The following is a 116166-nucleotide window of genomic DNA, read 5'->3' on the forward strand; positions in this document are numbered from 1 at the left end:
CAGCCAGACCCTACCATCATTGGGGACTGAAGGCACTGACATGGGAGCTGACGTGACATCCCAGGCAGGCCTGCAGACCTGGGGTCACATCCCAGCGCCCCCACCTGCTGAGAAACAGCTCAGCAATAGGTTGGCTCAAAGGGAAGGCGACGCAGAATTTAAGAAATAAAGGAGGGTGGCGGACTTAGCCCAGTGGTTAGGGTGTCCATCTATCACATGGGAGGTCTGCGGTTCAGACCCCGGGCCTCCTTGACCCGTGTGCAGCTGGCCCATGTGCAGTGCTGATGCACGCAAGGAGTGCCCTGCCACGCAGGGGTGTCCCCTGCGTAGGGGAGCCCCACGCGCAAGGAGTGCGCCCCGTAAGGAGAGCCGCCCAGCGCGAAAGAAAGCACAGCCTGCCCGAGCATGGCGCCGCACACATGGAGAGCTGACACAGCAAGATGACGCAACAAAAAGAAACACAGATTCCAGTGCCGCTGACAACAACAGAAGCAGACAAAGAAGACACAGCAAAGAGACACAGAGAACAGACAACTGGGGTGGGGGGGAAGGGGAGAGAAATAAATAAATAAATAAAATCTTTAAAAAAAGAAAGAAAGAAAGAAAGAAAGAAAGGACAGAGAGAAAGACACAAGAGAGGAAATAAAGATGGGACCAGGGGACTCACAGCTTCTGGAACTGAGAGCCTCGACCCTAGTTTCCACATCATATTTAATTAGGAACTAACAAGCAGCTGTTTGTTATTTACAATAACAAGGAATAGGTACAACATTTATAATAATAAGGAACAGGTCATACGAGGGACCTGTTCATGCAAACACCTCCTCATGCACACATTTTTCTGTGCTGACCAGATGGTGTTCCATCTAGTCAAGGCCTGGTGTTCCTAAGCCTGCACTTTTTGTCTGCATTGTGGAAATGTTTCAACTTCAAACCATGTTTCTACCATTTTCCCACAATACCCACCCTCTAGCAGCTCTGCAGGGTGGTGCCTGCAGCCACCTCAACCACTACCCCGACCTCAGGCCACCATGACACCAGAAACCCTACTTCCGAAAGGCCCCCTCCCCTATATTTTTGATGTAACTTTTCTATATTCTAAAACTTGTTTAAAAATAAAGAAAAAAAAAACCAAACACACAAAAAAGAGTTTGTGGTAGGTAGTAGTTTCTTCAACCTTACACCCAAAGCATGAAAAATGAAAGAAAAAAAATAAATGGGAGCTTCTCAAAATTAAACGCTTTTCCTTCAAAAGACTGTCAAGAAAGGAAAAAGACAGCCTACTCAATGGGAGGAAATATTTGGAGAACACATATCCAATAAGAGTTTGATATCCATATATATAAACAGCTCATACAACTCAATGATAAAAGACAAGCAACCCAATTTAAAAAATGGGCAAAAGATTTGAATAGGCATCTTTCCAAAGAAGAAATACAAATGACCAAAAGCTTATGAAAAAATATTTACTACACTAGCTATAAGGGAAATGCAGCTCAAAACTACAATAAGATATCATTTCACACCTCATAGAATGGACTTTATATAAACAACAACAACAGAAAACTACAAGTGCTGGGGAGATTGTGGAGAAATAGGAATACTCTTTCCCTGTTGGTGGGAATGTAGAATGGTGCAGCTCTGGAGAAGACAGTTTGGCAGTACCTCAAAAGCTGAATATGGAACTGCCATATAATCCAGCAATCCTACTACTAGGAATATATTCAGAAGAACTGAAAGTAAGAACATGAACTGACATTTGAACACTGATGCTCACAGCAGCATTATTCACAATTACTAAAATATGAAACAGCCCAAGCGTACATTGACTGAAGAATGGATCACAAAATGTGGTATATACATACAATGGAATACTATTCAGCTATAATAAGAAATGAAATCAGGATACATATGACCATATGGCTGAACCTTGAGGACATTATGTTGAGTGATTAAGCTAGACACAAAAGGACAAATATTGTATTCTCTCACTAATATGAACTGAGCATGATAAGTAAACTTACAGAAGTCAACTCTGGAATACAGGTTACTAGGAGATAGAATGTGGGTTGAGAATGGGTGCTGATTCTTAATTTATGCAAAATTTTAAATAAGGCGTATTGTAAAAGTATGAAAATGAATAGAGTTGATAGCAATACATTATAGTGAGTATAATTAGCACTGCTAATTTATAAATGTGATTGTGGCTGAAAGGGGTAGTCTATGGACATAAATGTCAGTTGAAAGGAAGCTAGAGGGAAGCGGACTTGGCCCAGTGGATAGGGCATCCGCCTACCACATGGGAGGTCTGCGGTTCAAACCCCGGGGCCTCCGTGACCCATGTGGAGTTGGCCCATGCGCAGTGCTGATGCGCACAATGAGTGCCATGCCATGCAGGGGTGTCCCCCATGTAGGGGAGCCCCACGCATAAGGAGTGTTCCCCGTAAGGAGAGCCGCCCAGTGCGAAAGAAAGTGCAGCCTGCCCAGGAGTGGTGCCACACACAGGAAAACTGACACAACAAGCTGACACAACATGACGCTGCAAAAAGAAACACAGATTCCTGGTGCCATTGATAAGGATAGAAGAGGTCACAGAAGAACACACAGCGAATGGACACAGAGAGCAGACAACTGGGGGGCGGCGGGGGGGGAAGAGAAGATAAATAAATAAATAAATCTTTAAAAAGAAAGGAAGCTAGAGGAAAATCTAAGGGACTGTAACAGTAATTTCAGTGGTGTGTGAAGATTGTGATCAATGGTATAAATATAATAATGTTCTTTTACAAATTGTTAATAATATGGTGATACATGGGGAAATTAAAACTGATGTAATTTATGGACTATGGTTAACAGTTATATTGTAATATTTTCGCAGCATTGGCAAAGAAGATATATCAATTCTAAGGGACAAACAACAATAGGGAGTATAAGGGAATATGGGACTTTTCAAGAAATGAAAAATTGACTGAGACGATGACAACACAACTCTGGATAAAAATGATAGCCACAGAGTATACACTTTGAATAGATTGTACAAGGCATGGGACTCTACAACTCAGTGAATCCTGTGGTGGAAGGTGGACTGTGGTTAACAGAACAAATATGAGAACATTATCTCATGAACTATAACAAATATATAATACTAATACAGGGTGTTAATAATCAGGTGGATTGGGGGGAAATACACCAAATTTGAGATATGGGCTATAGTTAGTTGTAATATATATATATATTTTTTAAAGATTTATTTATTTATTTAATTTCCCCCCCTCCCCTGGTTGTCTGTTCTTGGTGTCTATTTGCTGCGTCTTGTTTCTTTGTCCGCTTCTGTTGTCGTCAGCGGCACGGGAAGTGTGGGTGGCGCCATTCCTGGGCAGGCTGCTCTTTCTTTTCACGCTGGGCGGCTTTCCTCACGGGCGCACTCCTTGCGCGTGGGCTCCCCCACGCGGGGGACACCCTTGCGTGGCACGGCACTCCTTGCGCGCATCAGCGCTGCACATGGCCAGCTCCACACGGGTCAAGGAGGCCCGGGGTTTGAACCGCGGACCTCCCATATGGTAGACGGACGCCCTAACCACTGGGCCAAAGTCCGTTTCCCTAGTTGTAATATTTTGATGATGGACTTTCATAGTTTGTAATAAACATTTCCCAGCAATGCAAGGTGTTGGTGGTGGGGTGAGGTATGGGAGCCCTGTACAGTGATATGCATGTTCATTTCATAAGTTTACAACTTTTACTAAACACTTATTGTTTATGTATGTTCATGTTTGAATGATACACGTCAATAAAAATTTTTGAATGAAAACATTTTTGAATGAATGAATATACTTGTTTTTGAACTGGAATATAGTCTCTGTTAGATGTCATACTTTCAACACTGCTGATGCAAAATATTTTTAAAACACCAGAGTTTCAAATAACCCAGTTCTGCTGGCATTACATCACCAAGTCTCCTCATTCCATCTCCAATTATTGAATCTATCATTCAATAAATATCTATTGAGGGCCAACTACCAGCTACTATTTAAGAATTCAGGAAAGTCCTCAAAGTATCTTATGTAAGATAGCATGATAATCATTATAATGAAAATTTGCACAAAGTGCAGTGGGAATGGAGGAAAAGCGTCAATCTACTTACCTACCAAGCATTGCCTTTGGGGGACTGTAGTGAATTGTATTTTGTGGCCCACTTTTGACATGCGCATGTTCTTGGTTGGCATTCTAATGGGTATGGACCCATTATAAGTAGACTCTCTTGAAGATGTTATTTTGGTTAAGTTGTGGTCTAACTGAACCAGGTTGGACTTTAATCCATATAATTTGAGTCCTTTATATGCAGAATGAAATGCAGACATAAAGAGAGAAAGCCAGGGGAAGACAGGAAGTCAGCGGAACCTGGAGGAGAAAGGAAAAGACATTACCATGAGCATTGCCGTGTGACAGAAAAGCCAAGGACCAAGAATCGCCAGCCACCAGCCCCCAAACACCACAGTTTTCAGGGAGAAAACGTTGCCTTGCTGATGCTGTCATTTTGGACTTCTCTCTTCAAAACCATGAGCCAATAAATTCCTGTTGTTTAAGGCAACAAATTGTATTTGTTTTTGCGGCTGGGAAACTAAGGCAGGTTCCTTGTAGGTACCTTGACTCAACATGTCCAAAATGGAATTTATCATCTTCCTCCCCACACCTAGTCTTCTGCTGCTATTTCTTAAATCATTAAATCACTGTTTCCCCATTTCCCCAAGCCTGATACTGTGCAGTCAGGTTTTGTCCTCTTGATTTTCCTCTCCATGTTTAATCAACCACCATATCCTTTCCATCCATGTCTTGTCCGTTCTGTTTCCTAAATATGTCTAAATATGTCCTAAATATGTCTAAATATCTCTTATATTTGGCTACTTTTTAAATTGTCCCTACTCTAGTCCAGACTGACATTATCACTCAACTAAATTACCATCATAAAAGTTCCCAAATGGTTTCCTGTCTCTCTGTCTCTGTTCTTTTCCCAGTCCAATCCATTCTCCTCACTACAGTTAAGATGATTCTTCTAAAACAAAATTCTGATCACATCACACTGCCCTGCTTGAATCATATAATGACTTCCCACTGGAACAGGATCCAAATTCCTTAATAGGACTTAAAACTTCTGCTCCAGCCTCATTCTTGCCATGTCCTACCTAGAATTTATTACCCAGAATTTAACATTTTTCAGGTCCTCTAATGAGCTCTTTTCATTTTGGTCTTTTATGCATCCAATCACTTCTGCCCTTCTGCCCCATTTCTGCCCATCCCCCTACCCCACTTGGCAAGGCTACTTATAACACTTTTACTTAAGTATTCATTTGGGGGTGGCAGGAGACTTCCCTGGCCCCACTTACTACCACCATCACAATATTCATCACAGTTTGGTGTAACTGCTTGTTTGATGTCTACCGTCAACGCTATACCCCAAACTGCTTTAGGCTCTTGTTTCTGTCACCGTCGGCTGCTCCAGCCCCTAGCTCAGTGCCTGGCATATTGTAGGCACCTAATAAACATTTTTTGAGTGAATGATTACAGGAAAAACCAAATCTCAATTCTCTCATTCCTTTTCCTCTTTATATATCACTCCAACTTCATTCTGAGCAAACCATCATTCTGATCAAATTGCCCTTCATCTCTCTCCGGATACACTCTGCCAATTTCACCAGGAACTCACTCTGAGAAGGAGGCCTGAGTGGGAGGACCAGAAGGAAGGCATCCTCTGGCTGCAGGCGCCCTTGGAGCGGAATCTGTTATGGTCCCACCCTTCCCCCCTGAAGGAGCGGGGCTGCCCTTCCTGCCCACCCCACTGCTTGGGTCTGGCCTCTGGGGCAGAGGCCGCCATCTTCTTCTCCATGGTCATGGGTTCAGAGAGGCTATTCTCTGCCTAAAGAAGGGCCTGAAACCACTCCCTATAGCTCCTGGCTTGGGACCAAGTGGGTAGGCAGCCCAGAGGGCAGAGAGCTGGGAGGGCAGAGGGGCCCCCAGACACCTGGCAGTAGTCACCCTTCGACGTGCCCAGAATTTCTTTTGTCTCAGTCCCATGGTCTATCCCCAGAGCCCTGAAGAGTAACTGTGCAGATGAAGAACCCTTCCCAGGCAAGCAGAGAGGCCTCCTAGAGATCCAGGAGTTGTCACATCTAACTGCTTTAGTTCCACCCCTAATAGAGGAAGAGAAGATGCCTTTAAGATACCTCCACCCCTGCCCAATGGCCTCACTTTTCTAAGAGAAAAACACGGAGCTCTGAGATGGGATACTATGTAGTCTGGAGGCAGGACATTGTTAAGACACTGAGTACGCATGGTACAAGATTTGGCATCTATACTTCTTCATCACATGACATGTACCTTTATTCTAATCTTTGCACTTGTGCCTCCTCCCTGGTAAACCTGACCCCAGTCTTGAACAGGGACCCTGCCTCCATCTTGGCGATCCCCCAACCTCTGCCTGTACCTAAGCCCTGCCTATCTGCCCATGGAACTCCTGGATGCCACTTCCTGCCTGGCCTCCTCAGGATGGCCCTATTGATTGTGATGCTCCTTTGTCAGGTGTCTGATTCAGGTGGTCTCTTTGGATCTTCTCCCTTTTCTGGGGTACCCCATAGATGCTGTGCTCTAGCTGCTAGAATGAATGCTCCCTAAGCACCTACAGCTTAGGACATTGTGTGTCCCATCCTGGAGAACTGGCCTAATTTTAGGTCATATATCTTCCTAGTCTGTAAGGCTACTGAAAACTGGGCAGGTCTGTCCATCTGACAACCATCTCTCACCCAGTACTTCTCCCACCTCCTCATCAGCTTCATCCCAGATTTTAATTCCTTTCCATTCTCTTAGTTGGTAGTCTTCCTATGTCTTCAGTAACTTCTCTAACCACCCTAGAGCCCAAGGTCAAGTTGCTTATTAAAGCCTCTTAAAAATTTCTCATCTTGACATTCTCTGATCTCTGTGCCAGTGTTTTGCCCTGAATTATTTCAGAAGACTAAGTGTGATGTGATAAGGCATTTGCCTTTTAGTTATCCTAGGGCCTGCTTCACTGGCACATGACTTGTGCAGTCGCACAGGGCTCTGAGCCCGACAGGATCCCACGCTCAGTTCACCACTCTGTTATTGCTATTATTAGTAGTAATTTTATCTTTGAACTTGGGTTTTATAAGTGAAGTCTGATAAGACAATGGAGCATGCATGTGAGCAAAGGAGATGCAAGTAATACCATTCCTTGCTGCCCATTTGCAATAGAGCCTTCATGTTAACCCATGAATACAGGATTCCAGGGAGCCCACAAAGCCTGAGAATTCAGGGAGGCTCCAAGAAGTGCTAGGTGTGTGTGTTATGTCTATGACTGATCAAGCAGAGGTGCTGACAGCCTTGAAAGGCGTTTCTGGAACCAGAACATATTTTAAGTGAGAAAGAAGGCAGTGGCTTTTTAAAGAAGGGGCTCTGCATTTTCATTTTGCACTGGACCCTGCAAATTATATAGCTGGCTCTCACTACTTCCTTCTGGGTGTCTCTGGACATTGAAAAAAATCTTTTTTTTTTTTTTTTTTAAGATTTTTAAAAATTTACTTATTTCTCTCCCCTACCTCCCCCCATTGTCTGCTCTCTGTGTCCATTCACTGTGTGTTCTTCTATGTCTGCTTGCTTTCTTGTCAGCAGCACTGGGAATCTGTGTCTCTTTTTGTTGCATTATCTTGGTGCGTGAGCTCTCCGTGTGTGCGGTGCCACTCCTGGGCAGGTTATACTTTCTTTGCACAGGGCAGCTCTCCTTGCAGGGCGCACTTCTTGCACGTGGGACTCCCCTAGGTGGAGGACACCCCTGTGTGGCATTACACTCCTTGTGCACATCAGCACTGTGCATGGGCCAGCTCACCACACAGGTCAGGAGGCCCTGGGTTTGAACCCTGGACCTCCCATATGGTAGGCGGATGCTCTAACAGTTGAACCAAATCTGCTTCCCGAAAAAAATCCTTTGTAACCATCAGTTTCTTTGTTTGGAAAATGAGGACAGTGCCACATCATGCCAACCTACATCAAGTAGCCTCTCTGCGGCTGAACAGTCATCATTCATTTCTTATTTTCTTTCTCTCTAACTTCCCTGGATATATCCAGAAAACACTTTGGGGGCTTGTAAATGATTGGAGGGAAAGAAAATTATGTACAGTTGGGAAGATAGACTAAGCTTTTGAGAGATTTGGTAGTGAACTGAGAAGAAAAGAAATCCATTGAAATGTTTTGTTTTGTTTTCTGATAAAGGAGACTTGCATATTTACAGGTAGAAGGAAGGGAGTCCATAAAGCAACAGTGTTAAGAAGATTAATCTTAACTCCTTACATGTTTATATAATTTTCAGTGCTGAGCCATATCACATTTCATATTCCTGTGAAGAGGTAAGGCAGGCATTGTTATTCCCAGGACCTGAAGAAGCTACTTCTCAGAAAGACATAAAATACGAAGTTAGAATTTCCTTGGCAAGGCTTCACCCATCAGCACAGCCAGCGGTTTTCCAGCCTGCTTTGGGAAGCTATTACGTTACTACCATCAGGTGGCGCTTTCAAAGCAGGTTTCTGAAGCTGCTGTTCTTAAGAACTTGAAATACACCTGCAAACTAAAGTGTCCATGACCCAGAAACAAGTGCCCAGTAGTGGTGGTTGCAGTGACTATCAGGAGCTTTTACATGAGCTGCATTTTTAGAAAGACAGCAATTCTAGTGTACCAGGTAAGTATTGCCGTGTAATAAATTACCCTAAAACTGAGTGGTTTAAACAATAAACGGGATTATCTTCACAGGATAGCTTAGCTGGGTGGTTTTGGTTCTAGTTCTCCTATGAAATTGGAGTCAAGATGCTGGTGGGGGCTTCAGTCGCCTGAAGGGGTGATTGGGCTAAAGGATTCGGTTTCAAGGTGGCGGCTCACGTGGCTCCGGGTGGGAGGCCTCTGTTCTCTGCCACGTGGGTCTCTCCATAGGATTCATGACTGTCTTCACTGCACGACTGCTGGCACCCCATAGAATGGGCTACCCAAGAGTGAGCAAGGAGGAAGCAGCAGTGTCTTGGCTAATCTAGCCTCAGCAGTCACTCACCATCTTTTCGCTGTATTCTATTGTCAAACGGACCAACCGTGATGCAGTGTGGGAGGGGGCCACGCAAGCGTGTGGATACCAGGGAGATATGGATGACTGGTGGCCACCACATCTAGCCTATAAATGAGTTAGATGAGGCGCTTATGGTGAGCAAGAAGATTGCTTGAAAAAGTGTGTCCGTGGAGCCCTGAGGGGGTTAATGGACTGAGCCTGATTCATTAGGTCTAAGGTATAGAGCTTCAGTGAGATGATGAAACTTTGAGTGCTAAAGGGAGAGTACACCTTCTCCTTTTCTTTTATCTCCTCTAAAGAACACGTGCTTAGCTGTTGATTCCACCATCAACATTTGGTATTCTCTTTTGACTTCAGTTCTGTGAGGAAGGAGAATCAGGCAAAAGTCAGACTAGTTCTTTGCTTGTGTTACATTTATTCCCACCTTGTACCTTTACCTGTGGCTAAAATGTACAATAGTATATAAATAAGTATCAGAATACGTGAACCAGGCCATAAATACTTTAAGAGTTATATAAACTTGAGAAATCAGGTAAGGACAAAATAGCTGGAGAAGGTATCAAAAGAAAAGTATGAACTGAGCATGGCTTTGTATCCCTTCCTTCTTTTTCCTGCTGATCCCAATGCAATCAAATCCCCATCGTGGGAAGTTACGAGATGTATTTTCTGAGACAAATAAATATATTTCTCTGAACCTCAGTTTCCCCATTTGTAACCTGAGGGAAATAGTACCCTTTAGAGTGGTGAGAAGGTTGCTTCAAAGAACAGGTTCCATAAAGGTCACTCTGAGGATGATCTTTTGGAGCAAAGACCTTTTACAGTTTATGAGATAATTGAGTAAATTACACATAATCTGCTAAGGGCAGCCAATGCCATAACAAGAGAAAAATTTTTAAAGTAACTTTTAGAAAGGATTTTGTTCTGTGTAAACCTTTTTGTGCCCTTTTTTTCACTAGGTTGGAATGTCATAGACACTCAAAATGTAGCAATTAGAAGGAATATTAAGAGGTCAATCATCTAATCCCAAACCTTCCCTTTACAGGAAAAAAAGGAAGTGGGAGGGGGAAATTCTGCTGGGCTCAGTGATTAAAATCATACTTCCATGGTGCCAGAGGGTAGAACTTTATCAAATACAGGTATAATGCCATACTATGCACATATTTTACAAAAGAGCAGGGGATCACAATTTTGTCTTAAATAATCATAATAATAATGACCATTTTAGGTTCATATTATGTGCCAAGCACTTTACACATGTCTCATTTCTTTCTCACATTGACTTTGTGAGATTTTATTATTTTAATATAAATGAGGAAACTGAGGCTCAAAGAATATATTGCCCATGATCACATAGCTAATTAGAGCCAGGATATATTAAGCCTATTCAGTCCAAACCATACTTTTTTTGTCAAAGAAATATTTCAAACTTTTAGAAAACTACAGTGGCTTACTTATTAAACACCAGTTTAACTACCACTAAACTCTATTAAATTATTTTTAAGATATTGCCTTACTGTCTTCAGATATTCTTTTAAAACTGAAAGCTAACAGAGTTGAAGCACCTATGAACTCCTTTAGTACCCAAATTTCTCCCTCTCTTCCCAGATGTAACTTTGATATAGTATTTACCTATCACTATCATGTGTCTATAAGCATCCATAGACAAGTGGCATTGCTTTGTATGTCTTCAATCTTATACGAGTGTTATTATGTTCTTTATGTCATGCTGCAACTTGGCTATATCAGTCAATATCACATTCCATAGTATGAATATACAATTTATCATTCTCCTGTTGCTTTAGGTTGCTTCCAAATTTTTGCTATTACAAATAATACTACAAAGAACATTCTAGTACTTGCCTCGTTAGGGAAATTTGTGAAAGTGGTTTTGGGCTATATACCCAAAGTGCCTGTTCTTTCCATTACACTCTATCAGGCCTCTCCAGTCTGTGGTGAATTCCTGATAAGGTGTAGGCAACCAGGGTCTTGGATGTGGGATACTGGTGTAGGATTGTGAAGAACCAACAAGGCTTTTAGAGGGCTTGGTGTTGATAGGGTAAGTCACTCAGAGAAGAATTTTAGCTTGCAGCTAAAGGGGTAGGTCTTGGGCACAAGTGGAAAAGAGGTTATATTCTCCTTTGGCCTAATCAATTAAAAAATTACTTTCAAGCTGGGTTTAAAATGGAATGGACCAAATAAGATGAGAACTCTTGGAAGAGGTTGTTTGATGTTTCAGTCAATACTTTTTAAACCATGTGTCCAGGGACCTCAGGATTTCCATGCAGCCTCCTCAAGGGCCATTGGTGGGGGTGGATGCAGGCAGCCAGGCAGTAGGGCCACTCAGGCTGCTTCACCTGAGCCATCTACACGCTATCTGTTTTACACACTGGATTTCCCTGTAAGACTTTGTATCAATAACTGGTTGTATCGCTACCCACTTAAAAATAAACCCTTCTTAAAAATATATACCAAGATAATTGAATAATGAGAGATAGTTTCTGGGAAGTGGACTTTGCCCAGTGGTTAGGGCATCTGTCTACTACATGGGAGGTCCATGGTTCAAACCCTGGGCCTCCTTGACCCGTGTGGAGCTGGCCCACGTGCAGTGCTGATGGGCGCAAGGAGTGCCCTGCCACGCAGGGGTGTCCCCCGCGTAGGGGAGCCCCATGCGCAAGGAATGCGCCCTGTAAGGAGAGCTGCCCAGCACGAAAGAAAGTGCAGCCTGCCCAGGAATGGTGCTGCACACACGGAGAGCTGATGCAGCAAGATGACGACGTAATAAAAAAGGAACACAGATTCCCGTGCCACTGACAACAACAGAAGCGGACAAAGAACACGCAGCAAATGGACTCAGAGAACAGACAACTAAGGGGGTTGGGGGTGGGGAGAGAAATAAATAAATCTAAAAAAAAAAAAGAGAGAGAGAGATCGTTTCTGAAAAGGTTACCTAACTGGATGTAGTTTGCACCCTAGGTTTTCATTACACAGTGGTTTTATGGTTAAACACTTAAATAGACTGAGTGTACTGTGTTCTGCTCTGCTTGTAAGAGAAATCTACGTAGAACCCATATTTCTAAGATGCACCAATTGGGGGTATAGAGTAAAAATAATAGTATTAAACATTATTTGGCTAACTTTTCTCACTTTTCAATGGAAACTCAGGGCTCTTCAGCTTCCTCCCACACAGTTCTGGGAGATTCCAAAACATGTGCTTGGAAAACCATTCCCTTTGAAGACAATTTGACAATCACCATTTTCCTCTTTTCCTATTCTGGTTTTCTATGACACCTCTATCTCTAACTATATTACATCTGTATCTGTACTCTATCTATCTGTCTATCTATCTGTCTATCTATCTATCTATCTATCTATCTATCTATCTATCTAATCTATTATCTGATATCTAACATCACTGTCAATACCAAAAGTGACAACTGTGTCTCCATTAATTGTTTGTTTGTTTTAAAGATTTATTTTTTATTTCTCTCCCCTTCCCCCCCACCCTCCCAGTTATCTGCTCTCTGTGTCCATTTGCTGTGTCTTCTTCTGTGACCCCTTCTATCCTTATCAGCGGCACCAACGGAATATGTGTTTCTTTTTGTTGCATCATCTTGCTGTGTCAGCTCTCTGTGTGTGTGGTACCATTTTTGGGCAGGCTGCACTTTCTTTCGCGCTGGGCGTCTCTCCTTACGGGGTGCACTCCTTGAGCGTGGGGCTCCCCTACGCGGGGGACACCCCTGCGTGGCAGGGCACTCCTTGTGCGCATCAGCACTGCACGTGGGCCAGCTCCACACAGGTCTAGGAGGCCCCAGGTTTGAACCGGGGACCTCCCATATGGTAGGCGAATGCCCTATCCATTGGGCCAAGTCCGCTTCCCTCCAGTAATTGTTGAAGGTATCACCACTGCTGCTAGCATCCAACCCTGAGGTAATTAGTGTTGTACTGAGGTACTGTCTCTTTTTAGCTATGGGATCAGTCTCCTGACAGTGCCAAATGTGCTGGTACCATCTCCAGTCATTCTTTGAACTACTGGTACCAAAGCTTCCAACGCCTCTCCTCTCCATAGCCCATGGAGATTTACCGAAATAGTTCTTTGCTGAATTTTAGTTGGTCCTTTGTTGGAGGCCCTCCCATGAGGATTCAGGCATGTGGCTGAAGGATGGAGTAGAAAAGTAGTCTATATTGTACTTGGAATCACGCACCTGTCTAGTGCCAGCCTACCACTGTTGAACATAACTTGCATGATTCTTACTTTTCAATTTAGAATAATTTTTTTTCTGAAGAGACTACTCTGTGTCTCTAGTGACCTCCAGACTTGGAACAGGAACATGCAAATTGAATGGTATAATTATGGCCTGTACCAATCTCTCCTACACTAACCAGTCGGCAGTCACCTGAAGTCAGGAATCTGGTGAGCTGAATTTCTGAAACTAATAACACACAAAATACTGCTGACTATAAGTGATTTTTTATTATATAAATTTATAACCCTTCAGTATGCCTTCCTAATGGTCATCTGATTTCAAAAACCATGCACAATAAAATAATTAAATGTACATAAAAAGTGGTCTGTAGTTTTTTTATTATAGAAAATTGGTTTTTGGAAATCTTTTACAAAATAAGTGTGAAATAACTATTTAAACAATACCAATTAGAAAGATACACAATGATTGTTCTGCCAGATAAAAATGATTGCCCTGCTCTTTTAGAAAGAGCATGGTAACTTCAGGGAATAATAGCAAGTAATTCAGTTATTTGGCTGGAGGAGAGAATGGAGAGGCCAGCAGGGATCAGGAGCAAACTTGTAAACCAAGCTGTCATTTGGACTTGATCCCGAGGGCAGGAGGGTTATGTGACCACCAATTTCTGCAGGATCTCAGAGTCTTCCCTTTTAGAGATACAGTATTTGTATAAAAACCAAAGACTCCTGCCAAGGTCAACATTTTAAAATGTGAAAAAAAGAATTCGTCTGTGGGGCACAATCAGAAGGTGGATACAAATTTTTACTTAAACATGGTTAAGAATCTAAATTGTTGTATTTCAGTTCTATTGAGAACATTTTGTGATCCAATCTTTTTTTTTTTTTTTTAACATTTTCTACCAGAGAATCATGTCGATGGTTTGTAAATATCTTTTTTAGGTATTCAGGTTTTTTTTTACAGAGGGACTAGGGATTGAACCTGGGACCTTGGATACGGGAAGTGGGTGCTGACCCACTAAGCTACACCCACTCCCAGTACTGGGAATCTGTGTCTCTTTTTGTTGTGTCATTGTGCTGCGTCAGCTCTCCATGTGTGCAGCACCACTCTCTGTGTCCATTCGCTGTGTGTTCTTCTGTGACCGCTTCTATCCTTATCAGTGGCACCAGGAATCTGTGTTTCTTTTTGTTGCGTCATCTTGCTGTGTCAGCTTTCCCTGTGTGCAGCACCACTCCTGGGCAGGCTGCACTTTTTTTGCGTGGGGTAACTTTCCTTACAGGGCACACTCCTTGCACATGGGGCTCCCCTAGGCAGGGGACACCCCTGCGTGGCAGAGCACTCCTTGTGCACATCAGCACTGCGTGTGGGCCAGCTCACCACATGGGTCAGGAGGTCCTGGGTTTGAACCCTGGACCTCCCATGCGGTAGGCGAATGTTCTATCCATTGAGCCAAATCCGCTTCCCATCCGGTATTTGCTTTTAACAAAAACAAATGCAACTTCTTTGCACTTAAAACACAAATATTAACAATGTTGACTTGAGGGTTCTAGCTCTCTACTAAATTCCCTTTCCCGAAAATGATGGCAAAAATGCTTTGTTTGTTTTAACTTTGACCCATCTTTCGCAATTCAGCTTCATCGTTTTAGATTTCCTTTTGAAATAAAGGGCCCTAGTGACTAGAAAATAGTGGCAGGTTTTTGTCATTTCAATAACTTATGGAAGGGACACTTGTAGTCATATTTGTATATTAAAGTTTTCTGTGTGCTCCCTTTTTTTCTTAATGAATTCAGCACTGAAGAGTTGCTACAATAGAACCTTTTAAATTCAAAGCAAGCAGTGTCAACATGATCATAAAATAGCTTAATTATAGAAATATGTTTAGAGAAATATGTCTTATTGCTTTAAAATAGAGTACATATTATAGACTATGGTAGAAATGGGTATGAATAAAATAAAAAGGAGTAAAAATTTTTTCTAGTGGGCATAAAATATAAAAATTAATTATAAATCTTAAACTTTCATGTCATTCTAAATTAATTAGTGGGCTGAGTTGTTGCAGGGAGATTTCTAGAGTTCTTATATTAAAACTATGAAAACCATCAATGAAAGGTATGAGGGTTTTTTTAAAGATGCATATTCTATATCTGAATCTTTGCAAAATTTGAATTAGTGGTGTATGAATTAATAGATATTGGAGGAATCCATTCCTTACTCTGAAGTATTTGATTGGTTACTTATTTCCTAGAGAATGATGCCCAGAGTCATCAGCATGGCATTTTCATTGCCAATCATAGTTTTTGCTCTGCCTAATATAACCTTAGTAAAGATCAAAGAACTATCCTGTCGATACCCTTTTCAGACTCAGTTTATCCTTGGGCCATCTCCAGGGCTAAGGACCTTCTACTCAGGACTCCTCTAAAAGGACCACTTCGTGAACTCTGTCCAGATCACACCCTCTCTAGAATCAGCTCAATTTAAAACTGAATCCACAGTTAGTAGCAATACTTCAATATGTGTTCATCAATTGTAACAAACGTACTACACTAATGAAGGATGTTGTTAATGTGGGAAAGTGGGGGAGGGGAAGGGAGGAGAGCAGATGGGGATCCCTTATATTTTTTATGTAACATTTATGTAATCTAAAGCTTCTTTAAAATAAATAAATAAATATTTATTTATTTTTGAAAATAAAATTAAATTTTTTTAATTAAAAAAAAAAACTGATTCCAGGTGGATCTCCATCAGTATCAGAGTGGCTCTACCAGAGGCATATCCATAAATGATACAAGGTCAAAGCAAATGCCCAAAGTCAAGAAAGGAAAGGCCAGATGCAATGTGATTTGCCTGTTGATTTTAGTACCAAACTACCATTTTAGAGTCACTTTATTTGTATTAATCAAAATAAATTCTTTAGCTATAAATTCCTGTAAAATACATCCTAACTTTTTACCTGGGCATTAAAAGGTTGTTTTCGTTTCAATTTTAATTTTCCTACTTAGAGGTGTCTCTTTCTGACATTAATAATTAACTAGAGAGCTGAAAGCCAAATTCTTCAAGCTCAGTTTATTTAGGAGGAGAGTAACTTCATGCAGGTTTTATCCATGGTTCACTACTACCTCCTGCCATGGACATTTTGGGCATACTTTGTTTTTTAATGTTCCTGGGGAAAAGTTGGGGACAGGAACAAACGTAAGTAAAACCACCTATTTTCATTTTTCAATGCATCTTAGTTGTGATGAGTGAAAAAGTAAATTCAGCAGACTATGTTGACTTGAAAATTAAATTTCTACTTCAGAGAAAACTGAGTGAATAGTCTCATCTCTGAATAGGAAGAATATGGAAGTATTTTGAGTTGATGAGGGGCTAACAATATGGCTGCTTTTAAGGAGGGTTAATCATAAAGATTTAAATAAATGGTCATTCAAATTCCTCTTAAGAAATACAAAATAAAATTCAAGATAATACAATTTCTTGGCATTTATTGCTTATTCTACATCATGAAGCAAGGATTATGTTGGGGGTAATTCCAATACAGTGATTATGTTGGGGGTAATTCCAATACAGTGGTTTGAAAAGCATTTGAGTAACCACGTTAAAATGTATGAGCTTATTCTTCATAATTTTTAATGTTAATTTTGAAATATTGTATGTGTTAAACCATATCTTAAAATAGTGATCTCATATCAAGAAATACTATTTTAGCACTAGAAAGGAAGTAAATATTAACTAATCAAACTTACTCATTTAACATATGGGGAAACTAAAGTTCAGTTAGGGGAAGTGACTTGCCATAAGTCATACAGCAAGAGAGAAAAAAAAAATAGGGCTCATAGTATGGTCTCCTGCTTCCCACTTCAATTTTTTTCCCCAATTTGTCATAATCTTACATGTGTAAATATATGTAAAATATAAACATAGGATATCATATATTTATAGTCTCTTCTATCCATAACCTTATTTATCTTTGGTCACAACTACTCCACTACTTTAGGTCAGGGGTTCTTAACCTTTTTTGTTCCAGGGACCCCTTTGCCAGTGAGGTGAAAACTCATGGACCCCTTACTAAGTCCACACTATACTGTGTATTATTTAATAAATACATCACACCTGCACCAACATGTCCCCACAAGAATAATGTTGTTTTTTTTTTTTTTTTCAATTCAAGCTCACTCACCCCTTGTTAAAACCCCTGCTTTAGGTAGTTTTTACTTATTCCTATTTGGCAGACAAGCTGCTGAAGCTCAGAGAGGTTGTGGTTAATTGACTTCAAATTAGTGGTGGAACTAAGACTAGCACCAAGGCCTCATGAATCTTATCCAGAATTATTATGAATTCTTTCGATTACCCTGTACTGGCCCTTTTTTCTCTGAAAAAGTGAGAGTGTAAAGTTTATGACATGGTAATCAATCATTCAATCAACTAATCTATTAATTCATCAAATATTTATTGAGCACCTGTCCTGTGATGGACACTGGAGATAAAGCAGTCAATAAAAGACAATTCCTAGAATTTGCAGTCTAGTGGAAGAAGCAAATAATGAATGAGTGAACAAACGAATGACTGAATAAATAAAGTCAGGTAGTTATATATAAAGAAAAATGTAAAGGAGAGTAAGAGAATAAAGAAATAACAGGACTCTATTTAAAAGTGTTGACAGGGAAGGCTTCTCGGAGGATGTGACACTCAAACAGAGCTTGAAAGAAGTGAGGAAAATATTCATGCGAATATCTGGGAAAGAAATATTTTGGGTAGAGGGGAGAGTAAAATTTTTGCCTTTCTGTAAGCCAGTGGCCTGATCCCTCTGCAGTTATTGAAAGAAATTAAGAAAAGTATTTAGTTCTTCATAATGATAGATTATGCTACTGACAAATCAGTAAGGATCAAAACCTGTGTAAACAGTGCTTATAAAACTATCTTTTAATTTAGAACCTCCCAAACACTGACTATTTTATGTTTCTCCACTACCACATAGATAATTGAAAATCAAAACAATACTAAATTGAAAAACATAAAACTTTTAAGAGCACTGAAATTAAAAAAGTATTTTTTTCTAAATTTTTCTGATTGTAAAATTCTTGATAAATTCAGTTTAGTATAGAAGTTGAATGTGTTAATTCTGGAAACAGGCTGCTTAGGTTCAATTTCTAATTCTATAAATTATTAGCAGTGGGACTTTGGGGAAGTTAATTAAGAGTTTCTCATCTGTAAAATGGGGATAATAATAACATCCTCATAGAGTGGTAAGTTTCACTAAATTTGTCTTATCACCAAGGCTAATTTTTTTCATTTTCTGCTGTCCCCTGCTAAGCACATGGGAATTCAGATGGTAGTTGGAATGCTCAAGATTCTTTTTCAATTTCTTATAAATGGTTCTAAATTAGTTGTCGTATAGGAAACTGCCAGATGATTTAAAAGATTTAGCTGCTTCCCAATTAATTTTACTGTTACTAAAGATTTGCTGCCTTTTAGAGACTTCTCAAATGTCATAGGTTGACAGGAGAGTGCAATAATTCTACCAAGAGGAGCATACCTGTGTGGCCACTCAAATTAGTCAATCACTAAGCTCTTTTGGGTTGAGATACACTTATTTTTCTATGTAATAACCTATGTATTCAAATTGGATACTTTTGTGATATATAATAAACATATTTTTATAAGTTTTCATTTAATAAAACAAACTATGTTCCCTGGGGAAAAATCATACATTTAAAAATTAGTACTTAAAAAATCTATATAGGTTCACTTCCATTCTTGTATAAATCAAATGAAAAATAAAATTAAAGGAAATGTCTGTGGTTGTGAACAAAACTTTGTCAATGATAAACTGAGGTAATTCAAAAATTTTATTAAAGTTTACTAGGGCAACAAAAGATTCACAAATCAGGCAGCGTCAAAGTGAAAGTGGAACAGAGCTCTCTACCAAGGTAGTGAAAAAGGGAACCTTATATAGGGCAAATGTGGACGCAAACAAGGAAGATTGGCTGACGTTTAGTTTCCATTTTACATGGGGGGTTGTCTTACAAAGTGGGGAGTAGATATACATGGATCAGTATGGTATGTCCATTCTTAGCAGCTTTTGCTCCTGAACTGAAGCTGGTTCACCACCAGGGGTTGCTTCTCTGCAGTTCTGTAGGGTGTTTTCCATTGTTCCATTTTCTCAGAAAACCCCGGCAGGTCAATTGTTTCTGTTTTCAGAAAAAGGATTTTTCAAAAAGTGGTCCCTCCTGGCAATGCCCAGTACAGGCGGCTATTTTATTTTACTTAACAGCTTGTAACCTTGACCTCAATTTACACAAAACCACTGATAAAGACCAGAGCAGTTAAGTCCTGCCTCATTCACTTATAAGCATGTGACCTTGGTCAAGTTAACCTCTCATCATCTGTAAAACAGGAATAGAAATAGCATCTTCTTCATAGGCTTGTGAAGACTGAAAGAGTTGTATGAAAAGGGCTATGAGTCCCTGGCATATGATAACTACTCAATTACTCTTAGTTATTGTCATTACTGTTAAATGATTCTTCTCTCTTGAAGGCTCTCCATCACTACTTCCATTTCCAAATGCATCCCCCCAGCTCGGTTATATTCTTTTTCTCTGTCCGCTTACTACTATAACAAAATACTTCTAAGATTACATCCTTTCAACTAATTTAGTGAAATTTAATCACTCAACATTTATTGAGTGCTAGGCACACTAGACACTTCCTTATACATTTTCTCATTTAATTCTTACAACAGCCTGATAAAGAAGGTGATATTTTCACAGGTAACTTGTTTTACCCTGACAGAGGGTTAGTGACTTTACCATGGTCTCTCAATCAGCAAATACTAGAGCTGGAATCCAATCCCTGGTGCTTATGTTGCTTTTTTTCTTAATTGGGCAAAATATTGACCCTATCTATTTACATGTTCCGGTCAATACCGTTAAAAGTCTCTCCTGGTTGCAGTTGCTCCCTGAAAGTGCTCTTTCCATTTCAAATGTAAACTAAACCTCTCTGTTACTCAGGTTGCAATTACAAGCTTATTTATTCCTGGAAATTATGCTGAAATTATCGTAGATCACAAATACATTTTGACAGAAAAAAATCACTAAGTTGAGAACATGTCTATTTTAATCTGACTCTCTTAAGAGAAAAATATCAGAGTATAAGGAAATAATTTGTATAAAAATACTGATCCTTTTCTTTTCTTGTTTCAACAGATATGTCATTTCAGCACCAAAAGTATTCCGTGTTGGAGCATCTGAGAATATTGTAATTCAAGTTTATGGATACACTGAAGCATTTGATGCAACAATCTCTATTAAAAGTTATCCTGATAAAAAAATTAGTTACTTTTCTGACTCTGTTAACTTATCCCCAGAAAATAAATTCCAAAACTCTGCAATCTTAACGGTATGTACCCTTCCTTCATTTTCTTTGTACAGAATATTCTCAATAAAATATGTAGAAAGTTCAAATATTGATAACATAGAAATGTAATCCTTTATACCACTATACCTTGTGTGATTATTAGATTGTCAGTCACTAATGAAAATTATAAACAAAAGGCAATTCTAAATAAAAGAATTGTGTCTGCTTTTGAGCAGTGCATATATATTTTAAAGAAAATTTTATTAAGGTGAAAATATTTGGAGAGTAATTGAAAATACTTGCTTATTGGGAAAATTATAGTTACAAAGAAATAGAGAAATATGTTTATTCATATTGATCTGTAGTGCATTGCCCACAAAAACCCATGGATGCTATTGAACAATCGTTTGTTTAAACTTCAATATGCTACCATTATAGCTTCCAAAACTCACAAAATTATTGATTACAAAGTAAATATCCCTCATTGACAACCTGCAGTTAATAGAAAGAACATTTGGATTAAATCATTTTTCTTTCTATTAAGACACTAGTTTTGATTGGTTAGAGAAGTGCTTGCAACTCATTTATTATTATCAATTCTGATACTGAATTCAAAATAATTTTTCCTTATAAGTTTCCTGAATAAGTAGAATTAAAAATTGTCTTAAATTCCAATACAAATCCCAAAATAGAGAACTATCAAATCAAAGAATATCAGTCTTGGAAGGAGGATTTGGGTTCATTTACACTGGTGTTTTTCTAAAGTAAGTTCTTTATAAAGAAATCAAAATTTGAAATGTTATAAAGAGCTTACATTTTGAATTTTATTGATTTTATAGTTTGTTTGAATTTATTTTGTAAATTTGTTTTGATTTTATAATTATAAAAGGCCATAAGATAAGTTTATCCCTAGTTTTAGACTTGTACATATTAACATTGTGATAAAAATTAATATTTAAATTTGTTGATTTAACAACACCGTAAGTGCTACAAAATGTATTTTCTTTGAAAAGGGATCCATATATTACTCTTTTTTAAAAAAAGATTTTATTTTTTATTTATTTCTCCCCACCGCTGGTTGTCTGCTCTCTCTGTATCCATTCACTGTGTGTTCTTCTGTGTCCACTTGCATTATCTGGCGGCACTGAGAAACTGCGTCTCTTTTTTATTGCGTCATCTTGCTGCATCAGCTCTCCATGTGTGTGGCACAACTCCTGGGCAGGCTGAGCTTTTTTTTCACATGGGGCAGCTCTGTTGCAGGGTGCACTCCTTGCACATGGGGCACCCCTATGCAGGGACGCCCCTGCGTGGCCTGGCACTCCTAGCGCACCACAGCATTACGAGTGGGCCAGTTTATCGCACAGGTCAGGAGGCCCTGGGGATCAAACCCTGTACCCTCCAGTTGGTAGATGGTTGCTCTATCAGTTGAGCGATGTCCGCTTCCCAGTATATTACTCTTTTGAGAAACACTGCTGATATAAATAAGCACTAACTAAATGTAGGCATTCTTTAATTAATATTCCTGATGGTAAATGTTCTAATCACTTAAATACTTTGATTTATTAGGTTTATTAAGAATTACAATCCTTTTCTCCAAAGGATTTTCAGTAGGTACTCCCTTCTCTGATTCGATGAGTCCTAGTATAGTAGATGAGTCCTACATATAGTAGATGAGTCCTACATATAGTAGAAAGTAGGATTCACTGGCTGAAGCTTCAGATCTTATTTATTTCATAAACTACACCTTTAATGAATCATCTTTCTTTTACAGTTTCTGTTCTTCAAGGTGAAGAAAGAACTTAAAGACATTGCAAAGCAATCTGAGTACAGAATCTTTGTAGATTTTTCCCAAGCTTTTATAATAATCTCAAAAATCTAACTCCACATTCATTGGTTTTAGTGATTAACTTTTATCCCATGTTTCCAAAACCTAAGTTTTCATAGAAACACTTCTCTTTCTCTTATTACTTTTTATGTATTCAATGTGCATATATTTAATGTTAAGTAGATCATTATAATATATATATAATTTGGAAAGCAGGCAGTTCAACATGTACAGAAATGTGTATGTGTAATACAAAGTGTCTTGAATATTAGTCAGATGTTGAATCAAGGGAATGAACATGGGGTAATCCAGCAAGCTGATTAAGTGAAAGTTTGTTTAAGAGAGCTGGGCTTCTATAGTAGTAGTTTTACTAAATGTGTATAAAATTTAGGAAACGCGGAACCCAAAAGACTTATTTGCTTAAAGCTAAAATTTTAATTATGACATTAGGACACTAAAGAGCTTGGGGAAATTTTATTTACTATTCTACTTCCTGTACCACTTGTAAATGAGTAGATACACATAATCATTTTTGTCTAGTGAAATTACAGTGGTATTTAGAAAACCAACGTGTTTCATTACCTTAAAATGTTTGTACTCTTTTTCATCAATGTTGTCTTTTACAGATACAACCTAAACAACTGCCTGGAGGACAAAACCCAGTTTCATATGTATATTTGGACGTTGTATCAAAGCATTTTTCAAAATCAAAAAAAATGCCAATAACTTATGATAATGGATTTCTCTTCATTCATACAGACAAACCTGTATATACTCCACAGCAGTCAGGTAGGGTGTTAGAGGGTTCTTTCTCTGTAGGGAAACACTGACACAACATTGTAGAGCTTTTTTTTTTTAAAGATTTATTTATTTATTTAATCCCCCTCTCCCCCGGTTGTCTGTTCTCTGTGTCTATTTGCTGCGTCTTGTTTCTTTGTCCGCTTCTGTTGTCATCACGGGAAGTGTGGGCGACGCCATTCCTGGGCAGGCTGCACTTTCTTTCGCGCTGGGCGGCTCTCCTTACGGGGCGCACTCCTTGCGGGGCGCACTCCTTGTGCGTGGGGCTCCCCTACGCAGGGGACACCCCTACGCAGGGGACACCCCTGCGTGGCAGGGCACTCCTTGTGCGCATGAGCACTGCACGTGGGCCAGCTCCACACGCGTCAAGGAGGCCCCGGGTTTGAACCGCGGACCTCCCACGTGGTAGACGGACGCCCTAACCACTGGGCCAAGTCCGTTTCCCTGTAGAGCTTTTTACAACCTGAAATTAAGTGGAGGTTTTCAATTTGCTCAAAAGCGTTTCTATTCCCAATGCATTTTACACTTACAAATGACATTTTAATTTTAAATTTATGTAGAAATTGCTAACTAGATTGCAAAATCAACTACATTATCTGCCCTAACAGTAACTTCTGAGTGGAAATGTAGTGTTGAATCTTATTCATTGAACAGATATAAGACTTAATTACAAATACAATTTTGGCAGTAGAAAAGTAATCTATTTTAGAGACGTGCTTACAAAAAATTTTTGTTGACTTTGGAGCTAATCCTGGCATTTAGAAAACAAATCCAATTCTAGGGAATCTAAAACAGACGTTTCAGTAAAGAATAAAGTACATCACAGAAATATATGGATATTGCTTTTCTGAAGAGATCCACGTAAGAAAATTTTCTTTAGAACATTGATTCATATCCATGGTTCTTGTAGAGGGAAAAAGGGCAGAATAGCCAGGCAAAACCCTGTGATTGAGCAATGACTGGACTTATTCCCAATGAAATAAAAGTAAAGTGCAGAAAAGTGTGAATGCTGCCCGAATATGTTTATGTGATTGCAAACCCTTCGCTTCCCCCATTTCTCCTTCCAGCCATTATTACCTTTTGAGAAATTATAAAATTATGAGAAAGGAGTATGTACGGAGGGGAGAAAGGGGAGAAGCAGTTTGGAGAGGTTGTGTAGTCTCATCAGGCTTTGCTGCTGCAGCGAGAAGGGAGGAAGGACTCTGGCTTTGTTGAAAAGCTTTGCATATTGTGGCTACTTGCTAAATTTTGGTTGATGCTGACAATGGCAGTTGTGGGAAGGAATGGGGCTGCACTAACACTTTCAGCAGGAATATCTGCATGATGGACTTAGAAAGGAACGGCACAGAGACAGTGGGAATATTGCTATCATCTTGGACAGAATACCATTGCCAGAATAGTACCACCTCCTTGACTCCAAGAAGATGACTTGGTATAAAAGGAAACAGTCCCTGCTCACAAGGCTTAGTTTCTTTTCAACATAATCATGCTAGAGACAAACCTATCTTTGCCCTTGTCCTCCCATATTAATAGATGCTTCATTAATTGGGTGCTGTTAACACTACCTTACACTAAAGGTCCTCAGTCTTTGTCCAATAAGGAGTCTGGTGCTGAGGGCCTTGGACCTTAATTTAATTGTCAAGGCTTTCCTTAAGAACAGTTTCCTTATTATTTCTCTATCAGAACCTTACTTTAAGAAGATATGGTATTCTCATCTATTCCAGTCATAGAGGAAAATTAGAGAACTTTCCTCTAAATATTGCCATCTAATGAAAACTGATGAAATATAGTGGTTAAATGCAAACTCAAGCCAGATTGTTGGTGTTCAGATCCCAGCTTAGGCTGTTATTAGCTTGACCCTGGGCAGGTTACTCAACTTCTCTGTGCCCATTTTCTTCGACTATAAAATGGAGGTAATGAAGAATTACCTCAGAGGGAGGTTGTGAGAAGAAGTGAATTCATAAATATGAAGCAATTAAAACAGTGCCTAGAACATGGTGAGCACTGAGAAAGTGTTTTCCATAATTAATTACTCTATGGAGGAGCCAAAGCTTTATTTACACAAAATATAAGTAATTATTTACAGGAAAAAAATTTTTTTTGAGAATATGAAATTTTTTAAAATTATCTTTTTTTTTTTAAAGATACACAGATCACACACAAAGTTACGTTAAAAAATATGAGAGGTTCCCATATACCTCACTCCCCACACCCCCCCATGCCTCCCACATCAACAACTTCTTTCATTAGTGTGGTACATTCATTGCATTTGATGAATACAATTTGGAGCACTGTACACAGCATGGATTATAGTTTATATTGTAGTTTATGCTCTCTCCCCATCCATTCAGTGGGTTATGGCAAAATATATAATATCCTGCATCTGTCCCTGCAGTATCATTCAGGACAAAAGCTTGCTCTTTTTTTCCTTTTTTTTTTTTTAAGTACCGGGTCTGGGGATTGAACCCAGGACCTTGTGTGTGGGAAGCTGGTGCTCAACCACTGAGCCACGTTGGCCCCCTTAAGGAAAAAATTTTAAAATTGATTTAAATCTTTCTGTTTCTAGCACCAATGTCTTGACTGACACAGTTAATCTGAAGATTCTTGAGGGAATTTTAGTTTAAACATCTTTAGGTTAAAGGCTTAAAACTTTAAGGCCTTATCCTTCAATTTCATGCAATGTGTCTCCTGCCTTCTTCCCCAGCCTCATCACCCACCACAGTCCCCCTCACCTGTGGATACCAGCCAACCTGCCCTGCTCTCAGTTCCTTTCTCGCACCATTTTCCCATCCCTCTTGACACAGGTGTAACAATCTCTTGCCTCTGTGTCGTCCATTCCTACCTCTCCTTTGTCCTTCCTCCTACCAACCTTACGGTCACTGCAGGATCCCTAAGGGGCCATCCTCCCCCACCTTCCCAACTACTTCAAGTCTGTCTGGTCCACACTGTCTTGATGCCAGACATGTGTCCTTTGTAGCTCTTCACATCTTTGGAATTTTACATATGCTTGTACCATGATGCATTTTCCTCCCTTCTCCACTCAGTTAGAAGACTTCTGTATCTGATTTGACTCAACACTTTTCCCTGGTGTCTGGAATAGTACATGGAACATAAAAGGCATTCAATAAATAATTTTTAATTAATAAGCCATATCTTTAGTACAGAACATCTGGTTAATCTTGCCTCAGATATGCCATTGTTGTAAAGGCAGGATTAATTTTCTAACCTAAACACAAACTAGGTTAGAAACTAAAGAGATCGAAGAAGTAATGATGACATTATAACAGTTATAAACGCTTCTTGATTGTTTGTTGTGTGCTGGGCTATGCAAAAGCTTTGTCTCATTTTGTCCTCACAACACCACTGCAAAGCAGCTCCCAGTATTCCTACTTTACAGATGTGGTAACTACGGCTTAGTGAGCTTAAGTGTCCTGCTCAGGGTCACAATAGGAAGTAGCGGAGGCAGGAGTGAAATCAAAGTTTTTGACACCAGGGCCTGTGCCCCAACCATTACAGCCAACTGCCTCAGGCAGCTTCTCATTGACACTCAGGCTTGGGCTGGGTGTGTCCAAGGCAAGAGGGAGGATTTGAAGTCAGAGATGAGATGCGAGAAGGGCGAGCATGTGGAGGATTTACTAACCATTTTGCTTTTATCTTATGGCCTTAGTGAAACTGTTGTAGAATTTGAGAGAGGTTCAATTATTTGCGTGTAGAGAGGCCAGGACTCAACAATGATTTTGAGAAGGGAAAATGGTTTATTGACGGCCGGCCGGACTCGGGAGCTTTCTGTTTCAATCCCGAGCCCCCAACAAGACTTTCGGGTTTCTTTTATACAGAGAGGAAAGGCCAAATGGTCCCTTTGTTTCAGTTCTCAATAGGCTTGAATTAGCATATATATCCTCCACATTTTAGGTAAGCTTTTAGCATGGACTTCATACATTCTAGATAAGCTTTTAGCATATTTGGTTTGCATTTCCCCTGAATACTTAAAGTTTACAGACCTTGCATTGTTAAACTGTTTCCTGGGACTGGAGTCGTTGCCATGGTCACCAAGGGCAGGACTACAGCCTCCTACCATCTCACACCCACAAGTCAGACAGCTTAGGTTATCTCTGAAGAGACAAAGAGCCTCCCACCCATAGCCCACATCAAAACCAATTTTAGAGGACTTAATGTGACTTCTTGTATAAGGTTTTGAATATTATTGACCCTTTAAAAGAAATCGAGTTTATGGTGCTGGTTCTATTTTAGTTTGTGGGTAAAGTTTTGACCATGAAATTTAAGCATCAGTTAAACCCTAGAGAAATTACATTATGCCATTGAAAGGAACTAGAATCAGCTTGTCCTTATTTTTTATTTTTTTAAAAGATTTTTTATTTATTTCTCTCCCCACCCCAGCCCCCCGTTGTTGGATCCTGCTTTTTTTTTTAAAGATTTTAAAATTTTTTATTTATTTCTCTCCCCTTCCCCCCCACCTCCAGTTGTCTGCTCTCTGTGTCCATTCGCTGCGTGTTCTTCTGTGTCCGTCTATATTCTTGTCAGCGGCACCCAGAATCTGTGTCTCTTTTCGTTGTGCCCTCTTGCTGCATCAGCTCTCCGTGTGTGCAGTGCCATTCCTGGGCAGGCTGAACATTTTTTGTGCTGGGTGGCTCTCCTTACAGGGCACACTTCTTGCATGTGAGGCTCCCCTACGTGGGGGACACCTCTGCATGGCACCGCACTCCTTGCGCGCATCAGCACTGCGCATGGGCCAGCTCCACACGGGTCAAGGAGGCCCGAGGTTTGAACCTTAGACCTCCTATATGGTAGGGCCAAATTCGTTTCCCCAGCTTGTCTTTAAAACTGCTATGAGTTAAAAGCTAAATGGATGCTGTTGCTTAAAAATAGAGTAAGGATATATTAACTGATTAGAAGAAATGGAAGGAGACAGTTATTGAGTCCCTACCGCTTACTCTTTAGACAGTAAGAAAACAGTTGTAGAATCTGGCTGAATACGTATATATGAAAGTCAAAATTCAAAACTGACTGTAGCAACAATAAAAACTAATTTGAAGCCTTGTTGGTTTCATAAGTGGAAAAGCATGTAATATCTGAATTAAACTACAGTAATTTTTCATTAAACCTTCAAATCTAGTTTGAGAGAATGTATTATGTGCCCATATAATGATATAATTGGTGACATTATTTTGCTACTAGGAAATTATTGATAAACAATGGCTTAATTACAGGTATACCTAACTTTTTACTATGGGTGTATGCAAAAAAAAGTTGTATGCAAATATATTCTAATAAAGAATAATAAAATGAACCATACCTTAAATGCACTAGGAGAGGTATCTATTTATAGGAACCCAAAAGGATTTTCTTTAAAAGAAAAGAATCTTTTATAATGTATGTCTACAAACCACTTTCTTTTTTTAAAATATGGACATTTTGTGTATAAATTGTGTATTGAATTTTTTTAATAGGGCTCATCTCTTTTAAGAATGATAATTTTTAAAAATCAAATTAATCTTGTGTTTAGCAGAGTTCTTAATAATGTCAATTACTTTTACAGTAAAGGTTAGAGTTTATTCATTGAATGATGACTTGAAGCCAGCCAAAAGAGAAACTGTCTTAACTTTCATAGTAAGTATGTTATTTATTTAAAGACTAATTTAACTAATTTTCAGGACAAGACTCATCATTCCCTAACCTTGTCCTCACACCATACTAAATCATTCAATGTTCCATAAATGGTTATTGAATACCAGCTGCGAGTATAGCATTGTAGGTCTTTCCCTCTACAAGAGACATATGTGAAAAACTCATGAAAATTAAATCTCAACAAGTTGAAGGATTTTGAATGAAATCATATACATACATCTTTGGTGATAATACAACATAAATCAATCACTAAGAAATAATTTAATATCTATTACGTACAAGTTTTTTATTTATACAATTCTAGATAAAGAGTTACAATCCACAGTACTTACATTTAAGGAACTTTAGTAACTAACAGTTTAACACATGTGAAAAATAGCGCTCAACCACGAGGTAAGATCAATAATCAACCGTTTCTCAGAGATGATACATAAGAGATGATGTGCACATGTGCAATAAACTCTCAGGATTTTACCCAGTTTGTGTCAACACTCCTACAAAATTTCTGTGGAGAAATAAAAATACTCTAATCAGTCATAACTGCCTGACCCGTTGCCAGTAGGTATGTAGTAATGTTCTTTCACTATAGGCTGTGGCACATTTTCTCCTTCTCAGAAAGAAAATTAAAGCTTAGAATGCAAGTTAAAAAGAGTGATATGTAGGAATAATTTTGAATCTTTTCTACCTGAAAAAATCATAAAGCCTTTCCCAAGTTTTAATACCTAATCTTTTATAATGAATTACTTGTAAAGCACTAGAGTGTCCCAAGATCGTGGCTGACAACTTTTTGTTTTAGACTACACGTTCTAGGATTCAGAAAAGAGGGAAATCACAGAGGCCCAGGGAGGCTTCAAGGAAGAGGAGCGATTTGAATGTGGAGATGTGGAGAAGAAGTAGGAGGATTTCTAGAAAAGGAATGAAAGAGAGCAGAGAGCCAGAACTATAAGACAAAAAGAGAGCAACCTGATGCGGAGGGGAGGCATTCCTGAGGAACGGAGGATAACTAAGATTTTAAAAGTTAGAACAAGGCCGGAGTCTTGGGTAACCACAGCTAGAAGTTAAGACGTCGGGCGGCAGACTGTAGGAGCCACGACAGATTTAAACCCAGGGATTCACGCACAGGATGGCAGCGATAGCTGAGGAAAATTTGTAGCAGTAAGGGAAATCCATCCGGCTGCTGCAGAAACCTTGATGCGGGGAGAGGCGGTGGGGTTGGGCCCCAGGAGGATGCAGAGAGAGGCCTCTCAGGCGCTGGCGCCAGCGGGTGGGGAGAGGACGCAGGCAAGAGGGGCTCTGATGGAAAGGAGGAACAGCTTCCCAGAGTGAAGATAAAGGTCAAACTCAGTGCAGATTTACCAGTCTATAACCTTGGGTCTGCATATGTTGGGTTGTCTTAAAACAGGGCCAATGTGCTGTGAATCTTTTCCTTTGGAACCCAGGAATTTGAATTTAGGACAACAGATATGTACGCAAGAATAGATCGTAGAGAACAAAACCTGGTAGACTATAAACCAAACCTGAGCTCAGAGGGCGGATGAATGGGGATAGAGTGAGGGACTGATGGAACCCTTTTCTGGAATGGACTAGGGGAATGACAGAGGAAAAGAGCTGGATCTTGAGGAAAGGAACAGACTGAGTTTTATTGTTTTGAGGAACATCTTCTGTAGGAAATAGTGTGGGTTAAGCTACAGGGGCAGGAAGAAGTAAGAAATGGGGATAATAAATGAATGGACTGACTGATTCAGGAAGTCTGGAAGAGAACTAAGGAGAGGCAACATGAGCGAGCCTGCCCTTTTTCGGTCCTAGTGTTCTCTAGGAAATGTGGATAGATGTTCGTTATTCCACCTCCTGCCCCTTTCTGTGGCTGAACTAAGTGATAGGGAACGCTAGCATGATGCTGGGAAGAATGGATGTCAACAGTCCTGTGTCACAGCTCCCCTAGGAGGAGAGGAGGCCAAATAGACTGGGAAGGTCTCTTAAGAGATTGTTGAGGACTCAGTGTGTAAGAAGTATCCTGAATTAGTACCTTTAAGAGATCATCTTAGAAGCATTGTGCATGATGGACTTCAGGTATGGAGAATGGCTAGGAAGATATTTAGCTACCATTCTAATTCTTGCTTGAAATAGATCATTGAGTTGAGATGTTTAAAATCCCAACCATGAATTTTTCTGTGGTGGCAAATGGTATTGTTATTTATGCTTCTGAGTTAAGGCCAAAATGGACTTCCACATGTAGTCCAAAGACCAAGGAAAGTCCAAACTTCATTTCACTAATGTTCTAATGTAAACACAAAATGAAGTTTATGAGGAAGCTTTAGGAGAACTTTCAAGACTGTTCAGACATTTTGGGTATTTTATCAAGCTCGAAATGTCCATACTGCACATTCATAAAATGTCTAGCTAAGAAATACATTTTATAGCATAGTCACTTTGGAAAGCTTCAATGGACATATATAAAATTTAGATTCTGACATTTATAAAGCCCACTAAATTCACATTTGGTTAATAATAACATGTTTTGTTTTCTTTACATTTTTAATACTTGTTATTTTAGCTATGCAATAGAGAGTCAAGCCTCTTCTAGATCACTGAGACTAGGATAACTAGATACTGGTTTATATATGTATTTATATATACCTTTCTTTTCTGTTTTCTGTTTTTGCAAGGCAGGAGATAGGGGAGGTTCTGAAAAGGAGTGGAGTGGCTTAAATGAACCATATTTGCCTTCCACAACATTTAAATGACCTTCCCTTCATACTTAATTTGAAAACATGTTTATTTGTTGGTAAATATTTCTGTAAAGCAAATATCATATTATCAGTTACATTTTTAAAATGTGGTCTCTGTGCTTTGAGGTTGTCTGTTTGTTTTTATTTAAGGATCCTGAGGGATCAGAAGTTGACATAGTAGAAGAAAATGATTATACTGGAATTATCTCTTTTCCGGACTTCAAGATTCCATCTAATCCTAAGTATTTTAAAGTATTCGTTAATGACGTTTTCTCTAAAAAGTGCACCTGGAACTTTTGGTGTGCAGCAGATAACCAGTAAAATGGAGCCACCTAGCGTTTCCAAAGGGTGTCATTAAAAAAAAAATGTAGCTATGCAAAATCTTTTTTAAGTCTAATGAGACGCTAGCTTCAGTTCCTTCCTCCCCCCCCCCCCCCCCCCAGCCACAGTTACTTCTTACCACTCCTCTTTACATACAGAACTAAAAGTTGAGAATGGCAAAAAATAGTTCCATCAACCCTCCCACACCTCAGGGACTCTATCAGACTTTCACTCTAAAAGGTGGGTGTGTGGTCCCATCGCTCGATCTGAGTGTTATAAAATACTGGCCCTCTTTAGTCTTTCTCGGCATAGACTACCCAAAATTCAGAATCCAAGAGGGATGATGTTCTCAGAGCCATTTCTTCCGTGGCCTTATCTTAAGATTCAAGAACATGTTTTAAACAATTCAGTATAATAAATATTTAGGAAGCACATTCCTGGTATGTGCAAAACACTATGGGAGTGAGAGTTGCAAAATAGAAAAGAAGAATCTACAGTTTCTGCCACCAAGGAACTTAGAGTAGTTCCGATAGAACAGATGCACCTATAAATGGCTACACTATGACTTAAAGCAAATATTTTTATAGTCACTTTTGTTCTGTTGACCAGAAGGGGTTGTGCAGTTCATTCACCGTACTGAAAATTTTCAAGACATGTGAATGAAAGTGAGGGATTAAATAATTTGTATAATTTTTGAAGGTAGAATTTCTTGAAATACTACATTCTCCATAGTGCAGAAATGAACCTATTATTTTATTACTATGCTCATTTCTCCAACTTCATCTTGTGTCACTTGCCCGGTAGCAGATTATGTTTCAGCCTTGGTAGGCTCTCCTGACAAGGACTTTCCCGCCTCAGTAACTTCTCCACACTTTGTGCTTTATCTGTTCTTCCCGAGCCTGGCTTCTTCTCCTTCTTTAGGACATTCTATTCAAAGAACCCATCCCTCGCATACTATCTTCCTCCCTTCCTTTTACTGTCTGTCTCAGCACCTTGTTTATTTCCTTCATAGCACTTATCTCAATTTTGTAATGATTCATTTATTCTTTTGCTTGCCTTTTTATTCCCCACTACCCTGTAAGTGCTTTGAGGGCTAGGGTCTTGTCCGTCTTGCTCGCTGTTGTATCCCTGCCCTTGGCACAATGCCTTCAACGTAGTAGAAAGTTGGTAAATATTTGTGGTATTGATGATGGTGATGATGATAATAATTATAACAACCATAATAATAACAGTTATTGCTTGCATAACCAACTTGTAAGGTCTGTATTGTTTTTTCCAATTTACAAATGAAGTTAAGTGACTTACCCAAGTCCAAACTGCTAATAATTAGAGCAGTTCAAAATATGAACTCCTGTGGACTCTTGGCTCTCAGAAGGAGTGACTGTTCTATCTTGTTCACTTTTGATCTCCAATGCTGGATCTAGTGCTCAGTAAATATTTTTGAATGAAAGTTGCTAATCAAACCTGGGTTTTATTTTTCTCTTTGAACCATGTTCAAATAGTTTTATTTATTGCTTTAAAACCTGTACCAAATAAAATACTTTACTAAGCTATATACATCTTTATATACTTTTTCCTCTTTAAAATAGAAATTGATTAGATTTCACCAGGTAAATTAGAAATATTTGATGACATCCGTAATTTTTAACATTTTACTTCCACAGATATGGTGTATGGACAATTCGGGCTAAATATAAAGAGGACTTTTCCACAACTGGAACCACATATTTTGAAATTAAAGAATATGGTAATTTCTGATAATTACAAGTTTTCCCATAAAAAGTTAAGGTTTTTGCGATAATTGTTTTCATTAATGTACTCAATGCAAAACCATTCATAGATGAAGATGAGGAAGGCTGCTTGTCAGAAGTACTGGTTGGGGGGGGTGTGGCTATTTGAAAGCCTACGTTCCAGCTGCCGCGTCCCCTTGTTAACCTTGAGCAAGGAGATCAGCTTCTGCGGAGTGTGTTCCTCACCATAGAGGCAGAAAAGACCTAGACCCTGAGAAGCTCAACGGGCGAGGTCCTTTCCAGATGTGTGATTTTAGGAGAATCTTAAACAATCAGATATGAAGGGGGTGGAATCCAGTAAGACTAATAAATAATTTATTCAATCCTTACAACCAATTAGTGACAGAACCAGGTTTCCTTACTCCTAGTCCAGTGCTCTTTTTCCTTCTGGCTCACAAATCCCTGTTACTTTTTTTTGGAAATTTAATATAGTCTCCTTTTTAAATCAATCCCATTGAATGGACTAATAATAGAAATATTTTAATCTTTCCATTTCCCATAGTAGTTTACTAGAATATTTGTAAGCTTTCTTAACAGATGTAACATTCTATTTGAGGTCGTGTTTTATGCCCTCATTAGACTCATAATGATATAGAAAAGAATAAATACTTACACCAACTTTATCAATTAACAAGCAAACCAGTGACAAAACAAATTTACTATAGAAACTCCATCTTAAAGAGTATGGGCTCTCGATAAATTAAAATCCTAACCAGTCACCCTTCCTGCAAGCATTTGTGCTACTTCCTGTGTGTATCTGGAATTCATCCACCTCTTACCATCTGCGTCCACCTTCATCCATGCCATCACCAGGCTCCCACCTGGACTACTGCAAAAGCCTCCTAACTGGTGTCTCTGCTTCTAAGCCATTCTACCTTGGTATTAGCCGAAATAATCTTGAAATGCCAATCTGATGGTGTTATTTTGCTTTTGAAAAGTCCTCAGAAGCTCCTCTTTCTTTTTCTTTTTCTTTCTTTATTTTTTTAGGATGGACCAGGGATTGAATCCAGAACATCATATATGGGAAGCAGGTGCTTAACCACTGAAGCTACATCCACTCCCCAATGAAAGTTGTTGTTTCTTGTTTATCTTTTAGGCAGTACTGTGGATGGAACACAGGACCTCATACATAGGGAGCAGGCACTCAAGCTCTTGAGCCAGATCAGCTCTCCTTACTCTTTTTATATTGAAAACCAAACTCCTCATTTTGAGCTGGTCCCTGTCTCCCTATTCTTCAGCCTCTCTCTCTCTCTCTCTCTCTCTCTCTCTCTCTCTCTCTCTCTCTCTCTCTCTCTCTCTCTTTTAAGGTTGCACTGGGGATTGAACCTGAAACCTCCTACATGGGAAGCAGGCACTCAATCACTGAGCTACACCTGCTCTCCCATCCTCCTTTTATTCACTCTCCATCCCACCTCCCTCCATCTTTGCAACCTTTGCACATGATGTCCCATCCACCTAGAATGCTTTTCACTTCCCTCACTGTCTGGCCACTTTCTACCTGTGTTTCAAGTCTCTGTTTAAAAGCCATTCTTTAGGGAAGTTTTTCCTGAATTCTTTTTCTTGGGTAGGATCCCCTGTACTTCTTCACATCAGTTTTCACCACTGTAGGTTTTAAGTGTTTATTGTGTAATTATTTCTTTATGCCTGGCTTCCCTGCTTGACTGTGAACTCAAGAAGGACAGGGGCTGTTGATAGGAGAGCGCTTGCCAAATGGCAAGTATTTGATAAAAGGTTGAAGTGTTTCCTGGTGCTCCACATCCTTCTTTGATCTTTGATAACAGAAATGCAGCCCAGAGTAGTAAATTGCTTTGCTCCTTTACCTCAAGCCTTCATCATTTAGATCACACATGAGCCATAGCTGAAGCCAACTATCTCACCTGCTCTTGTGTGCTCGTCTTTGCTTCTCCACAGTATCAAGTTTACCCACTCACCCAATTTTCAATTCACTGTCGTGCAGCTTAACAGAATTAGGATCCATAAACCCTGGTACACTGTCTGAGTCAGGTTAAAGAGAAGACAGTGGCATTTGGATATATTAAGTTGTTTCGTCTTGGGCAATCAAGATACTAAAGAGATAGGAAAAAAATCTAGAACTTCCTTTTTTGCCTTGATTTTTAAATTTTGCATGGACGTTCTTTCTTATAGTAGACTGTAAGCACTGTCTTCTTTACCAAAGTCAGAGTTCGATGCTGGTGTTTTGGACATTGGACGGAATGTATCTACTAGACAAAAAGGGGAACTGTTAAGGAAGAATTTTCCTTTTCTATTTTCAATTTAATTCAATAAACATTTGTTGAGCCTATGTAGTAATTAACACATATGAGAAGGGTGAGAGGGAGATAAACAAAGATTAATAAATAATAGTGTTTTTTATTTTCAAGGAGCCCATACTTTAGTGGAAGAAATAATCACCTGCCCATAACAAATCAAACAAATCAAAATCTGCCTATAATAAATGCTCTAATCAAAATATAAGCAAAGAGGCTTGACCTCTGATTGGTGGAGTGGGAAGGCTTCCCAGAGCTATTGTTGTTTTTGATGATGATGATGAAGATGATAAAGAAGGTGTTGTGATGATGTTAACAGCTTATCCAACTATGCCGGAAAGTATAACTGGTTTCTATACTTGAGGCCCCTCTACTAGAAAGGGTAATATTGTCTCTGTTCTTCTTTTCAGTGTTGCCACATTTTTCTGTCACAATAGAACCAGAAAATAATTTCATCAGTTATAAAAACTTTAAGAATTTTGAAATTGCCATAAAAGCCAGGTAAGAAAGTTATTATTTCAGATTATCTAGCTAGATTGAGTGCCACCTCTGATTGCTGATAGTTGCCCAAAGTTAGATCGGTGACTTATTAGCAATACCCGCCATGAATTTGGAACTGACTTACTGACATCATGCCTATAGTCTATTTGCTGATTCTGATTATGTATGTTGGTTATTCACCAACAGAGACTCCTAAATAGTTAAGCTCAGCGTGGTGTGTTTAGGAATCAGTGTGACATAGGATACTGGGACTGAGATAGAAGACTTCACTTCCTGTCATTTTTTAAAATGACTGTGTCAGTCAATCGGTGCTGCCTAACCAACTACCCTAAAATCCAGTGCCTTAAAATCACAACCGTTTACGGGTCAGCTGGGAAGTTCTGCTTGTCTGGGCCAGGCTGACGTTAGCAGGACTTGCTCATGCAGCTGCAGTGGTGGGCAGGTCTAAGGAGGCCTTACTCACTCGCCGGGCAGTCGGCTGGACTGCAAGGATGACCAGACCATGTGTTTCTATTATCATCCATCAGGTCAGCCTGTAGCAGCACAAGGCTCAAAGAGAGAGAAAGAGTGAAAGCACAAAAGTCCTTTCGAGACCTAGGCTTGGGACTGGCACACTGTCACTGCCAACTTATTCTTTTGTCCAAACAAGTCAAGGCCAGCCCAGAGGAAATAGACTCCCCACACACATACATACCCATTACACGTAAGCAGTGGCCAAGAGAGTAGATAAAGGAAGAGGTGGAGAATTGAAGTTAGCATTGCAAGCAATTTACCACAAGACCTAGGGCACTTAAAAATGACAATCTAAGGTCGTTATTAATACCAATAGCCAATTTATATAACTATATCTATCAGATAGTTTTCTAAGCACTCTGCTTGCATTAGCTCATTTTATCTTTGCAACAACTCTACAATATAGATACTATTATTATACCCATGTTACAAATGAAAGCGTGGAACATAAATGTTAAGCAATTTGCCCAGAATCACACAGCTAGTAAGTTACGCAGCCACTCTGATGATAGTTTCCAAGCCCTCAAACACAACCTCATACTGCCTCTCTTACTAAAACTCTTTTCTAAAGATAGTGTTTGTCTATTGTCTAAACCAGCATAGAAGGCTCAATTGACAGAGAATTATAGAAACTGAATTCTTTTTATGGAGACATAGGTTTTTTTCGTTTCAACTATGAATAAGGAGAGTTAACTTTTGCTACTGTAATATTTGCAGTGCAGAAGATTTCCTTTATCATTGCTTTAATTCTAAATTACAAAGGAAATATGTAGTTAGAATTATAACAAATAACTTACCTTATACAATAGTGAGATTTATTTTATTTATTTATTTTTCTTTATTTTCTTTTAAATGTTACATTAAAAAAATATGAGGTCCCCATATACCCCCCACCCCACACATGCCACCCCTCCCCCATCAACAAACTCTTCCATCATTGTGGCACATCCACTGCACCCAGCGAATACATTCTGGAGAACTGCTGCAGCACAAGGACAGTGGTCCACCTTGTAGTCCACACTCTCCCCCAGTCCACCCAGTGGGCCACGACAGGACACACAGCATCCAGCATCCATCCCTGCAGCACCACCTAGGACAACTCCAAATCCTGAAAATGCCCCCACATTGTATCTCTTCTTCCCTCTCCTGACCATCAGCACCCACCGTGGCCACCCTCTCCACATCACTACTACAATTTCTTCCCTTACTAATCACAATAGTTCCCCAGCAGAACACCAGTAATAAGGATCCTTTTAAAGACTTAAAAGAAAATAGGTAGCAACTCCCTACTGATATCAAAATCATCAAGGAAGCACGTGGCCTGTAGAAAGCGCCCTGGACCTGAGTCTTTTGATTTCCCCAAGCTCAATTTTTCATCTAGCACCTAGTAATAAAACTCTGTCCTGTAGCTTTATTATTGCAGCTTTATGAGGATGAAATATCATAGTGGATAGAAGACACTATAAAGAGTTTCAAGTGCTTTATGTAATTTCAAATTGTAACATTTTATCTGAATCTTATTGTTGTAACCATGTTAGAAAACCCATTTTATGGTGTTATTGTTTGACAGATACTTTTATAATAAAGTAGTCACTGAGGCTGAAGTTTTTATCTCTTTTGGAATAAGACACAACTTAAAAGATGATCTAAAAGAAATGATGTCAAAAGCAATGCAGACCACAATGGTAAGATGTTAAGATGCATTTACTCAGATTTGAAGATGTATGCTTCTGTCATGCATGTTAGAGAGGGAAAATTACTTCAGAGTCATCTAGTTCGATCCTTCATTTTATATAAGGGTGGAAGTTGCAACATAATATTCTCCATTGACTTCCCATTGTCCTTAAGATAGAGTCCACCCTCCTTTGCATCCTCCCTCACCAGCCCATCTTTAGCCACTCTCCCCTTTCCTCCCTTTTTGTTCTAGTCTTTCCAGTTTCTCAGACTTATCATACTCTATTGGCCTTCAGGGCTTTGCAATATGCTGTTCCTTTGTCCCTCCCTGCCCTTTTTTGCCTGATTAATTCCTTCTCATTCTTCAAGTTTCCACATGGCCACCCTCTCCCTGGGAAACTTCCCTGGCCCCTCCCAGTTAAACTAGTTGCCCCTCCTTTTGCTCCCACAGACCCTGAACCTCTCTTATGAAAACACTTTTCACACTTTATTGCAGTGCTTCTCAACAAGAGATGATTTTGTACCCCCTCTTCCCAGGGGGGCATTTGGCAATATCCAGAGACATTTGTGGGTTGTCACATCTGGGGCAGGGTTGCTACTGGCATCTTGTGAGTAGAAGACAGGATGTTGCTAATCATCCTACAATGCACAGGACAGCTTCTCACAACAAAGAATTATCCTGTCCACAATGTCAATAATACCAAGGTTGAGAGACCCTGCTGTATTGTAGTAGCCTATTTACTTTTCTTTCATTCTCTGCACTAAATTCTTTGTGGGTCTGAATTGTTCCCTTTATATGCCCAGAGCCGGCATGGTTCCTGGAAAACAGTAGGTGCTCTAAAAATATTTGTGAAAGAGTGAATGTGGCGTAGGGATGCTATTTGTCTATGGCGAAGGGTTAATGACTGCTGGAGCCGTAATCAGAGCCCTGGTCCCCCTCTTCCCTTGTTCAGAGTCTTTGACATGATACTGCAGATGACATGGTTCATGTCATTTTGCTTTCTGTTGCATGCTCATGTAGCTTGAGTCATCAGCTATTTAGGCCTTACATTTTCAAATAGCTTTATTCATGAAAGATATAAATTAAATGCCTTTTTAAATTTAAGACCCCATGTTAGAGATTTAAAACTAAATAAGACAAAAATTGCTAGAGTCAGGTCTCTCAATTTTATGAGAAATAATAAGGCAAAATTGACTTTAGAGTATTAGTTAATAAGTAAATAATATGATATGACTTAATCCCATATCCTTTTCCCCATTGTATGTTTTTAAATTTGTGACCGGCACAAATTAAATATCACAATACCAGCAAATTTTCATTTGAGGACAGAAGTAACCTCAGAAGTCTAGAAAGATAGATAATGATTCCAGCATTGCAAAGAGCCATCTCTGTTAAATAATATGAAAGATTCCTGGGACTCATACATATAGGCAGCTCCAAGCCCCAAAGGCTGCTAGTCATTCCTCCTAGCCAATTCTGATTTACTTCTATTCTGCCTAATATGACTAATTGTTTTCAGGTACTTAGTCTTGAACTCCCCAACTAGATTTTTTATTCCTTGGAGACAGGAATCTGCTTATAACTATGTGACCTCAGACAAAACATTTAATGGTAACCAGCCCAGGCTTGCTCACTGTAATAAAACAAGAGAGAGTTAGACTAGGGAATCCCAGGGGTCGTTTCTACTGCTTTAGTTTTATGATGCTGTGAAAGGAGAGTGGAGGATTGAAGTCGTTATTCTGTTTGTTGAAAGGAAAGATACATGCATTCCTGGCCTCACTTATTCTTCACAGTACAAACCAGTCTTCGGTGTCTACTTTACCCTTCAAGGCTGCCGGACAATGACCAGAAATAGTCGAAAGATCCATAGGACATCTGAGTTCTACCCGACCAGGCTTCTACCTTCACCACTACCACTTTCCAGCTCTAAAACTCAATGATTGTTATGATTTAGCCTGGCTTAAACCTCACATGTTTGGAGAGGGAAACTATAAAGTACTATTTTGCCCCAGCCCTGCACCTGTATTGACTCAGAATCTGCTTAAACGCTCAAGTATCATTTGATTTCCTTCTTTTAAGAGTAAGTGTCCTTTAGGTTCCTTAACGTCTATAAACCTGCCTTTTAAAATGGAGATAGATAAGCTTTAGAAACAAAACAAAGAGCAAGTGTTTACTTTAAATATTGAACTGTTACAGTATCCCCCAACTTGCCGAGGTTAATCATATTACATAATGAGACTAGATTTTAAATAATAGTTAGGGCAGAAATCTCTACTACATTTGCTGGCCTTTCTCAGCATCTATGATAATATTCTTGGGGCTTCCTGAACTCCCTAAGCATTTGAAGTTCCATAAGTACTTTAACTTTTACATTTTAACTTTAATGATAATTTAAATAAATAGCTAATCTTTTGTAAAGACAAAGCCCTTTTGCAGCAATAATTCATAACTGAAATATTTTTTTACCGCATAAACTTTCACTCTTAAATCAGAGTTTCTCACAGAGATCCTTAGGAACCTACAGATACATTCCACGAAATCCAAGCTTTCCCCTGTCAGATGGCCTGTGTCTGCCCTGCTCTTGACAATTGTCAGCCTGTTATATCGGACACATCCTGAGTTAATAAAGGAAAGAAGGGAGCTTAAGAGGTTTTAGTTCTAGTGTCATCTCTGCCCCTAACTTGCTAGGTAACTTTGGATAAGTCACATAGCCATTCTGAACCTCAATTTTCTTACTGTAAAATGAAAGAATTTTGAACCATATGATGTCCAAGATTCTCCCATCCCTAGAATTCCATAAAAATAAATGAGAAAATAATATTCTGTGCTTAATTGTGGACTCAGTTATCTACTTTACTGGTGATGACAGACCATTCCTTTGACATTTGCCTTCAACTTAGAAGCTAGTAAAAGCAGATTTTGTTACTTTTTCTTTGTACGTTCTTTGCTGAAAAACTCTTCCATTTTCTCCCTTTAAAAAGTTGATAAATGGAATTGCTCACGTCACATTTGACACTGAAACTGCAATTAAAGAACTGTCATATGATGGTTTAGAAGATTTAAACAACAAGTACCTTTATATTGCTGTAACAGTCATAGAGGCTACTGGTAAGTTGTTTTTTTCCCCTAACTTTCTCTTGGGAAATATTTAGACAGCATTTTAAAGGTGAAGATAATTTCTATGGTTCTTTTATATTTTATTTTCTTTCATGGTGAAATTTACTTTTATGACATTAAAAACTGGGATTAAGAGTAGAGTTCTGCTATTCTCTAGTCATTGGGTCCCTACTACCTCAACTGTAAAAAATGGGGATAAGGCCTGTTGAGTTAATATCCCACGTGGCTTGCAGGCTATCTGGCTTGAACATCTGGTACCCAATGTTCTCACCTGGTAAGAATCAAAATCAAAATGAGATGAAGTATTTTTAAATGTTTGATAAAGTACTATATAAATGAAGTTATTGCTGTTATTGTTTGTCTTCTTATCTGTACAAGGAAAGAGTTTAACTAAATGATTTCTAAAGCCTTTTTCAGCTGTAATATGCAGGGATTGTATTTAAAATTGGAGATAATAAGTTTCTAAAAGGGTGTGATAATAGTACATACCTCATAGAGTTGTGGTGAGGATCAGTCAATATATGCAAAGTCCCTGAAACAGTAAGTGCCATAGAAATGCTAGCTGCTGCTTCTCCTCTTCTCTTTCTCTTCCTTGTCCTTCTCCTCCTCATCCTCTCCCTCCCCATCTTCCTCCTTCTTTACCACAAGAGTCCTCCTCCTACTTTTCAGCATCTTCAATATTTTGTCTAGTTCTTTCAACCCCACTCCAATGGTTTTTAATGGTTACCAATTATTACTCCAAGCTCAGTAAGGTTGTCTTGTTTCTGGGATGCCTTGATTATTAATATTCTTTATACTCTCACTCTCAGGTTTATATTGAATGCCCAACTAAACTTGAACAAATAATTTATCTACACTGGACCCTAGTATTTTTTAATTGTAAAATGAAAGTTAGACTAGATGATCCCGCTGGCCCTTTCAGATCTTTAATTTTGTGATTCTGTGGAAAGCAGAATGAAGAACTGAGGTAATTATCCAGTTACTGAGCACCATGTATGTATCAGATGCTCAATGAATGTTGGTGAATGACGGTGACTTTATCCTCCTTGCCCTGGTTATTGCTTTTCTTTTTTTTTTGTAAGTTATTTAACTTTATTATTTTTTTAATGTTACATTAAAAAAAATATATGAGGCCCCCATATACCCCCCACCCCCCTCACCCCACTCCTCCCACATCAACGACCTCTTTCATCATCATGGGACATGCATTGCATTTGGTGAATACACTTTGGAGCACAGCTGCACCACATGAGTAATGGTTTACACTGTAGTTTATACTCTTCCCCAGTCCACCCAGTGGGCCATGGCAGGACATAAATGTCCAGTATCTGTCCCTGCAGTACCACCCAGGACAACTCCAAGTCCTGAAAATGCCCACGTATCATATCTCTTCTTCCCTCTCCCTACCCTCAGCAGCTACCATGGCCACTTTCTCCACATCAATGCTGCAATTTCTTCCATTACTAATCACAATAGTTCCATAGTACAATATCAGTAAGTCCACTCTAGTCCATACTCTATTCCTCCATCCTGTGGACCCCGGGATGGTTGTGTCCACTCCACCTCTATATCAAGAGGGTGCTTAGATTCCACTTGGATGATGGATGCAATTCTCCTGCTTGCAGTTGTAGGAACTCTTGGCTCCCTGGTGTGGTGGTGGCTATTGCTTTTTTTTTTTTTTTAGTTAATTTTTTTATTTTCAAATAAACTTTAGATTACATAAAGTATACATTAAAAATATAGAGGCTTCCCAAATACCTAGTCCCCTCCCCATCCCTTAACGTAATTCTAATCATGTCAAATGTCATTTTCTTACTTCTGCTTTTTTTCCTCAACTTATTTCAAATAAATTCAGCTTAAGCAATATATATGCAAAGAATGTTGCTAAGCATGCAGATTTACAAAGGTGAACAATGTATAGTCCCAGCTCTCAAGTGACTTACAGGCTAGCACCAGGCATTAGATAAGTAAACAAAGAACTCTGTTAGGAGAAAGAATTCATATGTTCTCTAAGCAAAGCACTGAATGCTTTTGACCTTCAGAAGGAGGAGTGGCTCCCAGATGATTATCAAGCAACCAAGAAAGGTATCTTGAAGAAGAGGAAGTTTGATAAGGTGGGTTTTGACGAGAGGCCCCCTCCATAGGGGAACATACAAAGGCTAGGAAGCAAAGCTTGAGAGAAGCAGATTTGGCTCAACAGATAGGCCCAGGGCCTCCTGACCCTTGTGAAGCTGGCCCACGTGCAGTGCTGATGCACGCCAGGAGTGCCATGCCACACAGGGGTGTCCCCTACATAAAGGAGCCCCGCATGCAAGGAGTGCACCCTGTAAGGAGAGCCACCCTGTGTGAAAAAAGTGCAGCCTGCCCAGGAATGGCACTGCACACACGGAGAGCTGACTCAACGAGATGACACAACAAAAAGAGACACAGATTCCCAGTACCACTGACAAGAATACAGGCGGACACAGAGGAACACACGGCGAATGGACACAGAAAGCAGACAACTGGGGGGGGGGCAGGGAAGGGGAGAGAAATTTAAAAAAATTTTTAAAAAAGAAAGTGAAGCTTGAACTTTGAGAATAAAAGAATCGATCTAGTTTGGCTGAAGTATAGGATATGTATTGGGGAATATTAGGAATATAATATTGGGAAGGAGTTGGAGATACTGGAGTTCAGAGTGTTGTTCTTACTACTTTGGGTTTAATTTTTAGCTGGAGAGCTACACTGTTGTGCTCTTGCCTGCGTAGCCTCAGGTTCTCGCTACATCCAGCTCTCTTTTTCTTTCCTTCTACGTTCTTCTTTATATCCTTGTTCTCTAAGGGTGAATGCCCTGCAAGGCTCAGTCTCTGGCCCACCCTGTCCCTCTTCCCTTGTACATATTCAACTGAAACGACGGCCACTGATGAAAAGTGGTCTCCCTTCTCAGTCCAGTCCTTTAGCTCTTCTCCCACGAGGGACATCACCACGTATGAGCCCGTCCACAAGACTGAGTCCTAAACTCTCCTCTGCATGGCTCCTCTGACCCGAGAACCCTGTTCTACTTATTATTGGTGCATGAAAGAGTGAAGGAATGAAAAAACGGAGGATGTGAATGAATAAGTCTATGGAGATATATAGAGACAAAATAGAAACTCATCCAATTAGTACACTCCTAAAAAAAAGTGAACAAGATGCTTTATCTTTCCTTAGGTGGATTTTCTGAAGAGGCAGAAATACCTGGCATCGAATATGTCCTCTCTCCTTACAAACTGAATTTGGTTGCTACTCCTCTTTTCTTGAAGCCTGGGATTCCATATTCCATCAAGGTAGGAGAGAAAAAAAACCCGATTGAATATAATTTTGTATTTCTGTTTGCAGAAACCATGGGTGCTGGGCAGGCAAATCACTGCAGAGACTCACTACAAAACCTGCTCCTCCTGTGGATACAATCGGGATGGGAAAACAGTGGCCAACAGTGATTTCAACATAGTGCAACTGCCAGTATTTACTAAGATAGGTTTCATTAGGCAAGCCCTAAATAATCATTGCATTAAAACATATAAAAATAAAGCCTCATTATAGTTTAAAAATACTAACATTTAAAATCGTTTTGTGGCAAGTTCTTTCAAAAGCCTTATAGAAGATATTATTCCTTAAAAACAGACACTTTTCTCTCACCATTTTTTTTCTTCTTGTGTATCTCTCAGCGTGTATTTCTGTCTTTTCTCTCTGTCTCTGTATTCTTTTTGCGTATAAAAAAATGGAATACATTCTATTTTCTTGTTTCTCTGTATTGCTTTCCATGATTTCCATTTTGAATTTCTCTATCCCCAACTCTTTCTCTGCTTTTTTGCTTCTTCCTTTCTCTTTAATTTTTCTTTCCTTCCTCCACCTTTCCTTTTTTAAATGCTGATAGTATGAAGTTGAAACATTCATTTGATTTTTTTTATTATATATTCAGTGGAAATTTTTGTTTCCTGTCCTTAAGTTAGAAAGTTAGAGCAGAGCTTATTATTTTTTTTCTTCTTTGAAAATGTGTTGCTTTTAATAATCAACTTTAGTGTAATTAAAATTTGTTACTTTTTACTTACTCTGTGTCACTGGCTTCTATGAGAAAAAGATTTGCAAAGCCTAAAGCAAGCTTTGGATATGCCTGTAGCTTCTTTAACACACACATACATGTAAATATCATGTAAAATGTAATACTATTATGTAGAATGTAATACTTATATATTTTCTATGTTTTGGTACAACATAAAAATAGAATATCATAAAATATATCTGTGTGGAAATTATATATGACCATATGTATGGCAAGAGAAGTAGAGGTTGAGGGAATGCTTTCATTGTTTCTTGCATCTAAGACAATCATTTCCAAAAGTGATTGCTTCATTTTACCCAGTACTTATCTTTTATCCAGTACTAAACCAGTTGAAGAAATACAGAGGTTAGGTAACAAGAAGCCTTATCACATCCACTCCTGGGTGGACTTAATAGAATTATATCTATATTCTGAGTCTGATTCATATACAGGGGAATTCATTCAAAAATGGTTTAACTAAATAGGATTAAACTTTTCTATAAGCCAAGGACATGCTTCTCTTTACTGAATTAAACATGAATGGTTTGTACTTGGGTGGGGAAGGGAAATTATTTCAGAATTGTTTACACTTTAAAAGAAGTGACTAGGTGTCAAAATGGATTTGGACTGTTCTGACAAACAGGTGCAGGTTAAAGATTCTCTTGACCAAACGACAGGAGGGGTCCCAGTAACCCTGAGTGCAAACGCAGTTGATGCACAGCAAGAGACATCCAACTTGGAGTCAAAGAAAAGTGTTACAAATGCCAAAGATGGAGTCGCTTCATTTGTGGTCAATCTCCCATCTGGTGTGACAGCGCTGGAGTTCCGCGTGAGCTGAATCCTCCTGTTGTATTTTCTAGGACCATGTGTACTTCTGTCTGTGTGTTTTGGCTAGTGTGCAGAACAGATGTGCACGCTTTTCTACACGAGTCCAGTGAAGCGTTCTTCAATTTTGCAACCCCCAAAAATGAACATGGAAGGCAATCTGCTAATCCATTGAATGGTCCTTGAGGAAAAGGGATCTATCAATTTTAAATTTGGGGATTAATTACTTTGTTTCATCACATAAAACTATTTTAGAATGTGAAAGGTTCAGAACAGATGTTAGCAGTGGAAGTAAGTGGCAGCAGTAGCAGTATCCTCTCCTGGCTTCCTTCCCCCACTACTTGTCTCTCTTCAGGACCACAAAGGGTAAAATGTTGAAGCCTCCCTTTTTCTAGCTGCAGGAACCATTCTACCTTAGTGCTTACTTCTCTTCCCCAGGAAGTAATTAGTTCCCAATTCCAATTAAAATATGTTAATAGCACATGTCAATGACCGCCGCATGCCTTCATTTGCTACCATCTATTGTACACTTTCTAAGTGCTAGGCATAATGCTAAGAGCTTTAGCAGAACGCATTTAATATTCATTTAATTGCCTCTACGAACTAGAGAGTATTATTTTCGCCATTTTGAGGCTGAGGAAACAGAGGCTTCTAACCTTTCCTGTAATTAAACAACTTACTCAGAATTAAGTGACAGCAGTGAGGTGCAAACCAATGCCCATGTGACCCCAGAGTGTGAGCTGTTAACCCCTCTGTCTGAAGGTGGCTATCGCGGCCGTGGTATCTTTTCTGCCCCAACTCGAATTTGTCTCCACACCTCTATGCTGCTCCTTCACAGTGAAACTGATGCGTAGTTCTTTCACCACACCAGCTCCCACCTTCCCAGTTCTAAAGAGTCACTGCTTCCTCCCCACCATTTTTCTCCTCTCCTGCTTTCCCATCCCAGAGGAATAGGTTTCCAACCTGCTGTGACGTTTCTGGAATGGGACTGATACGTGTTCCAGAAACATCTTTCCCTCTTCATTTCACCAGACTTTCCCACTGGAGCTCCTAACCCCATCGTCCTTGTCTAGAGCCTTTGTTGAATTACTTCATAGAACGGCTATACAAACATTGGAATAATTTTCTCCTTTTCTTTATCTTTAGGTGTTGTGAAATTTAGCAATCTTTAAAGCAAAGAAAGTCATTTATAAGATATGTTTTATGGAAAACAATATATTTCAACCCACGTGTCTTTTTGAAAATTTCCCTTTACAGGTTGAAACGGATGACCCAGATCTTCCAAAAGAATATCAGGCCAGCGAAGAATACCAAGCAGTAGCATATTCATCTCTCAGCCAAAGTTACCTTTATATTGACTGGACTGAAAACTATAACGCTTTGCTTGTGGGAGAACACCTGAATGTAATTGTCACCCCCAAAAGTCCATATATTGACAAAATAACTCACTATAATTACTTGGTAAGTATAATAATGATAGATTGACATGTATCTGTTCTCCTACATGGAATATTTTCCTTTTCTTATATAGAAGTGTTAAAATGATCCCTTCTGCTTGTGTTTACAAAGCACTTTTTTTTTATTAGAGAAGTGATAGGTCTACAAAAAAATCATGTACAAAGTACAGAGTTCTCAGATACTCCCCCTAATATGCACAGTTTTCCCTATTACTAATACTTTGCATTACCTTTGTATGATGAAACAATGTTATTATAATCATGATAATTATACATTTAACTATAGTCCCTAGTTTACATTAAGGTTTACTGTATGTATTGTATAGTTCTATGGTTTTTAAAATTTTTTATTCTGGTAACATATATACAAAGTGAACTTTCTCTTTTTAACCACAAGCAGATATACAATTCCAATGTTGTACTACCATCACTACCATCCATTATCAAAATTTTCCATCACCTCAAACAGAAATGTGGTACCAATTAAGCATTTCCTTCCCAGTTCCTACCCCTACCCTGGTCCCTGGTAACCTGTATTCTGGGTTCTGACTCTATGAATTTGCAAGTTCTAATTATTTCATATAAGTGAAATAACACAATATTTGTCCTTACAAAGTATGTTTAAGAACACAACCAATCCAAGGTCCACAGGATGAAGGAATAGAATATGGTTTAAAGTGGACTTACTGATATTCTATTCATGAACTATTGTGATTAGTAATCGAAGAAAATGTGGCATTGGTGTGGAGAAAGTGGCCATGGTGGCTGCTGGGTGTGGGGAGTGGGAGGAAGAGATGAGATGTGGAGGCATTTTCGGGACTTGGAGTTGTCTTGGATGGTGCTGCAGGGACAATTACCGGACATTGTAGGTCCTCCCATGGCCCACTGGATGGAACGTGGGAGAGTGTGGGCTATGGTTTGGACCATTGACCATGAGGTGCAGCAATGCTCAGAGATGTATTCACCAAATGCAATGAATGTCTTATGATGATGGAGGAGAATGTTGCTATGGGGGCAGTAGTGAGGTGAGGGGGGTGGGAGGTATATGGGGACCGCATATTTTTTGAATGTAATATTTAAAAAATGAATAAAGACAAAAAAAAAGAACACAACCTTATTTGATAATCAGTTTTTCAACAACCTTTGATACGGAGCATGATTTTCATGACCATTTCACAGATGAGGAAACTGAGGATAGAGAAGTTAAAAGACTTGCCAGGTTCACTCAGCTCGTAAGTGGAAGATTTTGATTTGAACCAAGGGCCTCTGACTCCTGATCTGATACTCCATTCACCAAAGAGAGAGCACCTGCCTACTCTGCAGAGAAAACCCGATTAAATTCTTATGGCCAAGTCCTAGACAAGTCTGTTGTGTTGGATCTGCTCTATTTCATGGCCAAAGATTACACGACTAGTCAAAATTATGCATTTCATGGGCATAACAGAGAGGCAGGGAGCAAATCTTGCTCTTAAGGGTTGAGTCATATCATATCTGTTCCAATTCTACAGCTCAGCAATGTCCCTATTGCATCACTTGTATTAAAAAAGAGATGGATCAGTCAAGTTTCTCAAGTGAAACTTGAGAGAGAATATGGAAAAAATGTTAAAAGCTTCCTGACAATGGCCAAAGAAATGGAATGAGTTGTTCCAATGGTCAGCCCAAATAGGTCATGATGGCCTTTTCAACATTTTTGAAGAAGAAATTTTTTTAAAAATGAGAACCATAGAAAAATATTGTCCAATGACAGATTAGGGAAAGTATACCAAAACCCTGTATGCAGTCCAGCTCTGTAAGGACATTTGAAGAGATCTTTGAGGACATTTTGGCTCCATGTGATTTGTGACTTTTTTAACCTTAAGCATCCAATTTAAACCTAATCCCAGGCTTTAAAACTGAATCCCCATATAAGATGTACTTCCCTTACTCATTTGTTTTTGTATCAATGAAATAAAGGAGGGTTTTGTGGAAGTGTGATGTTTTTAGACAGATTCGAGTCAGAATTTTGTCTCTCTAATTTCTTAGTTATGTGATTTTGAAATAAGATTATTATAACTCAGCTTTTGAGCTTCAGTTTCTTCGTCTGCAGAATGGGGGTAATAGTCTTGTCTCACAGGTTTATTGTGAGATTTAAAGAAGTTAAATAAATATAAATGTTCCTGAGCACATAGTAGGCCCATAAATGTTAACTCTTTTTCTTTAACATTTTCTGCCCAGCTCCAAGCTCCATTCTGAAACACAGACTTTTTCCTGTAGTTATTGTTGTTCTCACTGTTTGTTTTCAGATTTTATCCAAGGGCAAAATCGTACACTTTGGTACAAGGGAGAAACTTTCAGATTTATCTTATCAAAGTATAAACATTCCAGTGACCCAGAACATGGTTCCTTCAGCGCGTCTCCTGGTATATTACATCGTCACAGGAGAGCAAACAGCAGAATTAGTGTCTGACTCAGTCTGGTTAAATATTGAAGAAAAGTGTGGCAACCAGCTCCAGGTAAATTACAAACTACAAATCACAATGTTTTGTCTTTATGAATGATGAACACTATAAGCACAGCTGTCTCTGAAAACTTTTGTCTCATACAAGTGACCTTTTCTTTTCTTTCTCAAATGACCTTTTAGGTTCACCTATCACCAATCAAAAATACATACTCTCCAGGCCAACCTATATCTCTTAATGTGGCAACCGAGTCTAATTCGTGGGTAGCTTTAACAGCAGTGGACAGTGCTATATACGGCATCCAGAGAACAACCAAAAGGCCCATGGAAAGAGTTAAGTAGTGCAATGCTGGGGTTACTGGCGCATGGTATGGTTCAGTGCGATACTTTGCAAAGTCTGGCCACCAGATAGGTTGTGGGGGAAGAAGTAAGAGAAGACTAGGCCTATTTTCCTATGATCTTCTCAAAACAGTACTTCTTGGATGCTGAGACCAGCTCAGCAATAGGTTTGCACAAAGGGAAGGTGACACAGAACTGAGGAAATAAAAGGACAGAAAGAAAGACACAAGAGAGAAATTAAAGATGCGATCAGGGGACTCACCAGCTTCTGGAACTGAGAGCCTCAACCCTAGTTTCCACATCGTATTTATTAGAAATTACAAAGCAGTAGTTATCTATGTGTCCTTTCAAGGCTGCTTGTTATTAAAGCTGTAGCACTGGCAATGCTAGAGAGCAGGCTATAACAAAGTTCAAACGTCTCCACATGCAAACAGTTTTCGTCCTGACCAGACAGCTTTCCGTCTAGTCAAAGCCGGTGTTCCTAAGCCCACACTTGTTATCTGCGTTATGGAAACGTTTCAACTTCAAGCCAGATTCCCACATTCAAATCCAAGCTATTTTCCCACACTTGGGAGATAAGACATCCCCACGTTAATCCCCAAAACACATGCTGACCCTTTTTGGTTTTTCAGAGTGCAGATTTAAGGACTTGAAAACATATGGCCATGACAGCAATTACGTCATTGGAGCAAAGGTGCCATCAATTAAGAGAGCTTGGGAATTATTCTTATTATTGGTTTTATAGTAGCAGCACCCGAGAACACTGAATAAGATGAGAACACTGAATAAGACAACCTCTGGGCTTTTTGGGTTTTTTTTTCTCTCTCTCTCTCATTAAAGTCTGTGGGACAAAAGAATTTGAAAGTAGTTTAATTCCTGTACCTTCCCTTTTATTTCCACTATGCTCAGCTACTATTTTCTAGATATGAAGTTATTGGACAAGAAAGAGGAAACTGAGAAACTGTCAAGTTAAAAACATTAAAAAAAGAAAAAGCATTCAGGGGTCAAAATTAAAATTGGAATAAGCCCCCAAAACAAGGTCTCACCCACTTAGAACCTAGATCTTCCCCAAACAAGAGGTCATGTTTTGTTTTGTTTTTTGGACTGATTGCAGCATGCGTTCTGTGCATAAAATGCTGTGGGTCAGTTTCTAAAAATCTCATCAAAGCTATTTGCTTAAGATTTAGTTCTTGATTTATTTGTGAGTAGGTATGTATTTATAAATACAAAAGAACAAACTAAAGGAATAAAGTTGGGATAAACTGGGAAATTGGGATGTGGGTCTTTTGATAAATGAGTGACCTGCATATTTCACAGGTTTGTTATAACCATGAAATAACTAGGAGGAATTATCTTGACATGTGAATAAGCTCAGCCTTTTGTCTCTCTGGTCAGGTGTTCCAAGCTTTAGAGAAGAGTGACCTGGGCTGTGGGGCAGGTGGTGGCCGCAATAATGCGGATGTTTTCCACCTGGCAGGTCTCACCTTCCTCACCAACACAAATGCAGACGACTCCCAAGAAAATGGTAAAACCTTCAGGTTTAACAAAAATGCATTTTTTAATTTTAAAAAATTGATTACTAAAATTTACTTTGATAATTTGCCTCCTAGACCCCATTTTTGGCCCTTCTCCAAACCATTCTCTATACTGGTCTTAAAATGACAGGACTATGTTACTCTCCTGTATACAACATTTCATTGGCCTTCAAGAGAAAGTACAAATTCTTGATGTAGTGCTCAAAGCCTTCCATGATCTCCTGGGCTCTTTCCAGCTTTATCTCTCACCCTGCTCTACCTCACTTCAAGTTCAAGCTATATAGAACAGTAGTTCTTGGGTTGTACTATGCTATTTTTTTTTTTTAAGATTTATTTATTTTTTATTTATTTAATTCCCCTCCCCTCCCCCCTGTTGTCTGTTTTCTGTGTCTTTTCGCTAAGTCCGTTTCCCTGTACTATGCTATTTTATGCCTTTGGCCTTCACACATCGAGATGACTTTCCCCTTTAGTAGCTTGGAAAAATTGCGTAAGAATCATCTCTTCTACGAAGCCTCTTCCCCAGAAAGAACTGATCATTCCCTCCTTCCTAGGAAGTTATTGGAGGAACTATTTCCTTTTACAAGTGACATGGTAGTGTATCATTGCACATTCTTACACTTATTTACTTGCATGTCACACCCACTGCACTATGTGATTTCTTTAAGAGCAGGGACCACATCTTAATCATCTTCTTTCTATTGTTTTAAAGTTGTTCACAATTACATTTAGTTTTTTTTCAAAGAGCATAAAACCCTTTTTAATTTGGTCTAAACACAAAGGAACTTGGGATTTTACAATGAACAAAGAATTATGGCCTTTCAAAGAAGAGTCTAGCATGATGGTTCAAATCTCAGTTCAATAACGGAAAAATACAGACTTGTCAGTTTTCTATAGTGTATTATTTAATGTGGAACACATGAAAAGAGAAACTGGCAGTTGTAAGTGAGCTGTTGAATCATCAGAGTTCCATGTGGGATGGCCAAGTGAAGGGATCTTTCTTATCTTGATAAGAGACAAGTTGGCTGAGAACAATCTGGGATGCTTTTTTCAGAGTGCAGTCATAGGTTTGTTTTCCTCTTTAGAAAAAGGCTCAGTTTAGAAATAATCCGAGTGACAATAGCATGATTCCATATTCAGACTTCTATCTCTCCTGCACTATCAGGTACACATATACACACACATTATACATCTAGTAGACTTAAATACAATAGGCAAAGTTTACTTAAAATCTAGAACATATCATATTAATATATTTGGTTTTATGATGTCCATATTTATATTTATATTTATAATAATATGTCACAAAGAGCAAATCATAAAAATAGCATATCCAACAAAACCTTTGCTCACTCTGAATGCTTATGAATTTCTCTGGACTTGGTGGGTCAGAGAGATTATAGGCTTCAAAGCCAAATGAATGAGTCAAGCTAGATGGCTTGAGCTCACAAGCTCCACTCAGGTCTAACAAGTCATTCCCAAATGTGTAGTGTGTGACGCCTAGCCAAAGTTGGCTCTCGATATTTGTTGCATGAGTAACATTAAGTATTTTAAATACTTAGTTTTGTGAATTTATTTTTATATTTTTCTCTTCCCTTTTTAACCCTTTTCTCCCCCCTTCTTCTTGGTCTTTATCTTTGTGTGTGTGTGTGTAACAGATAAAACTTGTAAAGAAGTTCTCAGGCCAAGAAGAATGCTGAAACAGAAAATAGAGGAAGAAGGTACTGAAAAAGTTGCGTGTGATTGTAAAAAGGTTATGATCATATCATTCAGGAGCTGGGGAGAAAGTTAAACATTAGATGATTTTCCTTAATTCAACAGAGTGGGTGAAAAGGAAGATATGTACAGATGTCTAGCTCACCTTCCTCAGAAAGGTTAACCCAAAGAAATCGAGAAGTTCATCTGTCATAGCTTTAATCTGAGGAAAATAATTCTTTATTATTTCTATCTCTAAAATCTGGAAGATTACCTTTTACTTGTTTCAAATATCTCTCCTCTACAAACTTCATCTGGCAGTTAAAATCATATACTTCCATTTTAGTCCAACAAAATCCATGATTTGATTAACTTTGAGATATACCTAGAAATCTATTTCTTCTTTTTTTATTTAAACTTTATTTCAAATTCAAAAAATAAAATAACAGATAAAAGGCAGCTCAACAAGTTATGGAAGCATTATTCCAAAAAAGTTCTCTCCAGGCACTTTATCTCATCTAATCCCCAAAACAAACTAAATTGTTCCTCCAGTGTTCAGAAAGATACATAGATGAACACAGATTAGTTAAATAACATAATCAAAGTCTCCTTGTTAATGAAGAAAATGAAGAGAAAAAAATGCTTAATAATCTCACAAAACCAAATCTCATATTCTTTTTTTTTACCTTTAGTGTTAATACATACCTTCTCTGTTTTTGCTATAAAAATATTACAATATTGTTGTTAACTATAGTCTATAAGTTATATTAGTTATATTTTCCCCATGTATCACCATATTCTTAACACCTTATAGTAGAAGAACATTACTGTATTTATATTACTAACCATAATCTTCATTTACTAGAATCTATTTCTTCTATGTCATATATAAGCAGTTAAAAGCATTTTGGATTAGTGTTTGGAGATAAATTTAATGGGAATTATTTTTAAATAGATATTTAAATATGATAATTACCAAAGTTACAGTAGAAAGAACACTGAACTGGGAGTCAGAGGCATGAGTTCAACTAATAATCATATTCAAAGTAAGGTAGTAATTTCTTCTATTTACATTTGAGTTATTTTAATTCCAACCTTCACACTAAGTTGTAACGACATGATAATTGATTAATCTTAGCACATACAATAAAGGCTGATACCACAAACTACATCACATAAGAGATGTTTGAGAAAATAGAATATTTAGCTTGAAGTAGGAAATATTTGTATAGGAATGTCAGCCATCTTCAAATATTTGAAGGTTTTCAAATATTTAACTGATTCTACTCAAAGAGTGCTGAACCAACAGTGCAGGTTTCAAGAGTTAGTATTTGGTTTAGTTGCAGGAAGTCCTTTAGCCATTTAATGTGAAATGGGATGGATTTCCTAGTGAAATCACATTCTCCCCATTCCTAGGGTAGCTCCACGGGGAGGTTGGTCAACCAACTAGACATGGCTATTGTGGGTAGGGGAATCATGTGTCAGAAGTAACTATGTACCCTTTAAGATCCCTTCTAACCCTATGCATGATCAAGGGCACTTGTATTATTTCAGCGGCTAAATACAAACATTTTATACTGAGGAAATGTTGTTACGATGGAGCCAGTCGTAACGATGATGAAAGCTGTGAGCAGCGAGCGGAACGGATTACCATCGGCCCCAAATGCATTACAATTTTCAAGGAATGTTGTAACATCGCAAAACAGCTCCGTGATGAAGACTCTGTTAAAAATATGCAATTGGGAAGGCTACGTAAGTTTGTTATTTTCTATCAGCATCCTGTCCACTATGGGGAACTTTGTACATTATGCAGCTAAGAAAGGCAGTTTTCATGTTCTATTTAAAATTGAAAGTAGAAAAGGTAATTTGTAAATGCCCATAAAAAACACTTATGTCTGGGAATTAAAGAACAATGTACACTAATACAGAGTCAAAACCCAGGACAAGCTTTAGCGCAAACTCTTTCTATAAACTTGAATGAGGCTTTAGGCCTCAGTCTCTTCATTTATCAGGCAAGAAGCTTGGACCAGATGATGAGCAATATGATTTTGAGTCCTAAAATTCTATGATTCTATGATATACTATCATACAAAAGATCCATTTATAGTTACACTGACTAAATGGAGCATAAGATTTGTAAATCTAGCATTAGGTTAAGTGTACTTAAATAAAAATTGAAATCTTAATTCTGTTTCAACCACAACATATGTTTTCAGAATTTATAGAACTCTTATTATTATGGTTTCAGAACTTTTAGGGCTTCCCTTTCATAGATATAGTCTTTAACAAAATGAAATAAAACCAGAATGACAGCTCCTATTTATTAATCTGCTTGTTTTATTTAACAGTGTATTTTAAACCTCATCCTTCTCAGTGGATATATTTCTACAAACATAGCTTTCATAACTTAATAGGCTATTTTTAAGAGAAGTTTTAGATTTACAGAAAGATCGAGCAGATGGTACAGAGAATTCCCATATATACAGCCCCCCCATCATGTATGTGCATCTTGCAATAGTGTGGTACATTTGTTATAATTAATGAATTAATATCAATACATTCTTACTACCTGAAGTCCATAGTTTACATTAGAATTCACTCCTTTTTTGGTTACAGTGTAGTATAGTATAGTAATTTTCTTTTTTATTTTTAAAGAAGATTTAGATTGCATAAATGTTACATTAAAAATATAGGGAATACCAATATACCTCATCCCTTCCCCTTCCTACACTTTCCTCCATTAACAACATCTTTCATTACTGTGGTTCATTTGTTAAAATTGATGAACACATGTTGAAGCCTTGCTACTAATCATGGACTAATGGACTATAATTTACACTATGTACTGCACAATTTTAGAGGTTTTGACAAAATGTATAATGGCCTATCTTCACCACTGCAATGTCATGCAGAAAAATTCCAATATTCCCAAAATGCCCCATGTTACACATAATCTTCCCTCTCCGTCCCCTCAGAACCTCTGGTGTCCAGTATCTTTGTATCAGTGTTACAGGTTCTTCCATTACTAGAATAATAAGTCTACTTTAGTCCATAGTTCCATCCCCACCTTCATATTTGGTCACTCCTCAATCTTGAGGATTTGGGGGTGGTGATGCCCATTCTGTTTCCAAGTGAGAGGGGGCTTAGATCCCATGGGGTTGATGGATGAAACTATCTTGCTTGCAGTTGTAGATACTTTCTGGTTTTTGGCATGGGCATTGTCCATTATCATCCTTTTGTTAGTTGTCCTGGCGCAAATTCAATGAACTGGAAAGTAGGTGTTGTAACTCTGCTGAGATTCAGGGCTCAACCAGCATATGAATAAACCAAAGACTTAAGTCTCCAGGACATATATTTAATAAACATAGTGCTAATTATAGGTTCAAATAAAAGGGAAAGAAGAGGCATGTGTAGGGAAATTACAAATGAATCTAACTCTGTTACATTGGGGAGCATATATTCCAAAGACTCACTGACAGGATGCCAAATTCTTGAGACTGTCTGCCCTGCCTATAGTGTCTATATGTCTTTACAGCCCTCAGGAGCCCCACCGTTGGATGCACTGCTTACCGTGGCAGTCAATGAGATCCTGCTGAGATGTGCATAAGCATAACCTTTGGAATGACTTTCCAACTCACTTTGAAATCTCTTAGCCATAAAAACGCAGTTATATTTACCATTTTCCCCTTTTGATCAAGGTCTTTTTCCAGATGCATTGCTAGCTGGAGCTTGGTGATAATCCCTCCATGCCATGGAGGATCATCCCAGCAAGTCATGTCCCATGCCAGAGGGGCAGAGGGGGAGGTAGTGCATTTATATGCTGAGTTTGGCTTACAGAGTGGCCACATTTGAGTCACAAGGAGGCTTTCGGGTGGTAAGAGAGTTCACTCTTGACAAACACATAATATCATGTATCCACTATTACAATATCATAAAGAATAGTTTCACTGCCCTAAAAATGCCCTGTGCTCCACTATTCATCCCTCTCTCCCTCCTCTCATACCCCTGGAAACCAATTATCTTTTTACTGTCTCTGTAATTTTTCCTTTTCCAAAATGTCATGTATCTGAGATCATACAGTAGTGTAGCCTTTTCAGACTGGCTTCATTCACTTAGCAATATGCATTTGAAGTTTTTCCATGTGTTTCCAAGGCTTAATAGCTCATTTATTTTTAATGTTGAATAATATTCCATTGTATGGATGTATCACAATTTGTTTATCCATTCACCTATTGAAGGATGTCTTGATTGCTTCCAGTCTGGGGAAATTATGAATAATTTCATAAGCATCCCTGTGCAGGTTTTTACATAGATATATATAGCTAGGGAAATAGCTAGGATACAATTGCTGAATCATATTATGAACCTATGATTAACTTTGTAAGAAATTGTCAAACTATCTTCCAAAGTGGCTGTACCATTTTTCAGGAGCATTGAAAATTCCTGCTGGCTCATGTCCTTGCCAGTATTTGGTGTTGTCAATATTTTGGATTTTAGATGTACTAATAAGTATATACTGGTATCTCATTGCTTTAATTTGCAATTCCCTAATAACATATCTTGCTAAGCATCGTTACATAGCTTATTCTTTATATGTCTGTCTGTTGGGGAGAGGTGTCAGTTCAAATCGTTTGCCCATTTTTTAAATTGGGTAGTTTTTTTTCCATTGTTGAGTTTAAATGTTCTTTGTGTATTTTGGATGCAACTCCTTTATCAGATAACTGTTTTACAATATTTTCTCCCAGTCTATGACTTGTCTTTTCATTCTCTTAACAGTATCTTTCATAGAACAAAAGTTTTTAATTTTAATGAAGTTCAACTTATCAATTATTTTTCTTACATAGATTGTGCTTTTGGTGTTGTGGCTAGAAAGTCATTGCCAAACCCAAGGTCAAATAGCTGTTCTCCTATTTTATCTTCTGGAAATTTTCCAGTTTTGCATTTCATACTTAGTTCTATTTTGAGTAAATTTTTGTGAAAGGTATAAGTTCTGAGTGTAGATTCTTTTTTTTTCCCCCAGCATGTGTGCATCCAGTTGTTCCATCACCATTTGTTGAGAAGACTACCTTTTCCCCACTTAATTGCCTTTGCTCCTTTGTCAAAGTTCAGTGGACTGTACTTATGTGGGGTCTATTACTGAACTCCCTTCTGTTTCTTTGATCTAAATGTAAAATGCAAAACTATAAAATGTAAGATAATATAGGAGAAAAGCTAGTTGACCTTGGGTTTGGCAATGACTTCTTAGACACAACCCTAAAAGCACAGTTCACAAAAGAAAAAAAAGTTAATTTGAACTTTGTTAAAGTTAAAAACTTCTGTTCTGTAAAAGATGCTAAGAAAATGAAAAGACAAACCACAAAGTGGGTAAAAATATTTGCAAGATATAAGGTTAATATACAAAAGTCAATTAATTTCATGTCTACCATCAATGGCCAATTATGATTTGAAATTTAAAAACAATACCATTTATATTAGCAATAAAAAATGAAATACTTAGCTATAAATGTAACAAAATATATACAAGATCTATATGAGGAAAATTATGAAACTTTGATGAAAAATTAAAGATCTAAGTAAATGGAGAGATATTTCAAGTTCATGGATAGGAAGACTCAATATTGCTAAGATGAAATTTTTTCCCAACTTAGTCTGTAGATTCAACATAATCCCCATAAAAATTCCAGCAACTTATCTTGCTGTGGAGAGCAGCAAACTGATTCTAAAGTATATAGAAGAGCAAAGACTGAGAATAATTGACCTAATATTGAAGAACAAGGTCAGAGGACTTATACTACCTAACTTCAAGACTTACTATAAAGCTACAGTAATCAAGATAGTGTGGTATTCTCAAAAGGATAGACAAATAAATCTACTGTTCATTAGTATATCTTCTTTTCTGATGTGTCTGGTCAATTATTTGGCCCATTGTTTATTGAGTTGTTTGTCATCTTATCATTGAGTTGCAAGAGGTCTTTATATATCCTGAATACAAATATTTTATCAACTATGTGTTTTGTAGCTATTTTCTCCTAGTCCGGAACTTGCCTTTTTATTTTTCTTAATATCGTTTGAAGAACAAAAGTTTATAATTTTAGGATAATCCAAGTCATCAATTTTTCTTTTCTGTTCATGCTTTTTGTGTCCTATCTAAAAAATCTTTGCCTAACCCAAGGTCACAAAGATTTCTCCCAGGTCTTCTAGAATAGAGCTCAGCACACCTTTTTTGTAAAGGGTAAGGTAGTCAGTATTTTAGGCTTTGTAGATCACATGGTCTCTGTCACAACTAGTAGGATGAAAGGAAACATAGACAATACATAAACAGGTGGGCATGATTTTGTTCCAATACAACTTTATCTACAAAAACAGGCAGTGGAACAGTAGGCTGGGTTTGGCCATGGGCCATAAGTTGTTGAACTCTTTCTACAAGTTCTATGGTTTTAGCGCTTACATTCCAGTTAATTTTGGGGAATGGTAAGAGACAAAGGTCAAGGTTCAGTGATATCCAATTACCCCCACATCATTTGTAGAAAAGACTATTCTCTCCCCCATTTGAATTACCTTGGTACCATTATAAAAAATAAGTATGACTCTCTTATGCTCTCTTGCCTCTGGACCTGGGCTCCAGCTGCTTCTCCCCCGCTTGGACCACCACACAAGTAACACCTGGGCATTTATAACCTATAATGGGGAATTGTAGCCTGTATGTCAGCCCTCTTTATCACTTTTCAGCCCCTTCTTTTCTACATGGGACCCCTTCTCTGTTATTTTCTCCCATTTCTCTTCCCTCCCTACCTGAATAAATTACTGGCCTAACTCAAAAAATAATAATAATAAGTATGAGACTGTTCTGCATTCTGTTCCGTGACATCACTCTATATATTTATCCTTACGTCAGTCTAACATTGACTTGACTATTGTAGATTTACAATAAGTGTTGAAATCAGACAATATTAGTCATCAAACTTTGCACTTTTCCAAAATTGTTGTTGTTATTCTAGATATTTTGAAATTCCTATAATTTTTTTAATCATCTTACAATTTTATGAAAAAGTCTGCTGTAAGTTTGCTCAGGATTAATGTTGAATTTGTAGATAAATTTGGAGAGAATTGCCCTTTTAACAATATTGAATTGTCTGACCCATGAAATGGTAACTCCTCCACTGTGTTTTATGGTGTTGGTGTACAGGTCTTTCACATATTTTATTAAATTAATCCTTAAATATTTCATTTTTTATGTTGCAATAGATGGAATTTTTAAGTTTCAGTTTTCTGTTGTTCAGTTGTTCATAGAATGCAATGAATTTTGGTATATTGATCTAGAGTCCTGTTCAGGCAGCTTTTTTGTAGAATCCTTAAGATTTTCTAAGTAGTCAATCATGTCATCTATGAAAAAAAAGCAGTTTTATCTCTTCCTTTCCAATCTATATACCTTTTGTTCATATGATACGTGAACATATATAAACAATAAGTGAATAGTAAAAGTTGTGAACTTACAAAGCAAACATGCATAACATCATACATCAACCCTCCACCAACACCTTGCATTATCATGAGACATTTGTTACAAATTATGAAAGAATATTGTCAAAATATTACTACTAATTATATTCCTTATCTTACATTTGGTTTATTTTTCCCCCAACCCACCCTATTATTATTTTTTAAATATATTTTTTATGACAGAAGTTGGAAACCCACAAAACAATCATGCACATTTGTAGAATTCCCAACAACACCCCTCTAACAACACACCATACTATGGTGGAACATTTGTTACAGATAAGATAATATCATCTGATTGTTATCATGTCCATAGTGTACATTTGGCTCACATTTTCCATACTGCCCCATTATCAACACAGTATATCTTTTACATCGTAGCAAGGATATTACATTATTACTGCTAATCACAATCCATAGGTCACTCCAGTTGTAGTTTTCCCATGCTTCTCCACATTCCCCCCACCCTGCAGTAATGATGTACATTTGCTCTAACTCACAAAAGACACTCTTGCATCTGTACCATCAGCAACAATGTTCATCCTCCTCTTGGTTTACTGTGCTATTGTGTCAATTGGCATTTACATACCTAGACTACCATTTTAAGCCACATTCCCATTTATAAAAGAGCTGTTAATCACTATTTGTTACCATCCACTCTATACAATTCCACACTTTTACTAATTAAAACTTCTAGATACATTAAATATCAGTAGTCCATCTCAATCCTCCTCTGATCTCCTTTAAGAATCCATCACCTACCATCAGGTCTTGAAGATATTTTCCTACAATTTCTTCTAGAAACTTTAGTCCTTGCTTTTATTTTTAGGTTTTTGATCCATTTTGAGTTAATTTTTGGATGAGGTATGAGATAGGGGTCCTCTTTCCTTCTTTCGGCTATGGATATCCAGTTCTTTTGTTGAATTGGCTGTTCTGCATGAGCTGTGTGGGTTTGACAGGCTAGTCAAAAATCGCTTGACCATACATGTGAGGGTCTGTTTCTGAATCATCAGGTTGGTTCCATTGGTCTATGTGTCTATCTTTAGGCCAGTACCATGCTGTTTTTACCACTATAGCTAGGTATTATGATTTAAAGTCTCGAGGTGAGAGTTTGCTTTTCCTTTTAAAGGTGTTTCTGGCTATTCAAGACCCCTGATCCTTCCAAATTAATTTGATAATCATGTTTTCTATTTTTCTTTAAGTGCTGGTGGAATTTTTATCAGGATTGCATTGAATCTGTATGTCCATTTGAGTAGAATTGACATCTTAATGATATTTAGTCTTCCAGTGCATGAGCATGGAATTTTCTTCCAGTTATTTAGGGCTTTTTTGATTTAACATTGAGTTGCAGTTTTCTGAATACAAGTGCTTTACATCATTGTTTAAGTTTATTCCTAACTATTTGAGTTTTATCTGTCATATTTTATTTTCACCACTCTTTTGACACTTTTAACTATTTTTATTGATACAATCTTCATTTCTAGAGTCTCTTCCAGGCCCCTCTCTCCTGTCTTTTCTTTTCAGGCTCTAGCACACACTTTAGTATTTCCTGAAAATCTGGTCTCTTGCTTAGAAATTCTCTCAGTTTCTGTTTATCTGTGAATATTCTAATCTCACCCTCATTTTTTAAAGATAGTCTTGCTGGGTATAAGAGTCTTGGCTGGAAATTTTTCTTTTGTAGTATCTTAAATATACCAGACCACTGTCTCTTGCCTCCATGGTTTCTGGTGAGAAATCAGCACTTAATCTAATTGGATATCCCTTATATGTTATGCATTGCTTTTCTCTTGCAGCTCTCAGAATTCTCTTTTTGTCTTTGGCATTTGACATTCTGATGAGTATGTGTTTCGGAGTTGGTCTATTTGGATTTTTTTTGAATGGGAGTACATTGTGTTTCTTGGACAGGGACATCTATATCCTTCAATAGACTTGGGAAATTTTCTACCATTATTTCTTCAAATATTTCTTCTGCCCCTTTTCCCTTCTCTTCTCCTTCTGGGACACCTATGACACATATGTTTGCATGCCTTTTGCTGTCATTTAGTTCCCTAAGACCTTGTTCAATTTTTTCCATTCTTTTCTTCATCTGTTCTTTTGTATGTTCACTTTTAGAGGCCATTTCTTCAAGCTCACCAATCCTTTCTTCTGCCTCCTCAAATCTGCTATCATTTGATTCCAATGTTTTTTAAATTTCAATTATTGTACTTTTCATTCCCATAATATCTATTTTTTTATGTATGCTTTCAAATCCTTCTTTGTGCTCGTCCAATGTCTTCTTTTTATTTATTTATTTATTTATTTATTTCTCTTCCCTTCCCCCCACCCTGGTTGTCTGTTCTCTGTGTCTATTTGCTGCGTCGTCTTCTTTGTCCGCTTCTGTTGTTGTCAGCGGCATGGGAATCTGTGTTTTCTTTTTGTTGTGTCATCTTGTGTCAGCTCTCCATGTGGGCAGTGCCATTCTTAGGCAGGCTGCACTTTCTTTCACACTGGCAGCTCTCCTTATGGGGTGCACTCCTTGAGCGTAGGGCTCCCCTACGCGGGGAACACCCCTGCGTGGCACGGCACTCCTTGCGCACATCAGCACTGCGCATGGGCCAGCTCCATACAGGTCAAGGAGGTCCGGGGTTTGAACTGCAGACCTCCCATGTGGTACACAGACGTCCTAACCACTGGGCCAAGTCCGCTTCCCCCAATGTCTTCTTAATACCCTTAATCTCTTTAGCCATCTCATTGAATTTTTTAAAGAGATTTGTTTGAACATCTCTGATTAGTTGCCTCAACTCCTTTAAACATCTGGAGGCTTAGCTTATTCCTTTAACTGGACCATAGCTTCCTGTATCTGGTCTGGATTATAATTTTTTGTTGGTGTCTTCACATCTGGCTTACTAGAGATTTTTTCTGGGTGCAGTTTTTCTCTGTAGTTTAGGGCTTCTTATCCTTTCTCCCTTGCTGATTATGCAGTAGGAGCCAAGAATGTAGGTGGTGCTCTAAGCTGTGGAGGCTCAAGCTGCCCCCATTGCACCAGGGACCAATGAAGCTTCTTCCAACTTTCTCCTTTGCCAGGGGTAGGGACAGAATCTCAGCTGTGTGAAATAATCCAAGTGTAGGCCTAGACTGTAGTTGCCCAGAGAGACTGATGAAGCTTCACATCCCTTTCTCCCCTGCCTGGGGCTGGGATGGAGCTGTAGGTGTGGGCAGCAATCTATGCAGTACAGGTCCAAGATGACTGCAGTTGCCCTGCTAGACTTCTGATTTTCAGTCTATGCTAGCCAAAGTTACCTGCAGTTACTTGTATAGGCTGGTGCAATTCTCAGCCTCCTCCCTGCCAGAGGTGGGGCTGAAGCCTAGGCTAGGGCTGCAGACCAATCTGTGTGAAAGAAACTGGTTCCTTCCTTGCACTGAGAGTTTCAGTCAGCCTGGCTTCCTCTCAGGCTGGAGACAGAGTCAAAATGGCGGCTACTGGCCTCTTTCTGACTTGGACTGGTTCATATCCCAGCTTTTCCCAGGGTTATATCTTAGGCATCCAACTCTTCCAATCAGTAGCCAAAATTGGCACCCAATTGTTTCCTCCTCCCCTGTTTCTGGGAAATGGAGCTCCCAATTCCAGCTACAGAATAGCTCCTAGGACGGCTCGTGCCACCAGAGTAGAATAATCACCAGCCTCTGCAGCTTGGCCAGTAATTTCCCGGAGAGGCTGGTGCAGGTCCCAGCAGCTTCTTCCCTGTCAGAGGTGGCACTGGGGCCTAGGCTAGAGCTGCAATATTATCTGGATGGAAAGAAGCCGGTCCCCACAAGCACCATGGTTTTCAGTCTGCCCTGTTTCCCCTCATGCCAGGACATGAAGTTAAGATGATGGCTCCTGGCCTCTTTCTGACTGGGCCAGGCTCAAACTTTAGCTGCTCTCAGGATTATACTATAGCCCACTGAATTTACTCATCAGTAGCTGGAATTGGTGCCCAACTGTCTCTTCCTCCCCCATTTTGGGGAAGTGGAGCTTTCAATTCCAGCCATGGAACAGCTCCTGAGGTGGCTTGTGCCTCCGGTGGAGGATGGGCACCAGCCTCTGGGGCATGGAGCACTCTACAGATGGGCAGTCTCCTTCTTCCACTCTGCAGATGGGCAGTCTCCTTCTTCCACTCCTTCAAGGATGTTGCAGGATGCTCTTCTGGTCTTCTGGAGCCCCCAGACAGTTCCTTCAGGTAGCTTCAGAGAGCTCTGGGTGTTTGCTAACTGCCCTGTAGCCGGAGGTGACTCTAGGAGCTCCTTACTCCACCGCCATCTTGCTGGCTTTCCTCTTTGATTGACTTTTGTTCCTAACTTTATTATTTCCTTTCTTCTACTAATTTTGAGCTTAATTTGCTCTCCTATCTCTGATTTCTTAATGTGGAAACTTAGAACGTCTATTTGAGGTGTTTCTTCTTTTCTAACATAAGTATTTAATGCTACAAAAGCACTACATTAGCTGTAGTACACAACTTTGGTATGTTGTGTTTTCATTTTTATTCTGTTCAAAATGTCCTCTATTTTCCCTTGTGATTTCTTCCTTAACCCATGGGTTATTTTTAAGCATATTTTCAAACTTCCAAACAGAGATTTTCCAGATATTTTATCAATTTCTAGTTTAATTCCATTGCAATCAGAGAACATACTTTCTGCTTGGTTCCTGGCTATTATGAATATTGTGTTGCTAGTTGCTGCATTTTATTGTTTTCTTTAAACAGTATTGGATTCTGTCCTAGAGCACCATTAAGTTACTTGATACTAGTTGAATTATTTAGAGTCTTATTTCTAGGCTTTCTTATAATATCTTTATATGTTAGATTTAGAGCTTATTTATCCCTACCACTAAGGCAATACCATTCTGAGGAGTCTCCCCAAATGCCCCTTGTATTTCGAGAACTTTCCTGTTTGGTTCATAAGAATAGGAACTATTCCCAACCATGTGTGTTCTCTGTGAATTGCTGGGCCTACTTCTTTCTGGTGGTTCTTCTGCTCACCGTGGGTGGTTACCACTTAAGTCGGTGCAGATCAGTACTAAGCCAAAGACTCAACGGATTCCCTCTGCAGATCTCAGGAACTCAGTCTATGTAACTCCCTCCTCTCTGATGCTCTGCTCCTCATTTTAGATGTCTAAGATTTCCAAAATTCTTGTCTCTGTTGCCTCAATTCTGCAAGATCACCAAGTTCTGCTTGGTTCCCCTCCCTGCGCTAAAGTTTATAAATTGCCTCTAGACAGTGCTCTGGAACTTTTTTAGGATTACTTAACTTGCCTCCCTTCTCTCAGGGATCACAGTCCTGTACAGCTTATGTGCTAATGTCCAAAAATTTTTGTTTCACATGTTGTGTCTGGTTTCCTAGATTTTTACAACAGAAGGGTAAATCTGATCTCTATTAGTCCATATTGGACAGAAGCAGAAGTTTAGTCCATTTTTATTAAAGTAAATGCAAATAAATTTCTGAGTTAAGGCAGAGAATTACAAAACCTCCTTTTATAATGTAAACACAATAATTGCAATTATAAAATGCAAATAGCTTTATGCACTGATCGGTAGCTTGTATAATCTCAAGAACGCTAAACATTTAATGACTGAAGAGACAGATCACTAAAGATATCTTTATGCTTTTTTTCTTTTTCAATGCTATTAGTGGAGAAATCCCAAGGCCTTTTTTGCTCTATTTTGGTATCACTAAACCAAACAATTTACTGGTCATTCAGAAAATATTTAAGTTTAGATTAACAGTCATATTTTTAAATTTGTTTATCAGTAAAATTTATGTTGTTTTTCCATAATTAAATATGTTTTTCTTTTTTCAGAGATAAAAACCCTGTTCCCAGTAACCAAGACAGAAATTCGGAGCTATTTTCCAGAAAGCTGGTTATGGGAAGTTCATCATGTTCCCCAAAGGTATTAAATTTCTTTGACATTCCTCTGAAAAATGTGGAAAAATGCAAATATTATGGCCCTAAAAAGTGAAAACTACCCATCTTCCAATAGTGCATGTACTTTGCTCTTATAATTGGTCCAGGGCAGAATTAGCTATTGGTGAGAAAGGGTACTAGTCCATTTAACTTAATTTCCCCTCAATAAGTATTTATTGAGCACAGCTATGTGTCACACACTATATTAAGCAGCTATTTTCATCCTAAAATACATATTTTTAAAGCATTGATTTTTTTGAGAAGAAAAAATATTTTTTATTCAAATCCTTCATTCAATACATTTTTATGAAATGCCTACCCTATACCAGGCACTGCAAATAGTGAGAACAAGACCAAGTCTCCAAGCATCACCCTTCCTGGTTGGGATCAAAGCACTCCCTTTCCAATGAACCATACAAGCATGGTGTCCAAAGCTTTGCAATCACCTCCAAATAAGCCTCCTTGCCTCTAACCTTGTTTCCCTCTAATTCTTCCTCTACAGTGTTGTCTATTGCATCTGACATTTCCCCTTAGGCTAGCACTTCCTTTTGCAAGCCTCCTCACCACTATCCCCCAACCCCAATAATAACTGGAGTAATTACCCCGCCCAATGAACCCATTGCATGTACCACACAGTATTATAATGGCCTATTTACTTTCTTCCACATTAAACTCTTAATACCTTGATGGCAAGGACTAAATTCAGAATGCTATTTTATATTCAGGACCTGGCTAAAGGTCCAGCTTGTAAAGGCACTAAAATAAATGCATTGAATAAATACAAACTGCCTCTAAGATTTTTCAGTGTTTTATTGGTACAATCAATTGCAATTTATTTACTTAACTGCTTATTCCAGTAGACTGTAAGCTGCTTGAGAGCAGGACAATGTAAGTGCAGTATACCCAGTACTTGGCACTATGACTGACACACAATTGTTACAAAATTGGTGGTCAGTTGGCGTTTGTCAAATAAAAATAAATGAATACATAACCTTATTTTAAGTCAGAAATTTTTAGTTATATCAACTTTATTATGAGTAGTATAAAGATGTATTGATTTGTTTCACTGTTTTAGAATGCAGTATACAATGGACATAATTTTTTCTTTGTACAGTAAGTTTTGATTTTGTACATGCTTAAAAGGCATTGCTCTGACATATGAATTTTCAATATAAGGATACAATGTCTAAAAACATGGGACATGTAGAAGAATTACATGTAGGGGGGTTACTTTTTTTTAAAATTTATTTTATTTATTTCTCTCCCCTCTCCCCCCCACCCTCCCCCCCCCCACCCCCGCATTGTCTGCTCTCTCTGTCCATTTGCTGTGTGTTTCTCTGTGTCTGCTTGCATTATCTGGCAGCACTGGGAAACTGCATCTCTTCTTTGTTGCATCATCTTGCTGCATCAGCTCTCCATGTTTGCAGCGCCACTCCTGGGCAAGCTGCGCTTTTTTCACATGGGATGGCTCTCCTTGCAGGGCACACTTCTTGCACGTGGCAGCACTGCACATGGGCCAGCTCACCACACAGGCCAGGAGGCCCTGGGATTGAACCCTGTACCCCCCATATGGTAGACCGACGCTCTCTATCAGTTGAGCTACATTCGTTTCCCAGGAGTCACTTATTACTTGCTTTTTCCTCAATACCAGATAAGAGTTTGTCTTCTTGTGGTTTGTTTCTTTCTCCTAAAAGTAGTACGAAGTTAATGGATGTTTCTGTCAAGTTGGATTAATCAGTTTCCATTGTATTTGAATATCAACATTTTAACTTCCAGAAGCCAGTTGCAGTTTGTGCTACCTGATTCTCTAACGACCTGGGAAATTCAAGGCATTGGCATTTCAAATAGTGGTAAGCAAGCTTAACATATACTCATTTAAAGGGCAATTTGATTAACAAGATATAGGTCTTTGTTATTGTATGTTGAGATAGTATATCCAGAAGTTAAGTGGTGTCAACTTTAAAAAGTTCTTTTTTTATGTATTTCAAAAGTAATTGGATATGCCCACAATTTGAACATGGTTATTTCTTCTTTTACTCTTCCGTTGGTCCTTTTTTGGTGTCTTAGTACAGATACTTAGAAATAACTCCAGGGTTGGGTTTTATTTGTTTGCTATTTTGTTTTGATTTATTTTACAAAATCTTGGTTTCCATAATCAAAATTTTATACCTATTAAATTGAGCCAGTAATGATTATCACATAAAGAGATTTGGTGCTTTAGTTGATAAATGTTTTCATGTCTCGAATAGAATTAAATATTTGTTGAAAAAGTGAAGTTTTCTTATAATACCAATAACTAAGAACATAAAGATTCATGAGTAGAAAATTCATGGACATGCAAAGGAGAACATGATCTAATAATCTTTTTCACTTGAAGTAAAGCAAATGTGAGATACCATAGTGCTAATGAAGTGTTACAGGAATTTCCTAAAATGCATCTCTTTGCTTTCATTTCGGGCTGAAGGTATATGTGTTGCTGATACTCTTAAGGCAATAGTGTTCAAAGATGTCTTCCTGGAAATGAATATACCATATTCTGTTGTACGAGGGGAACAGATACAATTGAAAGGAACTGTTTACAACTATAAGACTTCTGGGATAATGGTAAGTAGGTATTTGTGGTGTGGTAGGATAAATGGGGAAAAGAAGAATATTCTGGTTTTCTGATGATTCTATTGGTATAATTATCAAACACAAAAATTTAGAAACTAAACTCAGAGCAGTATAAACTGAGCACTTACAATGAGTTTTGTGCTAGATGCCCAATTTAATAAGTGAAGGGATGGAGAAGGAGGGAAGGTCAAGACAAGTATTCATGTAACTCCAATTTAAAGACTACAAGTACATATGATAATTTACATGCTGTGGAGGCTCAGAGAAGGATGAGTTCACATTTAGTTCATTCATCATCCTGGCCCCTGAATTCCTTGGTCTCCTTGCCTCTATAACCCTTTGCTTCCCTCCATTTTAGCAGTTCATTCTCATCTTCACTTCATAGGCCTGTCATTCTCTCTGCCATCTTGATTACAGACATCTCACCAGCTGACCACAACCTCTACCCTCTCCTTCTAGTTCATTACCCTAGTATTTCCATAGCGACAGATCTGCAGCATCATTGAACTCTCCTACTCATTGACTCTACCACTTTTTTATTATCCATTACCCCTCTGCTGTCTTTACTTCCTTAGAATACACGAACCATCATTATAATCACACCGTTGCAAATCATGCCAACTCGTTTGATCCTCTCTCCCTCCATGGTACACTCCATACCACAAACACCTTAGTCACAGTTGAGTCATTTTGACATAAACCATATGCTTCGTGCTGCCTGCTCAGACCATTACAAATAGCGGTGGCTCAGTTTTATCTCGGCATCATTTTAGGTGCCATTCATGTCGCCGTACTGACACATTTATTTAATTTTGTGTATTATAAGTGCAAGAACCTCTGTGAGATCTTGGGGTTACTGAAGTAACCTCATCAAAAGTTCCTATTTACAATGGGGTCACTCCCATGGGAATGGATTAAAGTTAAGAACGTGGTTTTTCCTCGAGTACATACAGCTTGAAACCACCACACGTGTCGCTCTTGCTTCCATTCTCTAAGGCCATCAGGTAGTTTTTAAAAATCTAGGTATTTTGTCCAGAGTTTATAGTTATTTTTGCAGAAGGGTTGACTAATAGAAGTTACTTAAGTTTTACTGAAAGCAGAGACACTGCTATGGGTTTGTTATAGATATTCTGTATCTACCTCAGAAGTTCCTTTCTATTCTCAATTTACTAAGGGTTTTTATAATGAATTCATTTTGAATTTTATCAAATAACTCTTCTACTTCTATCCTTCCCCACCCTACCCTTGCTATCCTGGGGGCATCACTGGCCTTAGGTAACTGAATAAGCCTCTCTAGCTTCTGCCCTTCCCACCCTAGTCCTTTGCTTCCCAAGAAGATAGTTAAGAGGGAGAAGGAACTTTCCATCTTTGAGAAATTCTTCAAAATTAGTTGTTGGATATTGGCATCTTTCTTGTTTACCTGCCTGATTTATTTTGGAGCTAATTTGTTCTTTGGGTTGTACACTCAGTTCTATCAGCTCAGTAGATTTTGGAGGAGAGATGAAAAATACTACGTGAGCCAGAAGTCATAGGTATGATACATCCTCATTTCAAAGATGAGGAAATGGCAGATCAGAGTGGTCATACAACCTGCTCCCATCACACAGCTAGTAAGAGGCAGAGTTAAGATATGAATTCAGGTCTTTCTGGTGCCAGAGTTTGGTTATAAACTAGGGTACAAGTTGGAAGTTAACAACAGATACAATTAGAAAAGCAAGTTGGGGATATATTGGGCAGAGCCTTAAATGCCAAAATATAGTTTTCAGTCTTTCATAAAACCATTTTTTGTTGAATATCAGAGTCTGAGCTAAAAGATACAAAGATGAATAAGATACCCAGAGTGTCTGAGCCTGAGGTTTATACTGTTATGTAAGGAAACATGTAAAGAAACAGTATAAGAAGTGCTATCACAGCAGCATGAACAAGAACTACAGAAGCTTCTGCCTGATTCAGTAGATAAGAGGCAAAGGATGCGATGACATTTCTGAGCCAGTGCTGGGTTTTCTGGACATCACTTCACATTGACAAGCTTGACAGCAACTTGCGTAGGGTTTTTCTTTCTTTCTTTTTTTAAAATTACAGCTATGGGTGTATATGTAGTTACCCTATATTCCCACCCCCAAGTGTGTACAATTAGAGTAACTTTCTTTCATCAATTGTAACAAATGTATCACATTAAAGCAAGCGTTAATAATAGGGAGATATGTGGGAACTCTGTTTTCTGCATGATTTTTCTGTAAACCTATGATTCTCTAATTTAAAAAATCAGAAATAGCCAGGGAATCTAAGGGATGATTTGAAAGCACCTTGCGAGAGTTTGTATGCAGACCAGCATGGTCAGAATAAGCTCTGCTTGCCATAGAAATAAAGTGTTTTGATGTAATTCTTCGCTTGTGATATTTCAGTTCTGTGTGAAAATGTCCACTGTTGAGGGAATCTGTGCATCAGGAGGTTCAGCCGCGGGTCATCAGGGCATGAAGTCCCCCAAATGCCTGCGTCAGAAAGTGGAGGGCCTCTCTAGCCACTCGGTGGCCTTCAGCGTGCTTCCTCTGGAAATAGGCCTCCACAACATCAACTTTTCACTGGAGACATTGTTTGGAAGAGAAATCTTAGTAAAAACATTACGAGTGGTGGTAAGAAAAACATGCTTTTTTTATTCTTTTTTAAAGCACTGTTTCCTTTATGTGCAAAAGAATACATGCTATTAGCAGCATGCTCTTAAACGGTTCAGAAAGAGAGTCAGAGAGAGAAAAAAAGGTAAAGCAGATGTATTTAAAGGCTATTTTCTGGGCAGAGGATTTTCCATGGTTTTGTACTATTCTTGTAACTTTTCTGTAAATCTGAAATTATGTTAAAGATAAAAATACTTGCTTATTATAGAAAATATAAAGATACTAAAAAACCACTGAGAAGAAAATAAAAATCACCCATAATCCCACCACCCAACGCTACCCAATTTGAACATTTTGGTAGATAGCCTCCCAGGTTTCCTCCCCCCAACTCATTCAGCAAGTGTGACTTGAGGATCCACGTGCCAGCCTTTATGCTTCATACTTGGGATACAGCAGTCAGTAAGACACAGCACTTGCATTTAAAGAATTTATAGTCTAGAAAAAGTTCCGTTTCATAAATGAGTAAACATGTGAAGAAAAAGAAGAAAGCTATCATTTATTGAGGACAATTTACCACACTCTGTTGAGAGTTTTCATATTAGTAAGATTAAATAGGCACGGACTTGGCCCAGTGGTTAGGGCATCCACCTACCACGTGGGAGGTCCGCGGTTCAAACCCCGGGCCTCCTTGACCCGTGTGGAGCTGGCCCACACGCAGTGCTGATGCACGCAAGGAGTGCCCTGCCATGCAGGGGTCTCCCCGCGTAGGGGAGCCCCACGCACAAGGAGTGTGCCCCATAAGGAGAGCCACCCAGCACGAAGGAAAATGCAGCCTGCCCAGGAATGGTGCCACACACACGGAGAACTGACACAGCAAGATGACGCAACAGAAAGAAACAGATTCCCGTGCTGCTGACAACAACAGAAGTGGACAAAGAGGACGCAGCAAATAGACACAGAGAACAGACAAGCAGGGGGGGGGGCGGGGAGGGGAGAGAAATAAATAAATAAATCTTAAAAAAAAAAAGATTAAATAACTTGCCAAGAGCCACGTGGCTTGTTAATGACAGATCTGGGCCCTCTTAATTCTTCATCCTCCGAGTTCTGTTTTCAGCCATGAAATTGACTTCAGTAAACACTTATGGACTTATTTTCTGCTGGGCACATATCTATGCATCACTGCATGGTGATTATACACACAGACTCTGGAGTCATGCTGCCTGCTCCACGAGGTCCTAGCAGAGTGTCATTGGATAAATTATTTAATCTTTGCATGTCAGTTTCCTCATCTGTTAAACAAGGGTAAAAATAGTACCTACCTAGTAGATTTGTTTTGAGGTTAAATGAGCTAATATATACTAAGCCCTTAGACCAATTGCCTGGCCCATAATAACTTCTATCTAAGTGATTGATCTTATGCTTATTCAGATAGCCAGAAAATTTTATCCCTGGATGCACATTTATAGTATTTATATGTGTTTTGCCTTTTCCAAAGCAAAGAATTTTTAACAGGAGAAATAGTCAAGAAAAGTTGACCCAAAGAATTCAGTTCATACAAATTTAATTACGTTCTTAATTAAATGTTCTACCTTTATTTTAGCCAGAAGGTGTCAAAAGGGAAAGTTATGCTGGTGTTACTCTGGACCCAAACGGTATTTATGGTAGGAAAACGATTTTGCATTTTACGTGTTGTCTTTTGCACTAGAAATTAGAATGCATATATAACTTGAAACACTATTTTTCAGAATGTTAATTATCTAGACTCAGAAATATTCACTTCTTAATTCATTGTCATTCTTGATAACATTTGTTGTACTATAACCTGGATGATTTAGAAAAAAGAAAACGAATTCCATCAGTTTTAAATGCAAAGCATTGAAGTAATAGCCATGTGATTTTCTCTATGTGTTGAACACTTTGTATCTATCACAATAACCTTTGGAACATTTTCACATAGAACCATCGGTCCAAGGAACACCTAAGAAGAAATCGTTCACGTGATTATTTAGCATATGTTACCTGATTAATCACTTAACAAACCCATTCCTCATCATTTCCTCTTCCCTGCTTTTCCTTCAGTTAATGTATTCTGAATCTTCTCAGAATTTTGCAAGCATTTAAGCACTGAATCAAGGCCTAACAAAATTGTATTTATGAAATTTATAGTGTTCTCAGTTAACAATTTCTTTTCTTCCCAACAAAAGAAAATAGACTGCTGTAGTCCTTAGTAAATGGTTAAAATTGATCTTGCCATTGTACTAAGTCATTTTTATTTTCTTTCACTGATAGAGCAATAGGGGGGAAAACATTCACTTACAAATCAAGGCCTCTAAACTCAGAATGTTATTTCCTCTGTGAAAGCAAAGAATTGAGACTTTCTACATTTAAAATCAGCTAGCCGTCATAAACTAAATAAGGATCTATTCAGTAGACTAACAAAAGAAAAATCCATCTATGCATATATGTCCCTATACTAATATTTCTTTAAGTTTATTTTTACACATTTCTTCCCAGCCTACCCAATGTGAATAATAGGTATTACGATTTCTGCATGGTTGGGGCCTCATCTAGTAATTACTTTAAGCCTCTAAGGCCCATTGGCTTCATTGGCTTCTCTTTTCACCACGTGTGCCTCCTATGCTGACATTATTGCCAACAACCTTCCAAAAGAGTTCCTCTGACTCATTCTACATGTGGCCATCAGGGCCACAAGATGGGAATGATCTTTAATCTGGGAATAAATCTCTCCAACAAAACTCTTAGTTAAAAAAAAAAAAAACCTTATCTAATGACTCTCCCCTTTTTTCTTTCAGGCTACTTTGTTACTTTCTAAAGCTAAATAAGATAAAGATGATTATTTTGCTCAGGTTATTTTGGAGATTTTTATTAAGTACTTCCAGTTGCTATACCATCATGATACCTTACAGAATTCAGGGAAAAAAACCCAAAAGCTAAGATGTATTTGGAAAACCAAATGAACAATAATATTAAAGAAAATCTGAAAAAAAAAGTGAGAGGGCATGAGACATCAGAAGAAAATATGAAGTAACAGTAATTAAAATAGTGTGACATCAATTTAAAAGGGCCTAAAAACAAAGACTCAATACTTGAGCCAGCTTTAGTCTTTAGTTTCTGCTTTCTTTCCCTAACAAGCCATTTCCCCCCCACTCTTTATTTTCATTTTGAAATAAATTCCAAACTTATAGGCGATTGCAAAAATAAAACAAAATCCATACAGAGAATTCTGTAATGACCAAGAAACTTACAGCCAGATTTAATGCCTTAAAGAGACTATATAAATTCAGCATTTTAAAAAATTCTCAATGATTTTTAACTTTCTTTTAGAATTTTAATAGTGTTATTATGAAAGTGTCATATTTTTAAAATTTGGAAGTAAATATATTTTAAATAATGTACAAAGTAAATAGTGATAGTCTTTCCCCAAGAACTCTGTGTACATTCAATTTTTTTTAATTTTTAAATTTCAGGTGTCAGTAGTAGACGAAAAGAGTTCCCAAACAGGATACCATTAGATTTGGTCCCCAAAACACGTATCAAAAGGATTGTGAGTGTAAAAGGTAAATTAGCAAATGCCCTTTTTCTTGCTTGTTTTACTTTCTGCTTCAAACAAAAGTCAAATATCCTCAAGATTATCATGTTTCTCCACTTCTCTGCTCAGTAGCACATACAAACCCACCTCTGGGAGTAACCTATTTGCATGCTCTGCTGTCACACCTCCAGACTACTTTTTCAACTACCATCTTCCATCGGCTCTATTTAAATGAGAGAGGGGGTGGGGACTATAATTGGCCCAAAGACTTCTCTAAAATGGGGTGCAGCTGCCTCTAAACTTAAAGAACCTTCCGTGGTCTTGCTCCAGAGAAGGGTTTTTTTGTTTTTTACCTCATACGGCCCCAAGAGAGCAGCACTGCTCTACTAAGTACCAATCCCAGAGTGTTTCTCTACCTTTGGGTCCATTTGCAAGAGTGGCATCCTTGGTGGCCTCCAGCATTTACAATCCAATAATTTATCATCAAAATGATCAAATGTGCTGACTGTGTTTTAGCTTAGATAAAAGCTTGGAAACACAGACTGTTAGTGCTTTGAGGGACCTTTTTGATCATGTGCAACCTTGCTGTCGGTTTTATGAGAAAGTGACTTGTACCAAGATTGTACAGGGAGCTGTGGACAGAGCTGCCTCAGCACTCCCACTTTAGGCTCTTTGCTTTGCTTTTGCCAGAGAGATTAAATAGCATGGTTTTCAATGTCTGAATGCAATCAAATTGAATGGCAACTGATTTACCGTACCCTCAATGCAGTAATCCGTCCACTGTATTACGCCATCTTACCACTATATTGCAGTGGTGTTTTATTTTATTTTTTTAAGATTTATTAATTTTTAAATTAATTTCTCTCCCCTTCCCCACCCCCCCCCCAGGTTGTCTGCTCTGTGTCCATTTGCTGTGTGTTCTTCTGTGTCCCCTTGTGTCAGTGGCACCCAGAATCTGTGTCTCGTTTTGTTGCGTTGTCTTGCTGTGTCAGCTCTCCGTGTCAGCTCTCTGTGTATGCGGCGCCATTCTTGGGCAGGCTGCACTTTCTTTCGCGCTGGGCGGCTCTCCTTATGGGACGCACTCCTCGGGCGGGGGTCTCCCCTACGCGGGGGACACCCCTGCATGGCAGGGCACTCCTTGCACGTATCAGCACGGCACATGGGCCAGCTCCACACGGGTCAAGGAGGCCCAGGGTTTGAACGTTGAACCTCCCATGGGGTAGGCGGACGCCCTCTCCGTTGGGCCAAATCCGCTTCCCGCAGTGGTATTTTTAAAGCATGTCCTTAACCGGATTTTTTTTTTCTTGCCCCAGTTCTGAGAAGCAATTCAACTGCCCATAAAAAGGGAAGAACCCAGATGGGTGTTCTTTCTTTTGACTGTGCTGTTTCTCACCGAGTACTTGATAGACACTGGTGCTGTCTACTTTTTCTTTCTTTCTCTCTTTTTCTGTTTGTTTGTTACAGGACTGCTTTTAGGTGAGGTCATGTCTGCAGTTCTGAATCAGAAAGGCATTGATACACTGACCAACCTCCCCAGGGGGAGTGCCGAGGCAGAACTGATGAGCATTGTCCCCGTGTTCTATGTCTTTCACTACTTGGAAGCCGGAAATAATTGGAACCTATTTTCTAATAATCCATCCATTGAAAAACAGAACCTGAAGAAGAAATTAAAAGAAGGTAAAAAGAAAAAAAGGAAAAGAAAAAAGACTACTTCACATATTTTACATAAAAATCTAGTGGTTTTTAAACTAACATTTTAATTAAACTAGTATTTAAGTTAAGACGTGTATAAAAACGTAGTTGAAAAATCATTTTAGTAAAAGAAAATCACAAAGTTGGCTATAAATACTGTTTCTGTAGCAGTTTGACTTAATTTGACAAAATGCCTGAATAAGAGATAAGACACCTGCATTCCAAACTCCACAGAGCACTCCCTGTGTTCTTGAAGGAGATCTAATGTTCTACTTGATAATTCCCAATGAGTCAATTCATCCAATTCCTTTGTCAAGTTCAGTGTTGGCCGCAGAGCACGTGCTTGCTGCCCAACACCAGAGAAAGTCTGCCGTCCCCGGGGCTGATAAAGTCCTCGCCGGGCAGAAGTGGAGGTCTTGGAAGCACTGTGTTCTTTTTCTGCTCCCTCTTAGGGATGGTGAGCATCATGTCCTACAGAAATGCTGACTATTCTTACAGCATGTGGAAGGGTGGAAGTCCTAGCACTTGGTAAGTGGAAGGTTCTGACTTGTATTTTCATATCGTGGTTGATATATAGAGATTTACTGATAGTTATGATTAATAAACTAAAGAATAGCAGCCATAGTGGAAGCTCCATTTCTCCAGTTGCTCATGCTAACATCTGAGTGATCCTTCACTCTTCCTCCTTCACTCTTCCTTTCTCTTCCAATCCACATCTGACCTGGCAAATACTTTTAGCAGCACTTTCGAAATCTATCCTGATCTTGACTACTTCTCACCAACCCCACTGCACCATCTCACACCTGGATTATTGCAATAGCCTTCTCTGGCCTCCTGTTTCACCCTTAACCTCCCTTCAGTGTATACTCAACACGTGACAGAGTAACTCTGCTAAAACACAGGTTAGCTCATGTCACTCGAAACCACTCAGGGGCTTCCCATCTCACCCAGGGTAAAAGCCAACTTCTTGCTGTGAGCAACAAGGCCTGAGTGCTCCTGCCCCCCTCACCTCTCCAGCCTCATCTCCCATGACTCTCCTGCTCTTCTGTTCTGTAGGGACCCACCGGCCTCCCCGCTGTTTCTTGACTGTGCCGGGCACACTTCCACCTCAGAGCCTTATACTGGTTGGTCCCTCTACCTGCACCGCTGTTCCTCTGGTATCAGCTTGTCCGGCTCCCTCACTTCTCTTAGGTCTTTACCAAAAGCACCTTCTCAGTGAGGCCTCTGCCAATCATTATATCTAAACCTGCAACCCCCTTCCATCAAGTGCCATAGCCTTCTTGCCTACTTTTCCTTTTCTCTTTAGCATATATCACTAATATTCTCCTTATCTTACTTATTATCTGTCTCCCCACAATAATGTAAGATCCACTTGAATAGTTCCAAGGATTCCTAGTGCTTGTAGCCAGTCTACATTTATAGTAGCTACTCAATACGTATTTATTCAACGAAGCATAACTTTCATAGCTCTGATGATTTGAAGGAAAGACCGTCTGAATAATTACAAGTCCATATGGCAGTCTCTTGTCAAACAATACCGTCATGCTTTTGACAAAATATTTAATGAAACAATGTGCCAGATGCTTTGTGGGCTCTGCTATATGAAACACATTCAAGGAGTTTTTACACCTAGAATAACTTAATTTTAGATTATGCCATTTAACTTGAGAGTCCCCAGAATTTTATCCTTGGTTCTCTTCCTTTTCTTTAAACTCTCCTTGTAGCATCTCATCTTTGCCCTTGACTTCCATAACCTCAATGCTGATGGCTCCCTAATCCATATCTCAAGGCCTAACTTCTTTCTTAAGCTCTAGATTCATATTTCTAGGTGTCTGGCAGCCAAACATCCTTCAGCCACAATCTGCGCAAAATTCTTTCTTTTCTTTCCCTAACATTTCTCCTCTGTTGCACAGCAATATTCTGTATTTTGTCCCCTGCCGACCAAGTTGGAATCATCAGTTGGTTTGTTGTTTTTCTTTCACTCCTCCCCTTTCTTTTGGCTTTATATCCAACTAGTTACCAGTTCCATGGATTGATCCTTAGAATTGGCCTAACATATGGTATTTGAGTATGGATACAGTAATTTAAAAGGCATATAAATACCTGGAACATACCAATTAGAGACAACTGGGAGTGTGGGCAGGTATGGATTCAGACTGGTAACTGCCACAGCAGGATCTGGAAAATAAAAGACTGGAGATCAGAAACCCCCCACTGAAGATGTGATCACTTCTTAAGAAACACCCAGAGCCTTTCAGGAGTATTGAGGCAAGACCAAGTGGATGATGTTCGGTCAGAAGCATAAAAATACTTAAGTCCTGTACTAGACCCAACTCCACAATTCCTTGAGAGAAAGAAATATGTACATAAGGAAAATGGTGAGCACCTGAATACCCACAATTTTTTTTTGAGAAACACAAGGAAGACACAAAAAAAGTACACAGAATAAGATATATTATTCATATTAACAAAACCCAAAATCAATGACTATAACATTTTTCATATTTGCTTAGTCTTTTTTTTATTTTTATTTTTATTTTTTTTAAGATTTATGTATGTATTTCTCTCCCCTTCCCCCTCTCCCCCTCCAGGTTGTTTGTTCTCTGTGTCTACTTGCTGTGTCTTCTTCTTTTGTCTGCTTCTGTTGTTGTCAGCGGCACGGAATCTGTTTCTTTTTGTTGCGTCATCTTGTTGTGTCAGCTCTCCATGTTGGTGGCACCATTCCTGGGCAGGCTGAACTTTCTTTCGCGCTGGGCTGCTCTCCTTACGGGGCGCACTCCTTGCGCGTGGGGCTCCCCTATGCGGGGGACACCCCTGCGTGGCAGGACACTCCTTGCGCGCACCAGCACTGCGCATGGGCCAGCTCCACACAGGTCAAGGAGGCCCGGGGTTTGAACCGCAGACCTTCTATGTGGTAGACGGACGCCCTAACCACTGGGCCAAGTCCGCTTCCCATAGTCTTTTTTTTTTTAAAGAAGGAAAACATAACAGATTTAGTTCAAGTTTTCCCTTTAACCATAAGCTCCATCTTATTCCTGTCTTATGCCCAAAGGCATTTACTACCATGAGTTTGTGTATCCTTCCTTTTATATACATACATATTATATGAATTCATATAGTCCCTTTTTGTGTGTTTTTTAAAAATCTAATTGTAATTAGATGGCTCCCTTATCTGTTTGTTCATTGTTTTTTCCTTGTTGTTTTTGTTCATTGTCTGCTCATTGATTTTTTTGCTCATTGTCTACTTGTTGTCTATTTGTTGTTGTCTTTTTTCTTTAGGAAGCACCAGGGCCCAAACCCAGAACTTCCCGTGTGGGAAGCAGGCACCCAATTGTTTGAGCCACATCCACTCCCTGCTCGTTTGTTTTTGCTCGTTGTCTGCTTGTGTTTTTTTTTCTCATCTGTTCATTGTTTCTGCTCAATGTCTGTTCGTTATCTGTTTGTTGTTTGTTTGTCTTCTTTAGGAGGCATTAGGAACTGAATCCAGGGCCTCCCATGTGGGAGGTGGGTGCTCAACTGCTTGAGTCACATCTGCTCCCCTTTTTTGTGTTTTTAAATGATCATAAATGATAGAAAGAATCCCTGTCATTCTCTAACTTGCTTTTTTCTGTCAACAGCTTATTTTTTAGATCTAGCGATGTTTATATAGATAGTCTAGTTCATTCCTTTTCATTGCTGTGCAGTATTCCATTTTATAAATATATCACATTTCTTTATCCATTCCCATTTTGATGAACATTTAAGTTGTTTTTACTATTACAAACAATGTCGTAATGAACACCTTCATGTGCCTCTGTGCACATTTCTGGGATTTCTCTAGGAATCTCCCAAGAGATGGAATTGCTGCAATATAAGGAATGCATATTTTCAGTTTTACCAGATTTTTCTCCAAAGTATCTTAAAAATGCTTTTTGACTAATTTTAGTCCCAGACCCTAGTGTAAAACTTGAAGAGCTAAGCCAATCTACCTGAAGAACTTCTAGAGGTAGCCGAGGATCTAGAACAAAGGCACTCAAATACCCTAGTCTTTCTCCTTTCCTCCAAGCCACGTTTAAATTTGGAATTTCAGGTCAGTCTATAAAAGACTAGCCAGTGAGAAGAAGAGAACACAAAAGCCGAAGGAAGATATATTTGCTTCACTGCTGGAGAAGTGCTGTTTAGACACATACTCCTTGGGCACTCTAGGTTGGGGCAGTCCAAGAATACTTGACTAAAGAGATGACAAGAGCTTAGACCAACTGAATACTTTATATAATGTAGATATTATTTTAAATATGTTTATAAACTTAATTCTTACAATAAGTCCCAGGGGTGGGTGCTATTATTATTACCATCTCCATCTCTCAGAGATGAAACTGAAGCACAGACAGGGTTCATAATTGACCACATAGCTTATAAGTAGACAGGCAGGTTGGCAATCTGACTACACTCTAGTGCCTCTCTAGCCTAAAAGAAAAGAGACTTCCAAAGGTTCCAAGAGAACCCCAATATAAAATGTGGGCTAATCATTGTCCTTGCACATGACCAATCCACAGAGCATTCTTCCTCCTTGGGAGCAGAGTGGGGGATTAAATAGAGAGAAGCTCTCAGTTACTTTACCCTAAATGCCAACAGAATAGAAAGTGAACTTCTGATGTCTCCCAAAGTAGAACTAGGAAGAGTGACCCAGTTGTGAAGAGGAAAATTTCAGTTAGTAACACAAATATATTTTTTTAATAATTAAAGCTGTTTGAGTAAATGTCAGGAACAACCTAAACGTCTGTAGATAGAGGAATGGCTAAAGTAATTTTGGTGGATTTGTACCAAAATACTGTAGTTTAATGTATAAAATATTTTTTAAAAAAAGGAATGAGGAAACTTTATGCACTAATATAGATCTCCAAGATAATAAATATAAATATTATCCTACTGTTTAGTGTGGTTGGGATGGAAAGGTCAACAGAAAGATTACTCCTTGTTATTTACTAACTGGAGGGTTACACAAGAAACAAATAACTGTAGTTGCTTGTTAGAAGTCGGAGGTATTGGATGAAGTGGGATTGGGGCTGGAGGTGGTCTTCGTTATTTGCCCTTTTATGCTTTTTGGTTTTTGAATCATAAGAAGTTTTGACCTCTTGGAAATGACTGACTTAAAATGCATTTAAAAAGTGATATTGAAAATGAAAATAAAACAAAATTTAAAAGTGAAGGAAATTTTTTTTTTTAAAAAGTGAAGGAAAGTGAAGGAAAGAGGGAGGGAAAAGCCAAGTTAGCTGGACTCTCAGAGACATTTGGGAATTCTGAAGAGCAAGCAGTTCTTGGGACGCTGGATTGAGTGAGAGAATGGAAGGAGAAGAACGGAGGTATAAGAAGTGCTGTGGGAGTTATGAATGGGATCCTCTCTGATATTCTTTGAGAGATATTAGCAGAGAATGAAATTGCTTTTTGACTGCCTAATAATAAGGTTTCCTTGTGAGGTGATGGGTTCTGTGTCAATGGCATCATTCAAGGTGAAACTAGATGAAAACTCCCAGGCATGTTGGGGAAGAAATTCATTCCTCTTATAGGGATTTAGATTAAATGGCCTTTACAAATTTTGCAATCTAGACTTTTAAGATCTTACTCTTCTGTGTCTCATATTCATAGGTTTGTGCCTTGACTCAAAAACATTTTTCCACCTCTCTTGTCCTTAACTTTAGATAAGTTATCATCATGAATCCATTTTTTAGTGTTTATTCTGACTAACAATGCTATAATCACAGAAGATGTACCGTAAACATTTGTCAAGTGCATTTGGAGATCTTCCTTAACTCTTCCCTTCCCTTATAAAATGGTGACAACTTACTGTGGAATTATATGTTTAAAATGCTATTTTCTTTTAAAGAATAAACATTATATGGATTAAAACACCCTGCAAATTGATAGCTAAAGGGATTCAATATCTAAATATTTATTGATTTGATTTTTTTTTCTTAAAGGTTAACAGCTTTTGCTTTAAGAGTACTTGGACAAGTACATAAATACATATCACAGGACCAAAATTCAATTTGTAATTCTTTGTTGTGGCTGGTTGAGCATTGTCAATTAGAAAATGGATCTTTCAAAGAAAATTCCCAGTATCAACCAGTAAAATTACAGGTAAGAAAACGAAATATACATGTTAACAACAGATTAATTTGCAAGACTGAAAGGATTTCCTAGTTTGGAAGGATGTAGGAGAGGGGAAAAAATACATAATGCTCCAAGAAACTCCTCTTGTGTACAGGCAAAGAATACGAAAGGCCTTCAGATGGTTCACTATGGATCAGAAAAGTGATATCTTAGACATTTCATGCAATAGTTCACTCATGGCTCACAGCAGGAGAGTGCTGTGATCTCAGAATGAGTAAAATGTGCTGATTTATCTGCCTACTCTTGGTACAGAATCTGTGCCTAAGGTGCAGAGCCTTCTTACAGGTCAAGTCTACAAGGTGTTCTCATGAACTATGGGACCCTATTCACACCCCATTAGTAAGGAAGATCGGTGTCAATTTTTTTTTTTTAAAGGCATCAGAATGTATTTGAGATTAAAATCTATTTACAAGCTTAAATTACAAAACTAATTATAATATCTGTCCATGACCCCTTCTACTCCTTAAAATGTATCTTTTAGAATCAATAGTTTTGTTTTGTTTGTTTGTTTATGGGTTTTTTGCCTTCCCCACTCCAATCCCCTTTCATATCCAGCATACATGGCCTCTCTTCCTGGCAGTGGGTCTTATAATTGTCTTCTGTTGCACCAATAGCAGATTAGGACTCCCACATGGATGCCACTGACATCATTGGTGCTGTTTCAAGAGTAAAATACTATAGCATTGTTTTTCTTAAAACACCCATCCATCCACCTTTCCACTTGTCTGTTCATTCAACAACCAGTCACTGAGCATCTGATACATACAAACACCTATTCTGGATGGGCGAATGGAAGGGAAAATGTATAGATGGCATCCCTGTCAAAAAGGAGATTACATACTTGTAGGGAAGGAGAGATACAAATGCTAGTATAAGTATAAACAACTGTAATCAAATCATGATTTGTGTACCTTTATTTATTTAGTAAATATTTATTGAATGTGTACTAGTGCTAGATGTTAGGGACCCAAGAGTGTGTGATCCCTACAGCCTTAAAGCTTACAATCTAGTGTGAAGTTCAGACATCTGAATAAGTCATTTCAAGTGTGTGAAACAGGGCAAGAAAAGGGAGCTCTAGTTGCATTGAAAGCAGGGGATCTAACCAGACTGGGGAAGTTGGAAAAATGATTTGACCAGGAGGGATGCAAGTAGGAGGGATTCAGGAAAAGTATTCCAAACAGAGCAAACAGCATTATCTGGCATTTTCAAGTGGAGAGAGGGGCTGGTTCAACAGAAAACTGGGGCCAAGAGAGCTAGGGAGGGAAGCGGACTTGGCCCAATGGATAGAGCATCCGCCTACCACATGGGAGGTCCGCGGTTCAAACCCTGGGCCTCCTTGACCCGTGTGGAGCTGGCCCATGTGCAGTGCTGATGCGCACAAGGAGTGCCATGCCACGCAGGGGCACATAGGGGAGCCCCACGTGCAAGGAGTGCGCCCCATAAGGAAAGCTGCCCAGTGTGAAAGAAAATGCAGCCTGCCCAAGAATGGTGCCGCACACACGGAAAGCTGACACAGCAAGATGAAGCAACAAAAAGAAACATAGATTCCGGGTGCCACTGATAAGGATAGAAGCGGTCACAAAAGAGCACACAGCGAATGGACACAGAGAGCAGACAACAGGGGGGTTAGGGGGGAGGGGAGAGAAATAAATAAAAAATAAATCTTAAAAAAAAAGTGCTAGGGAGTGAATAGCATGGAATTAAACTGGGGAGGTAAATGAAGGTTACTTCATGGAAGGCCTTAAGAGCATTGCATTGGAATATTACTGCCATAAGAGAAAAAATATGGGAAATCAGAAACCAAATAGTGCTTCACTAAGGAGGTAGCATTTTAACAGGATCTTGAAGGAGGAGGAGAATTTGAATGTGGTGAAGAGGTATAAAATGGGGCTAGAGATCGGATGGGCAAGTGAAAGCATGTCCCTTCTCCCAGAGATCTAGAGCCTGTTTGAGAAAAAGCAGACAGTTCAGCTGCAGTGCATGAAGGGGAAGAGTGGGAAATAAGGCTCAAAATAGAAATTGTAAACAAGTCATTTCAATGTAAAGTCAACATTTCTCTTTCCTTTTAAAATATCGCTTATTTTTAGGGAACTGTGCCTATTGAAGCCCAAGAGAAAACCCTGTATCTTACAGCCTTTACCGTTATTGGCATTAGAAAGGCTTTTGATATATGCTCCCTAATGGTAAGTAAGAATTTTTTTCTCTATCACCCCATCATCTACTTCTGTATCATAAACAGGATTGATCACCAATAAGAAAGCACTTAGTTTCAAAGTTTCTTTTCACATTACTTGAAAATAACTCTACCTCCGAATCAAAGGATTTCAGAACTTCAATAGCTATTACAGACCATCTAGTCCAACCTGCTCACTAACAGTCAATGGAATGAGGACTGTAAGGAAAGTAAATTTAACTGGCCAGAGTCACAGCCTACTAAATTGTAGAGCTAGGACTAGAAGCGGTAAGTTTTGACTTTGCTGAGAGACTGACCCAATGTCTCCAGCTCTCCTCTCTTTTCTCTGCTAAATCTTACCATATTATATGATGACTGTTAAGCTTTAACTGAGGTACTCTATATTCTGAGGCCACACATTACCATGCTTGCCTTGTTGGTTATGCTGTCTCATTTGTTCAGAAGCTGATGGGAGCAGACAGAGGATTCACCCAAGTGAATCAACAAAGATTCCAAAGCTTTACAGAGATGATACCTTGATCTGGGAAGAGCTAGGTCACTGAGCTAAGGTTAAATACCCCTGTCTACAAATCACATGTAAATTAGACACGCCCTTCATGCCAGGTACAGAACTCAGGTAGAAAAAAAACAAGGATACCTGCAAAATATTTTTTTAGTTTATTTCAAGGCAACTGGTAGTCATACTTAACAAGACAAGACAATAAAAAAGGACCAGTTCCCTGGGGCCTAGAGAGCCTGTTGGTACCTAGTGGCCATGTGAGTAAGAGACGAAGATGGAGCTGGGAGTGAAGGAGCCAGGCAAGATGTTAGCAGCATTACATCAGGTTTTCTCCTAATCTGCTTATCCAAAAGGACTATTCTGGTTATCTCAGAACAGAGTAATAGGGACTATTTTTCCTAGAGTTTTTAAGATCAAAAAGCACTTTTGCAGTTTGGGTCTCTTACAGTTATTTATGTTTTGTTTTGGTTTTTTTTGTGAAGCTCCTTTTGAATATATGAGCATACAATGATGAGGGAATGATGAAAGCTGTGTCCATGCTCAGGGCTTTGTCTTCTTGGAGGCTAGATCTGATGTTGGCAGCCAAAACTAAATGGGGGGGAAAACCTCCAAAGGGAAGATAAGAAGACAGGCAAAAAGGTCAACCCTATTTGGGCAATCACATTTTCCTAGGTGATTATGTTCTGCTCCTTCTCCTGGAAGGTTTTGCTGCAGCTAGACTGCATTCGTTTATGCTAGAGCATCTTTCCACTGTTCCTTTCACCTGCCCTCATACTGGGCAACCTGGGGTAGTTCATATCAGTCAATTGGTTGATGCTTGACAAAGGAACTCAGGTATCTTCTGCTCTTATTTCCAGAAAATAAGCACAGCTCTAACCAAAGCTGACTCCTTTCTGCTTGAAAATGCTCCCACAGCCCGGAGCACCTTTACATTGGCCATTGCCACTTACGCGCTTTCCTTGGGTGATTCAACTCATCCTCTGTTTCGTACAATTGCTGAAGCCCTGAAGAAGAAAGCTTTTGTTAAAGGTATGACTTTATTCAGTAAGCATTCGCTCAGCACATAGAGTCTGCTAATTCTGAGAAGAGGGTGGTGGCACGCAAATCTGAGTAGGACACAGCCCCTGACCTCAAGGAGCTCACAGGTTAACACTGCATAAATTAACCATCACAACACAATGTAACCAGGACTAGTGTGCATTCATTCATCACTCATCCAGGAAATACTCATTCATTCATTCAACAAATATTTACTGAGCACCTTCTAGGTACCAGGCACTTTTTAGGCGCTGGAGATAAAGCAACAAACAAAACGGAAAATATCCTGGCCCTTATGCAACTTGCATTCTAGTAGGGAAAGACAGACAAACCAGATAAACAAGTAAAAGATTGTATGTGGTGGATATGTTGGCAATGACTGATATGAAGAAAAATAACGCAGAGAAGGGAGACAGGGCAAGTTTGGTGGATGCACTATAATTTTAGATAAGGTGGCCAAGGAAAGCCTAGCTGAGAAGATGGTCTTTGAGTGGAAACCTGATAAAGGTGAGGTAGCCAGCCCCATGTCTACTTGGGAGAAGAGTGTTTCAAGCAGAGAAGCAGCATATGCAATGCCTTGAGACGGGAGCGTGCCTGTTCTCCAAAATGGCAAGGGTGCCAGTGTGACTAGAGAGGAGTGAGATGAGGGGTAGGAAATGTGGTCAGGGAAGAAAAGGGTGACAGGGCGAGGGGTGCTCATGTTGGGCCTTGGAGGTCATTTCAGTACACAGTTGAGCAATGTACAAGACATCCAAGCAAGTGGGTGTATCGAGGTTGAAATCCAGTCTGTGCTTCACTCACTAATCCATGAACCCTGGCCTGGGGTTGCTTCCACCCAGAGCAAGAGGTGTCTCTCTCTCATTCACATCAAGGTGCATAGTAGGAGAGACCTAGAACTTTAACTTCTACTTTGAGTGAGAAGGGAAACCATTGGAAAGTTTTGAGCAAGGGCTATATTACCTTACTTATGTTTTACCAGGTTTACTACAAAAGTATGTGTTTTTTTGGTGACAGCTTTATTGAGATATAATTCATATACCATACAATTCACCCATTTAAGGTACACAACCCAGTGCTATTTAGTATATTCACAGAGCTGTGCAACCATTACCACAATCAGTTTTAGAACATTTTTATCACCTCAGAATAAGCCCCATACCCTTTAGCTGTCGTCACCCCAACCCCTTCAGACCGTCCCTCCCCTAAGCAACCACTTTCTGTCTCTATATATTTACCATTTTGGACATTTTGTGTAAATGGAATCACATAATATGTGGTCTTTTGTGACCGGCTTCTTGACTTAGCATAATTATTTTCAAGGTTCATCCACATTGTAGCACATATCAGTACTTGGCTCCTCTTTATGGTCAAATAACATTTTTCATTGTATGGCTAGACCACATTTTGTTTATCCATTTATCAATTGATGGTGATTTGTATTGTTTCCACTTTTTGGCTGTTATGAATAATGCTGCTATGAACATTCATGCTTAAGCTTTTGTGTGGATATTTGTTGTGGTTTCTCCTGGGTATATACCTAGGAGTGGAATTGCTGGGTCAAATGGTAACTCTACATTGTACTTTTTGAGGGACTGCCAGACTCTCCAAAATGGCTGCACCATTTCACATTTCCACCAGCACTGTTTGAGGGTACCAATTTCTCCACATCCTCACCAACATTTGTTCTTAACTGACTTTTTGATCATAGCCATCATAGTGGGTATAAAGTGGTATCTCATTATGGTTTTGCTTTGCATTTACCTGATGATTAATCATGGTGAACGTCTTTTCTTGTGCATACTGGCCATCTGCATACCTTCTTTGGAGGAATGTCTTTTCAGATCACTTGCCTATTTTTCAATTGGGTTATTTGTCTTTCTATTCTTGATTGTAAGAGTACAAGATACAAGTCCCTATCAGATATGTGATTTGCAAATATTTTCTCCCATTCTGTGGGTTTTCCATTTTCTTGATACTGTTTTTTGATGTACCAAAGTTTTAAACTTTGATGAAGTGTATTTCATTTTGAGGAGTGGGGATATGGGCTGTGGCCAGTGTGCCTAAATCAGCATACATCAGCATAGCTGTGAGAGGCACTTTTTTTTTTTAAGATTTTTAAAAAATTTCTCTCCCCTTCCGCCTCCCCCCGCCCAGTTGTCTGCTCTCTGTGTCCATTCGCTGGGGGTTCTTCTGTGACCGCTTCTATCCTTATCAGCGGCACCGGGAATCTGTATTTCTTTTTGTTGCATCATCTGTTTGTGTCAGCTCTCCATGTGTGTGGCACCGTTCTTGGGCAGGCGACACTTCCTTTCGTGCTGGGCGGCTCTCCTTACGGGGCTCACTCCTTGCATGTGGGGCTCCCCTATGCGGGGGACACCCATGCGTGGCAGGGCACTCCCTGTGCGCATCAGCATTGCACGTGGGCCAGCTCCACATGGGTCAGGAGGCCCAGGGTTTGAACCATGGACCTTCCATGTGGTAGGCGGACACCCTATCCATTGGGCCAAGTCCACTTCCCTGTGAGAGGCACTTTTGAGCCTTCTACTGACTGAGGTTTTAAAAAATTTTTATAACTCTTACGTAAAGTTTATAGCTATCTACAAAATTTGACTTCTGTCATATTTTTTAAATGAATGTGCATATAATTCAAAATCACGTGTATGATGCTTTTAAAAAAACATAAAACAAATGTCTTGGGTATTGTAAGATGTGGATCATAAAATCATAGCATGTAAGAGTTAGAAGAAAACCAAATATAATTAAAAAATGTTTGAGCTGGACTCATCTTTGCAAATCAAACCAACCTTGTCATTTTAAATATAGGAAATCTGTGTCTCTGAGAGGGAAGGAAAATATCTTGTTCAAGGTCACACAAATAATGTAGTTATGAATTATAAACAAGCATATCACACATTTTTACTAACTTTGATAAATAATTTCCAAATGCACTTTACCATTTTTATGGTTTTGTTTTATATAATTTGTTCCAAAATGGATTTGAGATGACAGGTTTAAATTATTAGAACAATAAAAAACTTAATATAATTTAGAGCATAATTTATGAAAAATACTGCCTATTTGAAATTGTCTTTAGTGCTTTAAATTGGGGAGGAGATAATAAAAAAACTGAACTAAGGCTTTTGGGTATGATCTCATAATTTTCAGGATATGATTTTTTTTCTATCAGGGAGAAAAGTTCTGCTATCTATCTTCTAGTGTCAATAATAATAATAACAATCACTTATATGTGTATAGTGCTTTATATTGCATTTAATATTATATTTCAGTTTCACTATGAGGAAGAAAGTATGTGTTATCTTTAGTCTAGGTATTAGGGAATTGAGTCCTACAGAATTGGGAACTTGCCCAAAGTGACAATAGTCAGTTAGTGGTGGAGACTAGAAGCTGGGCTTAAAAATTACCAGTTTATTGCACTTTCACTCTACTATACTGCCTCTCCCTAGTATATATTGACTTGACTTTCCATGTTGACCGTTTTAAATAAAGACAAAGAATACTGTGTTAAGGGATTTGATTTTGTTTTGGTCATCCTGAGGAAGTTCTTCCTACCAAAAAAAAAAAAGAAACTTCTAGAAACCAGAAGTCTGCATACTAATGAGTATGATTTGTTAATGTTCAGGCAATCCACCCATTTATCGTTTTTGGAAAGATGATCAAGACGTAGACAGCTCTGCACCTAACACTGCCACGGCACATATGGTAGAAACAACTGCCTATGCTTTACTCACCATCCTTGCCTTGAAAGAGATGAATTATGCTAACCCAATCATCAGATGGTTGTCTGAAGAGCAGAGGTATGGAGGTGGCTTTTATTCAACCCAGGTAATATTTCTTTGTCTTGGGTCATCCACTTGTAGCATGTTTACTGTCTCTCACACCACATGTTCTATGCTCATTCTGGACTCCACACGTTTGTCCATCTAATGAGCATGCCGTAGATATGAATAAATGTTTAGAATTGGACAACCTTTAGGGCTGATCTGTATTGCTACCCTCATTACACTGAGGAAGAAATGAGCCCAGGGAATTCATTCAGGGAGTCAGTGGCAGAGCCAACATCAGAACACACGTCTCCTGGCTTCAAGCCCAGGACTTCTTCATGATTCTCAATGACCATGAGGCCTTGGAAGGTTATCGGCAATTATATCACATTCTATGTGGCTAACGGCGGCTGCCGGGTGGGCAAACGTACTGATGAAATAAATTAAAAGTGAGAGAAATACTGGTTGTTGTGTGCTTATCTATATTTATCAATACAAACTCCTATATATTTACAAATATAAATCACTTTTTGATAGGTTTACCAATGTTAACTCATTTGAATATGTATATTTTATGTTCCAATTATTATCTAGCTGTATAATATATATCTGTAGTCAAAGTGAAATATCTTACCTGTTCAATGGATGCTTAGATAATAACAGAGTGAATGTATCTATGTATGTGACAGTTAGGGCTAAAGGAGTCCTTCAGGAACACTTCAGTGATCATCTGGAAGGAGGAGGCAGTGGGTTTCATCTCAGCTGTCAGGTTAGCAGGGAAAAGTGTCCTATTTGCTAGCACTTGCAGATGAGGTAGCCACAGATTTACCATCTCTGATCTAGTTACACTTCCCTTTTTATAGATGGGGAAGATGAGGTCCAGAAAGATAAAATCCATTCATTTATTCATTCAACAAACACCTATTGAATACCTACCACGTGCAAGGTGCTGGTGCTATAATTGATGTCAGAAGAGATGTTCTACCGGCCCCCATAAATCTTACGTTACAGAAGGGAAGGCCAACAATAAACTGTAAATAAAATGAGTACTAACTGCAGTGAATGCTGTGAAGGGCACAGCAAGAGACTGTGGAAGGGGGGTCTCACTGTAGAGATATTTAAGCTGAGATGGAAGAATGAGAGGATAGCCCTGCAATAAGCAGGAACAATTGTGCAGAGGCTTGCCCGGGACACATGCTGGGCTCTGGAGAACCTGGATCTGAGCTTCCTGTGCCCATTCCATGCCTTTGCCGTTACTGCCCATGAACAGCAGCCTCTTCGCCGAGGAGAAAGAGACCTTCCTTCTGCCTCCACACTGGGGCGCTTATCCAATTTCAGTCACTCTGGGGTTTCATCTCTGGCCAATGCTGCCCCACCCACTCTTAAGAAAGGGTGTTTGTTATTCAGGGAGGATGTAGATAAGCTAAACACATTTTTGTGTTGTCTTGCTGATTGTTTCCAGGATACAATTAATGCCATCGAAGGCCTGACAGAATATTCACTCCTGGGTAAACAACTCCGCTTGAACATGGACATCAGTATTTCTTACAAGCACAAGGGTGACTTCTACCATTATAGGATTACAGAGAAAAATTTCCTCGGGAAGCCAGTAGAGGTAAATGAAGACCTTTTTATAATACTTCACAATCGAATGGGACCTTGAAATCATCTCTCTCACCCTTATTTTTATAAATGTATTTATTCAATTAAACTTATACTGAGTGCCTGCTAGGCCCTAAGCAGTGGTGACTGCTATGTCCTTGGCACTGGGGATTCAAAAGTAAAACATGAAGAGCCTGTCTGCTGGGAGGACACAGTCATTTAAACTGTGAAAAATAAGAGCCTTGACAGGGACTTGGAGGTGCAAAGTGGGGCATCCTGACCCAGTCTGAGGGCTGGTGGGATTTGTCAACTGCCTCCTGACGTGGGTTAAGTCTGGAGGACTCAGAATGAGTTAGCCAGGGGAAGAGAAGGTAAGACTGGTGCAAACACAGGAGCAGCACGTGCCAGTGGTACATCCGAAGAGTGAGAGAGAAGGCGCTTGAGCCTCTGCCCACGGCACAGGTGGCCCCAGCCCACACGCACGCTGTGGCAGGGTTGGAGCTGGTCTTCGGGTCCCTAACTCCTCGCCCCTTATCCTTTGCTACTGCTGGCCATTTAAAAGGAAACACTTTGATTTCTTAAGAGAATTTTACAAAGAAAAGGACACGTTGGGAAAACTAGGATCTATATTAATAAGAGCAGTTGCCAGTATGCAGCTACTGTTACCTATTTTTCTGACTGCACTTTAAATTATTTACAGGTATATTTAAATATATGCATAATTGGAAATAGTTCTTACAGTCTTCGTCTTTAGAGACTATAAATCTGTGTTAGCAATAGGTAAATAGGTATGACACGTAAAATGAATGCACAGAATGCAAGCTGGTAGCCCATATTTTTAAAAAATGATGCAGATATTGATAAAATCAGGTTTCAGATAAGAAATCTGATTTTCAACTTCTTTTGAATAAACAAAGGACGGCAACAGTGGCATGTGTTCTTCAGCTTGCCACAGTCCTCACCAGTCACCCTGTCTACTTATGTCCATACTTGCTTCACACATGGGCTTTTGCCCGCAATTGCATTTGTGGCCCCTAGTTCAGCAAGTGTGTCCTTTCCCTGGGGGCTCTTAGAGTTCACCAGAGATTTACATCCTAAGCCTGAGGTCTAAACACAAATGAGAAGCTCTTGACGTGAGGAGCGTGGTAGGCCCATCTGAGGTAGCTGGAGTTGTTCTTCTGTACCAGGGTCTCGTCTCAAGAAAGAACCTTGTCTTCTTGAACTAATTAAAACCTCAGCCCAGGGTACTGCCTGCATGTAAAATCTAGGCTGCTGTTATCTAGTTTGGAATTCTCTTCTATAGCATTTCCTAAAGCCTGTTACATGAAATAAATGTTAGGTGGTCAGGTAAGTGTGGTCAGGTCAGTTTAAATGACGTTAAGCAAGCTCTTTAGCACAGGATTCTCCTGTCTTTAAGATGTTCTGACTCTGTGGAGGAAGGGGCAGGGGGAGGCAAGACTCAGTGTACAGTATTTCCCCAACTTGTTTGTCCACAGAACCCTTTTCTCATGCAGTATCTTAAGACACTGGCTTACCAGGAGATCAAGAAAGCTGACCTATTCATTATACCTACCTCTACTAAAATTCATGTCCTTTTGGGAAAAAAATTTCTTTTGCACTTGTGTGCTGTGTAAAAAGAAGGGAAGTCTCCAGCCGTGGAGGAAGTGAAGAACTGACTCTTTAGGCCACTTGCTCAAAATTCTCTCATACTTTCCTCAGATTAGGGAGCATTTGGACGGTAGAGTTCCTCTGACGGGAGACTTACTTAATTCGGTTCATCTCTTTACTTTGCTCCTAGAAGAGCAGCAACGCCTAAGGATTTGGCAGCCTCGGTGGAGTTCTGGGGGTTTGGGGTGGGTGTCGGGGTTCAACAAGCCAAGGCCAGTGGGAAGTGGGGAAGCCACTGGGAGGTGGAAGAAGGGTACAAAAGGGGAGATAGAAAAGAGTCAAAGATGGATTTTACCCACTTCACAGTTATACCTAGGTTACCTGCTCTTGGTGCAAATGGAAACGATCTCCTTTGACACATAGAATGCTGATGCTGAGCTAGACCCCGACAGGAATTTATTCAGTTGGCAAAAGGAGATGAAGATCCAGTTTTACCACAACCATATGCAAATGAAAATGTATAACCCAAAGTGACCTCAGACGTGTTGGTTTTGCTGGTTCACTTGGGAGATCTGAGATATCTCATTTACAGGTAGAAGGAAAAGGGAAAATTCCAGCATTTTTAGCGCCTGCTACGTGCACAGGCTCTTCAGTGCCTTATCCACTTAACCTCATGAGTAAAGACTGGAAGGTGACAGTGCACTCTTTTCATTGCTCTTATACCCACTCCCTCTCAAATGATAGTACCATGTTTTTTCTCTCTACCTTTCCAGGTGCCTCTCAACGATGACCTCGTTGTCAGCACTGGTTATGGCAATGGCTTGGCTACAGTACACGTAAGTGTTTGAGAGCTGATAGGGAATTACAGGTCCGTATAGGCAACATAAAAAACCCTTAGGGAATTTGCCACAAAATCACAGAAATCTGGGTAATCATGACTGAAGTGGGATTCATTTATCTAGTTCTTACTAGCTATCTTGGTAGCTGTCCTCATGATTTCTTTCTGAAAATGGCTAGGTTAGTCCCCATATGTATACATTCTGTATTTGTGGAAACTATGTATATAATTAAATATACATTTCATAGTTACATAGACATATTTTAAATATATACACATACAGATCATGTTTTTATGGTTAGCGTCTAGTCACATTCCCTTCATCCAGCATCACTGGGGATTGATGTATTACATGTAAGGGCCAAAGTGTCTTCTCTCTTAGCCATTTGACATTTACAAGTTTTTCTGAACTGTTTATGAACATCTGTGCATCCTTAAACTACGTATTCTGAACATTAGCGAACATTCTATGGATGATTTTAGTTATGCTCTGTGCGTTAGTTCATTTATTCCTTGAAGAAATAGTGTGTAGGATTGTGCTGGGGGAAGGGCTGTCACCTCTAGAGGCTCAGTCTACCACACCTGTAATTTGTTGTTTAGCATGTTGCTGTGTGGGCTGGGAGAAAACCACACTTCTTGGCACTGTAGTGGTCTGTGTAAAATTAGAGCGAAAGGGCTCAAGGGAGAGCCTTGGAAGCTTTCCTGTTGAGTAAGGTGTTCAGACTTGACTGCCTGGGATGTGACCAATATTCTGCCAGGCCAGAACTTGTTTTTTGCTTACTTTAGGGTTCTTGGCTATGTTTCAGACTGTGGAACTTGCTGAGAGTCCAGCTGTGGGGAAAATGGGTCATTAATGTTGACCATCTGCACTGGATTAAGAAAACGATACTTCAAACACCCATCTGCAGTGACAGTATTGCATGATAACTTTTTTCACTTTTCCAGTTTCAATTTCTTTATTTGTCCCAATGTAGGTAGCAACCGTAGTTCACAAAATCAGTACCTCTGAGGAAATTTGTAGCTTTCATTTGAAAATTGAAATCCAGGACTTTGAAGGTAAAAACAGTATAATTTACATTGTCATTTTGGCTAAACATAAAGAATATCAGATAAAGAGTTTCCTTGATTTTGCTCCAAAAATAGAATGTCTTAATTCTTTTTGACATCCAATTAAATTTACTGTCATTTATCATAATAGGGTTAACTCTTCAATAGTAGTTGGAGACTGTTATTAAATAACAATAACTAAGCTAAATATATTCATTATTGATCAAGAAATTATTCTGGCATTTAGAAAGGTAACTGCTTTTAAAGCCACAGACAGGTCTAATTGTTTGCATTTCTGTTACCTTTGTATCCACGTTCCATTCCAGGCCCCTGAATTTTTGTGATCACCTTGTTAGTTTTCCATCCCTTAGCCTTTCTTTCTACACTCCAAAAGGTTCACCAAATGCACATTTCTTGGACTCCATTTTCAACTTGGTCCCTTAAGTACATTTGATCTTTTTTATAATTTGCCTGCTTGTTTTCACCTGCAGCCTTCACCTCCTTCTGCTAGTGGTTCTCCCCTTGCAGTCCAAAATCAAGCCCACTGCACACTCCTGCCCTCCTCCCCTGCCTCTCACCCACCCTGGGTCAGGGCGAATGCAGCTGCCTCTGCCCAAATGTCTTTCATTTGTGGCTCAGAGGCCTGTTCCTACATGAAACTTTCCAACTACCATTAATCCAGGAGACGCTCTCCTTCCCTCCCTCCCTCCAATAGCCTCCAAATGTGGTACCAGTTTATATTTACCTTAAACGACTTCCCCTTTAAATTAGAAGTTTTTCGAAAGCAGAGAACTGGTCTAACTATTTAAAGCAGGGGTTCTTAACCTTTCTTGTTCCATGGACTGCTTATTAAGTCCATATAATACCAAGTATTATTTAATAAATGTATCACTCCCACACCAACATGTCCCCACAAGAGTGTTTCTTTTTGAATTTCAATTCAAGCTCACGGAACCCCTTTAAGAATCCCTGCTTTAACGGTTTCCTAGTATTGTCAGGAGCCATGAATGTCCATTAAACTCACCAAAAGGGCCAACTTCAAAATTACAAATTATTTTTGAGTGTCTTCAGGGGCCTGCTTATTCATGATTTTGTTCTGACAGGTTCCAAAACAACTAAAACCAGTTTACTCTTCTTTTTTTGCATGTGTTTGATTGCTTGCATGTTTGCTTATTTGCCTGTTGTTTATGCTAGCATCCAGCTACGGCGACTCGGAATATAAGCGCATAACAGCATGTGCCAGGTGAGCCCATTTGCACAAAGAGGAACGTAGACTTCGAGTTCTCACCTTTGCCACGGCATTATTTCTTTACATTTCAAAAAATTTTAAGGTGGCCAGATGATGCAAAGGTATTCACATTTTCTATGCAGAATGTAATAGGTATTCTTAAATAAGTACTTAATGTAAAGAACAGCTTTGGTTTTGCTCTATATGGTTTTCTCTCCCTTTTTTTTTTTTTTTTTTTTTTGGTCTTTTTCCTAATTCAAACACTTTTACAAATTTTTTCTGCCCTCAAGAAAGGTGGAAATGTGAGACAAGTATTAGGAGAAGAAAAAACAACAGATTCTCTTATAAGCAGCTCCTACTTTTTTACTTACAAAAATCACATTTGCCCAGCAAAATCCCTGGCCATTATCAGCCAGTGGTTCTCAACTCAGCCTCACATGAAAGTCAACCGGAGAGCTTTTAGAGCTTTCTAAAGCTCAGATCTCACTCCTAGAGGCTTTTCTAATGGTAGCCAAGATTGAATACCCCTCTGATTCTAAACCCTCTAATGACTAACTACAAAGGCCTTAAATTGGCCACTCTGTTAGTTTCCTTTTGCTGCTACAACAAATTACCTCAAACTTAATGGCTGAAAACAACTCATATTTATTATCTTACAGTTCTGGAAGGCAGAAGTTCTAAAGACAAAGTGTCAACAGGGCCACATTCCTTCTGAAGGCTCCAGAAAAGAATCCATTTTCTTGCCCTTTCCAGCCTCTAGAGGCTGCCTGCATTCCTTGGCTCGTGGCCCCTTCCTCCATTTTCAAAGCCAGCACTGGAGCATCTTCCAGTCTCTCCGACTCTGACCCCTGCTTCCACTGTCACACCTCCTTCTCCTTCTCTTCAAGACCCTTCACTTAATTACATTGGAAAGACTCTTTTGCCATACAAAGAAATATACTGACAAGTTCCAGGGAGTAAGATGTGGACTTCTTTGGGGGCCATTATTCTGCTTACCACAGCCTCCACCCTAAAATGTTCATACCACTGCATGTTTTTGAAAATATGAATATACTTTTTTTTAAGGTTCCGGGGCCAGGGATTGAACCTGGGACTTTGTGGGAAGCCGGCACTCAACCACTGAGCCACATCAGCTCCCCTGAGTTGGTTTTTTCACTTGTTTGCATACTGCTTTTTGTTTCTTCAGGAGGCACTGGGAGCCAAACCAGGGACCTCCCATATAGGAAGCAGGTGTTCAGCAGCTTGAGCCACATGCACTCCCCTATAAATATGCTTTTTAAATTATTTTTATTTATTTACTTTATTTTTTTGTTTAAAAAAATGTTTAAAGAAGCTTTAGATTACATAAATGTTACATTAAAAAACATAAGGGATTCCTATATGCCCCACTCACTCCCCCTCCCACAATTTCCCACATTAACATCCTTCATTAGCGTGGTACATTTTTACAATTGATGAACACATATTGAAGCTTTGCTACTAACCATGGACTGAAGTTTACGTTATAGTTTACCCTCTGTCCTGCACAATTTTGTAGGTTATAACAAAATGTATAATGGCCTGTATCTGTCATTGCAAAGGCATGCAGGACAATTCCAATGTCCCAAAAATGTCCCCATATTACAACTATTCTTCCCTTTCCCATCTCTCAGAACCTCTGATGGCCACTGCTTTTATATCAATGATAAGAGTTCTTCCATTGCTATGATAATAATAGGTCTACTTCAGCCCATTTTTCTTTCCCCAGTCCTGAGAACATCAATTATAACAAATGTACTATCCCCATGTAAAATGTTATTAATAGAAGAGAGGGGAAAGGGGGAAGGGCATTGGGTATATGGGAATATCCTATTTTCTCTTTGTGACTTTTCTGTATCCTAAAGCTTCTTTGAAGGCAAAATGAAAAAAAAAAGACACTAGGGGAATATATAGAGGAAAATGTCACTGTATATTTAAGACAACAGATCTTAGCGAGGAAAGATACAATGTCTAAAGAATTTTTTTATTATTTCAAATTTTTTTTAAATTTTGTGTTTTATTGTTATTTTTTAAATTATTGCTTAATTTTCTTATTAATTTCATTTGATTATTTTGTTGGCTTCATTTTTGGAGAGCTTGGATCACAGAAGGGTCACAACAGTGGCAGGGGAAGATCTCTAGTGTGGGATGTCAGTGATGGGGGGATGCATGGGAAGAGGTTCACCTGGGACATGCCTCTAAGGCACATGAATATGTTCAAGTGTTCATGGGACATTGCCTCAGTGGGTGGAGATCCACGCAACAACCAAAAGAATATTCCCACCCTGGGGAGTTCTGCTATATTCTCTAATAGGACAGGAAGAATCCCCCAAGTGCAAGGGCAGTGCCTAGTGAAAGAACACAGATCATTATGCCACCCTTGATACTGATGATTGTACTTATGAAACTATTCTTGTGAAATTGAAACTTAGCCTAGTTTTATATATTGCCTAAGAGTTATCTCCTGAAAGCTTCCTTGTTGCTCAAATATGGCCTCTCTCTAAGCCAAACTCAACACATAAATAAATGTAATAACTTCCCCCCACTCCACCCCTGCCCCCAGCATGGGACATGACTCCAGGTGTGAGCCTCCCTGGCACCAAGGGATTATTACCAAGCATCAATTAGCGATACAACTGGAAAAAGACCTTGACCAAAAGGGGGAAATGGTAAATACAAATGGGTTTTTATGGCTAAGAGATTTCAAAGTGCTGCCCTGCGCAAAGAATGCTGTGCCACACAGGGGTGTCCCCCACATAGGGGTGCCCTATGTGCAAGGAGTACACCCCGCAAGGAGAGCTGCCCTGTGCAAAAAAAAAAGTGCAGCCCACCCAGGAGTAGAGCTGCACACACAGAGAACTGATGCAGCAAGATGATGCAACAAAAAAAGCAGCATAGTTTCCCAGTGCTGCATGACAAGAGTGCAAGTGGACACAGAAGAATACACAGTGAATGAACACAGAGAGCAGACAACAGGGGTATAGGGGAGAGAAATAAATTAAATAAATCTTTTTTTAAAAAAGGATAACTTAGAAGTTCCATAGAGTAGTATAATTGATTAGAGCTGAAAAGCACTTTAGGGATAATATATTATCTCCTAAATTTAGAAATAAACTGAGACCTGAAGAGGTCAAGTAACCTGTCAAGTTCTCAAAGTTAGAAAGAAGCAGATCCAAGACTTCCAACCCATCCAATATCTAAACCACCCCTTCAATCAGTGTAATCTGAGACTACTGATACCAAGAAACAGCACATTGTTTCTTCTTGCCTACCTCCCAGCTGTATTTGTGAGCCCTAGCCTGATCTCGCTCTCTTTCTTAGATTCATTTACTATTCAGCAGGCATGTAATGCCTACTTCCTTCCTTGGCCAGTCGCCACTCTCTGTTCCCCCCAAACACCTTCCTCAATCCCTGAAGTCTCTCTGTTAAGGTTGCCTTTCCCAGACAACTTCCTTCCTCCTAACTGCTGTTCCTGCTCTTGGGTACCTTTCTGCTAGGGGAGAGAGGGTGGCCACAGTTGTTCAGTCCATAGCAGTTGTCATGGGAAGATGTGATCATACTTGTTCCTGGCAATGCTAGAATAAATCCATGGGACCCTCCTCGAAGACGTAAAGAGACAACATAAGGAAGGGCTCTTTGATGGTGGAATAGGAAACCTGTGTGGTAGCCACTATCCTGAAGTATTCAAGTGACCTTCAGCAAACCAGTGATTTCTCTGAGCCTCTTTAAGGTGAGATATTAGAGTATCTCACCTTGAAGTTTCTTCCAGTTCTTGTTTCCCACAGCTCTGCTATATATAGGAAAGCTTTTATCAAAATCTGATTCATTCAACTGCATTAACAGGAGGCCTAAATTCCAAATTAATAAACAAAAGAGAGCAAATAGAGTTGTAATATTGACTGTTCTATCCTTTGGTTTTTACAAATTTGGGACAGAATGTTAAAAAAAAAAGCCAGATGGAATATGCTTTTGGCTCTGACACAGAAGTTAGGTTGGATAAATTCCAAAAGTAAGTGTGTAGTACTTATTCATGTGAAAAATTCTTTGCCTTCAAATACAGTCTCCTGATTTAAAGTACCAGCATACAATTTCTGTGTTCAGAGGGTCTCTTTCGTGTACTTAGCTTTTTACAACCTCCCTTTTGTATTCATAAGAAAAGAAAGAAAGAAAAAGGATTTCATTTCTATCCTTCTCTCAGAACAAAATGCCTTTGGGGAAGATTGCTGTCTTTGGCAGCAGGCAAAGAGCTTCTTGAAAGGAACATTTCTGTTCCATGGTTGAAACAGTCTCCATGGCAACTAGTCATCAAGACTCCAGCAACCTTTTCATAGACACTCTCCACTCGGAGGCCCTTTTCCATCCTGTTGACAGAGTATTTGCATCTGTGAGCAAGAGTTCTCTGTTTCTGGTGATACTCACCCATCCAATTGAGGAGATGTTCAGATGTCACATTACAGTTCCCAGGCTAATTTGGTGAAGAAGGGGGTTGCATTTTTATGATTCAGAGGTCTTATGGTATTTTTAATTATGATGGTCAGTATTACATTTAAAACTTCTAATTGTTTTATGACTCTGTAAGGTGTAATTGGGGAAAAGATATCCCCTACCATCTCACTAATGTACACAATGCCTCTCATTTCACTAATACTCAGTCCATTAGGATCAGTTCATTTTCCCCTTGTGAGTCTGTCTTCCCAATTTCTTCCTTAATCCTGACTGCTCTTCCAAGCTCCCCTTTCAAATGTCTGCATGCCTAGACAAAGGAGGTTGGTTCATGACGCTCAACCATTGCAGAACCATACTTGGCCTTGCCCTGCACCTCCCCCTGTTCCACCAGCCTGCCCCTTAAGTTCTCTAACTCTGCCGTATGGTAGCACCAAGCCTCTGTCACCCAAAGCTAAACACTTGGAATTAGATAGATAAATTTTAAAAAAGAAGAATTTACTTCTTTACAATTCATTTTACAAATAAGAGAATGAACTCTAGAAAGAGGAAATGGTTTGTGGAAATTTCTCAGCAGAACTGGGATAAAACCCAAGTTTACTGATTCCCCATTTCAGTGGTCTTTTCTCCCTTACCAAAAACAAAACGATAAACCTCCCATTTCACTCCCTTGGACTTTCTTCTTAGAGATTCCCACCAGCACAATTCCTAGACAGGGAATTGTGTTTGAAACATTTTAAAAATAATATTGTCACCATTGTAAAAAATATATGTATAGAAAATAGAGAAAAGTTTGGAGAAAAAAAAGATCGTCACTTATAGTCTCACCATCCAGAGAGAAGTGCAGTTAATATTTTAGTGTTTTTTTTCCTGTCTTTTCCTGGACATGTTTATTGAGTCTCTTTCTAATAAACCATTAATTTGCTTCTTTGAATATGCTCCATTAAAACAGAACTAGAGTGAGAACCAGGAGACCTAGAGTCTTATGCAGCTCTGACATGATCTAGCCATATGCCTTCCTCTCATCCTCAGTTTCCTTAGCTAATTAACTAAGAACTTGAGCTGGATAACTTCTATGATCTCCTTCATTTCCTGAATGGTAGTACATTGATAATATTGCTCAAATGAGTGAAGGGTTAGGATGGTACCTCCAATGTCTCTTGCAACTTTAATATTCATTGATTCTAATGCATATATTGGAGGGGCAAGTAAGTGGAGACTTAAATTCCAAAGCTAAAGTCTACAAAGGAATATGACTTTTTCTTAAGGAATCTTACCCACTCATTTCTTGCATTTTCTACTCTAATTTCTTTTAGCTACAAGCCCAGCAAGGAAGAATCTGCATCTGGATCCTCCCACGCAGTGATGGATATCTCTTTGCCTACTGGAGTCAATGCAAACTCAGACGACTTAAAAGATGTAAATATTTTCTTTTAAATACTGTTGTGAATGCTTGGTTTTGTTTTCTGCATTATTTTACAGATAAAGTTGTTTCCTTTCATTTTAATACGTAACTCTCATAGAATCACCCAGAATAGTCTATCCAAACCAACACTCTACCTATGTTTTGATTTTTCAAAGTGAAGTGGGGTATAGACTTAATTGCCTGGTCTGGAAAATGTGAGTGTATATGCCAACGTGTTTAGACTCTCTCAGGAAGGGGTGCGCTCCTCAGCTTCTCTGAATATTGGGGCGTATCCCTGGGAGCTAACATCCTGTCAACAGGTGAATGCAGTTGAACAAAAAGATAATAAAATTAAATTTAGCTTTTCTCTTTCCTCCCTTAGCTTGTCGAAAGAGTGGACCAACTATTAGCCGATTACCAAATCAAAGATGGACATGTTATCCTGCAACTGAATTCTGTAAGCACTGCCTCCCCTTTTTTCCTTTACGATTACTACCAAAAATTACAGGCTAACATTATGAGTCCCTTCTCTCCTGAGGTGTTTTTTTTTTTTTTAACATTTTTTAAAATTTTTCTTTTTTTTTCTTTTTTTTTAAATTAAAGTTAATAGATCACAAGGAATGTTACATTAAAACCTTAAAAAAAACAAGAAATATAAAAGTTTCCCATCCTGTGGTTTTCTTAAATCCTTGAATTTGTCAAACAGATTCCCACCAATGATTTCCTTTGTGTCCGATTCCGGATATTTGAACTTTTCCAAGTTGGATTTCTGAGTCCTGCTACATTCACAGTGTATGAATACCACAGACCAGGTAATCAACTTGCCTCTAAAATTTCTTCAGAAGACTATTTTGTATTCTTTACAGAACCTTTAGAAATCTACTAGAAGCCAGTTTCCTATTTTATATATTGCCTCTCTCAGGCCTACTTGTCACTAAATTATGAAATCCCAACATGGACATACAAACTACAGTGTGACTTTGAGCAAATCATTTCACTTCTCTGGTTCTTGATTTCTTTGTTTTTAAAATAACGAGATTACATTACTCCCAACTTAAAAACTCTTTGCCTCAAGTTTATCTTTTGTGTTCACTTTCAGTATCTATTACATCTCTTCTTTTGAGAAGCCCATTTACCTTCCTGTTTCTTTAATCCTTCCGGAATCAATTTCTACCCTATCTAACATTTTACTGATAGTTCTATTATAGCATTTGTCACATTGCCTTGTAATTATTTGTTTACATGTCTTTCTCACCAACCTCAGATAGTATATCTTTGGGTCCCTAATGTCTATCATGTCAGGTTTGAAATGTGTACTCAGTAAACATTTGCTGAATTAACAACCCTACATTTGATCACTCCACCACTTCTGAGAATGTTAAGTGATAGAAGAATTCTTTGGTTCACAAGCCAGCCCTTTCTACCTTGGACATTTCTACTTGTTAGAAAATATTGAACCAAATTTTGACATCCATTCATTCTAGTTTTATCTTCTGAAATCACAAAGAACACGTGATATATATACATATATTTAGGAGGTACCAGGGATTGAGCCCAGGACCTGGCACATGTGAAACAGGCACTTAACCACTGAGCTACACCCACTCCCCTTCCCCTAGAGGTATATGAAGGTATTTCTTCTCTTCTCCACCTAAACAATTACAATTTTTTCAGTAGATCCTCCTGCAACAGCTAAACATAAAGCCACCTCTGCCCTCTTTCATGTCACCATGAATGAACTGCATTTTCAAACATCAATTTTCCAATATATGTTTAGCCCCTATTGCTCAGCAAAATTTACAAGTTAGTTAAACCAGCTCATCTATTACACCATTGTTGTCTTTCTAAGACAGCCTTGCCATATATGTTATAAATGTTTCCCCAGCTTATTCTCTTTTGACTTTATTGACTGTTTTTTAATGCAGAAATGTTTATGTTTTATATGATCTGGTCCTTTGTGGCTTGTGGATTTTGCATTTCAGTTAGAAAGTCTTTCCCCAAAGCAAGATTATTTTTAATTACATATTCTAGTCCTTTTATAGTTTATTTTTAAAACCTTTAAATCTTATATCTATATGGAATTTATTCTGGTGTAGGGAATGAGGTAGAAAATCCACTTTACTATTTTCCAGATGGCTAGCCAATTGTTCCAATTCCACTTATTGCGTTATCCCTCTTTTCTGGAGGGACTATTTCAGCAGTATGGTTAACAATAGAGCAATCCACTAGCTGTCCAGAGAGTCAGCTGGACAGGGGATGATCCCAGCAGCATTGTAAATGGCAGGAAACTTTGAAAGTAAGTGGAGAGTGTTAAAATAGACCTAGGACTAACATAGTTCCATCTCAAGCTGTGTGCAAATTTAGGAAAATAATTTAATCAAGTCACTTATCCGTGCTTTCATTGCCACAGACAAACAGTGCACCATGTTTTATAACCCTTTCCATACCAAACTTCAGAAAGTCTGTGCAGGAGCAACATGCCAATGTATAGAAGGTAAGCTTCTTTTAACGTATTTAGATTGCGTTCTTGTTTAAATCAGGTGCTCATAATCCAAAACTCGGTCAGGAAGAAGCTATTTAGCAAACTGTTGTTCTCAGAAGTAGAAATGTAATCTCAGTTTATTGAAAGCTAATGATTTCTTAAACCTTTTAAAGCTACTTCTCTGCAACTCCTGAGCAACCTAACAGTACAAACGATCAGTGGCAAGAACCACCAGCCAGCCAGTTGTGGGATAGCATAGGGATAACATGATCATAATACTAATGGAATTTTTTACTTTTCCCCTGATCTTTTTAAAATAGGGCCACAGCCTAAGGGAACAGGGGCTCAGGATTGAACTGCAAGCTCCTCTTTCTTTCACCTTATTCTCCTCAGTTAATGGAATTACCTGTTTATTATCCAGTTCCATTCAGTCTATTTTAAATTTAAGGTGGTCTTCTTGGCCAAGGAAAAAAATCCAGAACTCACCAATATTTGGCAACTGACCCCAAATGGGTCTGGACTATTTTTGTTTTGTTTTGTTTTCAAAGTCCTTATATCTATACATTTCCCAAATGCTTATTGTACCATCTTATAGCTATAAATCTGTCAAATTATCATTTTGGGTCCCGCAAGAGATATATGATTTTTGGTCATATTCATGATAGAAAAAATTTCTCCCTTCAAAGGAAGCATATCAATTTCTAAAGAGCTGAGTGTGGACTATGGTGGGAGTGACCACCCCACCTAAGAATGGTTTATGTTTAAGATTTTGGTTTTGTGTGCTTATTTGTTTGTTTTGTTTTTCTTTATGTAATGCTTCACTTTATGGAAAAGGAGAAAATGGAATCTAGTATTTGTAAGATTATATTAGAAGCCTCTACTCCAGATGACAGTGTCTTCTTCCTCACATTATCCTAACTTTTACCATCTTTCACAAAATCCAGCTGACTGTGGGCAAATGCAAAAAAAATTGGATCTGACCATTTCTGCAGATACTAGAAAACAAACAGCGTGCAAACCAGATATTGCATATGGTAAGTTCAAACATGTAATATATTGTTCTCTTAAACATGAAATTTAGGAATATTTTATTGAAACTTTACATAATGATTACATGATACAAAATTCCATGTGTTCCCTCAAAAAAAAAAGCCACCAATTTTCAGCGTTTATATGCAAAATTGTTCATCCTTCAGTAAAGAAATGTGATTTTCATTTAAAACAATAGGAATGGCACACGCACTCAGTCAAAAAACTTTACCCCAATGATCCTTTTGAGATACAGACACTAAAACTTATTCAAAGGGAGCATTTTAAGAAGCCACAGAGGTTTAGGATTTCAGTGCTATGTTCTTCCAGTTGATTCAGCAGACACAGAGGTGCCCTTTGGGTTTGATTTTTTAAAGGCAAAGTAATAATAGAATTTACTAAATAACTTTAAGACATGCAGAATTACAATCCATGTTTGAGACACTCTCGATTTCTAAAGGAGACCCTCCTGGTTGCCCAGATCCCTGAGTCACATCATATGCCTATGAGGACAGTGGCAGCCTGTCTTGAGTTCCCCATAGAGTTCATTCCTTTATTTTCTAGCCAAAATGTTTGAAGTTTATTTCTGGCACTTTTTTTTTGGGAGATAACTCTTGAGAGATAGCATTTGAGATAACACTTTCAAATCCTTTCTTAAAAATCGGTAAGGTGTTATTTATAAGTAAATAAAATAAGTACAGTTGATTAGCACTTTGAAATTTACCAACTCCTTTCATGTATCTTCTCACTGGAGCCCCGAGTCACCTCTTCAGGGTAACAGGAGATTATCCCTATTTTATTGATAAAGAAGCTGAGGCTCAGGGTGATTAAATAATTTGCTCAAGGTCACTCAGGTAGTGAGTGGTAGAGTTAGGAGGCATTCTGGGCTCTAGTATTATTTCCATTATATTACACCAAGTTCCCTTAATGGAAATACCATCATCAGAAAGAATTTTGTATAGTTTATAGTATTTCTTTCCTTCATATTCATCTTGATTTAAAAAAAAAAAAGTTTAAATGCTGACCAATTAAGCCAAGATCCACTGCAGTTTTTAAAATACTTTTACACTTGAAGAAAATTCTATATTGTTTTTACAAATCATTTCTTCCCTGCATTTTAGAGATATTTAGCTCTTAAATATCAGAAACCTATATTAACACAGACAATGACAAGAACATGGATTTATTTTGCCTGACTGGCTAGTTCTGGAGACTACAGACTGATGCTAGAATAACAGAACAGAAACAAGATAAAATAGGAATCTTTTCTCAGGCCACCTAGAAGAAATGGTCTTTCCAGAGCTGAGGTCAGATATACCATGGATTAAACATTGATGCCTGAATGAAGAGAAAATGGGGTTGGGGGTGGTTCATGTCAGATAGCTGCCAACCCAAGGAACCATGAGGAAGACAGCAAGAATCCTATTAGCAACTCAAGATCAAAGCTGGTGGGGGGGAGCAGATTTGGCTCAACTGATAGAGCGTCCACCTACCATATGGGAGGTCCGCGGTTCAAACCCAGGGCCTCCTGACCCATGTGGTGAGCTGGCCCACACGCAGTGCTGATGCACACAAGGAGTGCCGTGCCACACAGGGGTGTCCCCGGCATAAGGGAGCCCCACATGCAAGGAGTGCGCCCCGCAGGGAAAGCTGCCCTGCGTGAAAAAAGTGCAGCCTGCCCAGGGGTGGCACCACACACACGGAGAGCTGACACAGCAAGGTGATGCAGCAAAAAGAGACACAGATTCCCTGTGCTGCTGACAAGAATGCAAGTGGACACCGAAGAACACACAGTGAATGGACAGAGAGAGCAGACAACGGGGGCGGGGGGGGGGGGGGGGATAAAAAATAAATAAATAATCTTAAAAAAAAAAAAGCTGGTGGGGGTGAATGAGGTAGTGACGCAAGGAAACAAGGGGTTCCCTGATGATCATGTAGAGGAGAAGGAATGAGCTCTTCAAAGAGCCTTGTCATTTCACCCACCACCTGTGGGCACTCCTCCACTAATCTTAAAGATCAGTGTCTGAACTTTGCAGCTAACCAAAGTTGGTTTGCCTCATGTGCTTCTGTTTTCTGTTTTTTTATTTAACATGACTCATCCCAATCAACCTGTTCTATAACAGTGGCCACAGCCAAGTTTCATTTCTCATTAGTTTGACAAATTCTGTTTTTTATTGGACATGACATTAGTGGTATTAAGCATGAATGTTTTGGTTTTTTTCACCAGCTTATAAAGTTCGTATCACATCCAGCACTGAAGAAAATGTTTTTGTCAAGTACACTGCAACTCTTCTGGATATCTACAAAGCTGGTGAGAGTTCATTCATTCATTTGTTCATTCTTTCCTTCAACAAATATTTAGTTATTATGTTCCAGACATTGTATTAGACAACAGCAGATGCAATTTGAATAAGACTACCAGGGTTCCTGACTTCATAAAGCTTATATTCTACTTGGGGATATACTTTAAAAAAAAAAAAGAAAATGGACCAATAAATTAAACTATAAATTATAATAAAAGTATTATATATTAAATCAAGATTGGACTAATGGGGAAACTCCTTCAGTATGGTTAAGAGCTACCCTCTTCCAGGAGATAATATTAGGAGTTATCCATTCTTAAAAGGAGACAAAGGGAACAGAATATGCAAAGGCCTTGAGGCAGAAAAGAACCTGGCACCATCAGGTGACTGAACTGTAACGAGTGAGGGAGAGATGAGAGAGGCAGGAGCTGGGTCACACAGGATGTTATAGGATATGATAACAAGTTTGGGTTTTATTCTAGAAAGCCAAAGGGAAGCTAGTAAAAGGTTTTAGGTAGGCAAGTAACATAATCTGATTTATGCTTTTTAAAGTTCATTCTGGCTTCTATTAGTGGTGGCAAGAGTAGAAACAGGAAAACCAGTTCAGAGCACTTACAGAGTGCAAAGCCTTGGTTTGGATGCCATGTGACATACATGACAGTTTTCATAACTGACACAATAAAATAAGTATGTAAAATAATATATAAGACAAAATGTTAAAATATTTCCCTTTTATTCTCTAAGTGAACTAAACTATAAATATCATAAAACTGCTTGCCAAATGACATAAATTATAATACAAATGACTCATGAACTATTCTGATAATTAAAAATAAGTTTTTTATTCTTAGAAATTGCCAGTGTGAATTTTTGTTTGATTCACTCCATGGTGCCCCTGTTTGAGCCTTGATTCAACAACAAGGAACCACATCACACTCTTCCAATTATGTCTCTATTGAATTGATAATCACTACATGACTTAGGATCTCAATAAATAATTTCTCCTAAATGGCAACAATGTTGTTCCTATTGGTGCTGAGCTTTCTCTCGGTTTCTGCTAAATTAACAGTAATCTCATTCAAAATGTGTCTAGTCCTTATGATATTGTCTGGTATTTTTACGTATTCATTATTCCTCTGTTATCAAATAAATCATGAAAATAATTTATTGAAATGACATATTAAGTTTTTCTAATTTTCTTAATTTGCATTCCTCTTCAGTCTTCTGAATTTTACAATTATTTGACAAAGTTTCAGGATTCACAAATTTTTAAAAACTTAAAAGTTCATGATATTTTTCACTTTTGCCATTAAAAGCAAAAACATTTTAATATAGTTTTTCTCTTAAATTGATATTTTGTTTTATTTCAATGGCATATCATATTTCTTAATTTTACAAGCATTCTTGCTTCACTTTTATTCTTTTTACTTATTATCATAGAATAAATTTTATTATTCATTCATTACCCTGTCAGCTTATAATTTCTAAAACATTTTTGTTGAACAGCTAATAATAGTATTGACATAACTTCTAGACCATCATAGCCCAAACAATAAAATATATATATATATTCCTCTTCTAAATGTTTACTCCTATTTTGCAATGTCTGTCAATATTGGTGTGATTCAGAAACTGTCTTTGCAGTTCTAGCTCTAATGATTGCCATCAAAATCCAGTATTTTTCCAGTATTCATTATTGCAATTTTTTCAGCTCTTCAGATTTTATTTAATTCTTTCTAGTATTTATTAGCTGTATGGTAGTAAATACAAATTTACAAAGATAACATTTAATATGATTTGCTTAGTTTGTCTCTTTTATTGATTTATCCAGGGATAATTGAACAGATGATTTGGTCAGTGTGAAATGGAAACATCTGGAAATTCCAAAACTTTTGCTGAAGCCTCAGACTTCTCTATGACATTAATTTTTCACTAATGTGGTGCTCATATAAATAACTTTTATTGAACCCTTTCCTCTCAAACCTTAAGAAAGTAGTTTGATATTATTTGATATTATTTTGTTATTCCTTTCAGTACCTGGAGATCAACAAAAACCATCAAACCGTCTTCAAAGTCTTCAATTTTGCATTTTATATAATTTAAAACACTTTTTATATGAATACTTGATTTTTAAATTAAATCTTATCTTTTACCTTAGTTATATTTTCCAAAGAGCTGTTTTATCATTTCAGTAGATATAAACCTTGCTATAAGGATCATAAATAAGCTAAATTGCAATAATATATTTGTATTGTTATTTTTCTCTTTTGAAATACTATCAAATATTTCAAGTTTGAAAATGTTTGATTTTTTTAATGTAAGATTTATTTATTTATTTATTTCCACCTTTGTGGCTTATTCCTTTTTCTTTTTTTTCTTTTTTTTTTTTTAAAGATTTATTTATTTATTTCTCTCCTCTTGTCCCCCCCACCCCAGTTGTCTGTTCTCTGTGTCTATTTGCTGCGTCGTCTTCTTTTGTCCGCTTCTGTTGTTGTCAGTGGCATGGGAACCTGTGTTTCTTTTTGTTGCGTCATCTTGTTGTGTCAGCTCTCTGTGTGTGCGGCACCATTCCAGAGCAGGCTGCACTTTCTTTCGCACTGGGCGGCTCTCCTTACGGGGCGCACTCCTTGCGGGTGGGGCTCCCCTGCGCGGGAACACCCCTGCATGGCATGGCACTCCTTGTGCGCATCAGCACTGCGCATGGGCCAGCTCCACACGGGTCAAGGAGGCCCAGGGTTTGAACCACAAACTTCCCAGATGCCCTAACCACTGGGCCAAGTGCACTTCCCTCATTTCTTTTTCTTTTGCTGTCTCTTCTCTGTGTCCATTTGCTGCACATTTTTTCTGTGTCTGCTTGCCTCCCTTTTGTTGGGTCATCTTGCTGTACCAGTTCTCCGTGGCGCACAGGCCGTCAGCTCTCCGTGGCGCATGGGCCAGCTTTTGCCTTCACAAGGAGGCCCTGGGATGCAAACCCAGAGCCCCCCATATGGTAGACGGGAGCCCAACTGATTGAGCTACAGCCACTTCTCATGCTTGATTATTTTCAACCATCACTTGAGTTAAAATTATAATAATACTTTCTGAATTTTCATTTGCTTTATGAACACTCTGGCAAAAATTTTTCTGGTTTTTCTTACTTCAAATTTTTCACTGTATGAAACTGATTTGTGATGTTCTTTTACTTTTTTCCTCCTTGAGGATCACAAATTTTCTTTATTTGAAACAAGCTTTCTGTTCTGATGAAATATGTAGGCCTTGAGCACTATCAACTTGCCACAATCCAACTTTTGAGCACCGTTTGCACCCAACATTCACATTATGAGCAATAATAAGCCATTGCTGTTTTTACTAAAATAACCCAGTACTTTTCATTACAGAACTACAAATTCATTGTTTTATTTTAAAGGATTCTTGTAGAGTATCAAAAGACATTCCAGAATATCCTGATTTTTGCACAGCAGCAGATAACCCCCAAGCTATAATCCTTTATCATTTTTACTTTGTTCTCCTGTAGATTCAGAATATTTATGTTCATTTCTAAGAGGAAATGTTAAAAAACTTATGCATACTGTGTTATCTTCTCATTTGGGTGTTCATTTTTAATAGTTATTGCAAATTTTAGATGTATAAATATCAAAACACATTTATCACTTACATGAGAATTGCTTCACACCAACAATAAACTAAAATAAAAACTAAACTATTGAGAATCAAGGACAACTATGTAGATTGAGGATAATGAAATATTGATATTTGTCCTAAAACACAGGATGCCTAAAATGAGTGAGAACATAGATGAAAAGAGGAGCTGCAGTTAATTAACTAGTCTCTCTTCTTCTGAATATGTTTGAATTTTTCCATAATGAAACATTTAAAAAATAATAAGGTCCCACACAAACCACACTGCTTACCATGACAGGGACTGAATCTGCGGATAGTGCTGAAAATGTTACTCAGACAAGAGGCCATGTGTTAACAGTCATTAGGACAGCCTCAAAAATCAGCTTGAACTAATGCATGTATTTAGAATTAACATTACTAATTAAATTTTACCATCTACAGTTACTGTTTCATACCAACAGTTTTCTAGTATTTTAATAATTGGTATGAATCTGCCAGAGCTTGGTACCTAGATCTCAGCCCAGAATATACAACAATGAATCAGACACTGTCCCTGCCTCAAGAAGTTTCCAGGCTAGCTGGGGAGACAGGCATGTGGAGTGAAACATTTTAAGAGGATTCAAGTATAATGGGAACAAGAGGGGAAGAGAGGTTTTTAGCACAAAGAGGATCAAGGTATATTTACTGGTTATGTCAGGATTGAAGATGGTTTGAAGATGGGTAGAAATTCAAGGGTTCAACATAATGAATGAATTACAGGTAAGGCCACCAGCTTCTAGGCTACTTCTGAGTTCTTTGAGAGTCCCAGTTATTCTTAAAATTTTCCAAGTTTTCACGTCTTGTACTTTTCTATAATACAAAGCTGTCCACTGTCAGCAACCAAATATTTTTACATGCTTTATAACACATAGAAATTAATATCATTCAACATAAAGAAGTTCTTTTAATTCCTAGTACTACAAGGGTAATAATGACAAGCACTAATTCATGCAAATGTTCTACACACTTTCATATATTAACCCTTTTAATTCCACATTAGTTCTATGAGGTAGGTTTTATTATCTCACATTTTTCAGATGTGGAGCCTGAGCCCTTAAGTGGGGAGTATAAGCCATTGCCCAGGGCCACACAGCTAGGAAGTAGCGGAAATGGGATTTAACCCCAGGAGTCTGGCTACAGATTCCACTGCCTTAAATATACAGATATTCCTGCTGTCTCTTTTCATTTACTTCTCACACAAATTTATACTGATTAGTAAATAGCCACAAGGAAGCTGAAATCATGGGAAAGTTTATAACTGCAGCATTAAAATATCATTGTGATAACCGTACTTGGGCATCCTTCAGGGGAAGCTGTTGCTGAGAAAGACTCTGAAGTCACCTTTATTAAAAAGATTTCCTGTGGCAATGCTGACCTGGAACAAGGAAAACAGTATTTAATTATGGGTAAAGAAGCCCTCCAGATAAAGTACAATTTCAATTTCAAGTAAGTCACCACTATTTCGGGGACTTTGATTTTCCTTCCAAAGCAGAGGGTATTTGGTTCTGAAATACACTGTATGTTTCCCTTGTGTCCTGCTTTTGACCAACAAACCATTACATGCAAAAGTGAAATAATATGAGTTAAAGAACAATTTAAAGCCATAACGACAGCTGAGGGTTCAGCGGATTAGTCAAGCAACTGAGGGACAAGTCTGAATCCTCACCTGACCTCCCCAACCACCACAGCCGCTCCTTCTACTTGTTGCCAGACTGCTCTGTTTCTAAAGAGGAAAATGCTTGAATAAGCATTTTATTATCCATTTGAAAAAATAAACTTTGAAATGGATGCTATTTTGCCTTTAGCCATGGGTGCCCCAAGCAGCTTCACTGTCCCTCGGGGGTTTGTGAAACTTCCCTGGGAAATGCTGGTCTAGAAGAGTTTGACTGACCACTTGACCACTGGGTACCTTACATGGGCTGAGCTCATACACAGGAAATCAAATATGGGTTTTTCCTTATCCATGGCCATAATCACAAACAGTCATTTTCATTTTTTTCTTGATAGGTATATCTACCCTCTGGATTCCTTGACCTGGATTGAATATTGGCCTGTGGAGGCAGAATGTCCATCGTGTCAAGCATTCTTAGCTAATTTAGATGAGTTTGCTGAAGACATCTTTTTAAATGGCTGTGAAAATGCCTGAAGAAGTTGAGCAGCACAGAGTTTTCTCTTGTGGACTTTCTGTTGACATTTCTCTCTGTGTGTGTATGTAACATTCACAGCTGGTCTTATTTGGAAAGCTCACTTAGAATTCATGGCCCTTGCTTTTATTAGGAACAATATTAAGAGCTGTAACTTTCTAAAATAATATGGCCTTGGGGAATGTGGAGACAGATACTCCAAGGTTATTGGACACCAGAAGCAATGAACTGGAAACCTCCGAAAACCAACCACCAGGACTGTCAGTGGGGCCAAAAAAATAGGTTCATTGAAATGTAGTATCTTACAACAACATGGCCTTTCCTGGAAAGAAAATACCAAGGAACAGAAAACTGATCATTAAAGCTCGACTTTACTTTCACAGTGTGCTTAATAGCATGTTATTTTATGCTAGGTCAACTTCAACAACACAAAGAGAGACGAAGTGAGAGACGGAGAGAAGTAGAGAGCCTTCACCCTGAGAAGGCCTAACTTCAGAGCCCTCAGCAAACTGAGAAGGAAGGAGAGTTTGTCTCTGCCTCTTGGTCCCCTTTCATCACCCTCTGATAGGAGATTCCTCTACTCCCCTCTCTTCCCTCCCAGCACATATTCATTTCACCAGCACC

The 116166-nt window shown here is 38.8% G+C and overlaps 1 protein-coding gene and 1 pseudogene across 3 annotated transcripts; one reads left to right on the forward strand and one right to left on the reverse strand.

Annotated features, from left to right (window-relative positions):
* The window catches only part of LOC101428267 (serine/threonine-protein kinase Kist pseudogene), a 1103-nt pseudogene extending 1086 nt beyond the window's left edge, over window positions 1–17 (reverse strand).
* A 16364-nt stretch (window positions 18–16381) lies between these two features.
* Window positions 16382–115922, forward strand: C5 (complement C5). 3 transcript variants are annotated; one of them, XM_058302465.1, is made up of 41 exons: window positions 16382–16497; window positions 20508–20700; window positions 23110–23272; window positions 28839–28909; window positions 31807–31898; window positions 33642–33724; window positions 36445–36535; window positions 38619–38733; window positions 41705–41831; window positions 45030–45145; window positions 46544–46729; window positions 47983–48186; window positions 50465–50674; window positions 50803–50952; window positions 52354–52483; window positions 54149–54211; window positions 55740–55937; window positions 67501–67591; window positions 69382–69455; window positions 70070–70209; window positions 72624–72851; window positions 74431–74491; window positions 76319–76408; window positions 77845–78057; window positions 78525–78600; window positions 84030–84189; window positions 86310–86405; window positions 87773–87944; window positions 91594–91796; window positions 93198–93350; window positions 95719–95781; window positions 96758–96839; window positions 98025–98073; window positions 103836–103938; window positions 104307–104381; window positions 104631–104736; window positions 106335–106418; window positions 107351–107440; window positions 109663–109746; window positions 114706–114844; window positions 115406–115922. In XM_058302465.1, the coding sequence occupies exons 1-41, from the start codon at window positions 16433–16435 to the stop codon at window positions 115542–115544; spliced, it is 5028 nt and encodes a 1675-aa protein (XP_058158448.1). In that variant the 5' UTR covers window positions 16382–16432; the 3' UTR covers window positions 115545–115922. The 3 variants fall into 3 exon arrangements, with proteins under 3 accessions (XP_058158448.1, XP_058158449.1, XP_058158450.1); XM_058302466.1 differs by lacking the exons at window positions 114706–114844; window positions 115406–115922 and adding an exon at window positions 111773–111948; XM_058302467.1 differs by lacking the exons at window positions 109663–109746; window positions 114706–114844; window positions 115406–115922 and having other exon boundaries at window positions 107241–107374.
* Window positions 115923–116166: the final 244 nt, after the last annotated feature.

Source organism: Dasypus novemcinctus, chromosome 8, assembly GCF_030445035.2.
Source record: "Dasypus novemcinctus isolate mDasNov1 chromosome 8, mDasNov1.1.hap2, whole genome shotgun sequence".
NCBI lineage: Eukaryota > Metazoa > Chordata > Mammalia > Cingulata > Dasypodidae > Dasypus > Dasypus novemcinctus.

What these genes read in the sequence shown, in the direction of transcription:
- C5 (XM_058302465.1), top strand. Translation starts at nt 16,433, where the DNA reads ATGGACATTTTGGGCATACTTTGTTTTTTAATGTTCCTGGGGAAAAGT. An exon ending in GGATTCCATATTCCATCAAG is followed by an intron (nt 45,146 to 46,543) that starts GTAGGAGAGAAA and finishes TCTGACAAACAG; the next exon opens with GTGCAGGTTAAAGATTCTCT. An exon ending in GGACCCAAACGGTATTTATG is followed by an intron (nt 74,492 to 76,318) that starts GTAGGAAAACGA and finishes TTTAAATTTCAG; the next exon opens with GTGTCAGTAGTAGACGAAAA.